This window comes from Sorex araneus, chromosome 1 (genome assembly GCF_027595985.1).
Source record: "Sorex araneus isolate mSorAra2 chromosome 1, mSorAra2.pri, whole genome shotgun sequence".
Classification (NCBI taxonomy): Eukaryota; Metazoa; Chordata; class Mammalia; order Eulipotyphla; family Soricidae; genus Sorex; species Sorex araneus.
In genome coordinates this window covers 370,788,005-370,932,183 of record NC_073302.1, presented here as the reverse complement: position 1 = coordinate 370,932,183, position 144,179 = coordinate 370,788,005, and the positions used below count along the sequence as shown (strand labels likewise).

At 38.2% G+C, this 144,179-nt stretch overlaps 1 protein-coding gene and 1 pseudogene across 1 annotated transcript; one reads left to right on the top strand and one right to left on the bottom strand.

The window, feature by feature from the left end:
* Positions 1-5,752: 5,752 nt before the first annotated feature.
* On the bottom strand, positions 5,753-5,888 carry LOC129401201 (small nucleolar RNA U3; annotated as a pseudogene).
* Positions 5,889-37,543: 31,655 nt separating this feature from the next.
* ITGB8 (integrin subunit beta 8) lies at positions 37,544-141,879 on the top strand. The gene is made up of 14 exons (XM_004604096.2): positions 37,544-38,130; positions 74,208-74,293; positions 81,592-81,763; positions 93,489-93,735; positions 96,032-96,197; positions 96,749-96,907; positions 113,232-113,327; positions 117,016-117,105; positions 122,451-122,585; positions 126,082-126,487; positions 128,492-128,717; positions 130,132-130,238; positions 136,000-136,163; positions 136,260-141,879. Exons 1-14 carry the CDS (start codon positions 38,004-38,006, stop codon positions 136,380-136,382), a joined length of 2,304 nt encoding a protein of 767 aa, XP_004604153.2. The 5' UTR covers positions 37,544-38,003; the 3' UTR covers positions 136,383-141,879.
* The last annotated feature ends 2,300 nt before the right edge of the window (positions 141,880-144,179 follow it).

Here is a 144,179-nt window from a genome sequence, read left to right as displayed (position 1 = left end):
TTGACAAACATTCTACAAGGCACAGCATATCCTTCCCCCCCCCCCAAGAACAAACATTTATCAACCTTAAAAGTACAAAGAGTTCCAGAAACTTGGACCTAATGCTGATCCAGAGCAGTGAAGATATTCCATTATTACTCACAATTCTCTTCACAGTCATACTGATCTGGGATTATCAATTTTTAAACTAAAATTGGGGGAATAATAGTTGTGTGTGCATTTGTGCGTGTGTACATGTGCACTCACGTGTATGTGGAGGAGGAAGAGATGGAGGAGGACATTAGTTGCAAAAAAGAATTAGAATTTTTTCCTAAATTCTCCCTGATGGATTATATGTGAGAATTTTCAACCTAGAAAAATGACCTGTGGCATTTAATACTGACTAAAAATTAAATAATTTCTCAACTTTTTAACAGTTTAAACATTTTCTGTTTGAAATATCGACCGTTTAAGTGTCAGATTACTCCTGAGACTATGATTCAAAATACTGGTTGCCAGTATTTAGTTATGCATGTATTTATTTATTTATGCATCTATTTACTTATTTTGTCACACTTGGCAGTGTCTTAGCGCTTAGTCCTGACTTCATACTCAGGGGACACTACTTGCAGATCTGTGGGGACAACATATATGTGGTGCCAGGGATCAAACAGAGTCAGTCTTATGCAAGGCAGGCTCTTACTTGCTGTACTGCTCTCAGACATGTTGCTAGTAGTGTTTAAAGTTTTTCTTAGGAGACTCAGGGAAGTGATAGAAGAGTCAAGTCATTATTCTTGTCACCCTCCCTCTTATGCATCCTTTTTAAATTAAAATATGGAGTGAAATTTACACCTTGAAACAAGAATCAGATATTTGGATGAAGAGTACCTTCACCAGAAGAGCTGTAGGACACATCACAGAGGGCAGGAATAACTGTTGCATAGATCTCTTGGTGTGCAGGAGCCCTAGCTGAGGAAGAGGGGACCCTGCAACGTGCTCCATCTTTAGAGACTGAAGGTCTCACCCCACTGCCAGGAATTTGGGACTGTCATCCACTGGGAAGGTAATCACATACAGTGCTTCCTTCCTTAATCAGAGCCTGGATCATCAGAATTGAGAGTGCTGTAGGAAGGACACACATTTTTACTAACAGCATCTGCAGGTTTTAAGAATAACTGGCCCCCATCTCCAGGGGCAGGAAAAATAGCAAAGTGGGGGAGGAGATTGCTTCGCAGGCAACAAATCTGGGTTTGATCCCTGACACCCCATAGTTCACCAAGCTATGGTACCCCTGAGCTCAGAGAACGTGTGGTCCTGGAGATTTAACCGAAGTTGACTGCATGCAAGGCAAGCTATTTAACCCATATACTATCTTTCTGGTGGCAATATATGGTTTTGGTTTGTTGTAATATATAAAACATGTACACACTTTATTAAAGAACCATGATTTACAAAGATATAGCTAGTTGGGTTTTAGACTTACAATGTCTACAGTAATGTCTACTTACAATGTCTACAGTAGTGACACCTGAATTGAGAGTCAAAAGGAAACCCTGAACACCACGGGGTATGACTCAAAAACAACAACAAAAGAATAACTGCTCCCATATCGGTGTGCATCTATTATTGAGACTGATCTGATGCAGTCAGAGCGCTCCTCCTGTCTGCAGCCCGAAGAAAAAATGGGTGGCATAATCCTCATATCAGGACCACACCTCAATTTAGGGTTAACTGATAACTTTAAGAAGTATAACTCTAAGAACTGATGACTTTAAGAACTGATAGCTTGAACATTAGCAGTCACATGGGAGGCTTGAATTCACAGCACCCTCTGATAGTAACCACTCTGCTCCTCCCCCTGACCTTGCCTTCTCTGATCATCTAAAGCAGTGCCAGAGATTTAGTGTATAAAGCAATAGACACTTCAACATCCTGGGGATAATCTAGAGTTACACTCTGTGGTTACAATTCTGATGGTCTACACAGCAAGCTAAAGAAAAACGCTTCTAATCTTAACAATCATAGCAGTTAACAGGTGATCTTAAACAAAGTGAGAAGCAGAGAAATTTCACACTGATAATGGAGAAAAACTAAACTTTGAGGAAAAGATGAAATGTTGAAGAACATATAGCAACAGTTGTAATAATTTTAAAATTAATCAGAAGATAGTTATAAATAAAATTATATTGATAATAGGAAAAGAAAGCCCATTAAGAAGCTTCAAAAATAAACAGATTTATAAACCAAGAGGGGAAGTAAAAAGATGAGGATGGGAAGTAATGGGGAGCAAGAGTCAAGGGCCTTGAGCACATCGGTAACGTGAAAGAGTGGAGCTCCATATCCAAACTACAGAGTCAATAACACTGAAAACATGAGATCCAAACTACAACCAACAAAGTTTAATGTGTGCCTGCCTAGGTGGCAGGGTGGTCACAGTAGGGGGAGTGGTTAGGCAGGAGAGAACTTGGGAACACTGGTGGAGAGAAGTTAACATTACTGTAGACATTGTAAGTCTAAAACCCAACTAGCTATATCTTTGTAAATCATGGTTCTTTAATAAAGTGTGTACATTTTTTATATATTACAACAAACCAAAACCATATATTGCCACCAGAAAGATAGTATATGGGTTAAATAGCTTGCCTTGCATGCAGTCAACTTCGGTTAAATCTCCAGGACCACACGTTCTCTGAGCATTGTGAGGTGCAGTCCTTGAGGCACTGAGCAATGCTGGGGTGGCCAAGGTCATTCCCAGTAATTCAAGCAGCATTGCATCCTCGGACACTTTCATTGATCCATAGCCCACTGTCAAGAATCATCTGGAGAGTACTAAAGTCACCAGAACCCCATTTGGGAGCCCCCCGAAATAGGGATACAAAAGAGTTGTAACAGTAACAAGAAGAGAGTCATAAAACAACATGAATTGAAAAGTATGACAGTGGGGGAAAATCAACAAGCAGAACCATATATAATGAATAGATGGATAGAAAGCAATATATGGATCCAAAAGTATTGTATCAATAAGAACAATATATACATTATAGAATTACATGGCTGAGAAGAGAGAATGGGGAGGGTAGAAATGCTATTTTAAGAAATAATAGTTGAGAAAATCCATAATTTGAAGAACACTTAGAGTTCCAAACAAATTCAAACACACAAAAATTATGTACTAAATATAAAATATGTATAATCTTAAAGGGGTTCATATATATGGGAAGCCCTTTAAGATTATCCACAGAATTTATTTTATTATTGAATCACTGTGAGATAGTTACAAGACTTTCATGTTTGAGTGTCAGTTATACTATGATCGAACACCCATCCCTCTACCAGTGCACATTCTCCACCACCAATGTCCCCAGTATTACCCCCTCCCTGTCAAACCCTCCCCCTGCCTCTATGGCAGACAATTTCCCTCATACTCTGTCTCTACTTTGGGGCATTATGGTTTGCAATATTGATACTGAGAGGCTATCACGTTTTGTCCTTTATCTACTTTCAGTTGCACTAACATACACCTAAGAGACCTGGGCCCTATGAAACCAGGATGTGAAAGCTATTCAGGTATCCCAAAGAGGAATCGAAAGAGCTCTGCTTGGAATATCATGTTTCACTCAAGTGAGAGAAGGAATCTAGAGTTCTGACCTCCATCTATGATCAAGAATCAAGGACGCTGTCTTGTTTGCCAAGGCTTCAGAAATCAGATGAGCCGGACACGTAATGCGATTTACTGATGACCGCTGGTCTAGAGCTGTTAACGACTGGTTTCCATGGGACGTCAAAAGAATACATGGCCACCCACCTACAAAATGGTCAGACTTCTTCGTCAAAACCCTAAATTAAAGGTTTGAGGTTCTTCGTGTTCCTGGAGCGAGCGTTGGGCTACACTATTACACATGCAACAAGGACGAATGCAGACGTTACTGGTGCGTGCTCAAGCAAATCGATGAACAACAGGATGAAAAGTGATACAAGTGATCTCCTTTCAGCACACACCTCCCATATCAAATGATTCCTCCAACCATCATTGACTTAGTGATCCTCTCTCTATTCCAGCTGCCTTCTCCCCCAGCCTATGAGACAGGCTTCCAATTATGGACCAATATTCTTGGCCCTTGTATCTACTGTCCTGGGGTGTCAGCCTCATATTGTGTTATTTTATTTTCCACAAATGAGTGCAGTCATTATATGTTTGTCCCTCTTTTACTGAGTCACTTCACTTAGCATGATACTCTCCATGACCATCCACTTATAAGCAAATTTTATAACTTCATCTTACATATTCATAGTATACCATGATGTAGATGTACCAAAGTTTCTTTAACCAGTTGTCTGTTCTCAGGCACTCAGGTTGTTTCCAGATTATGACTATTGTCAACAGTGCTCCAATGAACATACAGATGCAAATGTCATCTCTACTGTGCTTTTTTTGCACCCTCGGGATATATTACCAGAATTCATATTGCAGGGTCATATGGAAGCTCAATTTCTAGTTTTTGAAGGAACGTCCATATTGTTTTCCAAAAAGACTGTGCCATCTCCACAGAATTTTAAACGATGCAGAATGGAAGGGAATGGCATGGAATATTAAGTCATGACAGAAAAGTATTTTTCAGCCCAGTATATTCTACCCTGCCAGAAACTCATTGGAACAAGAAGGAAAGGTTTTATAGATAAACAAAAATTAAGGCACTTTATAAACACCAACTGTACTTGCAAAATAAGTTAGATAAACTCTCATTAAATGAATAGAAATAGCACTTAGTATTACTAAGATACCAAAGTTATGCAATGTGAAATGAGGGTAGAAAAACAAAAAAGGTGACCCATTATAGGTAACGTTAAGGGGGCAGATAGGTCAGGGCTTAAGGCACATCACCTGCCTGCAGGTGGCCCTGGTGCAATCCCTAGCACATGTCCCTAAGCATTTCTAGCTGGAGGTCTTCAAGCACTGCTAGAGGGTCCAGGTGGTCCTCAGCACTGCAGGGCCCAAGCAGCACTGAATCATCAGAACAATCCAAGAATTTCTTAACACTTCTTGGGAGGCCCCTCTCCTATCACAGTCATCCCATTGCTCATTTGCTCGAGCGGGCACCAGTAACGTTTCCATTGTGAGACTTGTTTCTGTTTTTGGCATACGAAATATGCCACGAGAAGCATGCCAGACTCTGCCATGTGGGTGGGATATTCTCGGTAGCTTATCGGGGTCTCTGAGAGGGGCAGAGGAATCAAACCCAGGTGGTCAAGTGCAAGGCAAACATCCTACCCACTGAGCTATCCCTTCATACCCCCTCCTGTATTTTATAAATATAGAACAATTCACACAATAGTCCACAAGTACAGATAATTATATGTATACATGTATAAATTTATATATATTTATAAATTTCAGGACAACTTTAACAAAAATTCTGTGGAAGAAAAACATAAGAAATTATATGAAACTCAAGCATAGCACAACAGGAAGATGTTAAAGTGCAAGGGAAGAAAATAAGAGTAAAAAAATAATGGCAAAACATCAGGAAAACATCTAAAAACTCTATACAATAGCAATAAATACATATTTTTAACAACTACTTTAAATATTAGTAAGATGAAAAGGCATAGACAAACAGAAATAGATTGGCTAACTAGACTAAAAATCGAAATCCAACCTTTATCTGCCTACACGGATAATATCTTGCTTCTCTGACAAGTATAGGCTTAAACTAAAAGACTGGAAAATAATCCTGCATGAAAAGGTCATATTAAAAGGCAGGCATACTTATAATCATATCAGACAGTATCAACTTCCAGGTTTACAAAGGATATTGATATTATATAATTAATGTTTGAGGGTGCTCTACACGATCAGAGAAACTTCTCTAGTAACATACTATAGAAATGATCCCTGAAAGTATAGATTCCTCCGCCCCTCTTGAAGAGCCCGGCAAGCTACCGAGAGTATCTCGCCTGCACAGCAGAGCCAGGCAAGCTACCCGGGGCGTATTCAACATGCCAAAAATAGTAACAAGTCTCACAATGGAGACATTACTGGTGCCCGCTCAAGCAAATCGATGAGCAATGGGATGACAGTGACAGTGACAATGATTGAGGGTTTAACAGTGCAAGAGATTACACTTATTAAAAAATATATATGTGGACACCCCACAGCCTCCACCATATAAATGACTAATCTCGGAAGAAATGCTAAGATGATAGAAATAGACAGGTACACCTGTCTTTGAGCTGAAAACTCTAAGGCCTTCCTCACTCTGCCGAAGCCCTGGCAGCTGCATTCACACGCCACAGCCTCTGCTTTCTAAGCAGTCCAGCTTCACTGCTTCACGACTAATCTTGGGAGAGATGCCAAGTTGACAAAACTCAAAAGCATACAAATCTGTGGGCTAAAAACTCTGGGGCCGTCTCAGAGTAGGGCCAGACAGCTTAGCTTCCCTGCAATTTCCCCGTCTGTATTGCTGGAAGCCCTCCCAGTCACACCCATCTCCCACAGTCTCATGCAACGATCCAACTTCCGAAGAAATCTTGGAAGAGATGCCTCGCCCATGGAAGTCACAGATACTCCAATCTTGGAACTGAAAACTCTGGGACCTCCTTGAGAGGGGCACAGGTCAAGAATCATCCCAGTTGTATAGATCCTGGGGCTCCTGGAATATGTAACCACATACATGAGGTACTTCTAAAGCCCACAATACTGACAGCTCATTAAGAGCACAGCAGATTAGATGGGAAAGAAGCAGAAAAGTTCTCTAAACTCAATAAGCCAAAATGATAACAAATTATTAAAATAATTTGTATTTTAATTTTAAATTATTAAAATAACAAAATAATAATAAACAAAAATAATAATTGGTAACAAACAGCTCAGTAAATCCCTAGACAATGACTTTAAATAAAACTATTGTTACATATAAGAATTTTCACAAACTTTTTTTTACTGAACTATTTTTAATAATTTCACCTACCATTTTGTTGTAGCAAGCAATATAAAATAAATTATTTTATGCCTACTAAAGGGTAGAACTGGGATGTGGGTGGAAAACTGGGGACAGTGATGGAAAAGTCACATTGGTGGTGGGCTTGGTGTTAGAACATTGAACACCTGAAATCATTGTATTATGAACAATTTTTAAACCACAGTGTTTAAATAAAGTCATAATATGTATATATGTGTATGTGTGCTTTCATGTGTTTGTGTATGCACCAAATAAAGGAGCACCAAAATGTAATAAGCAAGTGTTAATATAACTAAGAAATGTGTTGACATTAATGCAATAACAATAAAAAATCATAACATCCCACTACAATGATAAGCAGATTGACTCAGGAGAAAACAAATAAGAAAATAATAGTCCTACATGACTAACTAGAGCAGACAGGCTTGACAGACATCTATAAAAACATTTCACCCAAATATAAATTTACATTAGAACTTATACTTTTTAAAGTAACCACAGAACATTTCAAAAATAGAAGATTTCTGGACACAAAGCAAATTTCAACAAATTTATGAAAGTGAATATATACCAAGTATTTCTTGGTTCATGATGCTATGAAATTAGATATTAACCACAAAAAGAAAGCCAATGCACTAGACAACACATTTTCCATGCAGGAGGCTCCAGGTTCAATCGCTAGAGTTTCATATGTTCTTCAGTGAGTCATCATGAGTGAGCTCCAAGCACCTAGCCAGGAATAGCCCTGGAGCACTTCTAGGTGCATATCCAAAACCAAACAAATAAAAAAAAATATAAACAGACCAAAAAATCTACTGAATGGGGGGCTGGAGCCATAGCATAGCAGGTAGGTCCTGAGCACCGCCAGGAGTAATTCCTGAGTGCACAGTCAGGAGTAATCCCTGTGCATCACCGGGTGTGACACAAAAAGCAAAAAAAAGAGTCTACTGAATGGAAGATTCATACATTTGTATCCATAATACATTTCCCCATAATACATTTATTAATACAAATGTTAATATTCAAAATGTACAAAGAACTAATACAATTGCACAGCAAAGATAAACACACATACCACAAAATGAGCAAAAGGTTTTGATTCTTCTCTAAAAAAGACATATAGATGTCTAGGGGGCTGGAGGAATAGCACAGCGGGTAGGGCGTTTGCCTTGCACCCAGCCGACCCAGGTTCGAATCCCAGCATCCCATATGGTCCCCTGAGCACTGCCAGGGGTGATTCCTGAGTGCAGAGCCAGGAGTAACCCCTGTGCATCGCCGGGTGTGACCCAAAAATTTTAAAAAAAGACATATAGATGTCTGATATTACATGGAAAGATTCCCATCATCACTAATTATTAGGGTAACACAAGTTAAAACTATAATGAAACGTCACCTCCCACTGTGAAAATGGCTTATAACAAAAAGAACAACAATAAGTTGGAGGGTTTGTGTAGAAAAAGGGTGTTCTTCACTATTTATGGAAAGTTAAACAGGTAGAACTCTTAAAAATGGAAGAATACCTTCAAAATACTAAAATTAGAAATATATGATCCAGTGATTTTATTTCTAGATATTTATCACTGTCACTGTTACTGTCATCCCGTTGATCATAGGTTTTCTCGAGCAGCACCAGTAATATCTGTATTCATCCTAGCCCTGAGATTTTAGCAGCCTCTCTACTCTTTCTTTCCAGCAGTGCCACATTGGAGGCTCTTTCAGGGTAAGGGGACTGAGACCCATCATTGTTACTGTATTTGGTATATTGAATACGCCACAAAGAGCTTGCCAGGCTCTGCCATGTGGGCAGGATGCTCTTGGTACCTTGTCAGGTTCTCTGAGAGGGAGAACTAAGCTGTAAGAGGTCGTGCAGCTGCAAATGCAGCCACATGCCTCTGGGAGCGTTATTTTAGTCTCTGGATCTTGGCCATTGTTGGGATTACAGGGCGCTGGGGGCAGTTTGTGGGTGTGGCTGCCAAGCTACTGGAAAATGGGGGGTCTGGGTGGAGGAGGCCCAGTCCCGATATGAGCAGGCTTGAAGATCTCAGCCCTGGGTCTGCGCACCTGGGTTCCTCTTCCGGTTCCATCATGTGTGAGGCTCATCCAAACATGTGGAGAGGGGTCTTGAGCATGGCTGTGGCTGGGTTCCGGAGGTCTTCAGCTGCCGAGGCTCTGCTCAGGGAGGGGAGGGAAACTCAACCTGCCCTGCTCTGAGGGACCCCAGTTGAAGACAGCCAGACATAGGGGCAAGAGACTCTGCCAGATATTTGTACCAGGAATAAAGAAATATTTTTAAAAAACCATACAAAAATTTATATCCTTCCCAATACTTCACTATATCACTGTCATCCCATTGCTCATTGATTTGTTCAAGAGGGCAACAGTAATGTCTCCATTGTAAGACTTGTTACTGTTTTTGGCATATCAAATACACCACAGGTAGCTAGGCTCTGTCATATGGGCAAGATACTCTCGGTAGCTTGCCAGGCTCTCTAAGAGGGGCAGAAGAATAGAACCTGGGTTGGTCGCGTGCAAGGCAAATGTCCTACCCTCTGTGCTATCACTAAGTATTGTCCCCAATACTTATTGTGGCATTATTTAAATAGCTGAGGTTTGGCAGTATCCAAATTGTACATTGATAGATGATTAGATTAATAATATATGGTGACTCTCAAATAAAAAAATATTGATTCAAAAGATATGTGTATGACAATTTTATTGTCATTCTTAAACAATAACAGGAATAAGGGAACAACACAAATGTTAAATGACAGATCAATGGATAAAGATGTTGTGGTATATATCTGTCCTGCTAGGTGTGGCCCATATCACCCAGTCCTTCAAAAATTAGTCAGTATCAGAATTGGGTCCCTGGAGTGTCAACTAAATCAAATGACTTGTAAAACTGACAGTTCAAGATGATGACCAAAAAAGGACTGACAGGATGAGCCTCATGCATGACAAAGTATCTTCTGAAAAAAGATACATTACTCTGCCCCTGCCTCCTTGTTCTTCTGGGTGCCTGGCAGTCACACCCACGAACTGTTTCTGGCACCATAGAACTCATTATTGGCCTTGACTCAGAGACTTGCAAATAAATAAATCCCAGAAGATCAGAAGAGGGCGAGGGGGGAGTTGTTGGGGGAGGCTGACCGGTGTTATCCTGGTGAGGTTCATATCTTTCTAAATAGAGCTTACCTTACCCCACCCCAAAAGAAAGCAACAGTTAGGCAAATGTACAACCGTAACCCTCAGATACCAAGCATATGAAAGTCTGCACATTTGAAAAAAATCATTTGGGTGGAGAGAGGGAAAATGTGAAATAGCCTATTATTAGAATAATTATCTTGGCAAAAATGTGCTATTTCATCATGACAATAAGCTTTTCTGAACATGTTATTATTACATTTGTGGTAAGAATAAAGTCTAAAAACTGTTTTTCTTTTCAAAATATTATCAAAGGAAAATACCAATTTAATAAAATTCTCAACTTATCTATGTTTTTTGATTCTTATCTGTTAAACCCACAACCATAAGGACTTTCCCTAATTTTATGCTATTATTAAATGGGGACTGGAACTCTAAAATTTTCAAGTGCTAATTGTATGCCGCTTTGCCTATTTCAGCTAGAATATTGCTACTGTTAAAAGCATTAATTCCTGAATCAGAGAAAGTATGTTGAAATCCTAACTCCAGTATTTACAAAATGATATTGAGCAAGTTATTTTATTGCTTGTGATTCAGTTTCCTCTTCTAAAAAAATGGTGATAATAATAGTACTGAGGTCATAATTATCTTTGATAATTGAAAAATAAGATGAATAGAAAGCAACTTAGCATACTCTTAGGCACTAGGATACACTTGAAGAATAAGAATCAATCTATCAGAGCTGAAGCGATAGCACAGTGGGTAGAGCATTTGCCTTGAATGCAGCCGACCCAGGTTCGATTCCTCCGTCCCTCTCTGAGAGCCTGAAAAGCTACCGAGAGTATCCCTGCCTGCATGGCAGAGCCTGGCAAGCTAAGTGGCATATTCGATATGACAAAAACAGTAGCAACAAGTCTCACAATGGAGACGTTACTGGTGCCTGCTCAAGCAAATCAATGAACAATGGAACGACAGTGCTTATATCACTTGTATCACTTGTCATCCCTTTGATCTTCAATTTGCTCAAACAGGCACCAGTAATGTCTCCATTTGTCCCTGTCATGTGTGAGTGTAGCCAAATGATATCTGCTTGCTCCAGGAACAGGAAAAGCCTCAAATCGTTCATTCAGGGTTTTGACGAAGAAGTCTGACCATCTCATTGGTGGGTGGCCACGTGGTCTTTTGATGTCCTGTGGAATCCAGTCGCTAACAGCTCTAGTCCAGCGGTCATCTCTGAATCGCATTACATGTCCAGCCCATCTGATTTTCAATGCCTTGCGAAACGAGACAGCGTTCTTGATTCTTGATTGTTGACAGAGGTCAGAACTCCAGATTCCTTCTCTCACTGGAGTGAGACATGATACTCCTAGCATAGCTCTTTTTTTTTTTTTGCTTTTTGGGTCACACCCGGCGATGCTCAGGGGTTACTCCTGGCTCTGCACTCAGGAATCACTCCCGATAGTGGTGTTCAGGGGACCATGTGAGATGCTGGGAATTAAACCTGGGTTGGTCGCATATACATACATATATATATATTTGCCTTGAATGCAGCCGTGTGAATGTGTGAATGCACACATATATATATATGTGTGTGTGTGTGTGTGTGTGTGTGTGTGTGTATACTAAAGCTCTTCGTTTCAATTCTTAAAATTTACACACACTCTAGGATTTTATCTCCCACATCAAACCTTACCCCACTCTGTCACCATTCTAAATTTCCTGACCTTATTTGATCAGTTTCTCCAGGATTTTTTTAGCTCTCATAATAGCCAAACTTTGAGAGAACTTCTTGAGCTATTCTTAAAATACAGTTTTTAATCACCTAGCATTAATCACTTATTTAATCTATTATATCCCACAAAGTACTTTATTCCTTTGATTTTTGCTTAATCTTAATAATACAATTTTTGGTTAGCAAAAATTATTTTGTCTTCCTCAAAACATAAATGAAACTGTATTGTAATATGTCCTTGAATCTTCTTCCCTATAACCTAAAAAAGAGAAACAAGACAGAATAAATTTTTAGAATAATTTTTAACTGAATAGGCAATATTTTTAAAAAAGTTTAAGCATACTTGGCTTAAAATTTATTCTGAATAAAATTTCTCTAGTGTTCTTCTAAAAGGAGGTCTGATAGCAATTAAGCTGCCAGTTATTTCTCTTCCTTCTCTAAAGATACATTGCTTTCCAAGTAGACAAAATATTTAAGGTGATCCATTAAGTCCTTTAAATGCTGCCTTTCTAGTACCCTAAAATATTTATAGGCCAGAGAGAAATACAGCAGGTAGGGCATTTGTCTTGCACAGGGCTGGCCTGGGTTTGATCCTTGAGACTACCTATGGATTGGTCCTTGAGCACAGAGCCAGGAGTAAGTCAGAGTAAGCCCTCAGCATCACCTGAGCACCATAAACATGAACAAGGAACAAAAAAATTAGAAAAGAAAAAAGAATATGTAAAAATTGTTTCTTAAGTGTATTAGATCTAATGTTTTACTGAACACCTTATGTAAATTCAAAACTCTGAATGAACGATTTGAGGCTCTTCCTGTTCCTGGAGCGAACAGATATCATTGGGCTACACTAGCACATGACAGGGACAAATGGAGACATTACTGGCGCCCACTCGAGCAAATCGAAGATCAACGGGAAGACAAGTGATACAAGTGATACTTATGTAAATTGCAAAACCCATTGATGCCCAATTGTATGTATATATTCACTTGCACAGCTTTCTAGTATTGTGTTTAGTATCCACAAGAGTAAATAATTTATTCCTTAGTGTCAGGAATTAAAAAACAATTGGACAGTGTTATCAGAAGTATAAATATAACATAACAGCACCTCCATGATTGTATGAGAAATGCCGTGAGAGAGAAAGACACAAAAAGAAGATGCCTGTCTTTGAAAACTCCCGAGCTCATTCGCCAATATGGTTTGGCACGAGCCTCAGGCAATCACAAGCTAACGTCTGAGCATGCAAAGCTGTGCAGAGAAGTGATAAAGGAAGACCTCAAAGAAGGAAGAGCAGCAGTTGGCTGATGCAGCAGAAGCTGGGAAAGGTATTCGCAATGCTCACCTGTCCTTTGCCAACTACAAGATAAAGATGACTGCCTTCCAAAATCCTAATGGATCCATCACATCTTCTAGAAGGGCAATAGAGAAATTTATCCACAACTTCTACTGGGATCTCTTCGATAGCCACATCCACCTGCCCACATACCAAATTCTGCAGGATGGTTATGTTGTTCCCAGTGTTCTTCCTTCCAAAATCAGACAGGCCATTTCATTGGAAAAGAAGTATACAGCACCCGGTCGAGACAAGGTCAGACCCGAATACCTGAAGAATCTGCCGCCAGTACTCATCAATACACTGGATCAGCTCTTCACACGCTACCTGTCTGAATGCAAGGTTCCATCTCAATGGAAAACCATCAGGACCATTCTGTTGTACAAGAAGGGAGACATACACGACATCAGCAACTATTGCCCAATCTGCCTACTGTCCATCATCTACAAATTGCTCACTTGAGTCATCCTGAATAGGATTGGCAGAACACTAGACAAAGGACAACCATGCGAGCAAGCCAGGTTCCAAAAAGGATTCAGCACGATCGACCATATCCACATGGGGACCAACCTCATTGAGGTTTCGTGAGAGTTCAAGATGCTGCTCTTTCTAACATGCATTAATTTAAAGACGGTCTTTCATTCTGTTGAGACTGAAGCGGTCATTGAAGCTCTAACCAAACAGAGCATTCAAACTCAGTACATCAGGATCCTCTGTGAGCTGTATTATGGATTCACCACCAGTATCTCACCATTCTACAAGAAAGTGTTCATTGACATAAAGAGAGGAGTTCAGCAGGGTGATACTATTTCACCAAAACTCTTCAGTGCCACCCTCAAGAATGTCATGCGATTACTGGAATGGGAAGGAATGGGAGTGAGATGAGACAGTCGGCAACTATACCACCTCTGCTCTGCTGATGACATCATTTTAATAACACCGACCATTAGCCAGGCGGCACAAATGCTGGCCAACTTTGACCGTGAGTGTGGAAAGGTCAGACTGCACCTGAATCTCATGAAGACAATGTTTATGAGAAACGGACTAGTCTCTGACATTTCATTTGCTCTCAATGGAAAGAACATCTCTGAATGCAAAAGTTATAAGTACCTAGGTCGAAACTCAACATAACAAATGACCTGATACCTGAGCTGCGCAGGAGGAAGAGAACATCATGGAATGTCTTCAAGAGAGTCAAGTGGTTAAGAGGATGAAGAACCTCTGACTCCGGGCACATCTTTTTGACTCTAACATATATATTAGAGACCTAACATATACACTAACATATACCTTAGAGACCTGGGCCCTTCGAAAATAGGTAACACACTATTTGGGTCTCCCAAAGAGGAATGGAAAGAGTTATGCTTGGAGTATCACGTTTCACTCAAGTGAGAGAAGGAATCAGGAGTTCTGACCTCTGTTGACAATTGAGAGTCAGGGACGCTGTCTCCTTTGCCAAGGCATCGAAAATCAGATGGGCCAGACATATAATGCGATTTGGAGACAACTGCTGGACTAGAGCCGTTACCGACTGGCTTCCACGGGATGTCAAAAGAACACCTGGCTGCCTACCTACGAGATGGTCAAACTTCTTTGTCAAGACCATGAACAAATGGTTTGAGACTCTTTGTGTTCCTCGAGTGAGCAGATGCCATTGAGCTACGCTAGCATGCAACAGGGTCGAATGGAGATATTATTGGTACCTGCTCAAGCAAATTGATGATCAACAGAATGACAAGTGATACAAGTGAACAGAAACAGGTGCAATAGGAAAGTGAGGGTTCATTGTGTGATTGTAACCCAAACATGAAAGCTTGTAACTATCTCAGAGTGATTCAATAAAATTTAAAAAAGAAAAGAAAAGTGAGGGTTCAGGTACAGAAAATATCCTGGTAAATTTTAAAGAGGTTCGTATTCAATGATATTCCACTAGCTTTAGAGTAGTTCTTGACATATTCCACTAGCTTTAGAGTAGTTCTTGCAGCATTGATTGTCTTAGCTGAGCCTAAGGAAACAGAGTTGGAGAATGGGCACTGAACACTTTGTAAGTGAAAAGTCATGAGCAAAGATTCTGAATGCTAATATTTATAGCAAGTATGCACATTTGTTCACACATATGAGCAGCCAAGAAGAAATACATTCAAAGTAATAATATGATTGCAATGAAAATTAGTAATGGATTCAAACAATAAAGTTGAGACTTTTTTTTTGGTTTTCTCTTTTTTTGGTTTTTGGTCACACCTGGAGATGCACAGGGGTTACTCCTGGCTCATACATTCAGGAATTACCCCTGGTAGTGCTCGGGGAACCATATGGGATGCTGGGAATCGAACCTGCATTGGCCACGTGCAAGGCAAATGCCCTACCCGCTGTACTTTGGCTCCAGCCCCCAAGTCTGGACATCTTACATGGCAACAATTAACATAGCTCCAGCTCACTGTCTTGTAGAAATGCAGGCAGAGTTGTGACCAATATTATAATTATTAAAGGGAAGTTAAAAATAGAATTTTGCAAAAAGCTATTGGTTTTAAGACATCTGACCCCCCAAAATCATTAAATTTCTAAAGACTTTGAACAAAAATGAGCAGCAAGTTTTAAAAATATCATCGTATTTGATTCTTGGACCTGTGTTTTTTTAATCAATAAGATTTAGAAAGTTCTAGTAAACAACTGGGTCCCATTTCAGATGAATGTAATGTTTTGTTGAACAAATAAGTCAAATTAAACTGAAGACAAATTTTTGTATTTCTTTTGATAATCTTGCCAAAGTTAATTGTGGCTATCTCAGCAAAATCGATCTTTTTACCTGAATATTTGCTTTTCTTTAAAAACAAATGTTCAGGCTTGCCTGATCTTCAAGTCTACGTTCTCCCTTGAACATGCATCTCACTTGCTTGTCTCTGATTCTTTGCTCCCTGGGTTCTCTCTTAAACACATTTTCCCTCTATCTCTCTTCTCACATCTTTCTAAGTGAGTTTTGTTCAATAAAACTGCTTTGCCTTACTAAAACAAAAACAAAATAAAATACCAAATATTGTAATATTTTCCATTAACCTATCCTAAAGGGAAACTCTTTGCCTTCTCTGTGTCACAGGAAGTGTGCCTTGTAGATTACATGCATTAAAGGGTCACTAATTCTCTGGCTTCCATGGATTGGGGCACTGATAAGAGTTTAGAAAGTAGAAATTGATTGAAGTCAAGACAATTATTTGTCCTGTTTTCTTCTAACAAATCATGATCGGTACCTTTCTTTCTTCATTTCACAAGAATAGGAACTAAAATAGACAAAACGTCTTCAGTGCTTTAGTCCTTTTTTTCTGGGCCCTTTGGAAAAGCAAAGCTATTTGGCAGGAAGTGCCAGGAGCTATGAGAATGTATCTAACCTCTGACCCAGTAATTTTACCTTGAGAATTTTTCCCAAGAAAAGAGTCTTAGATATTTGAGAATTGGAATAAGATTTGTGAAAATACGTCAGCAATTAAAATGATCAAAAACTATATAAGCAACGTCCAATCTTAGGAATATGTCCGGTATCTTGCATTTTTTCCAACATTTTCCCATTCACTTTATGCTCTTCTCCGAGATGCCAGTACTTAAAAACTCTGGCTAAAGCCAATCCCTGGGTTGGAGATGGTCAATAATATGTCTTAACAAGAAATTGGAGAAGGAGAAAAGAATTAAATAGGGTATTTATTCTCACTGTCTCTTTTCTGCAGATGACCTTAGACTGGCTGTGACTCTTGTAGACAAGTGACAGAGCCTGTCGGATGATGTGCACACACTCAATATCTGTGTTTCAGTAATGCACTCCTCCTTTCAAGACAGGGGAGGGAAACATCCTTCTACAGTTTCTAATTCAGGATTACTGCACTATCACTGACGCCCGGTCCTCATGTTTATAAATAGTTCTTTATTAACAAATTCTCAAATCATTCAGTTTGTGTATGCCATCTGTTTAACTGCCCAAATCTGATGCAACCACAGAGCATACTTAAGCAAATTTAACAATACATTTTCTAGGGAATAATCTATAATATTGAAACCTATTCATGAAGGCCATGTGACAATAATGAAAGTAGTAAATAAACACAGCTACATAAAAGTAGAGTCTCTTGCCCGCATGCCTGGCTGTCTTCCCTGGGGCCCCTCGGAGGGGATGGGCTCTAGCTTCCCTCCCCAACCCGAGCAGAGCTCCCAGTGGCCGAAGACCACCGGAACCTAGCTACAGCCATGCTTGAGGCCCCTCCCACACGTTTAGACAGGCCTCACGCAAGAAGGTACTGGCAGAGGAACCCAGGTGTGTGTGATCCCATCAACAGCCAACATCCAGAGACTTAAAAGCGAGCTCCCAGAAGGGATATCTTATAGGCTTCTTCTCCCTCTGGGAGAAACTAGCAAGCTTCTGAGAGTTTCCTACCCACATGGGACAGCCTTGCAAGCTTCCCATGATGTATTCATATGCTAAATCCAGTAACAAGCTGAATCTCATTCCCCTGACCCTGAAAGTGCCTCCAGTGCAACATCGTTGGGAGGGCCGAGTCGAGAGAGACTTCTACGATCTCAGGGAAAGGATGAATGGAGAGGTTACTGAGCCCGCTCAAGAAATCGATGATTAATGGGGATTTTGTGATTCGTGACATAAAAGTAAAATGAATAAAATTTGTTATAAAAATGCAATATCTTTTCTAAAAACTTTACATTTTGGCCATTTAGTACTATGGATAAGGTACTTGCCTTGCAAGCAGATCCCCTGAGCACTTTCAGTTATGATCAATGAGCACAGAGCCAGGAGTAAGCCCTAAATACAGATGGCTGTGGCCCAAATCCCCACCCCCAAGTTACTTTTTAATTAAAATTTATTTAAAGATTAAGTCCAAGTAAAAGACATTGTAGATTCTGCCTGTAAAAATACAGAGAAACTCAGTAAAAATGGCTTTTACATGTGGCCAGTCCAAGGCATATCCCCTCCCCCCCTCAGCTCCCCGTACCCCATATAATGTCTTGAGACCCACCATGGTGAACTTCTGGGCACAGAATCATGAGTAAGCCCTGAGCACAACTGCGTTGGCCCAAGCACAAAAAAGCAAACAAAAAAACTTTTTCTATACTGGGGAAGCTGGTGTTCTTTATTGAACACATTTCTCTTAGTAAATTTCTTTAAATAAAACTATTTTACTCCACTTAAAAAAATATTATAAAAGATCCTTGACTAACAAGTATATACATGAAAAGAGGACAAAACATGTGCGGTTGAAGACAAAGCCTATTAAAAGACGAGTGAGAGCACTTGTTAGAATTAAGGATTCTGTGCTATAGAGCCTGGGCGGTTGGAGTTGGGAAGGGGAAAGGAGATGTTATAGAAAGTGACACTAGGAATGTAATTTGGAGTCATAGTTTTCAAGGCTCAGGGTAAGGGCTAAAGATTCCGCACATGGCCTATAGAGAGTTTGGGGAATAACATTAAGAGAGGCCACAGGCGGGTTTAAGAAGAGAACAACCAGTTTAGATTTGGGTTTCAGAAGAAAAACTCTCCTGGCGCAAAAAGGATGAAGGTTTAAGAACAGGACATCAACAGCTTGAACTTAACACAGCCAAGAAGGCCTTAAATAGGAAAAAGACAGCCGACACTTCACTAAGGTGGGATTAATAAAATTTTTTAACTAATCAGAACAGATTCTTTTTGTAGCATACAACTCTGAGAACAATAGTACATTAAAAATTTTGCATAAATCTGGCTGTTTGAATTTGTATTAAAAAGCCTCCTCTCTCTGATACTTTAACTTGAAAAGAATTTAAATAACCAAAAATAGTATTTGTGGTTTTTATTGTGATTGCATTTCCTTTCTTTCTTTCTTTCTTTCTTTCTTTCTTTCTTTCTTTCTTTCTTTCTTTCTTTCTTTCTTTCTTTCTTTCTTTCTTTCTTTCTTTCTTTCTTTCTTTCTTTCTTTCTTCTTCTTCTTCCTTCCTTCCTTCCTTCCTTCCTTCCTTCCTTCCTTCCTTCCTTCCTTCCTTCCTTCCTTCCTTCCTTCCTTCCTTCCTTCCTTCCTTCCTTCTTTCTTTCTTTCTTTCTTTCTTTCTTTCTTTCTTTCCTTCTTTCTTTCTTTCTTTCTTTCTTTCCTTCTTTCTTCCTCTCTCTCTCTCTCTCTCTCTCTCTCTCTTTTCTTTATCTTTTTTTTTGTTTTTGTTTTTGTTTTGGGGTCACACCTGGTGGATCTCAGGGATTACTCCTGGCTCTGTACTCAGGAATCACTCCTGGAAGTGCTTGGGGAACCATATGGGATACCAGGGATCTCGGCCGCACACAAGGCAAAAGCCTACCCACAAACGTCCATAATTTCTTATACTTTTCTATCCATAAAAGATTAATACCAGACATAAAATTAATATAACAATTATTTAAAAAAATATTGCACATTGTCAACTGATTATAAGCAAGTTTGAGTCAACTCACTATTCCATCATAAATGAGTTTATATTTCATTGTTAGCATTAGCATGTCATTTAGAAGTCTTTGAGAATTAAATGTCTAAAACCAATCTCTTAACTTTCTTTATTAGCCTTTCTTTAATGACCAATGAAGTCATTTTTCCTACATGATTTAAATATTCATCTTTCATAACCTTGTAATATACTAGTTCAATTTGTAAATTTATTTATTGTGGACTAAATGTCTCTCATAGAATTGTATAAATAATGTCTAAGGTATTTATTTTTATTTACTAGTTTTGCAATACATAAGTTTTAAAGAAGTAATTATCATATTTTCTGATTTATTTGTCTGAAATTGAATGAAAGAACTTTTTCTATAGTACTATAAAATGATATAGTCTTATAATTTTATCCCAAGTTCTTTAATTCATCTTGAATATATTATGGGTACAAAATAAGCTTCTAAACTAATGTTGCCTTGATGACCTCTCAGTGTCTGTGTTGCAAGCTAAACGCCCAAAGGTAGAGAGAGTATGGGGAATATTGTCTGCCTTAGAAGCAGGGGGAGGGTGGGAAAGGGGGGGGTATACCCGGGATATTGGTGGTGGGGTATGTGCACTGGTGGAGAGATGGGTGTTTGATCATTGTGAGATTGTAACCCAAACATGAAAGCTTGTAACTATCTCACAGTGATTCAGTTAAATTTTTAAAAATTTAAAAAAATAAATAAACTAATGTTGCTTTATTCTCCAAGCAAATTACAGTATCCCTGCACTGTTTGTTAGATTAATTGCTTATAAGAGATTTAATATTTATTTTGAAGCCTACTTTACATCAAAGATATTAAAATCTTTTCTGAATTATTTTATTTACAAACTCAGTCTAGTTTTATATTGTTACATATTATTTATAAACCAGATTATAATGCTCTTGAGAAAAAATGCTGAGTTTTACTGATTCTTATATTTTCTATGTAACCTATCACTTTACACATATTAAATGTTCAATAAATATTTACATATTTATTGAATGAATGTTTAAATAGTATATCCTGTGTCTAATTTACAAAGAATTTCCTTGCTATGTTAAAAGGTCACATTCTTCAAGGTGAAACATGAAGTAATTTTGCAATTGGAGAAGGGGGCTAAGTATGGAAGCATTCCAAGTATAAAAATGCCATGTGAATTTGATTAAAATAATTTAAATTTTGCAGTGACTTCATTCTCCAGAGGCAATGTGATCATGAGAAAATGCTGAGAGGGAGAATTTTAGTTATGGGCTCGCTTAGAGTTATTGAGGTTCAGGAAGGCCTTTAGCTGTATAATGATGTGCAAATCATCCCACATACCACTATAGCTCAACAGATGAGCTATGTCAGTACTGAAACACTGGTTGTCAGCATAATGTCTGCAAGTACCTTTATTTGGTAGTGCCATCTGTGGTTGGTTAACATTACCATACATTTAGAGAATGAAACAATAAGGCAATAATATTTCAAGTTTACTACATGTTAATTTGTCCTCATGAATATATATATATAAACTTAGCATGTCAAGTCTTAAATGAAATCCAAAGTATGTAGCCCCTGTCACATACAAATAAGTAAAACTTTCTCATAGTTCTATATCAAATTATACAAAAATGTATTCAGGATACAAAGATTGTGGAATAATTTGGTTTGAATAAGAAACCATAAAACTACAATCATAAATATACTAGCATTATAGGATTTTATATAAATTCAAGTATACTGCATCTGTTAATATGGATAGAGATCTGTATAGCTTCCAGAAAAAGGAATTCAGTAAAACCAAAATTATTAAATGTTAGTTTTCTGATGATAAGAAGTCTTTTAAATAAGTATTTTTGTATTTTTTTCCTTCAGTTCCTCACTCTCCATTTATCCTGGACCTGGTGAACCTCAGATGTCCTGGTCACCTGATTGAAAGCAAGAAACAGAAAAAAATAATTTACATTCCTTAAACCAGAAAATTAGGCTAGTTGTCCCTCTTGGAGAACTTGGCAAGCTACCGAGAGTTTACTGCCTGTACGGGGAAGAGCATGGCGAGCTCCCTGTGGTGTATTCATATGCCAAATACAGTAACAATGATGGGTCCATTCCCCTGACCCTGAAGAGCCTCTAATGTGGCACCATTGGAAAGGACGAGTAAACAGAGGCTACTAAAATGTCGGAACTAGGACAAATGGAGACATTACTGTGCCCACTCAAGCAAATCATTGATCAATGGGATGACAGTGATACAGTGATACAGTGATACCTTCTTTTTGGTGGGTGCAGAGAGTATAGCTCTCCCGCTGTGTTCAGGATTTAATTCTGGTTCAGGGCTCAGGGAATCACTCCCAGTGGTGCTCAAGAATCATATAAGTGGATCAACATGGAAAGTATCATGCTAAGTGAAATGAGTCAGAAAGAGAGAGACAGATATAGAAAGATTGCACTCATCTTTGGAATATAAAATAACAGAGTAGGAGACTAATATCCAAGAATAGTAGAAATAAGTACCAGTAGGTTGGCTCCATGGCTTTAAAACTGGTTTCACGGGGCTGGAGCGATAGCACAGCGGGTAGGGCGTTTGCCTTGCACGCGGCCGACCCGGGTTCGATTCCCTGCATCCCGTATGGTCCCCTGAGCACCTCCAGGGAGTGATTCCTGAGTGCAGAGCCAGGAGTAACCCCTGTGCACCGCCAGGTGTGACCCAAAAAAAAAAAAAAACTGGTTTCACATGCTGGGGAAAAAGGCAGCTCAGATAGAGAAGGGAACACCAAGTAAAATGTGGTTGGAGATCCCGCCTGGGAAGGGAGATTCCTGCTGAAAGTAGATTACAGACTGAACACAATGGCCACTCAATACCCCTATTGCAAACCAGAACACCCAATTGGAGAGAGAGAACAAAAGGGAATGCTCTGCCACAGAGACAGGGTGGGGTGGGGGGGAGATGGGATTGGGGGGTGGGAGGGATACTGGGTCTATTGGTGGTGGAGAATAGGCACTGGTGGAGGGATGTGTTTGCAAACATTGTATGAGGGAAAAACAAGCTCGAAAATGTGTGAATCTGTATCTGTACCTTCATGGTAATTCACTAATTAAAGAATAAAATAAATTTAAAAAAAAAGAATCATATGGGAGACAGAGATCAAAATCAGGTGAGTCATTTTCAAGGCAAGAGCACTCCCTACTGTACTATGTACTATCTCTCTGGCCCCTTGGCTATTAGTTTAATTTTACCATTGCATAAATGAGTAAATTAAGCACAGAAAAATTAACCTCTCTCTGATTTACAGTTACTAATCAGCAGGTTAACATTTATGTCTTTCAAATGTTAACATCCTTGTTCTTTTTATTCTGTAATTTTCATTACAGTAATACAAGAATAAAATGGAAATTTAAATATTCAGGACAAGGAGCAGGATATTTATACAGCATTTTCCAAAAAATTAGTTCTTGATTGAGCCAGTAGTGTTCAGGGGTACTTATATTTGCATGCAATGAAAGACATGAACCTGGAGAGAACATTGGAAGGTCAATGATAAAAGCTGCCACAAAACTGGCTTATAATTTTACAAAGATAGTAAATTAATTAAAATATCATCACAACTTTAATAATTATTTTGATAACAAGTTAAAGGCTATCAGCATGCTTTTAGTTTGTAGCATGATTTGAGGACAACAGAAATTTTATATTAGATTTTGCCTAGATAAAATCTTTATATAAAAGTATTTATGGGCACATGGGTTGTTTCCAGATTTGGGTATAGTGCGGCAATGCACATAAGAATGCAAATGTGTTTTCTGAACAGTGATTTTGGGTCCTTGGGGTTGATGAGTTCCCTGTTTATTTGTTTTTTTTAGACATTTTTATATTGTTTTCCAAAAGGGGCAGAGCATTCACCATTCCCATCAGCGTTGAATAAGGATGCCCTTTCCCACATCCAAGCCAGTATTGGTTGTTCTTGTTTTCTGTGATATGTACCAGTCTCATTGGTATGAGGTGATATCTCATTGTTGTTTTCATTTTCCTTTTCCTGATAAATTATGCATAGCACATTTTCTTATATGCCTTTTGACCATTTGTCTTCTTTGGGGAAGTTTCTGTTCATCTCTTCACTCTATTTTTTATTGGGGTTGGATCAAGAACAGATGACTCGATAAAAAAAACTATGGCACAAATACACAATGGAACACTACACAATTTTAATCTAAAAAATGAAGATATATACAATTAGCTGTTATGTGGGTGAATTAAAGAGTATTGTATTGAGTGAAGTTAGTCAGGAGAGAGACAGATACAGAATGATCTCTCTTTTAAGTGGGATGTAAAGAAACAAGGTAAGGATGCAAATGCCCAAAGGCAAGTACAAAGCTTACCACAGGGAACTCAAGCAGGGGGATAAGAACAGTAGGAGAACCCCGGGACAGTGGTGAAGGTAAGTAACTCTCTGATGAAGAGGGTAGAATGAAGTGGGAACATGTTATGAGTGAATGAACGCTATGAATGAAATTCTATCATTAACAGTATTGTAAACTATGGTAAATAAGGTAAGAAAAATTAAAGCACTTATGAAACAAAAAAAAATCCAATTACTGTCAACCAAAGCAATGGTCATTATTCAAGTTAAAACTTCATCATTATTCAAATTTCACCTCTAATAGGAAGCAGTAACCTATAGAAATCAGTATATATGAGTAATGAGCATTTGTCAATTTACAGGGCTACCTTTATCAACCTAACAACTTTGTGCAGTGTTGGTGAAAAACAGTATTCTATTTTTCATTGATGAAGAGAGAAGCAAGAACTTTCTCAACCCCTCTCCCTAGCCCCAGAAAGCCAGTGAAGAGACATGGGGTTCAAATTCTGAAAATCAGTCATTGCCAGGATCTTGAATCTTGAAAAAGTGCCCCAAAGTTAAAGAGAATATTTTAAGGCATTCCTTTTTGCTGGACACTGACTGCTATTACTTAGGTTTCTCTTATTTTCTAAACTTATTCAATCCTACCTTTTCAAATTGTGACTGATTATTTGAACTCCAATTTCTTTCCAAATATTTCCTGCTTTTTTATGGAAGTCACACTCTGACCCACCTACTTGAAACCAAGTTCTCACTTACATGAAGCGGTAGAGAAGTATCCGAGCCTTGATTTACATCTATTCAGTACTTCAGTCAGGCGCCTCATCAATGTGACCCTCAGTTTTCACATTATAAATGGGACTAACTGTGACATAGGCTCTACAGAAAGTTCATCTATGGGATGTTCTCTGAATAAAAGGTTCTTCCTTTAGAGATGCCAGTTGCAGTCTGATCTACCTCAGTTTCTAAAAATTCCTCTTTTATGGGACATCAATTCAGCATTATGCACTTAATCAGAAAAGCGCTCTTTATGAAAATATTAACTTCTTATAAAAATAAATCATGCTTTAAATAAACCTTGGGAAGGGACACTGGCTGCCATAGTTTTCTCTTGAATGTGAAGGCGACAATGGAATCTGCCAAAAAGCGCACTTGAGGGCTTTGATAAGCCTCTGCAATACTAATGCATCACAGTAGTCATTCTTAAATTTCATTGTGTATAAGATCTATTTAAAGAGCTTATTATGGGGCTGGATAGATAACACAACAGGAAAGGCACTAGTCTTACACACAACTGACCCAGGTTCGATACCATACGTGACCCTCACCCCTCATCCCAATCTGCCAGGAATTATCTCTGAATAGGAGCCAGGAATAAGCCCTGAACACATCCAGGTGTGACCGCAAAACAAAAACAAACAAACAAACAAACAAAAAGGAGCCTATTATAATACATACTAGATTCCAATCCAAGCTTACTGAATCTATTGAATCAGAATCTACTGAAACAGAGCTAAGGAATCACTCTACAGATGCTTTTGTAGGCAGACTTTAGTCTACAGGAACTAGAGTATTATATTGCAAAATGTTTCAGGGTTCAAGAGACAGTACAAAGGTAAATATGCTTGCCTTAAATGCAGCCAACCCAAGTTCTATAGTTGAAAGTACACATAGTGCTCTGAGCACCTAGGAGTGATCATTGAACATAGTGCCAGGAGCAGAGTTTGGGCAACATTGGCACTGCTCCGCCTCAAATATTGAATATTTATGAAGCCAACTTCAGGAAGATATTTACCAAACATGAAAATGTAAATTGGTTTATATATAACTATAAAATAAATACCGAGAATAAAATATTTGGACTAAATATAAAGTCTGCACATAGACTAAAAGGTGAAGTTTCTCATATGTCTCTCTCACTCCTGCTGTCTTTAGCTGATTCATTTTATCACCATTAACTGAATTAGTGAGAAATCAAGTTAAAAGGAGTAGGAAAGAAACATAACTCAATTTATGATTCATTAGCAACTAAAGAATCTGATGATAAGAAGGGTGGAATGAATCCCTGAAATGTTATTTTTAGACTATTTGTGAATTTCACTTGCTCTTGTTACTATAAATGATAGGAGATTACCTGTCAGGTATTTTCAATGCAAAACAAAACACAGTAGACACAGGAATTTGTCACAAGACCATCTCTGGATTGTTTTTTTTTTCTTTTAGAATTCTTGGGTAAGCAAAAATCCATGGCCTTCATATATGCAAACAATGAGGCAGAGGAAAGGGACATGAAAAAAGCAATCCCATTCACAATCGTGCCCCAGAAAATCAGGTACCTCGGAATCAGCTTAACCAAGGAAGTAAAAGACCTTTACAAAGAAAACTACATAACGCTACTCCATGAAATCAAAGAGGACATGAGGAAATGGAAACATATACCCTGCTCGTGGATAGGGAGAATCAATGTTGTCAAAATGGCAATACTCCCTAAAGCATTATACAGATTCAATGCGATCCCTATAAGTATACCCATGACATTCTTCAAAGAAATGGATCAAGCAATTCTAAAATTCATATGGAATAACAAACGTCCAAGGATAACTAAAACAATTCTTGGGAAAAAGATGATGGGAGGCATCACCATCCCCAACCTCAAACTTTACTACAAAGCAGTAACAATTAAAACAGCATGGTACTGGAACAAAGGCAGAGCCGTAGACCAATGGAACAGGGTGGAATATCCCTACACACAACCCCAAATGTATGACCATCTAATCTTTGATAAGGGAGCAAGAGATGTGAAGTGGAGCAAGGAAAGCCTCTTTAACAAATGGTGCTGGCACAACTGGACAACCACATGCAAAAAAATGGGTTAGACCTTGACCTGACACCATGCACAAAAGTCAGATCAAAATGGATTAAAGACCTCAACATTAGACCACAAACCATAAGGTACATTGAAGACAAGGTCGGCGAAACCCTCCACGATATTGAAGATAAAGGTATCTTCAAAGGTGACATAGAACTAAGCAATCTAGTAAAAACAGAGATCAACAAATGGGACTACATTAAACTAAAAAGCTTCTGCACCGCAAGAGATACAGTGGCCAGAATACAAAGACTATCCACAGAATGGGAAAGGATATTTACACAATACCCATCAGATAAGGGGTTGATATCAATGGTATATAAAGCATTGGTTGAACTCTACAAGAAGAAAACATCCAACCCCATCAAAAAATGGGGCGAAGAAATGAACAGAAACTTTACCAAGGAAGAAATACGAATGGCCAAAAGGCACATGAAAAAGTGCTCTGCATCACTAATCATCAGAGAGATGCAGATCAAAACAACTTTGAGATACCACCTCACACCACAGAGACTAGCACACATCCAAAAGAACAAAAGCAACCGCTGTTGGAGAGGATGTGGGGAGAAAGGGACCCTTCTTCACTGCTGGTGGGAATGCCGACTGGTTCAGTCCTTCTGGAAAACAATTTGGACGACTCTCAAAAAATTAGATATTGAATTCCCATTTGACCCAGCAATACCACTGCTGGGAATATATCCCAGAGAGGCAAAAAAGTACAATCGAAACAACATCTGCACATGTATGTTCATCGCAGCACTGTTTACAATAGCCAGAATCTGGAAAAAACCCCAATGCCCCAGAACGGATGACTGGTTGAGGAAACTTTGGTACATCTATACAATGGAATACTATGCAGCTGTTAGAAAAAAGGAGGTCAAGAATTTTGTAGTCAAGTGGATGGGCATGAAAAGTTTCATGCTGAGTGAAATGAGTCAGAAAGAGAGAGACAGACATAGAAAGATTGCACTCATCTATGGTATATAGAATAACAGAGTGGGAGACTAACACCCAAGAACTGTAGAAATAAGTACCAGGAGGTTGACTCCATGGCTTCGAGGCTGGCCTCACGTTCCGGGGAAAGGGCAACTCAGAGAAGCGATCACCAACTACATTGTAGTCGAAGGCCATGTGGGGGAAGGGAGTTGCGGGCTGAATGAGGGCTAGAGACTGAGCACAGCGGCCACTCAACACCTTTATTGCAAACCACAACAGCTAATTAGAGAGAGAAAACAGAAGGGAATGCCTTGCCACAGTGGCAGGGTGGGGTGGGGGGGAGATGGGATTGGGGAGGGTGGGAGGGACACTGGGTTTACGGGTGGTGGAGAATGGGCACTGGTGAAGGGATGGGTTCCCAAACTTTGTATGAGGGAAGTATAAGCACAAAAGTGTATAAATCTGTAACTGTACCCTCACGGTGATTCTCTAATTAAAAATAAATAAATAAAAAAAAAAAAGAGAATTCTTGGGTAAGTAGGAAAGTCGACAGTATACATGTAATACATAAATGACCTGAGCTATAAAGTTATATAAATCGTTACTATCTGGTGAAAGACTCTTGTCTTCACAAATATAACATTTTAAAAATTACAACTATTATCATGCCACCTCTAAATAGTGACAACATGATTTCTTTTCCAAACTGGATTCCTTTATCTAGCCTAATTGCTATGGATAAGACTTCTCATACTAGATTAAATAAAAGCAGAGAAAGTAGACATTATTGTCTTATGCCTGATCTCAGAGGGAGGGATTTTAGTTTTCACCATTGAGGTAATACTGTATGGTTTTATAAATATCTGTTGAGGAAATGTCTTTCTATCCCTATTTTATTGAGAGTTTTTGTCATAAACGGGTATTGGATTTTGTCAAAAGCTTTCTCTGTTTCAACTGACATAGTCATATTATTTTTATCTTTCCTTCTGCTTATATGGTATATTACATTTCATTACTTTGCATATGTTAAATCTCTGGTATGCATCCCTAGTATGAATCACACTTGATTGCGCTATATGATCCTTTTGATAAGTTGTTGAATTCAGTTAGCTAAGATTTTGTTAAGAATTTATGCATTTATGCATTAATGTTCATGGGTCAAAATGGTCTAAAGCTTTCCTCCCTCCCTGCCTCCCTCCCTCCCTTCCTTCATTTCGTCTTTCTCTCCTTTCCATTCCATTCTCTTTCTCCCTCATTCTCTCTCTTACTCCCTCACTCTCTTCATCTCTCTCTCCCCTCTTCTCTCTTTCTTATGGCTCAGGGCTTACTCATGGCTTTGCATTCAGCTCTAGGGATCATATGAGGATTCTGATGATTGAATCTAGGTTAGCCATAAAAAGAAAATGCTCTGCCTGCTGTACTATCTTTCCAGCTCCTGACATTTTATTTGCAACATATCTATCTGCTTTATCATGACTAATTATCAGGGAAATACAAATCATAACAACAATGAGATATTATCTCACACAGTGATAATGGCATATATCCAAAAGACTAGAAACAACCTGTTTTGGTAGTGATGTGGTTACACAAGAAATTCTCATGTATTGCTGGTAAAAGAGTTATATGGTTCAGCCGCTATGGAAAATAATATGGGTATTCCTCAAAAACCTAAGAATAGAGCTCCCATATTACCCACTGATTCCACTTATTGGTATCCACCCAAAACATACACACAAAAATTTCATTAGAAAAAATGCATATGCATATCTATGTTCATTATAGGACTCAGTACAATAGGCAGAATGTGGAAACAACCCAGATGCCCAATGAAGGGAGAGTGGATGATGAAACTATGATAAATATGCACAATGGAATACTATGCAGCCACAAGGAACCATAAAATCATGCAATTCACTGCAACTTAGTTGGAACTGGATGATCTTATGTTAAGTGAAGTAAGTCAGAAGAATAAGGACAAATACTAGATGGTCTCACTAATATGTAGTATACAGAATATAAAATGTTTAGGGAATGGAATTTATTAAACATGGGTAAATAATTATTTCTAGACTATAGAAATGGAAATGTTAGGGAAGGAGATAAATGAAGGGGAAAAGCAAGAAGAGATGATCTGAAAGTAACATAGGAACAAGAGTCAGGGTTGCCGGTGCATCTATGGTGTAAAGGTATCTGCGTAAATCTAAACCAGCAAATCCAATACTACTGAAAACAGTGGACCCAACTACAACAATTTAACTCAAAAATGCATCTATCCAAGGTCGGCAAAACCCTCCACAACATTGAAGCCAAAGGGTTCTTCAAAGCTGACACGCCACTGGCCAAGCAAGTGAAAACAGAGATAAATAAATGGGACTATCTCAAACTAAGAAGCTTCTGCACTTCAAGAGAAACAGTGACCAAAGTACAAAGACAATCTACAGAATGGGAAAGGATATTTACGCAGTACCCATCTGATAAAGGGTTGATAACAAGGATATACAATGCACTAGTTGAACTCCACAAGAAGAAAACTGCCAACCTGATCAAAAAATGGGGTGATGAAATGAACAGAAACTTTCCCAAAGAAGAAATCCGAATGGCTCAGAGGCACATGAGAAAATGTTCAACGTCACTAATCTTCAGGGAGATGCAGATCAAAACAACCATGAGATATCATCTCACACCACAGAGACTGGCCCACATCCCAAAAAACAAAAACAACCGGTGTTGGCGTGGATGCGGGGAGAAAGGGACTCTTCTTCACTGCTGGTGGGAATGACGACTGGTTCAGCTCTTTTGGAAAACAATATGGACGATTCTCAAAAAATTAGAAATTGACCTTCCATGTGACCCAGCAATACCACTCCTGGGAATATATCCCGGAGAGGCAAAAAGGTATAGTAGAGATGGCATCTGTATTTCTATGTTCATTGCAGCACTGTTTACAATAGCCAGAATCTGGAAAAAAACAGAGTGCCCCAAAACAGATGACTGGTTAAAGAAACTCTGGTACATCTACACAATGGAATACTATGTAGCTGTCAGAAAACATGAAGTCATGAAATTTGCATATAAATGGATCAACATGGAAAGTATCATGTTGAGTGAAATGAGTCAGAAAGAAAGAGATAGACATAGAAAGATTGCACTCATATGTGGAATATAATGTAACTGAGAAGTACAAGTTGGCAATGATGCAACTTCTGGCAGATATCTCTCTGGACTTAGTTACTAAAATACTAAAATACAGAAACCCAAAACTGAGAGGCCGCCAAGTGTGGTCACTCGACCTCATACCTCTTCATTCTCAGCAATGGAAAACAAATTATCTAATGCTTCCTTTTCAGCAGGTCTGACTTTAGGGGAGAGACTCTCCAAACAATAATAGTGAGTTTTGTTGAAATATTGAATGCAATCAAAGTGAAAGTAAAGTGAAATTTACTAGTTACACAGGCGGGGGGGCTAAGCGTGGGGGGGCTAGGGGTCTAGGGGTGCAGGGTGGAGCTATACTGGGATTCTTGGTGGTGGAATATGTGCACTGGTGAAGGGATGGGTGTTCGAGCATTGTATAACTGAGACTTAAACCTGAAAACTTTGTGACTTTCCACATAGTGACTCAATAAAAAATTTTAAAAATAAATAAATAAATAAAATGTGATCTGGAAAAAAAAATGTGTCTATCAAGAAGATAGGTTCGACTTGGGAGATAACCTAAGATCATTGGAGGAAAGATGTGGTCACTCCTGTTATGATTGGAGATGGGATCATTGTATGTCTGAAACTCTATAGAGTCAACAAATTTTTGAGTCACAGTATATAAATTTAAATATAGATTAAATAAAAAAGAAATTATGCCTATTCTACATATGAACCACATGTTTTGTCAAAAGAGATACTATGGGGTCAGAAAGAACAGTGGGTAAGACACTTGCTCTGAATATGGTCAATTGAAGTTCGGTCCTGGTTGCTACATATGGTCCCCTGAGCCCTGCTAAGAGTGATCTCTGAGCACATCGTCAGGAGGAGTAAGCCCTAAGAACAGTCAGGTGTGACCCACACCTCCCCTTCCTACCAAAAGAAGATGTCATTACAGATGTGAAATATCTTAAGAGTTAAAAATAGTGAAGACCAAGATTCATGGATACTGGTTAGAACCAAATGAATCTGGCAAGGACCAGGAGACCAAAGGACAACTTCTAGCTAATTGTATTTGCAGGATCAAAATCACACCCACCTATGCCATAACAGTTTAGTATTGCCTTGATAACCCCTGGAAATGACTCAAGTAACATCAGAACATGTGGTATCTTGACTCCAGAAACTCTCCACCCTGAGTCCTCCTTCTTTCCTAAAGAATTTTGTGTATCTCACCTACAATTTAATCCTTCTGTTTCTAGACCTATATATTCTGAAAGTTTAGAGATAACTGAGGTACTCTAAGTATGCCTTCAGTCTGAATCTTACAGTGTGTACGTACTACTTTTAGTATTCCATAATAAGTGATTTCTATTCTTTATTTCTCAGACTCATGCTTGAATTCTTTTCCGTAGGATCAAATGAACTTGTCACCCACATCTTGACCTAGTGGCCATATTCCTGACCAGAGACTTCCTGCATTGATGTGAAGTTTCTGCACAATATCTGTACATCTTCTTATAGGAAAAAGGATAAATTATTTTATAAAACAAAAAATAATTATTATTTCCTTATTGGAAAAATGATAAATAAACCAATGACATTTATTGGAAACAAGCAAACTTTGTTCTTGGGCAACCAGACACATTTATTATTAGAAAGTCCTACAGATGATTCACAGGGCTTAGGGGAGTTTGCATTTTACTTTTATAGGCCAAAATATACGAATGACTTGTGAACAATTTACTAAGATTACAGTCTTACAGTTAGGATATTCTCTTATTTTATTTTGATAGTCAGAATTAAAACCTTTTTCTAAGTGTGAAGTGCTGTAAATGACAACATGTTTATTCTTCAACACGTCCACAACTGGCATCCTGGCAGGGGCTCCATATTACAAAATTTTGAAGTATTTTTTTCAAAACCAAGTTCGATTTCTCCACCTGAGTTCTGTTCCTCCGGCCCTCTTGGAGAGCCCAGCAAGCTACTGAGAGTATCGAGCCTGCGCGGCAGAGCCCGGCAAGCTACCCGTGCATATTGGATATGCTAAAAACAGTAACAATAAGTCTCTCAATGAGAGACATTACTGGTGCCTGCTCGAACAAATCGATAAACAATGGGATGACAGTGACAGTGACAGTTCTTTCGAAAGGGCATCAAAATTTCCTCTTATTGATTTATGTAATTTTCTTCTTTCTTTTTTTCCTGCTTTTTGGGTCACAACTGGCAATGCACAAGGGTTACTCCTGGCTCTGCACTCAGGAATCACCCCTGGTGGTGCTCAGGGAACCATATGGGATGCTGGGAATCGAACCCGGGTTGGCCACGTGCAAGGCAAATGCTCTACCTGCTGTGCTATCGCTCCAGCCCATAATTTGCTTTTTTCTAACTGTACAATTTGACTTAGAAAATTGAATGTTTCTATATTCAATAAATATTACCAATATTTATTTGCAATAACATCCAGCAAGTTAAAAACTAGAAACTACTGTAGCTTCAGGAAATCACACTCTTACTTTGCAGAAATTTGTATTTTACTTTACACTGGCATTGTCAGTAACAGTCCAATATCAAGATTAAATATCATGAAATTCTGTTTTAAATAAAGTCTCTTTATGGTGTAGAATAAATTTGAGGACTGATTCTGTCTGCTCTGTCAGGGTGCTGCATTCCTTTGGACAGTGAAATAATCTCTGGAAACTACACATGCTGGCCCCATTGAGGAGTCGCTATTCAGAGCTTGAATACTTTCCTTTCTTATTCTAACTGCACACCCTCATCCCCACCCCCACCACTTTTCAAACTCTTGCTTTAGAACCACTGAAAGCATAACTGTAGCTGTTCAAACTTGGAACTCAGGAAAGACAATAATGAAGCTGGAGTTAATTTTATCTATTTAGAACAATGTTCCAGCAAATGTGGGTTAATTCCTGAGTTCTTGAGGAACTTCTGAGTTCTTGATATATGCATTCTTGATATATGAATTCCTGAGTTCTTGATATATGCAACATCTGCATCAAAACTCAGATGACTTTATTGTTTAGTTTCAGTAGCTGGGTCCGAGTCCTTCCCTAGTGTCCAAACCTCTCCTTTCACCAGTGCCCCTTGACACTCATCTTGTCCCCCAGAGATCAGCCCAGATTATAACATCCTAGTTGTACATTCCTGCTCTGTCTGCTCACCTCCTGTGCAGTCTGACCTGATCATATTCCTATGTATGATATTCTCTACCCCAGGTTCATATACCTGTCATGAAAGCTGCAGCTGCGGGCTGGAGCAATAGCACAGTGGGTAGGGCATTTGTCTTGCACAAGGCGGACCTGAGTTTGATTCCCAGCATCCCATTTGGTTCCCTGAGCACCGCCAGGGGTAACTCCTGAGTGCAGAGTCAGAAGTAACCCCTGTGCATCCCCGGGTGTGACCTCCCCCCCAAACAACAACAACAACAACAACAAAAAGAAAGCTGCAGCTGAAACCTATAAACTGTGTTGCCTTGCTGGGATTTGCTCTGTCATCTGTTGTTGGCCTCTGTAGGGTTGCAACCCAGCAGGTCCCTGTTCTTTTGTATGTCCTTGGTCTCTGGCCACTGCTGCAGAGTGTGGTTGAAAAGTCTCTGGCGTCCTGTCTACCTACTGGGTGTAGGTGAGAAGGCCAAGAGAGGAGTTGCCTTTTATCTATTTTGATTGAGTATCTATTTGGTGGGTGAAAGTTTTAAAATGACCAATTAACTAGGGTTCCAGGAGCTCACCCCTTCCCCATGTGTTTCCATCATAACAAGTACCACCTTTCCTACAAGGTAACTGCACTTAGAAGAAACAATTTTCAGGTTTGGATCATGCAGTTGGTCTCTGAAAGTACCTGCATTGTAGGCCCAGGGCACTTGTCATTTTGAAGTCGGTGGGCCCCCATGAGTGGCTTATGTGAGGTGGAGAGTGACAATCACTTTCTCCCAATATGCTTCTGCCATCAAGGGACTGGTTGAGAAGGCTGGGAGTGATCAAGTCTGCATTGAGCTCCTGTGTGGCACCGGCCAGAGCCCTGCCAGCCCCACTGGGTGGCTATTGATCCCGGCCACCTAGTTTCTTGGGAAGCCATGGACTCAGGCTGGAGAGAGAAAATCCCTTTGCAGGAAAGGAAAGTTAGTCCTAGGCCTTATCAAGAGTTTTCAGGTATATTGTCTTTTCTCCCAGAAAAAGAATTTAAGGTGTAGCCAAGCAGTGAAGTGAAAACAGATTTTTTATTTGGAGGGTTTAGGAAGGGGAAGGAGGGAAAGAAAGCGGGAGAGAGTAACATGCTAAAGAGAACAGCAGTTTCTCCAAAGGTGAAGAAAGCCCCTACACACATCAGCATTAGATACAAAAGCATGAAAAAACACATCTCAAGAGGGGAGATGGGGGAGAAACATGTGCTCCACCACGTGGGCACAAGCAGCACAGGAGCCGGGGCTGGGGCATCATAAGCGTGCCCTTCTTTGTTCAAGGTGGCTTTTACAGGGTTTTCCCCAAGTGGCACGACCCACACGGGGCTTTCTAGCTAGGTAAAACGCTATTACTAGGGTAGTTGCAAAGGGGGTTGAGCTGGGAGTGGTCATGGTCTTCTTTGATATTCATCTTCTGACCTTTGTTCCTTCTGGAGCTTCTCTTTCGGAATGTGGGTCTAGCCTTTTCATCTGGGCCAATTCCAGGTAAAGGTCTTATCAGGTCTCAGTTCCTGTGTTCATAAGGTGGGTCGGGACAGACTTAGGGCTGGGTGGTTTTACTACTCCCTAGGAATTCGCTGCAACTGCCAGTCCCAGCCTGAGCAGGGGAAGTTTTCAATGTCGGGGTTTATTAAACAGACACTTTCCATCCCCTCGGTTAACACAGAGAAAAACAGGAAGCACAGAAGTCTCCTACTTGTCTTGAAATCCAAATATGGAGAAGGAAACTATGAAATAAGCAGGGAAAGTCCCTCATATTTCACCTTGACCTGGCTGGAGTGTGGTAAGAGGCAAATGCCCTACCGAGCTGTCTGGAAGAGCTCTTGGAAAGCCGAGTGGTCAGAAGGCGCTGCGGGGAAGCACTCCTGCCCCTAGAGGAAAACGAGAGCCATCACCCCGGGGGCTCAGAAGGAAAACGCAGCCTCCTCGGCAATCTGGGTTCCCTCCCTCTGCCTAAGGTGTTAACGTCAGGACCCAGGCAGGCGAGCCACTGCCCCGCCGGGTGGGGGGGTGCCCAGCCCAGCAGCCTCGCCCGCTCGCACCTACAGCTCAGCTCTGCGAGCCAACAGACAAAAATACCGCTCCTCCAGCCCAGCTTTGCCGCCCTCGGGAACTTCTTTGTTCCGTTTGCGAACGAAGAAGGTGCCGCTTAAGGTCAAAGACCCGGGCTTACTAGCAAAACCCCGGGGCTCCCCCCACAGAGCCCGAGGAGAACAGGTCGGTCAGCTCGGTTTGGCACTGAGGCTGTCTCTGAGCCGAGAAGCCCCGAGGAGTCTCCGTCCAGCAGTTAGGGGGACAGCTCTCCACTCACCCAACTACTCTCCAGGGGTTGGGGAGACGCCACACACTCTCGGGGCCCGGTCCAGGGTGAGCTCCCAACTCTGGAAGCAAATCGGACGGTGCGCACCCCCGGAACACCGCGGGTGCAGGAGTCGCGGGCCCGGGGATGCACTCGGTGCGCGGCGGCAGCTGCGGGGCAGCGAGGACCGCTCGGAACAAAGGCCCCAGCAGCGCCCGGGACCGAGGCTGGGGTTTGGGCTCAGCTGCCACTAGCGCCGAGCGGGTCTTGCACACCCGCCAGACGAGCAAGCTTGGGAGGGGGGATACGTGGTGGGCGGAAAGGGTTAAGGGCCTGGGCCACTGGGGGGGGGGGGGGGCGCGGCAACGCCTCGGGACTGCTCGGGAATGATAGGAATAGCACTTCTCGGAGCCAAGGGGGCAGAAAAAGAGCTGGAGTGAGCAAAACAAAGAGCGAGTGTGGGCCGCGGTGACTTCATGCCTTACCAATGTCCCGCCCACGCCCGGGCTGCGCTACGAGCCAGCGCCGCGGGCTCGCCTGCAGGCGGTCGGGGCAGGGCGCTCGGTAGCGTGGGGCGGTTTCCTAGCAACCCGCCGCCCCGAGCGAGCCCAGCTCACCCGCACGCACTTTGGGAGCCCCCCACCTCCAGGGCTCCGAGGCAGAACTACGCCTCCCCCGCCCCGGGCCGGCCTCGCCACCCTCACATCCTCGCCCGGTGCACCCCAGAACGAGCCAGCCTACCGGGGCTCTGCACTGTAGGACGCCCGAGAAGGAGCTCACTCGGGCCAAGACCCCGGCACTCAGTTCCCGCCCTGAGAGGCCGGGCTCCTGCACTCCCCTGGCAGCGCTCGCCGTGCTGCGCCCCACTCCCAGCCGAGCCGGGAGTTGCGGTGCCCAGCTGCGTGTCTGCACGCGCCGCAGGCAGCTTCCAGGGTTCTCCCGGAGCCGCCTCCACCCCCCTGGCTGCTAGCACCCCGCGCTTCCTCTCCAAGACCTTGCTGCTTCGACTTGGCCCGCAGCTCAGCTGACCAGGCTGCAAAAAGAGGCAACTCGGTGGATCTGGCCCCTGCCCACCTGTGGAAGAAGCTCGCGCCGACTGATGCGCTCCCGACTTTCCCCCCACCGTGGGCCTCGCGGGCGTCCCCTCCCACCGAGGCAGCCGCTCCAGTGAATGTCCTTTAGGCTGGTTTTTCCCCCAGCTTCGGGCTTTGTTTGGGTTTGATTGTGTTTGGCTCTGCGCTAAGCTGATTTATGCAGCAGAAGCCCCAACGGCTGGGAAGAAACAAAAGCTCTTTTCTTTGTCCCAGAACGGGCTGCGGAGCCCTCGGTCGCGTCGCCGCCGCCCCCGGGCCACTGGCCGTCGGAGGAGGCGCTTCTCGCGGAGATCTCGGGAGCCTCCGTGCCGAGCTGGGAGGGCCGAGCGGGCCCTGAGATGCCGAGCGGTGCTCGGGCCGGCGTACCTGCACCGCCAGTGGGGAGCCGCGGGAGCCGCCTGCCGGGCCTGCGGGAAACTTCCTAGCGACTCTCGGCCCGCGGGCCCCGAGGTGCGCCCGGGAGGCGCGAGCGCGCATCCGGAGAGCCGCCGGCCGGCGGGCGCGGTGCGGGCTGCTGTGCATTATGTGCCGCTTGGACCAGGCTTTTTTTACTGCCGCATTTGTCTGCCTGCAAAACTGCCGCCGAGGTCCTGCCCCCTTCCTCCGGGCGGCCTGGGTGTTTTCAGTTGTTCTTGGACTGGGCCAGAGTGGTAAGTGGTTTTGCTTTTCTTCTGTCTCCTTCTCTTTCCCCAAAGGTGATGGGGCTCGGGAAGAGAATCCCGGCCAGGTAAGTCAGCCTCCAAGGGCCCTGAGATCGGTAGAAGGGTGTGCTGTGTGGACTGGCAGCGCAGATGGCGCTCTGGAGGCCAAGTGTCAAGTATTTCCGCCCCTTGTGACAGCAGTAACTGCTCCTGGATGTTGGGAAAGTAGTAATAAAATGAAAATTTGGAACTGGGGGTGGGGTCGCACTGACAGAAGCCAATTCAGGGTTTCTGCTCCATCCTTGAAGGCTTTTAGGTTTTTGGTGGCTGCCTTGAAGATGCTCCTCATCTGTCTAGATTTGAGGTCTACTTCCTACCTGCGTTTATTTGATTCCCCCTAGGCTGGGGTAAGTCTATATGGAAGTGAGTCTTTTAGTTTTGTGTCCAAGAAAGAAAAGAACTGCAACATCCAAGCACCCATCACTATCAAAGTGTTCAGCATGAATGAGCACTAAATACACTCAAGAAATATTTTTTTGTTTCGGGACACTTTTTGTTTTCAGGTTAAAAATTATTCTTAGCGAAATCGATTTCTCCCTGAAATCTCTCTCTCTGAAACTGAATGCTGAACCAGGATTGATAGCTTTGCATACAGGCAAGCTACTTCTATCATAATTTAATTTCCAGAGATGATGCTTTATCAGATGTATTGTTCTCCCTTATAAGATGACACTAGTAGCACAGGTTCTCCCAAAATTGCAAAGAAAAGCTCCTGTCACATAGTGTATGAAAAGGTGTTCTGACAATATTATTTGCAAATATACAGTGTCAGCTTAGGGTTGTTTAGCAAATAGTAAAATAGAAAGAAGTAATAGCATTGATAGTTACTTTAAAGTGAGTTCTTACTGCTTTTCAGTATAGGCCACATGTTCATTTTTGTCAATTCAATAATTGTTGCTATTCTTTTTAAAAAGTTTTACTTTTGCTGTATTTGGGCATCTTAAATCTTGAACTCTATTGTAGCCCTTCTCTTACTGGTTCAAGGAGAGTTTTTACTGTATTTTAAAATAAGATTCATTCCTATGCTGTAAACTGATGAGTTAACTTTCTGCCTGAAGCTAATTAAGAGTCTAGTAATAGCCTTATAAATAAGTGCTAATGTAAACATACAATAACTTATTTGATATAGATTTAGCTGTCAAGTATTTGTTTCAATGAGATTTACAGAGGTAAAATGAGAGCAGTCAATACATTATCTTGTAGCATTTTGGGGGCTTATATATTAATTTCAAAGTAAGAGAAATTTAAGACAAATTCCTTGTTCATTATCAATAATCTTTTAAATAGAATGAGCAGATTTGCCACTAGTGCAGTTCCATCCTGTGTTAACAAGTGACATTTTTTGAGATTTAGTTAGCATACATATGAGTAAAATGACCAAAATTGAATATATTATCCCAATACAGAGGCAAATGTCCAAAGTGTCTTTAAAATGTGTTAATAATGATGATTTTTAATATTCATTGTGCTTATAAAGATTAGACAGGTTCTCATATAATAGCATTGTAATTCAAATCAGTGACTCCATTAGTTTGAAGCAAAGTGCTATGAATGGGCTCCGGTGCACCTGCAGTTTTGAAAAGGGAATGCTTATCTGAAATCAGAACAAGGCATCCTTTTCCCAGTCTCTGTCAATATACAAAGGTTTCTGATGTATATTGGTCTGCATTGCAGTTAAAAACATGCAAAAAATTTAAATTATAGCCAGCACAACTCAGAAAATTAGAGATCAGCATAAACTGTTGTACTTTTGTGATAGAACTACAAGTCTCAAATTATATGTTTTCACAGTGCAAATTAGATGCTTAAAGGGGAATAGAAATTTAGGTATCAGTTACAATGGAAATCTTATTCCTTTGCTCAGTAGTTGACACCAAGAATATGTTGAAGGCAATAAAGCCATATAAAAGAAGCTGTAAACTGAAGAACTTAAGTTTGGGTTTAATTTTTGAAGTAGATTTTATAGTTTGTCAATATAGATTAGACTTTCAATGATGATAATTTGGTGAACAGGCAAGGGTGCTGTTAATATAATCTGAACATTTTTCTGACATAGAAAAAATGATTTGGGTCGGTTTTTCACCTTTGCCTGGTGAAATTAATGGCAATTAGAGAAACAATAATACCATGGTTAATGGTTAATGAATGTGTTACTGAGATATACTAAAGAATACCTAATGGTTAATATTTGAAGAGTTAATGATGTAACACTATTGTTTCTATCTTTGCTAGTTTTTAAAGTCTTTAGTATTTTTAATCTATAATTGGATTGAACATATTCAGAATTAAAAAGTGGTTGAGAAATTTTTCTTCTGTTCATAATCAACTATTTGTATAGAATTACATTACCTCAAAACATTCTTCATAAGTATACTAAAAAATCTTCATCGTTACTTAAAGTTAAAATATAACTAAGTGAATGAAAGATTCATTTTTTTAAAATTCCAGCTTTCCATAATGAGTATTCAAATTAATTATATCTAAAAGAAACAGAGACATGACCTGATTAGTTGAAAACTAATCTGTGTTTGCCTGTGTGAAAGCAAACTACCTGATAGGATTTTTTTAAATGCCAGAAAAATTTCTGTGCCTCCAAATAGCACCTTTTGGACTTACCCAATTATCAAAAATAGTACCATTTAATGTAGTAAGCATGTACTTGCCCTGTGTTTCTTTTAATTTTTAAACCTTATATCATGGAAAATGTCAAACGCCTGAAAGACAAGAATGATGTAAGGAATTGCCGCACACCCAGAACCCAGCTTCGATACTATCAAATCAAGGGCAAGTTGTGCCATGTTTTTACTCACTCAATTCCTCTCCTTCTCCCAAGTAGATTATTTTGAAGCATTTTTCACATGTCATTTTATCCTATAGTAATCAAAATAATCAAATATGCCACTGAAATACAGTGTCATTAATCCCAAAGCATAATTTTTTAGCTGATATTTAGGACCATAAGAATATACCCAGTATTTAAGTGGAGAACTATGAAAGTGAGGGTGGCAAGGAAAGACAAAGACAGTTTTGACCATTTACTTTCTTGCTACTATGACTCCATTAGAAATATTTTTCATAGAAGTATATATATGTAACAGTTTTTGGGTATGCCTATATGTGATTGAAAAATGAACGTGAATAAATATAGTTCGTTCCCAAAACAAAAATTTAATTCATAAATTACTTAACTCAGTGAAACCACAGAAGGTATACCTTGTTTGAATTTCAGTTTTAAGGTTTCCCTGAGTGCAAAAGACACCTTTAGGTCTCTTGTAGTATCAGTTTACCTCTTGGGTCATTTTTAGCATACATATATCTAGATATGCTCTAGTCTTCTTCATCTTCTGTATTTCACTCGAGTCTAAAATCCTTTAAAGCAAGTCTATATTTGCTGTTTACCAAGGGTGACAGCACCTCATTTTCCTTACCTCATCTTTGAGTTGGCTACCCTGAGGCCTGCCTTAGCACCCTGCTGTTACACCATTCTGTCAGGGCCATGGTGATTTAGGGGCAGGAGAGGAGGTTGGTGAAAGAGTACAGATTTTTAGCAATATGATGAATAAATTACAAGGGTGAATAAACTACATTGACCGCAGTTGACCACATAATATAGCAAGCTTCATAGATACTGAAGAGTAGAGTTTTAATATTTTCATCATGACAGTAACAACAAAATTAAAATCGTATGAGGTGAAGAAAGTACTAAGTCACTCTACTATGAAAGATATTTTTCCATAGATAGACTATATGTATTGTGTATGTGTGTGATATCATCACATTGTATACTGTACACAATTTCATGTCAGTTCAATCTCAGTAAAGCTAGGGAGGGAGAAAAGATCTCAATGACTTCTCCATTGTAAAATCTGATGACTACTTTTTAACCTTTATCTTACCTGACCTATCCAGTCAATGAGCTCACATTGTTGACCATTTCCTCTTTACTTTTGGATCCCTAAGCCTATTTTCTCTTAGTATGAGCTAATACACCATGTGCAGGTATCATCTTTCCTAATGCCTCAACCTCCAAATATAGAAGTAACCAGGCATCAATCCTTGAACCTTTTCTTCTCAATATGCACTGAATCATCATCATCATCATCATCATCATCATCATCATCATCATCAAGAAGATTGATTTACTGTTGAATCTTAAATACCATCCATTCATTTGCTGACAATGTTAGTCTCAACCTTCAGTCTTACTGCTCTCAGAGGGGACAACAAACTACCTATTCTGCTTCTCTACTATACATCTAAAGGCAAAATCAACTCCCAGATATCCCAAGCTGAACTTTCCCTTTTCTCCCTTAGACTTGTTTGTTTTACTCTCTTTCTCATCTCTGTACATGATAAGGTGGTTTTCCAGCAAGTAAGCTTAGGATAACCTCCACTCTCGTGGTAACCTTGATTTTTCCCTCGTGTTTATCCTAAATTCACTATTCCCACAATTACACTCCCACAATTACACTCTGGTCCATGCCATTTTTTGCTTGACTTCTTGAATGCCTGCAGAACTGGCTTCCTTGCTCTACAATAATCCAGACTTTGAAAAATGTGTCTCACATTTGCCACCCCTCCACTCAGAAGTCTACATGGTTTCCCATCTTTCTCAGATTACAGATCAAGTCTTTATATGACTTGCAAGATCCTGCTGTCCTTCTGACCTGCCCTCTTTCCCGCCCTTCTATCTCATCTCTCTTAATCCCAGCATTGGCTCTTGTTGTGTTTCAGATTCAGTAAGAACAGTCCTGTCACCAATCTTGAACACACTTTTCCTTTGCCCGGAATGTGCCTCCATGAGTTACCTTGCTGATTCTAGTTCTCTATTCAAATATCACTTTATCAAAAAGGCTTCTTTGTCTTCCTTATCAGAACTATTTGGCCCACTTATCTTGCTCCTTATTCTTTTATAGCCCTTAACATTTCTGGTATCTAATATATTTGTTTATTGTTTTTCACTCCTCCCAGCCCAGCAACAAAATGAGATTACTGCTTATGAGAGAAGGTACAGTGTTCTATTTCCAGCTATGGATATGCCAGCTATGTAAAAACTCTTGATATACTCTTGTTGAATTAATGAAAGAATTCATACATGTGCTTTTCTACTTTATCACCAGTTTATTACAAGATAGGGCTTTCCCCCCTACCAGTCTGTCTTGGCTTTGTAACAGAGAAGTTGAAGAGTCAAGTTCTAGTATACTTATTAAAATATATATTTTTTTCCTAGGGCAGGAGCGATAGCACAATGGGTAGGGCATTTACCTTGCATGTGGTGACCCAGGTTTGATTCCCAGCATCCCATACGGTCCCCTGAGCACTGACAGGAGTAAGTCCTGAGTGCAAAGCCAGGAGTAACCCCTGTGCATCTATTTGGTCCTCTATAGATACCATCTAGTTTTCTTGAAAATTAACAAACTAATTGGTTGGTGGCAATCTTTCTCATTTCTCCTTACTAAGCAAAGATGTTTAAAGCATATTTCTGGAAAGTGCCTAATAACATTCCCAGTCATTCAAAATTTTATTTTCTGGTTTTATAAATCTCTGTGTGTAGCTGATAGAAAACTTGTGTTACTTTTAACATTCTTGAAGCTTGACAAATTGACATAAGGAGATATTCTTTTGTTCTGTTTTGTTTGGGGGCAACATCCAGGAATGCTCAAGTGTTACTCCTGGCTCTGCACTCAGGAATTACTCAAGGCAGTGGTCGAAGGACCTGGATGCCAGGAATGGAAACTGGGTTAGCTGAATGCAAGGCAAGCACCCTATCCACTGTACTATCTCTCCAGCCTCAGAATAGTTTTATATGTCCATTATTATCATAGCCTAGGGGCAGAGTGATAGCACAAAAGGTATGGCATTTGCCTTGCACGCCGTACCTTTACCTGGGTTCGATTCCTCCACCCCTCTCGGAGAGCCCGGCAAGCTACTGAGCTTTGTAACAGAGAAGTTGAAATGGCAGAGCCTGGCAAGCTATCCGTAGAATATTTGATATGCCAAAAACAGTAACAACAAGTCTCACAATAGAGACATTATTGGTGCCCGCTCGAACAAATCGATGAGCAATGGGAAGACAGTGCTACAGTGCTATTATTATAGCCAGTCCTATATTTCATATGTTCTCTCTATATTTTTGGGACTTCTTGGTTCTCAAAATTCTAGTTCCTATTTCAACCAATTCTACACATTTAGAGCAGTTTTGCAGCATGTAGCTCCAATCATAGATTGTGTATTCTAGAAATTCAATATTTATTATTTAAGGATAGAAAAATAACATTTTATATTAAAGAATATTGCATTTTGCTAAATTGTTTTTAGTAAAATTGCATTTTACTCAATTGTTTTTAGTAAAATTGCATTTTACTAATAGTTAAATGCTGAACTGCCTATGTAGGTGACCTAATTGTTAATCTCCCAAAATGAAACTTTTCTAGTTATTTCATAAAGATGTTGTGTACGTATCATCATCATCATCCCGTTGATCGTCGATTTTCTCGACCTAACATATTACTATTAAGCCTCCTACCTACAAATGTTGACTAAAAGGTATGTTTGTGGTTGTGATAGAAATACTTGTAGTGGTTAGCTAGATTTAGCAGTATTAGCTATTTAGCCATGACACATCCAATAAATGCCAGACAAAAGGCATATTGCTATGCCTCAGAAAGATTTTCTTTCTTTTTTGCATGTGGTTTTCTCACTTTGACAGAAAAGGTTAATTGTCATCCACATGGAGCAGAGATTTTTGAAAGTGGTGACAGGTATACTGGTAACTGATGCAAAAAATTGTTGAGTGAACCTAATCTTCCTTCCTTCTGAACAACCCTATGTGGACACATTATGGTATAATCCTTATTCCTTTGGCCCAGAAAGCTTTCTTTTGAGCCTGGAATCTTTGTGCACATCTGGAATTCCCATCTTCTTCGTGGCAAATTTCCAGCTCTCTATGAGTGCCCAAGGGACACGCTCCTTAACGTCCACTCCATGTATGCGCTTATGAATGCCAAAGATGTATTCTCTGGTCAGCACCTCACTGAGGGCGAATGACCTCTGTTCTTTCTGTGACTTTTCTTTGTGGGAGCCATTCTGTGAAAGGAAGAGTGTTAGAAATTGTGTCTCTTCGGCTAGAATTTTGATACTGAGACATCAAAGGCTCAATTCTGAGCACTGGAAATATAGCAGGGAACAGGGAAATCCCTGCTCTTGTAAAATACACATTCTAAAAGAAGAGGAGAAATGTATGTAGGGAAATATATGAGGGTAAATGTGTTAAATGTATGTTGGCCTATGTGTACACATATGTAGATGTATGTATGTGTCATAAAGATGATTAAATAAGATTGAAAGTGAAAAATAATGCAGAGTGAGCGAAGGGATGTGAGGGACAAGGCTGTTATTATATACATAGATCAGAACAGAGATTTGAATAACTTGACATTAGGCTTAATTTTTCTTTATATGGTCCACTTTATGGAACATATTTTCCCACTTTTTCCACTTTTTCTTATAGCTTAGCTCCTCCTGAGAAAAAGGGAAAATAGCCTCCACTCTATGAGCCTTCTAACTACTCTCCATCATTTTCTAATATTTGCTTACTTTTACCTCTAAGCTTAGAACTTTCCGTGGTTCCCATTGTCTTATGCCTCCTCCACACTTCCACAGACCTGATAAATCTATACCAGAATGTCATGCAAGGTTCTGTGTTCAGTCCTGTCACAGTATGCACGTGGGACCTCCTTGAGAAAAAAATATGTTTCTACGGTTGCTGTGTCTCCAATAGTATACAGTAGTTCCTAATAAACTATGTATGAATTAAATTGCTCAATGAATAAAGTGTTAAGTTTCTCAATAGGCAGCTAAGTAACTAGCTCTACTCAGCTCTAACCCACAACAGAATTTTAATTTCTTCAAACATTATATTTTGGGCTAGAAGGTTAGTATAGGGGTTGACTCTTGCCTTGCCTGCATCCAACCCTGGTTCAACTTCTGACACAATATACGGTTTCCTGAGAAGAGCCAAGAGTGATTCCAGAGCATGAACCCACAAGGAAGCCCTAAGTAAGGCCAGGTGTAAACTTAATGCTCCCCACCACAGCACACAAAGCCCCAAACCAGTAACAATGGTTTCTAACAATTATAAAAGTTACTTGTTACCGAAAAGTTACTTGTTACCGTTTTGGGGGCTGGAGCAATAGCACAGTGGGTAGGGCTTTTACTTTGCAAGCAGCCCACCTGGGTCCCCGACACACCCCAAGCGCTGCAAGGAGTAATTCCTGAGTGCATGAGCCAGGAGTAACCCCTGAGCATCGCCAGGTGTGACCTAAAAAGCAAAAAAAGAAAAAAAAGTTACTTGTTACTGTTTTTTCCATTCTATTCTGAAAAACAAGCACCTTATATTATAGGCAAATTTTTAGCAAAGATTGAAACAGAGATAGTACTTTTCATTGTGTTTTGCTTTCAAATTTGTAATAATTTTAATTGCTCTGAATTATATATTAGAATAATAATAATCTCGATCCTTTGCTATTTAGATACTATTTACTTTTTGTTTCTTTATAAGATGATATACAAATAGGGATTCATAGTCACTTTAAGCAAGTACTGGAGAAAAGTAATGAAAAGTTTAACTTTTACTTTTCTGAAGTATACTTTATATGCCAGGCAGTCTTACAATACTATCGTTCCTATAGTATTCAGGAACTATAAAACACCGAAGTATATTATATCCTTTAATAACCGCAACTCTCTGAGGTATAGATTCTGACTACTCCCACTTTATATTTAGATATTCAGACTAATTTACAGGGACTATGGATAACTTTTTCAGGCTCACTAGCTGACATGTAAGACAGCATAATTCAAACCTGCATGGTTTCAATCATCACTCTCAGTCACTATTCCAGATTATCTTCCTGGGACCCAGGATGGATGCCATCCTGAGCCCCGCCCCTCCACAGAGGCAAGCAGTGCCTGCTGTATATTCTGAGCAGTCTTCAACTCCCCTCCAGTCCATCTCCAGAATTCTCCACTTAAATAGCCACAAGTTTTTTTCCTTTTTTTTTTTTTCTTTTTGCGTCACACCTGGCGATGCACAGGGGTTACTTCTGGCTCTGCACTCAGGAATTACTCCTGGCGGTGCTCAGCAGACCATATGGGATGCTGGGAATCAAACCCAGATTGGTCACGTTCAAGGTGAACGTGCCACCCACAGTGCTATCGCTCCAGCCCCATGCCACAAGTTGTTTTCAAGGTATCATGTGGCTAGAGCATCACATCCCTCGGCTAAACCCTGTGAGAAGGGAAGTAAACAGGCTGATGAGAGAGGCAGTTTACAATGCAGAATAAAGCTACAAGTGAAAGAGAAGAGAAGCAGGTTGAGGGCTGAAAGAGCTGTGCTTCACATACTGCCATGTTTCCAATCAGAAGTCTGACGAGTATGAGATTTTAAATTCAGACCTTGCCTCCTAGGTATATTTTTCAAAGTGAAAAATATAACTTATTTTACTCAATGGTAATAAGTGATAGCAAAAATGGATTTCTCTTTGGTTTTATTCAATGGTTTCTTAGCCTGGTTTTAATTGTTAAATATTTAGTGTACTGCCCACTACTATTTTTACTATACTCTTATTCCTGAAAAGATTAGGTTTAGACTTGTCGTACAATTGCAATATTACTAGTGGAGATAGTTACAAACAATGAAAAATCCTAACACTGAGAAGGAGAACTACTTCATGTCATAGTCATTTTTTTTTTATGTTTGTAACTAAGTGCCTTTTGATAAACACTTGGATGTGTACTGAGTACATAAATTTATAGATTACATTGAATTTTATTTTCTTGCTAATAGTGTTATGGTTAAAATTTAGTATACACATATGTTAAACTTAGTTTAAGTTTTTATTTTCCCTTATTAATATAAAGTTTGTTACAGAAAAGGATATTTTATTGACATGAATTACCTAAATTTGATTCAGTTGTTCAACTGACATATATTTAATATTTAAAATGAATGAATTCATATTATAAGCATTGCCATACTGCCTTCAGGAACTAAAAAGACTCCTTTTCAAATTTAAAAATCAGTTTTAATGTGAACTCCTTTCTGTTTTCACAGTAAATTAATATAATTCTCTTACCAAAGAAAAATATAATAAAAGTCAGAATGGTCTCCATTGGGATTTTTTAATTTAATTAAATAGTACTGCTTTCTTGCAAGGAAACTACTAATATTAAACAGATATAGTAAAATTAACTTTCTGAGTACTTAAAAAGGTTCCCAACAAAAAACAGTTTATAATTAGACAAATGTTCTTTTTCTCTTTTGGCCTCATCAATGAGACGGCCATTATTATTATAGCATTTATAGAGATGTATTATATTTTTTCAGGTGTCTTTGTTGTAAATAAACCAAAAATAAAAAGTTGTGCATTTGTTAAAAAAAAAGTCTGCTGTTATTCCATATTAGTACTGGTACAGTTTGATTATTCTAGATAACTGACCTCCAAATCATAGGTCCAGTTAGTATAAAATAAGGAAGCAGAGGTGGTTGCCAAGGACTAGGTCAAACTTAATTCCATGGAAGAGACTAAGTTTAGAATTTGAGGAAAAGCTTGATAATGAATCCAGGGATATAGAAGATTAAAAAATATGTCAGCTCTGAAGAAACTTGATAAAACATTCTTGTTAGCTCTGTGAGGTATGCACTGAATTTTTCCCAGGTATCTTTTTGTTGTTGTTGTTTTGTTTTTGTTTTTGGGTCACACTGGGCGATGCACAGGGGTTACTCCTGGCTCATGCACTCAGGAATGAATCCTGGCGGTGCTTGGGGGACCATATGGGATGCTGGGAATCGAACCCGGGTCAGCCACATGCAAGGCAAACGCCCTACCCGCAGTGCTATTGCTCCAGCCCCCAGGTATGTCTTTATGATATTCTTTTGTGTGTGTGATTTTGGAGACTTTCCTTTTAGTATAGAAAAGGCTAAAGTTTTAAGATACAACAGTAGTAAAATTCAGTAATGGTTGAGTTACTATTACTCAGGTACATATGGCACCGGCATTCTATCTTTGGAAGGGCACCCCATTTTCCCAGGTATAAACAGTTCACCTATTTCAACAATAGGTATATTTAGTATAATTCTCTAACAGCTGTTACATCCACTGGGCAGGAAAAAAAAAGCTGGGCAGAATACCTCATCCTTATGGAATAAGAGACTTGCATTATGCTGCAAGGGGACTGTGGATTATTAAGAGCTTACATGAAGGAAATATTTAAAAGAAAAATTTTAATTTCCACACATCTGGGTTTTCAGGAGGTATCTTAAGTGGGCTACGGAATGTCTTTTGCAATTTTCTGCTCAAGTGGGGATAAGATGCCAGTCATGTAAGGTATTCATTGACTGCGGTAGAACAAAGAATGTAGGAAAGTTTTTGGGTGTGCAGGATTTGCTGTAGAACTGGCTGTTCTAGTTGGAAACAAAGAAGTCATTGTAGCAGATCTGAGTTATTGGCAGGAAAACGACCTAGATGTTCTTTTTTAGTACAAGGCATACCTCCTAAGGTATGCCTTTGCCCCATTGTCTTTGCGTGTTTGGTTTCAATTTTTATGGTGAATTGAAGACAAGGAAACCAAAATTTGTAAAACAAAGCTCTCTAGAAATGATAGATGGGGTTCAAGTTCAAGGGAATTTATCTGGAAGACAGCAACTTAGAAAAAAAGAAATTCAAGGGTCTGTTTCAGGCATTTTGAATTTTGGTTAAAACCATTGAATAACAAGCATCTAGAATAAGACTCATAAGGTGAGGATCAAGGTATATAATCCTAGTGCCTGACCTCTAGGTTGGCAATGGAAATCTGAGGTTTATAAAAAGCTATCAGTACCAGCCCCTCGTTAGAGGAGGTAGAATGTTTAATGGCTCTTGAAGAATCTAAGGTCACTAGTATTTGGTAACTGATGAGGTCAGCTATGGGGGTGAGGGTCAGGGAAGAGGACTCCTGAACACATGCCCACACCCTGCTTATAGGCACATTGGGAGAGTGGGGTTCGTGCTCTTTGCTGGAATAAACATGGTATTGATATACATTTCCAGAGCTGACCCTTGGCGATGCGGGTGTGTGTGTGTTGGCGGGGGGGGGGGGGGGGGGGGGAGGGGCAGGAGAGATTTAATGCAGGAGGACGCTGGTCTCTGAGAAAAGGGTAGAAGGCTAGCTCATTGGGTCATGAATTTTCAGGGGGTGCAAAATCAGCTTATAAGAAAAGTCACATATTAGGGTTTGGAGACCAGTTCTGCTCTGTAGAGAGGTATGTGTCTTTGAAGTTCAAGTTTTTGCTTGTGACTAAATAACTTGGCAACTTAATAATAGTTTGCTATGACTGGGATCAAACCCAAGACCTCACATATGTACTGTTTGGTCAGTTCCAATTATTACTGCATATTCTACTCTTTTCCCTATAGATGGACTTTTCAAATACCTCCCACATGGCCTGGATTTTTCTCCTTTTACATAGGATAATTATCAATTCCTGTGGGTTTAGTTTTTTTTTTTAACAAACAAAAATAATACAATGTACGGGATCAGAGTATTCTTGGCCTTCACCCAGTTAAATGTTTTTATCCCTCTGCAAAAGAGTTCAAGGTCCAGAGTACACTAAAATTGGACCACCAAGCTGTCACAGCAGCCGAGAACTCACTAAATCAGCAGTCTATTTTAGATTATTTGTCAGGAATCCTTATTGATAGCAGGGAACTAAATATTCAAGGAAATGTCAAGAAAGGCAGAAATACTAATGTTTGGGAGTCCACCTTTCCAGCATAATAAATTTCCTGTTAGTAATTTAGGTTCCCAAGAATTTTGCCCTTAAAAGCACAAATACACCTTTTAGGCCTTTGGGGAAGCTGTATACTAAGTGGTCCAGGATGGTCCGGATGAGTTGGCAATACAAGGCAAGCTGTTGGGGGTTGCCAGGTACAGTGACCCTCTTCAGCCAGACCTCAGAAGTAGGGAATGTGGGTCGGTGATATAGTGCCAAGCTTGCATGTGTGAGGTTCTGGGTTCAATCCCTGGTACCAGTTACCCACACGCCACCCTTCACATTCAGAGGAGAAACCATAGGAGCACTGAAACTGGCAACTAATTCCAGAAGCTGGAGAACATGACCCATGACTTACACACCCATAATCTATTTGGGGGAAGGTCTTTCATTCATAAATTTTCCAAGTTGTTGGTATGCAAAAAGTGAAGTGTGGTGAAAATAAGGATGATTTTGAAGGCAAGAAACTAATGGGCACCAAATGAATGCTGCAGGTAAAAGTGCGGAAACTAATAGTTTGGGAATAAAATAGGCCAGGAGGAGTAGGTTAACTGAGCTACCTATAAGTTTCTGTGTACTCAATGGATCTCTGAGCAGGCAAAAAAGCACTCCATTGCCTCAACTATGGTGAGGGAGCAGCTCCTATACCCACTCACTTATTTTATTTTATTGTCTATTTTTAAAGTAGCCTGAGAGATTTTAGTAGAAGTACAAGGAGTAATGAAAGAGCTAGTTAGTTAAATATTAGAAGTTGTAAGAAATGTGAAGTCCAAGGGGAAGATGGGTACAAAACAGAGGGTTTAAGTAGGAAAGATTAGACCTGGGCATTGAATATTGGGGCTGATTTTATTTCTCTAGGTTGCTGCTATTTCTTCATCTTTGACCGACACACCTGAATGGGCTGATTCAATACTAGACCAATAACACTATGAGATTGTAACAGACAGCATGTACTCAAGAGCCAGGGAGAAGAGAGATTCATCTATTATGTAGTCAAAGGACCTGGCAAATTCCTCAAAGAAGTTTTCTCTCTCACTTCTTCATTTCCCCCTTGAAATGACATCTTCCTTTTATTTGGTGCTATGAAATAACCTTGCATGTTCCTTTTCAAAGTACACTTATTAAGGTTCTGTCATATGTCAGTTTTTGCTGTTATTCTAAGATTTACAAGGAGATATCCCTATTCTTTAATGGAACTAAATTTGGTTTATAAGACTATGTTTTAGGTATATGATTTTACCCTTCTTCTAAATATGTTACTACACCACACCCACTGCCAAAATACCGACATCCCTTCATCACATTTCATTACACCCCCTTGCTGCTTGGGTCACCTCAGTTCTTGGGACCAGAGTCCATGAGTTTTTATTTGGCTTTGTCTGTTCCTTTTCTTGGCTTTTCCATATCCCACATATGACTGAGATCATCAGGTATTTTTTTTTCCTTCTAACTTATTTCACTTAGCCTGCCCTAATTCAGTTCAATCCATCATGTCACAAAAGGCATGATTTCATCCTTCCTTACATCTGAGTAGTAGTACACAGACACCACACACACACACACACACACACACACACACCACAGTTTTCTTATCTACTCTTCTATTCTTCTGTTGTTGGGGACTTAGGTGTTTCCAGACATACTGTAAATAGTGCATTAATGAACAAAGATGTGCTTCTATTTTTTCAAATTAGTATTTTTAAGTATCAGCTAGCTACCTAGAGTAGACTTCCTGAAACATTCACATCTATTTTGAATTTGAGCAGTCTCCATGCTGTTTTTTTTTTTGAAGAGAGCACCAACTGCGCTCCCATCAACAGTGAATGAGAGTCTCTTTCTCTCCACACTTCCACCAGCCCTTGTTTCTGGCCTTTTTGATGGATACCGTTCTCTCTGGTATGAGGTCATATCTCTTTCATTTTTATTTGCATTTCCCTGAAAACTATCTAAGATTAAGACTTTACACAGTGCCATGGTTGTAGCCAGTACTAAATTACTAAATCATTCAAGGATGAATGAATGCTATTCAAATAATTACAACTTCAGTATTCCTTATGAAGCAGAGTTTTCTGCTTCCTTTTCGCAGATGCTAATATCCTCTTCTCCTTTGGCTACATGAGAGCCTATCCATTCTACCTAATCAAGACATAGTTTTTTTTTAATATTTTTAATTTTATTGAATCACCATGAGATAGAGCATTACAAAGCTGTTCGTGACTGGTTTACAGTCATAAAATGATCCAACACCCCTCCCTCCAACAGTGTAATTTCCCAGCACCAGTGTCCCTAGTTTTCCTCCCACTCCCTCAACCATCAAACCACCCCACACCCTCCTGCCTCTGTGCTAGGCAACTCAGTCTTCTCTCTCTCTCTCACTCTCTCTCTCTCTCTCTCTTTCTCTATCTCATTTTAGGCATTATAGTTTGCAGTACATATGCTGAAAGGTTTTTATGTATGTCCCTTTACCTACTTTCAACACTCAGTTCTTGTCCAGAGTGATCATTTCCGACTAGTATTGTCATAATTTGCCCTCCTCTGTCTTAACTACTCTTCACATCCCACACCCTTGTGGTAATTTCCAACCATTGATCAGTCCTCCTGGCCTGTTTTCCCTGATCTATGGGTGTTAGTTTCATAATTTTAAAAAATATCCCACAAATAAATGCAGTCATTCTATATCTGACCCTTTCCTTCTGATTCATTTCACTCAGCATGATACTCTCCAAGTCAATCCACTTATAGGTGAATTTCATGACCTCATTTTTGCTAATAGCTGTGTAGTATTTCATTGTGTACATGTACCATAGTTTTTTTTTCTTTCTTTTATTTTTTGTTCTTTGAGTCACACCTGGCAATGCACAGGGGTTACTTCTGGCTCTGCACTCAGGAATTACTCCTGGCGGTGCTCAGGGGACTATATGGGATGCTGGGATTCGAACGTGGGTTGGCCGGGTGCAAGGCAAACGCTCTACCCGCTGTGCTATCACTCCAGCTCCACCATAGTTTCTTTATCCAGTTGTAATTAAAACAGAGTTTACTAATATTTATATAGCTCATGAGATAAAAGAACATTTATAATAAAATCCTGGGCACTTAGGATCAATGGAAAGGGGATATTTAATTTCATATTAGCCATTCATATTTTACCTCGTGATTATCATATTAATATCCATAACATTTTCTATCTTAAAAGTTATAACACTCAAACTCTTAAAATTGAAGATTATCACAGTTATCAAATCAACAAATCAAAATGTATTGTTGAAGGAGCTTACATGATGCGTTTGGCATTATGGTGGTTGTAGATAAGGAGAAGAAATTAGAAGTCAGCTATGTTGCATAGCTGTGCCTGAGGAAATATGTAAGATAGTAATTAAGGGATAAGGTAGGTGATCTGGGTTGTTTTTAAGCAGAAAGGACATAGTTCAAATGCATCTTAATGTCAAGAAAGGACTTAAAAAGCTCTTCCAGGGGGCTGGAGCAATAGTACAGCAAGTAGGGCATTTGCTTTACATGTGACTGACCAGGTTCAAGCCCCACATCCCATATGATCCCCAGGGTGCCACCAGGTATGATCCGAGTGCACAGAGCCAGTAGTAAGCCCTGAGCACTCCAAGTATGGCCCAAAAACAAACAAAAAGCTCTTCCAGATATCAATACTTCGTTTTAATCTTTCCTCTACTTCAGACAAGATTGAAGATTTCACCTACTTAGATTTCACTGTACATATGACTCACCTTTTTAAGTCACATCATATTCCTAGACACTGTCACAAAATGCATCAATATGACATAAAGATCATGCGCCATACGTGCTACCAGTACACAGGATTTCATCAATGCGTAGCACTAGTATCATTTTTAGTTATTAGCAGAACTGTTGAGGAGCATGTGAAAAGAGGAAGAACAGAAGCATAATGATTAATTTAGCAAGTGAGTAGAATAGGGTTAGCAAAGCAGAACATTCCAGGACAACCTACCAAACAAACAGTGTGGTATCTGAGTGCTGGAGAGCAGTGCAGGGTGCCAGAGAAAGCAAGTGCTGTAATAGGACAAGCTTCCCCTTTGGGAGGCATCTGAGCTCTGTTCCTGAGCGGACTGACAGGAGACACCCTAGAGAGAAAGTTACCTAAGGACACAAACTCATCAAGTCAAAGAGAGGGAGCACATAGGATGTCATTTTGGTCAATGCCGAAGAACATTCACTCATCTCCTAATTAATCAGATGGACACCAAGTCTTTGTGACTTATCAGACATTGCTCTAAGGCCTGGAGAGAGTGCAGTGGACAAAAAAGACAAAAATGCCTGTCCTCATGGATTTTACATGATAACAGGAGAAGGCAGAAAAATGAAATGAAATGTAAAACATGCTGGAAGGTACTACACACACACACACACACACACACACACACACACACATACACACACACATGTCTTATTGTCATATCCAGTGATGCTCAGGGGTGACTCCTGGCTCTGTACTCAGTAATTAATCCTGGAAGTGCTCAGGGGACCATGTGGGATGCTGGGGTAGACCATATTTTATATATTTTATATATTTATAGATATTATATGTATTTATTTAGATATATAGATATTTACACACATCAAGACATGTACAGACAGATATATACACAGATAGGCAAAAAGAAACACAGAGAGGAAGAAAGGAGTGCTGGAGAGAGATGTGACAGGTAAGCATTCCTTACCCCCACCTAGGTTCCTTTAACTCAAAGGAAGATCTGGACACAAAGCAACTCCCAGCATACCCGCTATTTATTTTGTCTGGTACCTGCCTTCTCCCTGTGGATGTGAGATCTAAGCCAAGTCCCTATACCTGCAAAGCAAAGTAAAAAGTGGCATCTGTCTTGATGATATATTGCTTTAAGGGAGGAGATGGACACAAAATATACAATCAATAGTTTCTATGCTTAAAACCAAATCCAGTAAGTGTTAATCACCTAACACATATTTCAAATATTTGCTATTTGATTACTATTTAAAAGTCTTATAAAGGTGCCCGAGAGAACGCAGAGGGGTTAGGGCATTTGTGTGCAAACCCTGGCTCAGTCCCCAACACTCTATGGTTCCCCAAACACTCCAGTCACTTCTGAGCGCAGAGCCAGGGATATCCTCTGAGCACTGCCAGATGTGGCCCCCAATCTAAAAGCAAAACAAAAGGCAAAGGTCATATGAAATAGTTAAATATGTTTGTATAGGCTGTCAGGTCTACCAAGTAATAGTCCACATATTTTTTGGGGGGGGCTCTTTTGGGTAATACCCAGCGATGCTCAGGGGTGACTCCTAGCTCTGCACTCAGGAATTACTCCTGGCAATTCTCAGGGGACCATGTGGGATGCTGGGGTAGCCCATATAATTTAAATAGCAATTTTAAGTGAACCCTACTGATATAAGGTTTTAACAGATTAAAAGATCTGTGTTAGATCTCTATCACCACAAAACAAAGTGAATGTGTAAAAATCATGCAAAATGTACACCTTAATTTCCCCAAGTTTATTTATGCCTCATTGTTGACAATGTAAAAACACAGAATGTAAGAGATTCTGCATTCTGAGAGACATACCTACTATATAGAATTTAGCATGAGCATTCAAAATAAATTTCTTGCTTTGCGGTTTTTGTTGGGCAGCAGGGGTGGGGGAGGGGCACACCCACACGGCTCATGAATTATTCCTCACTCTGTGCTCAAGGAGGTGCTCAGGGGACCTTATGCAGTGCCCGGAATTGAAACAGGATCAGCTGAGTGGAATGCAAACACGTTAACCCCTGTACTATCTCTCCAGCTCCTCAAAATAAATATTTTTTGATACAAACTATCTCCAAATATTCCCCTAAACTAACAGACTTGTATTGAACAAATATTCTCCACCAATCATATTATTTAAATGAGTACTCTACCTTTTCAAGTATTTTTGCAGCTTAGTGGATGAACACATCCATAAAGAAGGTAAAAGTTTCCTCTACCTTATCAGCAAGGAAGAAAAACCTCAGCAAAATAAAACTTATGAAGTCAAGGTCAGATAATAAGCAGAGTTAGGACAAGAACAAGTTGCCTGTATCCCTGTTCCAAATTTGGCGTCCAGGGAAGAACTGGAAATTCACAAATGGAAAGAGCAACTGCAAATACCATTTCAAGTGCTTCTGCCTAATTAGCATGCAGCACTGTGCCTTCCTCTGGCAAAACTTTGGGGAAACACTGTTGTAAAAGGCAAAGAAAGTGCCAACCATTCTGATTCAGGGACTCTGTGAGACTTGGTGGAAAGTCAGGCTGGGACTTTACTGTTAAGATTCAAAGTTTCCTTGTGCATAGAAATAAAATGAATCTCAGAAAGGGCACTGAAGTACCTTGGGAGGTCTTTTGGCACTGAGGATCGAAAGTGATCCTACTAGGGAGAATTGAACATTCAAATCCCTAGTGTCACTGATGATAGGAGAAGTAATGATTTTCTGCTTGCATGAAACAATTATCTTGGGCTACATGGGAATTACTATTATCACTTAAGAACTAATCATAATTTTAATTAGCAAGGATTTTAAGTGATACTTTGCTATTAATCATCGTTTGGGGATAGTCTGTCTTTATGTTTATAGTCTAAATATGTCCACAGAGGACAATATTTTAAAAGAAAAGGCTCTGCTGTAGTTAGATTGAGTTGTATACAACCTGTAGCTAGGTAATTATGCTCAAACTCTAACTTCCCATCTATAAAGTAGACATAAGAATGCTTTCTTCATCACTCTCTTTAAATGTTCAATAGAAAAATACACATAAATTACTTTAATTTAGGGCCCAAACAGTAATTATTTAATAAATATGTTATTTTGGGTTTTTTCTTGACTTTAATCTAATGTATTTATGATTTTTTTTCTTTTTGGGTCACACCCAGCGATGTTCAGGGGTTACTCCTGGCTTTACACTCAGGAATTTGTCCTGGCAGTGCTTGGGGGACCATATGGGATGTTGGGGACCCAGGTTGGCCGAGTCCAAGGTAAACGCCCTACCCACTGTGCTATCGCTCCGGCCCCAATGATTTGTTTTTTTTTTTAAGTTGCAGATCAAATATATAAGTCTGTTTAATTTTGGAAATATAAGTATAGAAAAAACAAATGTTAAATGAATAAAATTCGCTTTAAGATTTTTTTTTTCTGTGGGACAAAAGTCTTTCCATTAAAAAGTGTTGCTTTGTTGCTGTAAATAAGTGCACACTTGCAATATAACTTCAGGTTTAAAAACAAACAAACAAAATGACATGGTGCTGGGGATATTGTATGGGAGTATGCCTGTGTGCAGCTAATGTTGTTTGATCGCTGATACCATATAATATACACTGAGCACTTCCAGGATTGATCCCTGAGCACAGAACAAGGAGTAAGCCCTGAGAATAGCCCAATGTGTGTATATAAAGATATACACACATATAAAATGTGTGTTTATACCATATTCAGATATGTATGTGTGTATATATACATATATATGTATGTGTATATATGTATATACATAGATAGATGGATATGTGTATATGCACACACAAGAAATGCGTTATTTCTATCTGGGACATTTTTGCACCCCCTTAACTTTGCTACTTGAAATGGTGACATGAGTACTGGTGTGATTTTTATACATGGGTAAAGGATGGACAGATCTGCCCAGAGTTGGAGAGGGAAGTAGGAAGAAACCATGTTACTCCAATTTGTTCAATTAAAAACCCTATTTAGAGGAATAGAGTGGGAAACCGGTGAATATTTGGCTTTTATAAAAAAGGGAGTGTGCCTCATAAACAGAACAGTTGGAATGTATGGAAAAGTTCCAGTTAAAACAAGACAAAAAACACATGACTAATGTTGCTTTTCCAAGCTAGACAAATGCAGCTTTAACCAGAGTTTTGCCTGAGAGGGGCCTCTGCAGCCCTCCTTAAATCTTGAGATATTTTGTCCCTTTTTTGAAAGTCTCAGTCTGAAGTCAGAAAGGTATACTAAGAGATGCTAAGTTTTTGACCGTAATCTTTCTTCCTGAGTTTCTCTCACATCCCACAAATTCCCACTAGGGAAGTTAGAAAACTGATGAGCTCAGGTAAAGAGGAATCAATGTAAAGCCGAACCTAGTATTACCCAGGAACAATTTTTTGTTGTATGTTGAATACCAAATTGGTGCAGCAGGAGAAGCTTCTCTGTCTAAGATGTAATATGAATTTCAAAGTGACAGTAAATTGTAAATGACAAATATTCTTTTACTGTTTCATCTCATTCCCATGTCAAGGATTGTATGTCAAGAAGTAAGATAAAAATATAAGAATCCCTCAACCATTGTATGACTGAAACACAAGCACAAAAGTTTGTAAGTTTGTAACTGTACCTCACGGTGATTTACTAATAAAAAATATGTGTATATATATATATCTACATATATATATAAAAGAATCCCCCAAATTAACAATTATTGGACTACCTTGGTGTAAAAGCCATGTAGAAAAAGTATTTCATATTTTGAAACTTGAGTTTTTCCTGGACTAGCAATGTGTGGGGCTGGAGCAATAGCACAGGGTAGGGTATTCTCCTTTCACAAGGCCGACCTGTGTTCGATTCCTCTGCCCCTCTCAGAGAGCCTGACGAGCTACCGAGAGTATCACGCCTGCATGGCAGAGCCTGGCAAGCTACCTGTGGCGTATTGGATATGCCAAAAACAGTAACAATAAGTCTCACAATGAGAGATGTTACTGGTGCCCGCTCGAACAAATAGATGAGTAACGAGATGGCAGTGACAGTGACAGCAATAAGTGATAACATACTGCATAATAAAGCTGGGCAGGATCAGTGGACCATAGCCCACACTCATCATAAAGGGACCCAATCCCCAGTAGAGTACTATCTAGACTGTGTTCTTTCTAAGCATGTTTAAGTGAGGCTAGGATGAACTACGATATTTGGCAGATTAAGTCTATTAAATTCATTTCCAACTTTGCAAAGCACAAAGGATTTTTCTGGATGTAACCCTATCACAAGTCAAATGAGGAAGATCTAATTTAAAAACAAATTTCATCCAGATTTTGTACTATGCCGATCCTTTAAAACTTGCCAGATCCTCCTTTATAGGAAGAGAATTTGTCATTATTAATTCATAGCATTCTTTCTCCTTTTACATTTCCTCTCAGCCCAGCATGGTTTGCCTTGTCTGTTGCTCTAATTTCTTGTTCTACATTGATAAATTATGGTGCATTTAGGGTGACTGAAAGCCTCAGCTTGACTGGGAAGTTCTAATTTACACCTACTCTACCAGTGCAATTAATAATGACCTCTTTCAAGCTAGAAAGTATTCTGATGTAGAGCCTAACTATACAATCACTCAATGGATGCTGCAATCAGAACATTTTCAAAGTGAACTTGATTATAATTTGTGTAAATGTTATCACAAGCCAAGGATCCGATATCCCACCAGACCAGGCTTCTTATAATAACCGTTTTAACACAAATGAGTGTCATTAGTGACCTTATAATGGGTCTGCTTGTAAATCCCATCACGAACTAAAGTTTGATTTGTGCCTCCTGCCCACTAGAAGTACTGAGTCATGCTGGGTTGCCCCAGACAGGGGCAGGACAGACTAATGAAATGTATAGCATTGCTCAGACATTTCTCAACCTGCCCAGCCTTGAAAGCATATTTTCCCTTTTGTCATCCAAAAATCCTAATGCTTGCACAAAACCCTATTGTCCTTATATGAATTAATTTTACTATGAGAAAAGGGAGGTTGAAACTTGTTCCTAAAATATAAAGATTATCTATAATGATAAACTTGGTTGAAGGCAGGGGCAATAATAAACTGGGTAAGGCACATACCTTGCACGCAGGCAACCAGGTTGGATCTCTGGCATCCTAAAAGGTCCCCCGAGACAGCCAGGAGTGATCCCTGAGTGCAGAGCCAGGAATAAACGCTGAGCACTTCTAGGTTTTCCCCTCCTAAAAAGTGCCTTGGGCCGGAGCAACAGTACAGTAAGAGGGCATTTGCCTTACACACAGCCACCCCAAGTTTTATCCCTGCATCCCATAAGGTCCCCTGAACCCAGCAGGAGTGACCTCTGATCACAGAGCCAGAAGTAAGCTCTGAGCTTTGTTGGGTGTAACCCCCTCTCCTAATAAAAATGAAAAAAATCTTGGTTTATGAAGAGATATTAGTGCTCACACACTGACATTTGATTTTCTTCCCTATAAGAAATATTCACTTTTGTAGGGGCCAAGAACACTTATTGGGTGAAATTTTATTTAGAGCTGAGCAGTATGAATAATATAAGTGAAGAAATAAGTACATGTGTTGGGTGTGTATCTAATAATGGCTGCATTAAAAATTACTATTTTATTTAGTATCACTCTGCCATATGTTCAGCATTTTATAAGAAAAAAAAACAGACTTTCTTTAAATAAGACTGTCCAAACTAAGAAAGACAAATGTAAAGACAAGAAATTTGTTCCTGTAAGTATGCTTTTTTTTTCACATTTGGAGGCATCAATGTGTTCATCCATATGTGTATCATTAATTTAACAATTTTATTTTGTGATAAAAGTTTCAGAAAACTTGACAGATGAAACTTTAATTTAGAATATTATTTATTCATCACATACTTATTGAATCTATACCAATTGCTAGGTTCAGATCTCTATACATATCACTGTCATCTCGTTGCTCATTGATTTGCTCGAGCGGGCACCAGTAATGTCTCCATTGTGAGACTTGCTGTTACTGTTTTTGGCATATCAAATATGCCACGGGTAGCTTTTCAGGCTCTGCCGTGCGGGCAAGATACTCTCAGTAGCTTGCCAGACTCTCTGAGAGGGACGGAGGAATCAAACCCGTGTCGGCCGGTGCAAGACAAACGCCCTACACGCTGTGCTATTGCTCCAACCCAGGTTCAGATGCTGAAGATATAAAGAAAATATGTTTAACAATTTATTAAGAAACTGGCAGTATAGTAGTCTATGTTAAGGAAAAACTATGGGAAAAGCACCTTTTTTCAGAGTATATCTATATCATAAAAGTAACATTATGTGGATTCGAGTGATAGTAAGTGGGTCGGGTGCTTGCCTTATACACAGCCGACCTGGCTTCTATCCCTGGCACCCCATGCAGTCCCCAAGCCTCCTGGGAATGATCCCTGAGCATGGAGCCAGGGGAAAGCCCCGAGCAAGGCTGTGCATGTTCCCCCCAAAAAAGAAAACAAAATAATGTTATGTTCCTTATGCTTAATATCTCAAAGAAAATTTATATTAATACCTGTCAAGGTTTTCTTGTTAATCTTTCAAATCCCATCTGAAATTTTATCATTTAGGAATTATATACACCTGCCAATAACTGGTGTTTGAATAAATAGGGAGTTTGAATAAAGAAAAAGCCCTAGGGTGAATTTTCCTCATATCAGCAACAGTTCTGAGAGAGAAAGCCCAGAATGGGGGCAGCAACTATGTGATGCTGAGACTAGCCTGCTGACCCCAGCGCCATCCTCGGTACTGACTGCCATAAGTGACATTCTCTCAGGTCTGAAGATGCCTGCTGTTGCTTCAGACATCACATTTATATTCCAGGCAGGAAGAAACAGGAAGGACATAGGGCAAAAAAGGGACATTCCAACTGAGTCAGGGCCCCCACCCCCCACCGCTGCCTTTTTAGAAACTTTGAAAGAAGCCCCATTAAGGAACTTCTGCCTCACCTCCATCCCAGTCTTTACAACTAGTCATATGATCCCCATTAACACAAGACAGGATGAAAAATGCAGTGTTTCCGTTCTTAATGCCATCATCATCAAAAGTAGGATGCCATTTGTCAGCAAAGAACAGGAGGGCAAATAGTACTCTGTACCCAAGATTCTAATTAGCAGTCACTCTCTTGGCTCCCTCATTGTATTAGAAATTGCTAGGCCCTGATGCTCCAATCTGCGGCTCCGAGTTCTGCTATTTGGGGCTTACAAAAGTCACCTTCTCAGAAGTGGATTCCACCAAAGTGAACCACAGTGGTTTAGAAATGTCTAGGAGATTAACCCAAGCTGCCCTACCCTACAAACCCCTAAACTACCCTAAGCCAGTAACTGACTGGGGGGGAAAAGTATGACAGCCAGACACCAGCTCTTCCTTATTTCAAAATGAGCAGTTTTGTGCTTTCATTTGTGTTCCAAGTTCTAGGTGGGCTCAAACTAAGCCCAGATTTTGCCTAGATCAATATCTTTTCCTGATTTTCTTATCACACTTCCCTTCTCGTTAAATCATTTGCCAAGAATCTCTATCTCACGTTCTTCCTCTGGAGAACCAAGATAATGTTTTATTTCTCATTGGGTTCTCATTCCCTTGCCTTTTGTCCTGATCACTGTTTAAGAATTGAATATTATTATACTACTGCGTTTCCCCTCCCCCAAATACACTTTAAACTATCAAATGAAATTACTGGAACAACTAACCGAAAGATTCCTAGCTGTTGTTTACTAAACATAGATATTAGTAAGTGCATTTTAGATTGACAGTAGAAACTAAATTATCTATGAGGAAATGGTTTTCCCCATGAATATAATTATTTTCATAGGCTGAATGCTAATTTGGTGCAAATCTGAAACAGATTAAGCAGGGTGGAAGAAGCAGAGAAGAATTTGCCAAAGTTGCTGCTAGAGAGTATTATTTCCTGGATGTGTCACTGAGTAGTGAACTACAAATATTAAGGCAAATATTTGAGTTAATTCTGCATGTGCACAGTTAAAATGCACATTTGTTGCATAAAAAATATTTTAGTAAAAGTTTTGACGCAGATAGACTATTAAATCCTCTCTATCACAGGAAGAAATAGCACAAAGGGTACAATGTTTGCCTTGCATCAAGACGGGTCAACCCAGATTTGATCCCTGGTGCCAGGCAGGAGTTATCCCTGAGCACAGAACCAGTATTAATCCCTGAGCACAGTTGGGTGTGGCCCCAAGCCCCAAAATAAATAAGTAGAAATAAATCCTTCATATCTGCTGGTCTCAACAGTAAAAATTATGCTTCATATATTCTAAACATTAGCAGAGCAAATGAAAAATGATGAAAAGACTGGAGAGCAAATACAGTGAGTAAGGTGCTTGTCTTGCAAACTGCTGGCTGATCCATCCCTGGTACCACATATATTCCCTTAAGCACTGTCTGATGTGACACAAACAAAAAAGTGCTAATAAAGAGCCAGACAGTACAACGGGGAGGGCAGTTGCATTGCATGCAGTTGACCTGAGTTTGGTTTCTGGCACTACACATGGTCCCTCTAGCCCTACCAGAAGTGATCCCTGAGCACAAAGTCAGGACTAAGCCCCAACCACTCCTGGGTGTGCCCCCCTCAAAAAAAAAAAGCACCCAAAATGCAGATAATGTGATTTTGGATTATGTATGTATAAAGTCCAAGGGCAAAAACAAGGGCAGAAATGAATATCAGTAGTTTGCGTTTCTTTGTTTTTGTTTGTTTTATTTTTGCTTCCTGTGTGTGTGTGTGTGTGTGTGTGTGTGTGTGTGTGTGTTTCAGAAACCATTTTGGACATTAATTTCCCTGTACTGCATTCCTAGTCCTTCTGAACATCCTGGTTGGTGCTGCCTTTTCTATAGAGCTTCTCTCATGCTTCCACCTTTTCTCCCATTCTCCTTTATATCATCCTTGGTAAAGCTAATCTGACTTTGCTTTGGTTTCCTGTGTCTAATTTTCAAAGTAACAGCATGAATTACCTCTTACCTCTCTATATTTTTGTCAATTTTCTTTTAAAGATTAATTTTTATTAAAAACACTGTTTTACAGAGTTTTTCATTATACTGTTGTTTCAAGCATCTAAAGCATCTAGTAGTGTTCCAGCATCAACAGCGTGACCTTCTCTCCACCATTATCCCAGTTTCCCTCCTAACCCCAACCTATTCCCTTAGGCAAACAACACATTTACTTTATATTGCTTATCCCAACAAAACTTTAAGAAATGGCACATAGAATGATCAGAAAATAAATCAGTAAGAGCCAATTTGTGATTGCTATATGGTTTTGGCCTATGAAAATAAGAAAATCAAAATCATTTAATACAATATAACAAAATGCCTATGCTCATTTACATATGTAAGTTCTTAACTCTGGATTTTGCAGGGAATTTTAAGGGCTAATTCCACAGTCAAAACTTGGAAATTCGCAGTCAAAACTTGGCAATTGAGAGTGATTCAAACTGGAGGGATGCTGGGTACATTGGTGGTGGGAAATGTACACTAGTAGAGGGATGGATATTGGAACATTGTATGACTGTAGCTGTGTATTTCACAGTGATTCATTAAAACAATTTTTTTAAGTAACCTTTTCATCATTTTACTTGTTATATTAAGTTATAGAACATGTTACATTTCTGTGTAAATGACAGTTTTCAAAAATAAAGTCATGTACTAGCACACATCCAAAAGAACAAAAGCAACTGCTGTTGGAGAGAAAGGGACCCTTCTACACTGCTGGTGGGAATGCCGACTGGTTCAGCCCTTCTGGAAAACAATATGGACGATTCTCAAAAAATTAGATATTGAGCTCCCATTTGACCCAGCAATACCACTGCTAGGAATATATCCCAGAGAGGCAAAAAAGTATAATCGAAACAACATCTGCACATGTATGTTCATCGCAGCACTGTTTACAATAGCCAGAATCTGGAAAAAACCCGAATGCCCTAGAACGGATGACTGGTTGAGGAAACTTTGGTACATCTATACAATGGAATACTATGCAGCTGTCAGAAAAAAGGAAGTCATGAATTTTGTATTTAAGTGGATCGGCATGAAAAGTTTCATGCTGAGTGAAATGAGTCAGAAAGAGAGAGACAGACATAGAAAGATTGCACTCATCTATGGTATATAGAATAACAGAGTGGGAGACTAACACCCAAGAATTGTAGAAATAAGTACCAGGAGGTTGACTCCATGGCTTGGAGGCTGGCCTCACATTCTGGGGAAAGGGCAACTCAAAGAAGGGATCACCAACTATAATGTAGTCGAAGGCCATGTGGGGGAAGGGAGTTTCGGGCTGAATGAGGGCTAGAGACTGAGCACAGTGGCCACTCAACACCTTTATTGCAAACCACAACAGCTAATTAGAGAGAAAGAACAGAAGGGAATGCCCTGCCACAGTGACAGGGTGGGGTGGAGGGAGATGGGATTGGGGAGGGTGGGAGGGAGTCTGGGTTTACTGGTGGTGGAGAATGGGCACTGGTGAAGGGATGGGTTCCCGAACTTTGTATGAGGGAAGTATAAGCACAAAAGTGTATAAATCTGTAAGTGTGTCCTCACGGTGATTCACTAATTAAAAATAAATAAATTAAAAAAAAATAAAGTCATGTATATTGAAGATACCCATAATGTTTACTGGACCATAATATATATTAAGAAAAAAGAAAACTCCAAAGTTAGACCCCACACTTTATTCTGTGAGTACTAAATTTATCTGGTTCTGAGTGCTATTACCATAGTGCATGTGCTCATTAAGATAGGGCTTACTTTGCTGTTTATTTCAGTTTGGTTTGGGGGTGTACCCAGTGGTGCTTAGGGACTGCTCCCAGCAGTGCTGTGGACACCATTTAGTTGGAATTGCACCTCGGACTCTTACATGCCAAGCATGCACTCCAGCCCTTCAAATGATTTCCCTGGTCCGTATTTTGTTGTTTTTTGGAAGAAAATAGTTTTATATATTGAGCCAAGTTTATAATGATCCAATTTTAATATGCTTATATACTGATCCAATTTGTGTAGTAAGCTCAGTGAGGAAAGGGTTACTGCTTGGAAGAAGAAGTGTAACTGTATTTTTCACAAATAATTTGCCCTAGGAATAATGAGAAAATCTGTAAGTATTCATAGCAAGAACTATAATCTTGGTTTGTTTTAATTATCCTTTCTGCCAGATAACTGTGGATATCCTTTAAATCTTGTTGAACTTTTCTTAAGTATAAGATTTAGAGCAGAAAAATATTAGACATTTTCCTAAAATTTTCACTTGAGCTGCCTAGTTTACATGGGAAGATCTCAGCCTAAACATTGTTTTATTCTATAATGTTTTTCAGTTGATGTTAGTTTCTTTCTGTCCATTTCCTATTTTCTCTCACTTCTATAGGCTAAATATTCTTAAAATGATATTAAAAAATCATCTAAAACAGAATACCTGAGTGTTAGAATATACTTTTCTGATTTTTATATCTCTATCTTGCTGCTGATAATCTTTAGCATAGTTAATTCTGGAAAATGATTTTTAAAAATCAGATGAAGTCTGGGGCCAGAGAGATAGTATGGTGGATAGAGCAATTGCCTTGCATTTCACGTAGCTCACTTAGGTTTGATCCTATGCACCCCAGATGGTCTCCCGAGCATGGCCAGTAGTGATGCATAAGCTCAGAGCCAAAACTAAGACCTGAGCTCTGTGGGTGTGACCTAAAAACAAACAAACAAACAAACAAAAAATCAGATGAAGTCAACATTCACTTTGCAAAACATGAACATGCAAAGGTATTCTAAGAGACTTTCAATAATACACTTATGTATAGTCCCCAAATTGCTTATGTTTGATGTATTTGTGTGTACTTGCCTAAACTGACTTTTGAGTATTATTTTTAAAAGAAACTAAAGTCATAACTTTTCACTTAATATTTTGACATATTAGCTATATTATTCAAACTTTGTCTTTATGACTTAGAGGCCTTTTATTTTATAGATAACCAATTACATTTAAAACAAACTTAAAGGCCAGCCTCCAAGCCATGGAGTCAACCTCCTAGTACTTATTTCTACAGTTCTTGGGTGTTAGTCTCCCACTCTGTTATTCTATATACCCTAGATGAGTGCAATCTTTCTATGTCTGTCTCTCTCTTTCTGACTCATTTCACTCAGCATGAAACTTTTCATGCCCATCCACTTAAATACAAAATTCGTGACCTCCTTTTTTCTGACAGCTGCATAGTATTCCATTGTATAGACGTACCAAAGTTTCCTCAGCCAGTCATCCGTTCTAGGGCATTCGGGTTTTTTCCAGATCTGGCTATTGTAAACAGTGCTGCGATGAACATACATGTGCAGATGTTGTTTCGATTATACTTTTTTGCCTCTCTGGGATATATTCCTAGCAGTGGTATTGCTGGGTCAAATGGGAGCTCAACCTCTAATTTTTTGAGAGTCGTCCATATTGTTTTCCAGAAGGGCTGAACCAGTCGGCATTCCCACCAGCAGTGTAGAAGGGTCCCTTTCTCCCCACATCCTCTCCAACAGCGGTTGCTTTTGTTCTTTTGGATGTGTGCTAGTCTCTGTGGTGTGAGGTGGTATCTCGTGGTTGTTTTGATCTGCATCTCTCTGATGATTAGTGATGTAGAGCACTTTTTCATGTGCCTTTTGGCCATTCGTATTTCTTCCTTGGTAAAGTTTCTGTTCATTTCTTTGCCCCATTTTTTGATGGGGTTGGATGTTTTCTTCTTGGGAAAGGGCAACTCAGAGAAGGGATCACCAACTATAATGTAGTCGAAGGCCATATGGGGGAAGGGAGTTGCGGGCTGAATGAGGGCTAGAGACTGAGCACAGTGGCCACTCAACACCTTCATTGCAAACCACAACAGCTAATTAGAGAGAGAGAACAGAAGGGAATGCCCTGCCACAGTGGCAGGGTGGGGTGTGGGGAGATGGGATCGGGGAGGGTGGGAGGGATGCTGGGTTTTCTGGTGGTGGAGAATGGGCACTGGTGAAGGGATGGGTTCCCGAACTTTGTGTGAGGGAAGCATAAGCACAAAAGTGTATAAATCTGTAAATGTGCCCTCAGGGTGATTCACGAATTAAAAATAAATAAATTAATTAAAATAAAAAAATGGCAAATGGAGACATCAAATAATACATCAATAAAATCAATATGTGACAAAAAAAATAAAACAAACTTAAAGGGGCTGGAGTGATAGCACAGCGGGTAGGGCATTTGCCTTGTATGCAGCCGACCCGGGTTCTATTCTCAGCATCCCATATGGTCCCCTGAGCACCACCAGGGGTGATTCCTGAGTGAAGAGCCAGGAGTGATCCCTGTGCATCACTGGGTCTGACACAAAAAGCCAAAAAATAAAAGAAAATAAACAAACTTAAAGACACATATCTTCTCTTTCGCGGGGGTAGAACTAAATATCATGGATATGTTTATCTGCATGTTCATACATGTGTATATTCACATATAACCCATTTTAGTATTTAGTTTTGGTATCATTACTTAAAATGTTAAAAGTGCCTCCTATGCTTCATGCACCATAGCTGGGCATGATTACACTTTCTCATTTCATCTAATAGCCCTATTTTGATAGTGGTAGCCCTATTTTACAGTACAAAAGAAAAAAAAACTCAGAGAATCAAGAAAACAAGACTAAGAGCAACTGGCTGATAAGTTGCACTGCTATGATGATTTAGAAATTTGCTCCCAGTAATTATTTCAGTTGTGTTCATAGATCAAGGAATAGAATTTTTCAGGATGTATATTGTGATATGTGATATTAAATGCGTTGTTGATTTCTGTCAGAGCAGCACATTTCAAAACACTTATTTTTAAAAACAAATGTTCTTTTAAATTTTATTTTTTTACTGTGGAATCAGAGAGATAGTACAGTGGGTAGAGCATTTTTGTCTTGCACACAGCCCGACCTGGGTTTGATCCCCAGCATTCCAGATGGTCCTCCGAGTATGCAGGAAAGTTATTCCTGAGAGCAGAGCCAGGAGTAAGCCCTGAGCACTGCCGGGTATTGTCCATAAAACCCCCCCCAAAAAATTTTTTTTTTTTACTGTTACAGTAGGTAGGGTGTTTTTCTTGCAGTCCACTTCGTCCCTGGAGCACTACAAGGAGTGATCTGAGTGCAGAGACAGATCCCTGAGTGGTGTGAGCACACATTGGGTGTGACCCAAAAACCAAACAAAACTTTTATTGTCAAGGTCAAATGTTTTTAACATTTTAGGTAATGTTTGTTTACAATAGTCCATATGGCTTAGAAGTGGAGTTCCATAACTCTCCAAATCTGTGTTTCCATACTCTATACATGAAGATGTTGGGGCACTGAGAGAAAAATGAATCGGCACAAAAGGGGGTGCTGGGGGTGTATTTTTAAAAAGAATATTTGAAATATCATTTAATTTTGCTTATATTGGCTGGATCCTTTTATTAGGATTCATCAAAACTGACCTTTCTGGAAACACAAAGTACAAGAACATAAAGTATAAGGTGCTTAAAGCCACATACTGGACAGATAGCTGAACCAGCAGCTCCCAGTGCCATGGAACAGGAGGCACCACCCTGGGCACACCCCCCGCCTGGGCTGCCAGCCTGGGGGCTGCTGGGAAACCACCATGGGAAAGTGGCTCTCCTGTGCAACAAGGACAAGATGGTGAATGTACAAGGGTACTGAGGCAGGTGACAAACTGCCAGTATCTGTAAGGAGCACTCATGCTGTGGTATATGTACAGGTTATGGAAAATTTCCAATCTCACACAAGGGGCGGGTGCAGCCACGTGTCTGTGTGTGTGTGTGTTTATGTGTGTGTGTGTGTGTGTGTGTGTGTGAGTGTCTGTGTCGACAAATACATTCCTCAAACATAATAGTCCTGACCACTCTGTATAATTGCTGAAACTGACATGATATTATGTGTTAAGGTATTTGCTTAACTACATATTTTAAAATTTCTTTCAAGACAGTTTAAATACAGTCCATTACATTCTGCTGTCTAAGTGTGTTTAACTAAGAAACTCCAGCAATACTATTTGACATTATTTCCATGAAGTTCAACTATGGCCTTCCTCCAGGCCTGTAAACTCCTTAGGCCCACCTCTTCCATAGCCACTTAGGGCATCATTTTTCCTATAGTTGTATAGAATCTCAGAGATGACAGCCCTAGCACCTGGGAAGTGTTGACTGAACCAAAGTCTCTATTCCACTCAATCATCATCCTTAGAGTTGGAAGACAGAAGTTTGAATTAGAACATTGTGCAGGAAACAGTCAGAAAGCAGACTACAAAGAAAACAGAATTTTGTTTCTAAAGTTATTATTTACCACATGTGCTATGGGAGCAGGAGCCTGAATTGAACTTGAATCTGGGTTAATTCAGGACAATGTCAGGCAACCCCTACAAACAAAGTCCAGAATCTTATAATCTGTCGCATTCCTCCAGGAGTCTGCAATCTTGACTGCCAGGGCAAAAGTCCTACCTATTGAGTAGAAAGTTTGGTCAATACTAATGTGAAATAGACTTAATTCCATGGTCCAGTTGGGTTAAATTTAAAGGTTGGTAAAGGTCAACTTGGGTCTGCAGATGTACTTTATTTCTAAACCTAAATTGGTTTTCTTTCAGGAAACAAAACTAAAAAGGTCACCCCCTCTTCTGAATTCTTCAGGAATAAGCCAATTTTATAGTTTTGCAGGGTAAGCCAGATGGAAGGATTTTAGGCTACAAATTCTTTATAGCTAGTGGCCACATTGGTAAGAGAGGGAGCAAAAAGCATTGGTTATATTTAGACCTTGAATTTCTAAGCCATCGCATTTAGATCTGCAAAAGGTTTGGGATAGTATGTTTTAAAAGTTGATCAAAAACCTTGAGCAAAAGGTAGATTGGGACACAGGAGGGAGGCAATAAAACAGCAAGGGTGTCCGTGAAGGGTGTTTAGACTTAACTATTAAGTATCTGGTGAAATAGAAATGATGGGCTCACTGCCACCCCAGGGAATCCAACTCTGCCGTGTGTATACCTCTGTAGTCCCTAATGCCCACACCATATCACCCCTACAAACCATTTTTTTTGGTATTTTTTTTGGGGGGGCAGCACCCAGTTGTGCTCAGGGATTATTCCCAGGTCTGTCCTCAGGAGTCAGTCCTCAGAGAGTCAGGGGGCCAGATGTAGCGCCAGGGATCCAACCTGGAACAAGCACAAGCAAGGAAAATGCCTTACCCATTGTATGGCGCCAAGACACAAAATATGTTTACCCTGTATTCTAGAATGTAGTAGCAAGCCAAGAGAGAAAAGGAAAAGAGAAAGCCATTGGATGAGGATGGCTAGAGATCTTGTGGGCTCCATGCCTTTTCTACTCCTGTCATGCTCATGTGTGATTATGCACACACACACACACACACACACACACATGCGCGCGCGTGCGCGCACACACACAACCATGCATTATCTTCATTCATGCCTATCATTAAAAAAATTAAATACATGAGAAGAAATATGATGGTAGGGAGACATAGCAGATATCTCTGGCTCTGGTGAGCCATCTTTAAATATGCTCTTTTCCCACTGCGGAAAATCCTCACTACGCTTCATTGGTGCTTTGGTATTATTTTTCTTATGTTTATAACACAGCATGTTATTGCCTCCTTAATCTAGTTCCTTACTTGAAATGTGGGATGCTTCTAGCCAGAATGTGTATATTCTTTACTGGTCATTACTGGTCAGTGAAATGTCTGCAGCTGGAATACTGTGATTTCCAATATCCTTGGGAAATTTCATAGTACAGTACAAATTATAGAATGTATGTATCTTAGTCCATTAAAAATTCATGATTGAACAATCTGACTCTCTTTATCCTCTTGTACATGTTAAAGCCTATAGGTATGGACCTCTTTTAATGGAACCTAGTGAGTGGTGATCATGATACAAATATCTCCCATGCACAACTATTACTGAAATGCTATAAAAAATGTATAAGAATCTATTGAAAAGTATATTGATCATAATTGTAAAATTATCCAATAAGAGAAATGAAATTATATTAACTAAAACAACTCAGTAATTTCAACCATATTATTTCTAAAACACTGAATCAAACTATTAAATATATAGTTCTGATGGACTTCAAGCCAAAATAATATTAACACAATCAGAATTCCCAAGTTAGTTATTCTATGTGTCTATCTATATTGGTTACTATAGGACAGAATTTCAGGAGGACAGGTTGAATGAGTCTGACTCAGGTGATTGGCATCACTCTAGGGAGAATTTTTTGCTTTTGTTCAAATTAACCCTTATTTGTTAACTATTTTGTTCATGCTCCAGGTCACTTTCTGAACCTCGAAGCAGCCACAAGACACATTATAAGACACTTCCTGCCCATTTTCCATAATTACCACACCATATTTGATAGAGTTCAGACAGCAGGCAACAAATCATAGAGAGTTTTATATATATATATATATATATATATAACCCTATGTTATATATAAAATATATGTATATGTTTTATATACATATAACTCTATGCTATATATATATAGTAGTTATTGAGATACATATTGAGTCCAGCAAGCTATTGAGAGTGCGGACAGAGCCTGGCAAGCTACCCGTGGCGTATTCAATATTCCAAAAACAGTAATGATAGGTCTCATTCCCCTGACCCTGAAAGAGCCTCCAATCATTGGGAAAGATGAATAAGGAGACTGCTAAAATCTCAGGGCTGGGAGGAATAAAGATGTTCTGGTGCCTGCTCGAGTAAATCGATGAACAACAGGATTACAGTGATTCAGTGACAGTCTATCAATATTATCTCAGAAATACTATCATTAAATTTGGGCTATTGTTGAAACTGGGTCTGTAATGATTATTTTTATAGGACAAAAGCCTAGATCTCAAAACACTTAATTGTTTCAAATATTAGGAAATATAGTGAGATTTAAGCATACCAAAACAACAACAACAAAAAAGTTGTGCTGCAAAATTTGTGTTACATGCCAAAATAACTAAATTTACATTTTAACTGACTTTGTTTGTCCCATATTTGTAAAACCAAATAAGCCAAATAGTAACTATCTGGTAAATATTGTGTCTATTAGTTGCCATGAGCAGATTCACTGTCACTGTCATCCCATTGTTCCTCAATTGCTCGAGCAGGCACTAGTAACCTCTTCATTTGTCCCTGTCGCATGCTAGTGTAGCTCAATGATTTCTGCTTGCTCCAGTAATACGAACAGGAGCACGTTGTTGTTTCTGTTACTGTTTTTGGCATATCAAATATGTCATGGGTAGCTTGCCAGGCTCATGCCATGCATGAGCAGATTAATATTGCTAAATTATATGTACATAATATACATACCTAAGACTGTTGATCAGATTTCTTTACTTTTCAAAATACATGTTGGTTGATAGTTTCACATACTTCCCTATGAGAAAATAAACCATAACGCCTCATTTTATCCTCCATTACAGACGACAATAGATGTGCATCTTCGAATACAGCATCCTGCGCCAAGTGCCTCGCTCTGGGCCCAGAATGTGGATGGTGTGCTCAAGAGGTGTGCCTTTTTAAAAATTTTCCTCAACTTTCTTTCTAACAAGATTTCATAGAACTAATAATATTTTGTATTCTGAAGGTACATTGGGGAAAGAAAGGTACTGTTGAGCATCAGAAAAATCTTATTTGGGTTTTTGCTTGGAAATAGCATAGCTGACTGAATATAAAGTAAATTATAACTTTTTATTAGGAAAATTATGCTCATTTTACAATGAAGTGCAAACAGTTTTATGTTTTCCATCTGTTCTATAGAGAGAACAAAGTAATTGGCAAACACAGTGACTTTTGATAGGTCAGTGGGAAGATTTGCTACAGCTTGGGGCATTAGGTTGCATGTCCAAGTTATATGAATTTTGTATACTTGCTTATTAAAGGAAATCCAGATAATTTATTGACATAGTGCTTTTATTTTATTTCAAGTACTTGAAGATTAATTATTTCCTTGATTTGAAAACATAGTGTATCAGTTCCTTGGTTGCTCATTTTTGACTTGTGGCTCTCTTCATGAGACATACTCTGTAGAATACAGAATAATTCAGTGCTTACTGTTCAATAGATGTGTTTTTGTATTCTGTCAAAATAAATATTCCAATAGCAATTTTCATAGTAAAATGAGTATGATTTTAATGTATGTCTTTCTTATTTGGTTCTGTTGTAGTTTTGTGAGTCATTCCTTTGGTTGGTAACTTTCAACCAAAAGACCTATCATAATTTTTACTTAGTAAGCAATCTATTAATTTGTTTTCTTGTGAGAATGTCTAGATAGTTTAACTTTTATTTATATAGTTTGTGGGAAGTTGGATGAATATTTCTTTAGTAATCTTACTTGACATAAAGAGATATCTCTAGTTTTTGTCTTCTGATTTAGCTCAAAAACTATAGCTACCATAACCTTACCAACTTTTCTTACTTTTTTCCCTGATAGAAGAAAATAGAAAGATAAGAAGCAGGAAAAGACAATAGAGAAAGAAATTAGGAAAGAAGTAAATGATGCTCACTAAATAGCAGCAATCAAGTCTGAAAGTTAGTGTCCCTCCTACAACTTGCTTCCTTGATACGTTTTGGGTTCTACCAGTAAGGAAGTCAGATATCATTCTACAGTAGGAAATGCTTTACTAGAACTTAAGAATTTTAGTTCTAGGTTCTAGGTAACTAGAACTAGAGTTCTATACATAGGACAATTCCAGAATTTCTGGGACCAATTTCATCTCTTCTTAGGAGCCAAAAGAGCAGACAGAATTTATTCTATTCTTCAAATCTTTTTCTCAGTTCTGAAACCTTGATTTTGGAGTTTGCATCTATGTTTTTCTTCTTCAAGAATGTTTCCTGGCTTGTTATGTCCTAACTCTCAACCAGTATTCCATTGTAGATATTAATGTATCATTAGGGAAGGTCCCTAAAACATGAAGTTTGTGCTAATTTGTTGTCAGTTACTGAGAACTTCAGAGAATCTAGTTAGGAAGAACTTCAAAAATGGTTAAGAAACTCAGTGGATAGTCACATATAAAACCAGCTATATAGACTGTCAGGCTCCAAAGGTACCCCTTCTTTGTTTCTTGCATCACTAGCACTAACAATTAGGAAAGTCACTGTTATGACAATAGCAATTGTCACTTTCATCGTGGAAGGGGGAAACATGAGTAGTCACATGTGGTCAAATGGAAGGAGGCAAAATAAGGAGGCAAAGAGGAGTAACTGCTAGAGAAGCAACTAGTGTTAGACTACTTTTTCCAGAAGGGAATTCCAGGAAGCCTTCGGAAACCACTTGGTTCTTATATCCAAAGTATTCTTCTCTGTAGTGCAGGGTCATCTAATTTGTTTTGAAAAAAGCAGCACTGAATTAGATGAATTTGCGTTTAGATCCCAGAATCATTGGTTTCTAAATTATAAACTTGGACATATTAGCCTAACCACTCTGAACATCGCTCTTCCCTAGTTGTAAAGTAAAAATAAAAACTGCACCTATGATGCTGTTGTGAAGGTTAAATAAAGCAGATCAAACTGCCTAAGAATGGGAGTACTGGTCTCCTCAAGCTCCACAGGTTTGGCCCCCTGAGCATAGTAAGCCATGAGCACTGCCAAGAGTAGCCCAAAAACAAAAACTAAACTAAGATAAAGAATGGGAGTTTTGATTATAATTTCTTGGGTAAGATGCCAGGGTAACTCATTCAAATGTTTAAGAAAGTAAAAGAACTAAAAGAACTTCCACAGAGGAAGCAGGAGGTATTAGAACCCAACCACCAGTCACATCATTAAGAAGAGGAGCTGTCCACAGCCCACAGGCTGACTTGATATCCTTGAGAGAAAGAAAAATTAATTTTGGAATACAGTCCACCATGAGGCACATATGCAACTGATTTCTTACTCAACCAAAAAGGGTGGGGAGAGAGGAAAGGCTAAGATGATTTTGTTCTATTTATGATTATCAGATAAATGGTAACAAAATAAACCTAGTTTATATAATGTTCAATGCTGGTCACAAGTTAAAAAAAGTTAGATAGGGCATATTCAGTTTGCTGTGAATTCTTATGTTGCATGTTAATCTGAAATTCTACACATTTTTCTCTTTTTCTCTATGCCACTATAAGGAAATGACTGGAAAATACTAAGGATGAAGATTTAATCCCAATTACCTCGCACACTGCCTCACATTCCTTTGTTACAGGGGATCAAACCCAGGGTTTAAGAGTTACACAAGAGCTGTAACACTGAGCTACATCCTGATTTCTTACAGTTTTCTTCTAACATATATGCATGCCTTGACAAGTTTTGAGATCTTCTGTTATTCTCATGCTTATATGAAGGATACAGGGTGTGACTTTGGAACATAGTTATATAAAAATATATGAGGGGCATTTATTGTCCAAAGAAAGATGACGGATTTCTTTCATTTCTATGCAAAGTGCTATCTTTGAAAGTCAGGAAGATTCAGAAGTGGGTAGGAGAACTAGCTTTTCTCATTTATATATCTTCATATGGGTATGTTAAATGGATGAAAATAACTGATGTAAAGCCAACTGGAGTAACGTCCACTTGGGCTTTCATTTTCAAATAGGTTTTAGATGCAGCTCCTTACAACCTGAATTTTCTTACATATTTATTATAGAAAAAAAAAGAGAGCAAGACTTAAGAATTAGTAGAAATAAAATGACAAAACACAAATAATTAAAAGGGTGTGGTTTCAGATTCTTTCGTTTATTACAAAGTGGAAAGTAGGCCACCGTGGGTAGGGGTAGGATTCCGTTCCTTATTCTGATGCCATGGTCTTTTCTTCCCTTTTCAAATCTAATTGACAAATTGGCAAAGATTTTCTAACTTAGTTTTTTTACCCTGGAATAAAAACAGGCATGCTGATTCAGACATTGCAAAATAGTTGAGACAGAGGCCTATTTCAGCAAAAAAAAAAAAAAAAGAAAGAAAGAAAAAAAGAGTTGACATTTAAAGGTCAAATGGCATTGCTTGATGTATAGAGACAGAAATTAACCACACGCCTATTCCATTCTGTATATACCAAAAATGAAATTCCTGGATGAAAAGGAAATGTTGAGGTTTTTGTACTTCATTTCCTTTCCAATATTGAAGTCTTTGGGTTTCTACATTTTTAGAATTCATTAGACCTTTGTGTGTTTCTTCTGAAGTAAAAGAGCGAGCATGGAGGTACCAAGACAACATGCCCTCGGTATTTCCCAGGCTCCGAGCCAGATAGAACCCCGCTAGAAAGCCTGAAGCATTCTAGGGGAAACTAGCATATCAATATATATAACTTTTCTGTAAGAAAATCCAAGTGACTTATTAGACTAAACCTTACACTTGATACCTCCATGGGGTCATTACTAAAAAATGAATTTGAATACAAGAAATTAGGGATTTAAACATTTTAAGGTTCAGAATGAAATCTAATTGTATAGCAAAATAAATTAAATGTCTCTGCGCCCATGAAAGCATGTTACAAAAAGATGACTGAAAATCTTTGTTGGAAAGGACAATAAAGACAATATTCTCTACTGTCTTTTAATCATATTAATATTGTATGTATACCCCATATTTTAATTTTTTTGCTTTTTTGGGTCACACCCAGCAATGCACAGGGATTACTCCGGGCTCTGCACTCAGGAATTACCCCTGGTGGTGCTCAGGGGACCATATGGGATGCTGGGAATCGAACCCGGGTTGGCCGCGTGCAAGGCAAATGCCCTACCCGCTATGCTATCGCTCCAGCCCCTATACTCCATATTCTGATTCAGCATCAGGTCTGTAAAGTCACTATCAGACATTCTTCCTTTGTGTTGTTTTCTAGTCATCCAAAACGTAATAAGTGGGTCGGGGATGTGACCCAGTGGTAGAGCATATCCCTTGCACATGTTGACCCCAAGTATGAGCCATAGTACCACCAATAGAAAATAAAATGGAATAACATAGAAACAGATCATGGGCTCTGTTCTACTGTCTTTGGTTTCTCAGCCCCCATGCTATAAATTGAAGCACTGTAGCACTGTCGTCCCATTGTTCATCAATTTGCTGGAGTGGGCACCAGTAACGTCTCCATTGTGAGACTTGTTGTTACTGTTTTTGGCATATTGAATACGCCATGGGTAGCTTGCCAGGCTCTGCCATGTGGGCAGGATACTCTTGGTAGTTTGCCAGGCTCTTCAAGAGGGGCGAAGGAATTAAACCCAGATTGGACACATGCAAGTCAAACACCCTACCTTCTGTGCTGTCGCTCCAGTCCAAGTATAAATTGAAAGAGAAATTAAGTGAAAACACTTGCACGAATCTTTTAATATTATCTGCCACCATCCCCTCTTATTAATCACCATGGACCATCATCCTCGCCCATGGAATGGATATGACTGGTGATCTCATATCCAACCATTATTAAAATTGATAATCTTCTTTCTCCACAATGTGATGACATTTTGTGATTCCCTTAAGTTTATTGCCCATAATAATTACATTACCTTCTAATGACTGCATTCAAGAATTATCTGTTGAATCTTTGATGACAGATTCTGTCTATTCCAGTCAGTGTCCTTGGCACCTAAAACACTATTATGTCTGAATATTCAATCAGCACTGTTTGTTTAAATGATTAATTTATTGGAGATCCAATGATTTGAAATGGTTGCAATCTAATGATTTCAAATTGTTTTCATCTGGATTTCCAGATGAAACAGTTTCTTTTTACTGAAAACCAGATGAAAACAGTTACTTCCAGGAAGATCACTGAGCAAATATCCAGCTGTGTATAAAAATAACACTCCCTTAATATTAAAAAGATTTTATTTTCATCAACTTGATTTACAATTTGTAATACTGTCAATAATAGTGTTTTCATGCATCTAATATTCCAATACCATAACCTGTGCCAGAGTTTCTGTACCTTCCACCATTATTTCAGGGTTTCTCACTTTACTAACCTTTCCTCAATATCCCACTACCTAAACACATCTCACTACCCTGGAAAGCTCCATCTGATCTGTCCTTAGATTCTGTTACTTTTGGACAGAAGTACAAAAGTACTTCTTTTGTACTTTTGAACAAAAGTACAAAAGTACTTGTTTTTCCCTTACTATGTTCCTTTATACCCTTCTTATAAGAGAGATCGTTCTGTCTCTCTCCTGGCCTGGCTTCCCTCAGCATGAACCCCTCAGAGTGGCAAATTGCATGATTTCATAGTATTCCATTGTTTTTACGTATTTTCTATAAATATATATACATATATATATTTGCTTTTTGGGTCATACCCAGCAATGCACAGGGGTAACTTCTGGCTCTGCGCTAAAGAATTACTCCTGGCGGTACTCAGGGGACCATATGGGATTCTGGGAATCGAACCTGGGTCGACCGTGTACAAGGCAAACGCCTACCTGCATGCTATCACTTCAGCCCCACGTATCATATTTTTTTTATATTCTTTTATACAGAGTTTGGGGGCATTTGGGTTCGATTTTCAGAAATGGGATTTCTGGGTTTTGTAGAATCTCAATTCCTAAGGTTTTTTTTAAATATAGATATATTATTTTAAAAATAAAGGTTGAATCAGTCAAATTCCCATTGCCAGTAGGAGAGAGCTCCTTTTCCTCCACATCCCCACCAACATGGTTTATTCTCACTGTGATATGTGCCAGACTCATAGTTAGGAAGTGATATCTCAATTTAGTTTTTAATTTAGGTTTTTGAATTTTCTGGTAACCAGTGATGCTGAGTATTTTTTCACATACTTATTGGCAATAGGCATACACCTCCAAAATTTTAGATCAATATTATGTATAATAAAACATTTGCTTCTACTTTCAATGTATTTCTAACTCTTGGGGAAATGCCTGAATGGTTACATACAATTAAAAATAACTTTTTTATTTTCAGTCAAGATAAGTTAGATTTTATTTCATTTTATTTTGGTTTGTTTGTTTTGTTTTTGTCTTGTGCCTGGCTGTGCTCAGGACTTACTTCTGGCTCTGTGCTCAAGAACCACTCCTGGTGGTTGGTGTTCAGTGGACTATATGTGATGCCAGAGATGGAAACAGGGTTGGGTGCATGCAAGACAAGAGACTTACGCACTGTGCTATTTCTTTTTCCAAAATAAGTTACATTTTAAACTTGTGCATTAATTTCAGGTTTGTTGGGTCGCTATGATATATCTATCAATTAGCCAATGTTCGATGGTCATGGAGGTTTTAGGTTCACTTAAAAAATCAGAGTTTAAGCTACAACCTCATAGCTTTCAACCCCATTATAAACATCTTACCTAATTTATGGAATTGCTTACAGGGTACCATATATATGAGAAATTTTATTTGAGGGCCACAGAAATAGTGCAAGGGTTGTGGAGCTGCCCTTGCACATAGCCAACCCTGGCTCAACACTTAATTAATAAGCATGTGCTTTCTAGGAATTTATTTTCAGATTCCTAACATAATAGCATATACTTAACATACACCTATGATATTTGGAACCACCTAGTGGTCTATTTTGGCTATCTTTCCTAATGGAGAAGTCTACCTGAAGTAAAATATATATAAATAATTAAATTGGTATCATTTTAGAATGATCAGTAAACTATATTTTAAATACTTGGTGTAAATTTCCCCCTTAATATTAATTTTTTTCTTTTAAAAACACTTAGAAACTTAAGCTTTATATAAGACAAGTTGCAAGCTTTTTATAGGAAATGTACGTTTATAGTGAATCATTGCATAATTTCTGCAATGTTACAAATGATTTATCTGCCATCTTTTTTACATTTTTTGTTATAATTGACAGCAAAAACACATCACTAATTTTTCTTGTTTTAAATAGGATTTTATTTCAGGTGGCTCAAGGAGCGAACGCTGTGATACTGTTTCCAATTTAATAAGCAAAGGCTGCTTGATTGATTCGATAGAATATCCATCCATACGTGTAATACCAAGTGAAAATGAAGTTAATACGCAGGTGACTCCTGGAGAAGTGTTGCTCCAGCTGCGTCCAGGTTTGATTATTTTCAGTTAAATCTATGCTGATATTTTATTTTAAATTACACCCATTTTTCTTATTTGTACTTATCATTCTGCAGCAGGCAGTTCTGTTGGAGTAGAAATGACAGTAGACTCAGATCAGTATATCAGAATTTTAATCATGATTATTCCTACAGCTATCTAGCTGTGTGGCCTTGAACATTCTCTGCAAACCTGACCACACTGTATTATAATTGTGTTCCCAAACTTGATCACATTGTAGTATAATTGTCTTCTGACTCCACTGCCAGCTCTGAAGAAAGAGAGTATGTTTTATTCCATTCTGTTTCTTCAATGCCTGGCACACTATGGGAAATATTCCATGAGAACTATTGAATTTATACGTTGATCAAATAATTTGTAGGAGATGTAAATTAAGTTCTTTGTTATGAACTTTTTAACAAAGCTATAATTCATAATTATGATCATTTCCTTGTGTTGCTTTTGTGGCATCCCATAAAATTAACCTATAACTTTTTATTCCTTATTTCCCTTGTAGTGCTCTTATGTACATTGTATTTCACAAATTTCGCATATGTTGTGAACTTTTAGATATTACTCATTTTATTATCATGCTAGAGAATTCCAGACAAGCTGCATATGATAAGTTGAAGCAAACAGCCATCACTCAATTAGATTCATTTAATTTCTGTAGTATGTGATAACCTACTCCATGCTAAAATGTATGTAATGTAAAATGTATGTAAGGATAATGAAATAATTAAGTTTCATTATTTTATCCTGGGTGGTCTTATGCTGTCACTAAATTCTTAAATAACTGTATCAGCATACAACTTCCTTATTCCAAAGCTGAACTATTCCAAACTCTTTGATTACCAGAAAAACAAAGCTCATTGCTTTCTTGGCACTAGGTATATAGCTAGCTTCCAATTAAAACTGGGCTCATCACCACATAAAACAATTATACAACCTAATATGGACATATATGAGCAGCATTTGGAAAGAGATGTACAAAAATGAAATTAGGTTAGTAAGGTTATGGTATTTTCCTCCTGTATTGCAAAAAAAAAATATGGTTAATTATTCCTTTCATTAAAAAAGATAAAATTAATATGCCTTTTCTCAACTAATTCTAACAGAATATTCACTAGATATCTTGTATAAAGAGTCTTTTAGTGTTATGGTTGCTGAACCATCTTTAATGATTTATTTTTCTCTTCCTGTTATTTTAATAAATGAACTATCTCAGTTTTTCCAATCATCTGGGCCTACCAGGGTCTTTTCCTGAAGCTGCTTCTTGAATTTCTAATTTCATGCACATTTCCATTTTTCTAGCAACAATGTCATCTGGAGTCCTCCCCATTGTTCATCCACAAGATTCTTCAGACTCTTAATCCAAGTCATCTCCCCTTTCAGGCTAAATTAACATTTATAAGTGCAACACATGTAACTCATTATATGCCAACTTCCTAACTCAGACAAGTCTAGGAATATTTCCAGCTCATACTTGAATTTGGGAAAAAGTTACTAATGTTATCTTTACTATAAATCTTTCTTCCAGTATTTGAGATTCTTATTTCTCCACAGTCCATTTTCCTTCAATGGGATTTTCAAAATAGGAGTTTTTTTAAATCCTCAAAATATTTAAAAATTAATTAAATGTGAATTCTATAAAATAAAAAAATTAAATTAAAAAATAAATATGAGGGACTGGAGCGATAGCACAGCAGGTAGGGCGTTTGCCTTGCACAAAGCCAACCTGGGTTCGAATCCCAGCATCCCATATGGTCCCCTGAGCACTGCCAGGAGTCATTCCTGAGTACAGAGCCAGGAGTAACTCCTGTGCATGGCCAGGTGTGACCCAGAAAGAATAAATAAATAAATAAATAAATAAATAAATAAATAAATAAATGCAAAGCATTAAGTCTTTTCAAGATGCCATAACAAAATGTCATCTAATAGGTGGCTTAAACACAGAACTCATCTTCTCACTGTTCTAGAGGCTAGGAAATCCATGATCAATGTGCTGGCTGATGTAAATGTTAGAAAGTGAGGGCCAGAGTGATAGCACAGTGAGTAGGGAGTTTGCCTTGCATGCGGCTGTCCTGGGTTCAATCCCCAGCATCCCATATGGTTCCCTAAGCACTGCCAGGAGTAATTCCTGAGTGCTGAGCCAGGAGTATCCCTTGAGCAACGCCGGGTGTGACCCAAAAAGCAAAAAAAAAAAAAGTAAGACAGACATAGAGAAAAGAGAGAGAAATAATTTGGGGAATTGGGGCATTTCCTCTCAGGGCTGTAATCTCATCATAATCTCAGACCTCATAACCTCCTCTCAAACTAATTAATTTCTCAAAGACCCCATCTATAAACTCTGTTGTTTTCAGTTCTTGGACCTTGACAAGTGATGTTAGGGAAGGCCATTCAGTTCAAAGCACATAATATCTAAAATAATAATTGCAAAGGCATAGTTTCTTTAAAGAAAGAAATAATGATATTTTAGGCAAGAAAACTGAATTGTAAAAATAAGGACTTGTTTTTATAAACCCAATATCCCTTAGTACTTACTGTTAAATGAAATTTAAAGCCAATACAAGAGGATGAACAATAAATAAACAAGAAACTAAGGAACATGTCTCCTAAGTAAGTTCTGTCTCAAAAGAATAAACCAAAATTAGTCATAGGCTAATTAGGACAATAATTACCGCAGCATATGTTAAGATATATGGGAAGTGACCGGGTGCTCTAAGAAAAATTCAAAACTATAATGGTCTTTATTATTGAAAAAAAATGCACAGTGGGTAAAGGACTAAACATAATGGCCTCTCAGTATCTGTATTGCAAACCATAGTGCCCAATAGTAAGTAGAGAGTTAAAAGGAAAGAGTCGGCCATAGAGGCAGGAGTGAGGTGGCAGGAAGGATACTGGGGATATTGGTGGTGGAAAGTCTACACTGATGGAGGGATGGGTGTTCGATCATTGTGTGACTGAAACTCAATCATGAAAGCTCTGTAACTAAATCTCACAGTGATTCAATAAAATAAAATACACAAAAATGAATCCAAATAAATACATGAGAACAACAAAAAACAAGTGACCATAGGGAAATAAGAATATAGTAAGTTAAAGAATTAATAATAGGCAAAATTAAAATTAAAACATGGGGCCGGCAAGATATATAGTGATGAAGGTGCTTGGTTAACAAGCAGCCAATGCTGGTTTGATCCCCAGTACCACATATGCACCCCCGACTTCAGGACCATCAGGAGTGATCCTTGAACACAGAGCCAGGAGTAAGCCCTGAGCACCACAGGATATGACCCCCACCATAAAAATTTTTAAATGAATATATAAATTTATAAATTGGTTCTTTGTAAATCTCAGTGAAAGAAAGGGAAAGTGCCGGAAAAATTCATCATCATCATCATCCCCTTGATTGTTGAATTTCTCGAGCAGTCTCAGTAATGTCTCCATTCGTCCTAGGCCTGAGATTTTAGAAGCCTCTCTTGACTCGTCCTTCCCAACGATGCTGCATTAGAGGCTCTTTCAGGGTCAGGAAAAATTAAGAAGACAAAACACCAATAACCTAATAATATATCACGATTAAAGAGAGTAAAAGAAGATTCTGAGATAGTCAGACCAAAAATCTACAGCATAATGCAAATATTTTAATGAGAAAATGATTTCCAGAAAATCAAACTATAATTAACTAAAGTTGAAGGAGAACCTTAGGAAACCTAATAAATACTGAAGAAGTTAAGAAAATGTTCTTTAAAAACGCTCCCTAAAAATTTATGTCTAAATATTTTCATGGAAGAAAGAATTTGATGTTCACTCAAATTTTCAAGAAATACATTATCCCTATGTGAAAGATAAGGATAACACTATGTATACTATGCCACAAATTTATCAGTTTTTGAGACTTATGAAGTACTCTTTTTTTATAGTTTACCTAAACACCTATATCAAATCCTTAATAACATTTTAAGAAATCAAATTAAACTGTGAAATTAAATAAAAATGACATCAAAATATCTGGGTTAAATGTAATTTAACCAAAGAGAGTTTAAAAAGTCATATACGTTTCTCATCTCAATTGGCCAAAAGTAGAAAAATGCATATTGTTATCTCAACAGAAGTTGAACAGTGTGATAAAAGTTATGTGTCCATTCCTCCCAAAGCCAAAATTAAAGAGTGATTGTGTAATATATATTATAATTCTTCTGAAAGTTTTACGTATAATCAGATAAAAATTAATTATGGCCATTTTGGAAAGGGCAACCAAATAATTGTACACTTAACTGAAAATCCAAGCCAAGTAATTAAACTGTAAAATTAAAAACAAAAAGTTGCACACTGTTTTTTTAAATTTAAAAAAAAGTCCCCACTGTATTTTGAATATAATTTAAAAATAGTAATTCATAGCAGTCACCTAAAGTATGAGTTGGCTAAAGGCAAACTTCTAAAATGTGTGAGGATTCACTGTTTTGCTCGAAGAAGGTGTGAATAAATGCAGAATTTTATGTTTTGTGTATGAACACAATATCATGCAACATATTTCATATTTTTCTTTTTTATGAGGGGTGAGTCACACTCAGCTGTGCTCAGGGCTGCCTCCTGGCTTGAACTCAGGAATCACTCTTGGCAGGGCTCAAGGGACCATATGGGATGCCGGGGATTGAACCCTGGTTTGCCACAATCAAAGTAATCTCCCTGTCCTTTGTACTGTCTCTCCAGCCTTCCCAGTAAATTTTTCTATAAACATGCTCAATCTACAACTGTTACAAAATTGAAGTGAATCAATAACTGCAGTGCAATTTCAGTCCAATTTAAATGCAGTTTTTCAAAGCAGATCTTCAATGAAACTTGGGCATGTTTCTTTGCTTATTACAGCATATTTGTTGAGGATACATTCCTAGAAGAGATTTACTAAGTCAAATAGAATAAAGTTTATTTAGGTTTTAAATGTAAATTATCACATTGTTCACAAGAAAGACTTATTTCCAGTTAAAACTTGTTAATTTCATTCTTATTCTTTTTAATTGCCTCAGTTTAACTATTCTAGGGCTATTTTCTTTTTCTCCCCCCATGCCAAAATGTTTGAATTTTGTTTGTTTGTTTGAAGGGCCACACCCAGCAATGCTCAGAGCATATTCCTAACTGTGCCAGGAGTAACTCCTGATAGAACTCAGGGGACTAAATGGGGTAGCAGGGATTGAACCTGGCTTGGGCCTTGTGCAAGGCAAGCACCCTACCTACTTTACTCTCTTTGGGGCTCCCGAAATAGAAAGTTTGAACTCTTTTTCTAAGCGTATTACTTTTAGGAGTGTCAGAGATAGTATGCCTATATAAATATTCCCAGTTTTCTAATTGAATATTAATCTCTAGCAGCCTCCAAATGAAGCTTATTATGTATTATCTGCCTGCAGCAAATGACTTCAATCTTTAAAAAGGTCCTTTTTGTTGTTGGGTAGGCTGGAGTAGGGGTGGAGGAAAGGCCCCTCCTGGCTTACCCTGGCTTTGTGCTCAGGGGTCACTCCTGCCTGTGCTCAGGGACCCATTTGTGATGCTGAAGATCAAACCAGGATCAGCTGCATGCAAAGAAAAGTGTCCTAACCTCTGTATTATCACTCTAGTCTCATTGCTCTTATTTTTAATATAATGGATTAGAAAACTTCAAGATGCATTTGTTCTACTTGTGTATTGCATTTACATTTCTATACTTCCATGAATTTACCTTGTTTCCTTTTTAAATATAATGGTGGTAGAATCCTCCTGAGACTTCAAGTTGACAGTTCAAAAGTCGGGAAATATTTCAGTGCTATAGACAAGCAACCACAAAGATTTATGATGGGGAAGAATTTCCAGGGCTGGTGAAGAGAATCCTGGTTGGTGATGGAACATCTGGTCTCTGCTCCCTGTGGGAAAGCTGTACTGAATCTAAACCAGAACACCTTAAGTTGAAGTCTAAACTAAACGTACATGAGGCTGAGACTCAAGGGAGTGGTACAGGTTAAGGTTAATATAAGATTGGTAGGAGCTGGAGTGATAGCACAGATGGTAGGGCCTTTGCCTTGCAGGCGGCCAACCCGGGTTCGATTCCCAGCATCCCATATAGTCCCCTGAGCACCACCAGGAGTAATTCCTGAGTGCATGAGCCAGGAGGAACCCCTGAGCATCGCTGGGTATGACCCAAAAAGCAAAAAAAAAAAAAATCAAAACAAACAAAAAAGATTAATGTAAGATTTTAGTGGGGGCATAAATGGATCATAAGAGGAGTAGGAGACTGAAAAACTAACTAATATCTATGTCAATTGTTAATGGGATATGATCTTATTAATTTTTCTCATTACTTAAATTTTCTTGTGGAAGATAATGTAATTATTATGTAAATCATCTTTCCAACACAGTATGAAATTATATTTTATAATCTGCATACATAGCAAATTGTTGTTAGATTAATATGGTCATCAAAAACTGCATTTGGGTATCAAGGTTAAAATCACTTATGATGTAAGCCTTAATTTACTTATTTTTGGTTTTTGACACACAAGTGATGCTCAGGGCTTACTCCTAGCTCTATGCTTAGGGGCCATGCCTGGAAGTGCTCAAGGAACCATATACAGTATCAAGGATCAAGCCAGGGTCAGCTGCATGAAAGGCAAGAACCTTAACACCTGGCCTGCTTTTTTCTACCACAACACAAATAAAAGGCAAGGTTATGACTGAATAAATGCCTAAAATGTATTTATTCTTTAATACTGATTTCTATTGATTTTACTTTTTTTTTTTTTGGTTTTTGGGTCACACCCAGCGATGCTCAGGGGTTACTCCTGGCTTTGCACTCAGGAATTACTCCTGGCGGTGCTTGGGGGACCATATGGGTGCCGGGGATCGAACCCGGGTCGGCCGCGTGCAAGGCAAACGCCCTACCCGCTGTGCTATCGCTCCGGCCCCTGATTTTACTTTAGATGTATATTTTGTTCTTATCTAATAAAAAAGTTATAATCAACATTGCATCTATTAGGAAATTTAGAATTTTTGATTAACATTTTTGTTATGTACTAAGTAAAAATTTTAAAAATTTTATTAGGACTATATAAATGCACATATATGTTTAAAATGAGATTTTTTAAAAGTTCAGTTTAATTTCACTGAAGTATTTGCTTTATATTTTCCCACTCAGTCTTATACAAAAAAACAATAATAGAAGTAGACTATAATCTAGTTGATGTTCTCTAGAAACTGAAATCAGTTCTTTGTGAAGATTGGAAATAAAAGTGAATTCTCTGTTCTGCTTCATAAGTAACACAATGGTTATAATGAGAATTATTAAAATTTATACTAATTCCAAGTAATGTTTTGAGCTTGATTCACTTCGATATTGCAATGAGAAAGTTAAGTATTTTTATTTAGCATAGCTAGTTTTTTTAGAAATCATGCTTCAGTTCAAAAAAACTCAAAAATAGAAGTGATTCCCCCCTCTATCTCTGGAACAAATTCTGTTATATCTCCCACAGAAATGTGCTGGATCTTATTTCACAGCAGTCACAGCGTGCAACTTTCTACTTTGCCTGCTCAAGGATTATGAATAGAATTGGACTGTCCTTTCTTCCTGCTATAGTTCTCTGCATTTTCCAAAGGATTTTTTAGTTTCATCTTATGTGGAATGTTTTGTGCTACCTTTTCTTAATGTTCACTCGTGTTTACTGCAGGAAGAACTTCCAAGATGCACAAACCTTTATCTGCATGATTTAAAATGCATCTTAACAACTTTTCCTTCCTTGAGCTATTCAAACAAGAACTGGCAATAGCCTTAAGTAGGTCTCAACTTTCCTCCAAGTCCTCTTTTCATTTTATTTTTATTTTGATGTCACAAACTCCCTTCTTCCCCTTAAAGAGAAATTGAAGAAAATAAAGATTTAAGCCTTCATAATTTCACATGTATGAGGGTGGAAATTTCCTAAAGATAATATAAGTGGCAACATAAATATTTTAGGACTAGATGATATGCTTCCTCTTAACGAGAGAAAAATATTTTTCTTTGTTGTGGGAAAGACGTCATAGATAAATGCTCTTTTGCTGTTTTAAATATGTGGGCCTTTCAAAATGTGCTTGAAACAGAGTTTAGTTAAAAAAATACTTGAATGGCTTTGTAAGTACCAAAGCCAGATGCTTTGTAGATGAATATACAGTACTTAACCTAATACTGCTTACACTTTAGTAATAATAATATTGCTAATAATTATAAATATGCATTACATACATGCTGTTACAAGTGCTATGGTAACTATTTTAGATATATCACTTCACTTAATTGGCTTTTAGCATTAAAACAACATACCTACACACTTCCTTTCTCAGAGTAGCATTTAAGACACTTCTGCCTATAACTGACAACTTTACGATAGTGACAGTTGCATGTATTGTCATATTTCTACATGTGCTTTTTTCACATAGCTATATTCAAATCTTCTTTAACATCATCTTTCAGCCTGGTGTGGAGACACCCCCGTTATGAACTGAGTAGACATTTTATCTATGGACATAATACTGTATTTCTAGAAAAAGATATTTCTGTGTCTCCCTGAGGAGACTTACACATCTATTGGAACAAAGCATCAGTTATTGTTTTCTCCAGCAATGATTAAAATGCCTATCTATGTATGAGAGATTGTCTTTTTCACTTTTCTATTTGTCTTACTGCGGTCTCTGTCATGAAGAAATATTCAACTGACCCAGATGTATATGTTAATGCCAGCATTTGTGTAATCCAAAATCAAGCATCGGCAGCCTACATCTTCCAGTCCTAACCATTTTTCAAGACTCCTGGTGCTCTTGTTTGTTGAGAGTGAAGCGACCAGGATTTGCTTGCTAGGCCAAGAGCAGCTCAGGTGTACTGTGAGCCCCTTGGTGTCTGCTGTTCAGCTGGAGTGCCCTTGTTGATGTTATACAGACCATAGCTTGGCTCAGATAACCTTAGAGCAATCTAAAATTTTCACAGTAAACTGATACTTGGTTTATTTCTCAATGATTGTAAAAACAGCCATTCATCTTTGGAAGAGGTTACCATAAATTCCATTGACCCACAGAAATACCTGTTGTTAAGTGCCTGATACCTTTTGGTATTAAACAAGTGTTTGTAACATTCTTTTAAAATGTGGACTCACACACAAGTGCCTCCACATCAACCATGCTCCCCATTTATGCTCTGTTTACATTACTCAGCAATCTGGGCCTGTCTTCTAGATTCTAATATTCTCCTGAAATGAAATTCTCCACCCAGTTGCCGGACATTACCACAGCAACTAGTCCAACAAGTAGAACTAAATATGTATTCTCTAGAAGTAATTAAACTCCTAAAGGAAGGAGTGAGTGAGTTGGCTAGACTGAACTGCACATAGCCAATTTCTCCTCCAAAGTTCTTGGGCCTTTACTAGGAGGGCTACAGTGATGGGGTTCTGTGATCCCTCAACAACTGTTTCTGAGTACCCGCAAGGAACTGGGCAAATGCTGTTCCTTACATTGCCAAGACTGTGAATGTGGCACTGTTGTGTATCATTTAAACCATTCTCTCTCTACTTTTAATAAAAAACTGCTGGGAGAAATATTATCAACTGATTAATAAGTGAAGTTGTTTTTAATTCGTTTATAGAACTAAGTAACAGTTTTCACATCTCATGTAAAAATGCCTTAGTCTAAAAAGAATGAATTTGCATCTACATGCAATAAAAGGTAATTTCTCTTAAGATACCATTACGATTTTCTTCAAACTGGAATGTCATTTGATAGCTGTAAAAATGTCATTGTCATTGGATAGCTGGCAAGGGGCGAGAGCCCGGGCGGCTCTCCCACTCTGGTGTTCAGGGGGTTGGTCAGTCCTCGCGCCAGCCAGAGCAGCCTGGGCCATGGAGCAGACGAAGGAGGAAATGAGGGCCAAGCCAGTTGATTGATCAGGAGCCGTTTATTCCATTCTCTCCAAACGCCTGTTCCAGTCTCTCTGAGCTCCCCATTTCTCCTCTCTCCTCTCTCTCCCCCAGCACTCTTCCTCTCTAGCTCCTCACTCCTCCATCCCTGCTCTGGATTCTCCTCCTCTCACTTGTCTCTCCCTCCTGAGGGCCCACAGGCAAAATGCCTCGATTTATTTATTTATTTATTTATTTATTTATTTATTTTATTTTTTAAAAAAATTATTAGTGCACCGTGGAGTACAGTTACAAACTTATGAACTTTCATGTTTGTATTTAGTTTACATCCCTTCACCAGTGCCCATTCTCCTCCACCAATGATTCCAGTATCCCTCCCACTACCCCCACCCCAACTCCCACCATCCCTGCCTCTGTGGCAGGGCATTCCCTTTTGTTCTCTCTCCTGTTGTATGTTGTAGTTTGCAATAGAGGTATTGAGTGGCCATCATGTTTGGTCTATAGTCTACTTTTGGTATGCAGCTTTCAACCCAAGTGGGTCCTCCCAACATTCTCTAATAGGTGTTCCCTTCTCTGTCTCTGCTGCCTTTACCCGCAGCATGTGAGGCCAGTTTCCGAGCTGTGGGGCAGACCTCCTGGTTCTTATCTATACTACCTTGGGTGTTAGTGTCCCATTCTGCTATTTTATAATCCACATGAGTGCAATCTTTCTATGTCTGTCTCTTTCTTGCTAACTCATTTCAATCAACATGATACTTTCCAGGTGTTTTTCTCCTTTCCTTAGTCCACAAACTCCATCAACATCTTAATACTAGTATTTTTGTATGGACACAGTAAGAGATACATTGAGGCTTGCAGGGCAGCTCTCCTGGGAACATCTTGCAGACTCAGACTACAGCGCTCAGGCCAGATTAATCATTCCTAACCCTAGCAGGGTCCAAATCTAGTTATTACTTTTTGGATCATGACAGCATTTGTCCATGACTAAGCTCTTAACTTATAGTTAAGCATTAGGCACTTTGGCCAGGCCCATCTCGATGCCAGGGTAGCACCTAACTCACCGCTTGCCCTGGGTCCGTTCCGTCCCTCGTCAGGACCCTGCTTTTGGGGGTGCTAGGAAGTAAGGGCAGCTGAGGCTTAGGTCAAGAGAGAACAGATGCCCAGGAGGAAAATAACATGTAGAGTCAAATGACTCCCAGGTTATAAAGCATAGCATTTGCTGCAGTCTTCCTGTGCCCACATGAAAGGACATGGCTCTGAATAAACTATGCAAAGGACTCAAGGAGAAGAGAAAAACAATATTTACAAATCAACAGAACACAAAGAAAGAAGTTACAAATAAGCACAGAGGAATGGGAGCACTGTGATGGGAGTAGTCCAATAAACCTAAACTATCTGATGCTATGTTTTCCTACAGAGAGCCACATCCTTCAAGCATACTCTCTTGATAAGGGAATCTTACTTATTGTTTTGTGTTATGCTTTCCTAGATACAAATAGAAATAATGGTTCTTATGGTAATAAGCATATCTCCCTATTTTGCTTATATAACTAATCCATTTATTATTATCTCTACTTGTCCTGTAAAATGATGAAAAATGCATCATAGAATTCAGAGACTTAAATATATTGTAGTTACCAATTTGCCTTTTAATTATTCCAGACTCATTTGAACTTTATTCATTTTGCATAAAATTTGTAATAATTGTTCTCTATCTAAACTGTAACTGATTTAGCATACAGAAATATTAAAAATATTAAATTTAATATTTTAATATTGAAATATTAAAAATGCTACTTGTCTTCCTCTGGACTAGGAGCTGAAGCTAACTTCATGCTGAAAATCCATCCACTCAAGAAATATCCTGTGGATCTTTATTATCTGGTTGATGTCTCAGCATCAATGCACAATAATATTGAAAAACTAAATTCAGTTGGAAATGATTTATCAAGAAAAATGGCATTGCTTTCCCGTGACTTCCGCCTTGGATTTGGATCATACGTTGATAAAACAGTCTCACCATACATTAGCATCCACCCAGAGAGGATCCATAACCAATGCAGGTATCTAGTGTTTGATGCGGATTTCATAATTCTGAGATTTTTTTTCTTATAAAATTTTACTTTTACTGATTATTGATTTATACATTTTTTCTTATTAAATAAAAAAGATGAACATTTGTAGAAAAGATATATACCTGACTTAAACCTTTTGAGATTATCTTTAGCTTGGACTCCTATTTCTTCAGCTATATTGATTTCATTTTTAATCACAAAACTCATAGTAATACTAGTAGTGTTAAATAATTTCAATAATCAGGCTACAATTGATAGACCTCTGAAAAGAAGTATATATATGCATACATATATGCATATATATACATATACTACTGAGGTAATATTGGTTTATAAGAGTGTAAATGGTCATATATTCTAGGGGTATAATGCCTTGCATGCGGCTGACTTAGGTTCAATTCCTCCATCCCTCTTGGAGAGCCTGGCAAGCTACCGAGAGTATCCCGCCCACACGGCCAAGCCTGGCAAGCTACCCGTGGTGTATTGGATATGGCAAAAACAGTAACAACAAGTCTCGCAATGGAGACATTACTGGCTGGTGCCTGCTCGAGCAAATCGATGAACAATGGGACGACAGTGCTACAGTGCTTCAACAATGCTTCAATGTTACCTACCACACCATGTCCCATGTCCTCTAGCATGGACCAGCATCCCTCCACCACTGTCCATTGTGGACCCTTCTCTTCTACTCTATTCTGACATTGGCAACCTCAATTCTGTTGTCAGAACCTAAGGGAATTTTTTATTCCATCTTTTCAGAGTGTAAACAAGTTGTTGAAATTAGATGCATCTAGCTTATGTTGCCTACATCTATTTTTCCCATAACTATGTTGTGATTGTGTTTAAAATGACGTTGCTTATGATGGAACTTCAAAGACAGCTCAGCTTTAATATGAAAAGTAGGTCTAAAGATGAGACTACACCTCTTAAAAAAGTTCCCTTTTTCTTATTTTGAAATTCTGATTGTAAATACACATGTCTTACCATAAAAGAGAACTGTCTTTATTGCTTTTATTTTGAGTTTTTGTTTGGTGGCCACACCCAGCAGTGATCAGGGTTTACTCCTGGCTCAAGGCTTACTCCTTGAGCTAAGGGATCTAAGAGTCTCTGTGCTCAGGGATCACTCCTGGTGGACTCAGGTACCACAGGTGATACCACGAATTGAACCTGGGTTGGCCATGTACAAAACAAATGCCCTATCCATTGTACTATCACTCTGCCCAAAAAACTGATCTTTAAGTTAAAATTTTTTCACACAGTATATTAATTCACCTGTTGAATTTTCAGAAACAAATAGGCTGTTTTGCTTACATAAAACTTATCATTTTTATTTTAGCCAGGACATAGCATAGTGAAATTGAAAATAAATATCAATGCATTTATTAAGCACATAATTCTAGCCTGATTTAATTCATACATTTAATTAACACATTGCCCAGCTTATTTGGCATCACAGACTCAAATTTACAGAAACAGCTCTACTATCTGTTGTGTTAGAACAGAACATGCCTCTCCTGATGTTACATCCTGTTTCCTTTGACTGTGGATGTGCCTGAGATTGAAGATTCTCACTTTTGAATATCATAAAACTCCCAAAACAAATTTTTGGTTTGTTTGGGGTTTTTTTGCTTTATGGGTCACACCTGGCGATGCACAGTGGTTACTCCTGGCTCATGCACTCAGGAATTGCTCCTGGCAGTGTACAGGGGACCATATGGGATGCTGGGAATCAAACCTGGGTCAGCCGCGTGCAAGGCAAATGCTCTACTTGTTATGCTATCACTCCAACTCCACCCCAAAACAATTTTAATGAAGTTGATTTTCATCAATAATTCATATTATGATTCCCTTATTTTAAAATAATTTTAAAATATTTAACAATAGTCTACTACTTTAGATAACTCTTTTTCAAAAAATAATTTTGAGATCTGTCTCTTGGTTACATGTGATAGAACACTAACAACAATTCTTACCTCCTCTTAGAAATTCATAGTGCAGTTTAATATATATAATCCCTTCTGTGATTTATACTAAAAAAAATGTTTAACCATCCTTGTTTATTGAATACCAAATCATTATATCCCTATTTCCTACAAAGAAACATTTACCACTATCGACTTTTATCTAATTTTATTACATAGTTTTACTTTCTTTAATAAGACTTAATTGGAATAAAGAACCCAAAGAACTCCTTTCTCATATCAACAATGTAGTTTCACAATGAGCAGTACTTTAGACTGTTGAAAGAACAAAATGTAAATTTCTGTACTTTTTTCCAATTTAGTGACTATAATTTAGACTGTATGCCTCCCCATGGATACATCCATGTGCTCTCTTTAACGGAGAACATCACGGAATTCGAAAAAGCTGTTCACAGACAAAAGATTTCAGGAAACATAGATACACCAGAGGGAGGTTTTGATGCCATGCTGCAGGCAGCTGTTTGTGAGGTAATAAGTTTCACATTATTAAATGTTTCCTCAAATGTGGAATTCCCCAAGAATTCAGAATTTATTTTATCCTAGATTTAGTGAATGAATATATAGTATAAAAATATGTGTATATTACCAATCTCTTATTCAGCCCCAGTGTTCTTCATTTGTTATGTGTTTAGGGCATAGAGTCTAAACTGGAAGAGGGCTATAAGCAGTAAAAGATAAAAGGGGAAAAATAACTTCTTTCCAAAGACTATCCCTTTTCACTCACCATTCTCCAAGTAGGAACCAAATATAGCTGTTGCCTTACTCACATCAAATTGGGTACTGTGCACTTGGCAAACCTGGCTTGTTCATCTTCCAGGAGAACACAAGAAATCTCTAGCCAGGACATAGCATAGTAAAATTGAGAATAAATAAATGTTAATGCCATTTATGAAGCAGTATTATATTTATGCACATAATTATAGCCCGATTCAATCTTTGTTAAACATAACATTTACTTGAGATAAACAACACGGTAAAATCTCTTACTGCTCAATGTCTAATTCCATGTTTATTTTAAGAGTCATATTGGATGGCGGAAAGAAGCTAAACGACTGCTTTTGGTGATGACCGACCAGACATCTCATCTTGCACTTGATAGCAAATTGGCAGGCATAGTGGTGCCAAATGACGGCAACTGCCATCTGAAAAACAATGTCTATGTGAAATCAACAAGCATGGTAATGTAGCGCGCCCCTTGGTGATTATATCTCTTCTTTGAAGTCGAAGTTTCAATTGGAAATTCACTTATATCAAGAAGTACCTAAAGGAGAGGCTCTAGAGGATAGCTCTAAATTGCCTTTCTTGCAAGCAAAATGTATGAGTTCTATTTCTGGCATTCCATTTGCCAAGTACAGTCCCATCAACTCTGCAGTTTGGAATTTCCAATACTGCAAAAACATACAGGCTTTTGTCTGTCAGGTGTATGTGCGAAGTCAAAGTGAAGTGTGGGAACCCTCTGGTGAGCATTGCAGTAAAGATGTGAGAGCACTGCAAATGGGAGTGTGCATGACTCTCAGCGAGCATGCCTGTGGTCACCACAGCAACCCTCAGTGAGAACCACAATCAGATGTGAGCCCTACCAAGTACCATAACCAGTGAGTGAGCACCTTAACCAAGCATGTGTGATCACTGGGTATCATAGCAACAAAGGGAAGGGGAAGGAAGGGGGAAGGAGAACGAGTGCCTAAAGGAGTATGATAGGATCACTGTATCACTGTCCCCTATCATCCCGTTGATTTGCTTGAGCGAGCACCAGGAATGTTTCCATTCATCCCAACCCTGAGATTTTAGCAGCCTCTCCTTACTCTTCTTTCCCAACAATTAGAGGCTTTTTCATGGTCAGGGGAATAGGACCTGTTATTGTTATTGTTTTTGGCATATCAAATATGCCATGAGGAGCTTATCAGGCTCTTACATGTGGGCAGGATACTCTTGGCAGCTTGCTGGACTCTCCAAGAGGGGTAGAGAATGTATATCAGAATGATAGGATAGGATAAGCCAATGGAAAGAACATTGGAACAATGTAATCTATAAATGCTGGCCAACAAAATATAAGGTTAGAGTACTTTGGAAACAGTAGCTGATTCTCTCATGTGCTACAAATCACTCTTACTTATGAAATTAAGGGATTAGTTACGAAAATAAAAGGAGTCAGAGATACAGCTCAAGTGGTAGATCATGTGTTCAGCATTTGTGAGACCCTAAGCTTGTTCCTCAGTATTGACTGGCCCTTAAGCACCATCATGTCAGATTCCAGTTAAAAAAAAGTCATAAGACTATTTTTTATGGAAATTGAAGAACCTTCAAAGGAAAATATAATATATAAATATATTCTTGTGTATATAGAATGTGTAATATATATAGAATTGTAATATATATACATATATATCTTTCCTTTATAAAAATTAACTGGCTTTTCAGTTTTCATAAGAACAATCTTCACAGATACAGGCATAATCTAGAGACTGGGAAATAAAGAAGTAAAACAAGATGTGCTTTTATTATTTTGCACCTCACTCTTTTCCTCTGAAGCTTTTCTATAGTTCTATTAAAAAATGGGGGGCTTCTTTTTTTAAAAATTGGTGAATATATGATTGCTTCCCAAGGATTAGTTAAAGCTCTGAATTGTATTTTTGTTTTTATTTTATTTTATTTTATTTATTTGCTTTTTGGGCTCACATCCAGCGATGCACAGGGGATACTCCTGGCTCTGCACTCAGGAATCACTCCTGGCGGGGCTCAGGGGACAATATGGGATGCTGGGAATAGAACCCAGGTCCGCCACGTGCAAGGCAAATGCCCTACCCGTTGTGCTATCGCTCCAGCCCCTGAATCGTGTTTTTAAATATGATATCCTAGAATCACATGTTTCCCAACATTAGCTAATTCTACATGTGGAAAATTCAACTGCACAAAGCAGTTATTTCTGGCATTGACACATTTAGATGTTCACACAAATATTAGAACAACTTCTAAACTTTCTTAGATCTTGAGAATTTAATATCTAAGTAAATTTTCCTGATGTCCCAGATCTAAACAAGCAAATAAATCCTAAGTAATTAGGCTCAAATAGCTAACCAGTTATTAGTAAATAGCTTACTAATGGGAACTTCCCAAACCTGGGAGTCAGATTAGAAATTATCACCCTTATTTCCTATTCCACATTGATTTTCATGTTGCCTTGCTTTGCAAAGGTACAGTGCCATCTATAAGAACACTGTATCACTGCCATCCCATTGATCATCGATCTGCTCAAATGGGCTCAGTAATGTCTCCATTCGTCCCAGCCCTGAGATCTTAGCAGCTTCTCTTTACTTGTCCTTCCCAACAGTGCCACAGTAGAGGCTCTTCAGGGTTAGGGGAATGAGAACCATCATTGTTACTGTTTTTGGCATATGAATACGCCACAGGGAGCTGGCCAGCCTCTCCCATGCAGGAAGAAAACTCTCGGTAGCTTGTCAGGTTCTCTGAGAGGGAGAACTAGACTATAAGATGTCTAGACTGCCTAGCTACTGGAAAATGGGGGATCTGGGTGGAAGTGGCCTATTCCCGATCCCAGCAGGCTTGGAGTCTCAGCCCCAGGTCCCACACACCTGGGTTCCTCTGCCGGTTCCTTCATGCATGACGCTGTCCAAGTGTGTGGAGAGGGGCCTTGAGTGTGGCTGTGGCTGGGTTCCAGTAGTCTTCGGCCGCCAGGAGCTCTGCTCAGGGCGGGGAGGGAAGCTGGAGCCCATCCCCTCTGAGGGGCCCCGGGGAAGACAGCCAGGCGTGCAGGCAAGAGACTCTCTGCAAGAGACTGTGATTTTTTTTGTGTGATCAAAATTTGTATAAAATGCAAATAATTTAGAATAGCTAACAGTCGAGAGAGAGAGAGAGAGAGAGAGTAGATCAGGGAGTGGAACTGAATTAAGTTCAGAAGCAGGAATGCACATGTTCAGTTTTGTGTTTGGGGTCACTCTGGGCACAGAGGCTCGATCACACATTGCAGAGATCATGCAGTGCTGGGGATTGAACCCAGGTCCCCCACATCAAAGCATGTGCATTAGCTCTTTCTTTTTGCAGGTACATAGATGGCCGTCAGGAATAATTCCTGAGTGTATAGCAAGTAGTAACCCCCGAGCATCGCTGGGTGTGACCCAAAAAGTAAAAAAAAAAAAAGAAAGAAAAGCCCAAAGGCAACTGGAAACTGAGACTTGTTTTTAGTAAGAAGCTTTTTTTTTTAAGGGGGGCGGGGTTGGGGTATGCAGGAATATTGTAAACCATGATGCCTAAAAGAAAAAAAGAAAAATCTTCATTTCTAATAATTTTCCCCCAGAGATCCTATTGTCCTATCCTGTCATATCTATGAATTCTCCAAATATTTAAACTTGAAGTATCTATAAGAACATATAAGAACAGTGTCAATATATTAAAATGTAAACTACATCTAGTATATGGGTACTCAACAGTTGCCAGGTATTGTGTTACCTCAATAATTTAAGATTATTTTAAAAATTGGGGGCTGCTGAATGCATTATGATGCTCCAAGACATCTCACTCACAGTTTGGGAACTGTAAGGGTAAAATCACATGAATTTGGGATAAATTTATGTTGTTCCTAAGTAAAATTAAAGTAGTATAAATTTAGTTAATCAGACTGGAATGTTAGCAGAGCAGTAGGGTGTTTGCCTTGCACGTGGTTAACCTGGGTTCAATTCTTCCATCCCTCTTGGAGATCCTGGCAAGCTACCGAGTATCCTGCCTGCACAGCAGAGCCTGGCAAGCTACCCGTGGTGTATTTGATATGCCAAAAAAAGTAACAAGTCTCACAATGGAGACGTTACTGGTGCCCACTTGGACAAATCTATGAACAACAGGACGACAGTGCTACAGTGCTACAGAAATACCCTTACAGATTTATTGAAATTATAGAGAAATATTAGCATATGAAATCTGTCCAGCAATTGGTTAGGTTAGTCTTTTAAAAGTAGTCTCAAGGGGCTGGAGAGGTAGCATAGCGGGTAGGGCGTTTGCCTTGCAGGAGGCTGGCCCAGGTTTGATTCTGGTTTGATCCCATATGGTTTGATCCCATATGGTCCCCTGAGCACTGCCAGGAATAATTTTTGAGTGCAGAGTCAAGAGTAATCCCTGTGCATCGCCAGATGTGACCCAAAAAGCAAAATAAAAATCGAAGTAAATAATAATAAAAATAGTCTCAAGATGGAAAGATTTTAAGAGTAACTCGAATTTGGATTTAAATGTTGGGAATTTAGAGTAATTGCACTAATGTATTTTCCTTTACTAATTCTGTTCACTGGATTACAGTCTACTTTAGAATACCCAGCCAGTTCAATTTAGTCATTTCTTATCTTCCCTTCTTTGTATTTAACCTCTTTATTCTCAGATTGGGCTCTAATTTATTTACTAGGGAGTGGGAAAGAAGACAAGAGGAACTAATCTACTGTGACACAATGGGAAACTTTTCTCAAAGAATCACATTATTCTCAAATTGCCATGCATTATATTTTGAAGTTTTGCCAAGACATTAAAATCATCTCTTCATAATTGTCTTTGAGAATGTGCTGTTGCTTATCTAGGAAGGATTTTTGAAGGCAACAAAATTCACTCATAATAAATGCACATGCCATGCCTTATACTCTTAAAGCAATAAACTTTTATGCAGTGTTTGGGATCATACAACTTCAGGAACTTGGACAATCTAGCATGAAATTAATTTACCTTCTAGAACATTGTTCCACCTATTTAAAAAGCTAAACCTTCAATGTCACTGGTGTATTAAGTAAACCACGTAGCAGTCTATTTATTAATACCTTAGAATAATACTCTTGTTTATTCAAGGTCTTTTTTTTTAAGGGAACCTCTTCCTAAGAGTCCTAGTTCTCTTAATTTTAGGAACAGTGACATTTAACATTAGAAATTGCAGCTTTTTTGTTGACCCCTTGACCATGTATTTATGTACACAAGGTATACTCTACTCTGAAACTCCTGTTTCTAAGGCTATCTTATTTGTTTGTTTGTTTTGGGTGGGGTCACATGCAGCTATGCTCAGGGCTTACTGATTCTGCTCTTAGGACCTTCTAGGGTACCAGGGATCAAACCCAGGTTAGCCACGTGCAAGTCAAGTGCCCTACCCTGCTATACTATGTCTCTGAACCCTCTAAAGGCTATCTTGAACTTGACCTCAGGCATTTGCTTATTTATCATTTGAACGTGACTCTCAGCACTTACCTAATTATCCTTTAAAATGCCCTTCATGGTTTCCATTTTGGTCATTGTAGGTATATTTTTAGAAGATATAAGTTAAATAAGTAATGAAAATACTGCATCCCTGGCTTTATCTCCAGCTGTCAACACCAGTAATGTTAAATGGTTTGTGAGCTTCTTGGCTCAAGATTCTGGTTCTTTTATTTAAAAGGAAATGATGATGAAAGTCTAACATCTATGCTCTTTCCCTTCTGCATAAGTCCACTTTCTCTTGAACACATCATCATTTATTACTCTTTCTATCTCCTTCTTTGTTTTACCTAAATAAAAATATTTTCTATTTTAAAAGGGGCTGCAATCTAAATTACATGGAACAGAGTTTGCTTTTCTCCATAGCTCTTTTTAATGTGAACTTCATAACAATAACTGTATCACTTTATCACTGTCATCCTGTTGCTCATCGATTTGCTCAAGCAGGCACAAGTAATGTGTCCATTGTGAGACTTGTTGTTACTGTTTTTGGTATATAGAATACACCACAGGTAACTTGCCAGGCTCTGCCGTGAGGGAGGGATACTCTCAGTAGCTTGCCAGGCTCTCCAGAGGGATGGAGAAATCGAACTTGGGTGGGTCGCATGCAAGGCAAACACCCTACCCACTGTGCTATTGCTCCAGCCATAACAATAACTACCCTTTAAAAATACTAATTAACTGTAATCACCCTAACTCCATATGGAGCAGCATTTATCAACTGGGCAGGGGCTGGTGATACCACAGGTGAAAATCATGTAAATGGGCACTATAACATGAGACCAAGGAGCGACCTAATAGGACAGAAAAATAGGAAAGAAGCATTTTAAAATGACTTGCATAATCTCCACTTTGGCCATTAGAGACAGATTTTGAAAGATGAAAGTTAAATAAGTAATGAAAATACTGTTCTCTTCATTTGTCTCTGTCAATAATATTAAATGGTATGTGAGTTTCTTGGCAGAGACAAAATTCATGTGAATGAATTGGTGGCCTAAGAGTAAGTAGGATTCCGTAAGCCAGGAGAACTATAGGAAGGAAGCAAAACCAGGAAAAGGTTAAGAATCGTAATATCTGGTATCAGATTTCTCTTTGCAACTCTGTATGGGAATCATAAACATATATCTTACATAAAAAGAAAAACAGGGTAGAAGATGGTAATAAATTGATTAATACCAAGAAAAAGTGGCGGAGCTGGACCTTAGTCCAGCTCACTTATAAAAAAAAAAAACAACCTACATATAAAACTTAGAAATAATTAGACATAAAATACGTACTTTTTTTCAATAGATAGAAAAAGAGATAAAATAAAGTTCTTGGTGTAATTTTACTCTTTCTGGTTTGCATCCTTAGTTAAAAAAAATTAAACAAGTAAGTCACCTCAGTAAGCTACAAAGCAATCCATAAGTAAAATTAATTTATATTAATACATTGTTACATTTCTATATAAGGCTGTTGGTAAATGAAGTTTAGCCACTGAATAAATTATATTTCCATTATTTTTTTTCCTATTTGGTTTGCTTGTTTTTGAGCCATGCCCTAGGCTCAAAAACTCAAGGACTACTCCAGGAAGTGTTCTAGGGATAAAACAGTGCCGAGATTTGAATCTAGCTGTTCTGCATGCAAAGTGTGCAACGAGATCATTGAGCAATAGCTCTAGCCTCAATGTCAGATATTTGAGAGAGGGCCAAAGTGATGGTACAGCAGGTATGACATTTGCTTGCACACAGCAGACCTGGGTTCGTTTCCCTGCATTTCCTATTGGTCCATCTGCCAGGAGTGATCCTGAGCACAGAACAAAGAGAATGCCCTGAGCAGCACTGTGTATTGCCCCAAAATCAAACAAACTGAAAGAAATATTTGGGAGCAGTACACAGTCATACAATAAGCCCTCATTAGTTAGATTGTCAAGTATCGCTATGACTTCAGTCCTACATGGAGTGATTCAAAAAAAATAAGATCCTATCACACACCCAATTAATTTGATTAGCTTCACTATATCACTGTATCACTGTCATCCCATTGATCATCAATTTTCTCGAGCGAGTGCCAGTAACATCTCCAGTCGTCCTAACCCTTAGATTTTAGCAGCCTCTCTTTACTCATTCTTCTCAGCGGTGCCTCTTTGGAGTCTCTTTCAGGGTAAGGGAATGAGACCCATCATTGTTACTGTATTTGGCATATTGAAAATGCCACAGAGAGCTTGCCAGGCTCTGCCGTGCGGGCAGGATGCTCTCGGTATCTTCCCAGGTTCTCTGAGAGGAAGAACTAGGCTATGATAGGGAACGTTGTTTTAATAGTCTCTGGATCTTGGCCATTGATGCGATTACACGGCAGTTTGTGGGTGTGGCTGCGAAGCTACTGGAAAATGGGGGTTTAGGTGGAGGAGGCCCAGTCCCAATCTGAGCAGGCTTGGAACTCTCGGTTCTGGGTCCCGCACACCTGCATTCCTCTGCGGGTTCCTTCATGCGTGAGGCTCATCTGAACGTGTGGAGAGGGGCCTTGAGCATGGCTGTGGCTGGGTTCCGGAAGTTTTTGGCTGCCAAGGCTCTGTTCAGGGTGGGTAGGGAAACTCAACCTGCCCTGCTCCAAGGGCCCCAGTGAAGACAGCCAGGTGCAGGGGCAAGAGACTCTTGATTAGCTTAGGTTTGGCATTTCTTATTCTGTTCAGCCTTTCGTGTGTGAGCTTTAAAAGTAAGATTCTTTTCCAGTTCTAAAACTTAGAATTCCATGACTGCTAGCTACACACTTACTTTTCCTTTTCCTGCAGCCTCATTTGACTAGGCCAGCAACTGAATTATTATTTTACAGGACTGAAATTGAATTACAGGAGGCATAATAGGCCTTATTAAAGCATTTTGCTTCCACATAGGTAAAAACAGTCTGTCTCTGACTTCTCATACACCTTTCTTATCATTTCTTTATTTACATTTAGTCACTTTATTTTGGCTATGGATCTTATGTAATAAGGACTGGAGCAATAGCACAGCAGGTAAGGCATTTGCCTCACATGAGGCCGACCCAGGTTCGATTCCTCCGTCCCTCTTGGAGAGCCCAGCAAGCCTCCGAGAGTATCCTGCCTGCATGGTCGATCCTGGCAAGCTACCCCTGGTGATATTCAAATAACAGTAACAACAAGTTTTCTAATGGAGACATTATTGGTGCCTGCTCGAGCAAATTGATAAACAATGGGATGACAGTGCTACAGTGCTATTATGTCATAATTTCTTTTCCCTAGAACTGCAGTAAAAGAATGAGAGCTACAGAAGATACTTTATAGATCTATAATTTTGCTGCCTAAGTTAATACACTTTCTTTCCTCTTTTGTTTTTGGGAGAGTTTGCCATACCTGGAGATGCCCAGGGCTTATTCCTTCCTCCTGACTCTTCTCTCAGGGGTTCCTCCTGGTGGGGTTTAGAGTAATATATGTGGTGCTGGAGATTGAACCCACATTGGCTGTAAGGCTAAATCTACTGTACTATACCTCTGGTCACAACTTGCATTGTTATTATACTTATTTATGTTCCTTTTTTTCTGAAACCTATCTCTGATATTTTTAAAGTCTGGGAGATAAGAAATTAATGCATATTTATTAGAAAGAACCAATTTGAATCTTTTAGTCAAGACTTGGTTTTTGTTGCTCTATGGCTAAGAAATAATATAACTTCAGAGAATGTTAAATGTTCCCTTATCTCACCTTATCTCGACACATAATACTAAAGAATGCTAATTCAATGAGCAGTTATTTTGTGCTGGGCATTGTTCTGAGTATGTTGGTTCTGCTATCTCATGCAGTCTTTATTACAATCCTTGTTGTAGATGAAGTCAAAGCTTAGTCATTTGATTAATTAAAGTCACAGAGGAACTACAAACATCAGGTCAAGAGCTACAACTTCACTGCCTAATATCAGAATCTATAAATGTCCTTCAAGTTGATGCTGTGCTGAGCTGTCTCAGTTTAATAACACAGAGTCTGAATTATGTAAGCTGCCCATATTCAGATTCCTTAGCTCACTAAATTTCCATTATACTCACCTATCATGGATGGGAAGAGAGTATTTTTCCCAGCGTTTTAGCTTCTTGAATATCTATTTTCTCCTCTATGCCAGTTTTCATACTTTCTTAGTATGTGCAGCCTTTCAGAAAACCAGCAAATATAAATGCTTTTGATGAAAGTGAAAAGGGACCACTTTTGGGGGGAGGTGTGTCAGTTTAAAATTGTTTTGAACATTTAACTTCAGTGGTTCTTCCCAAAATAATTATTCTTCTAGATGTTTTAAAAACTGAAAAAGATTTATTTCTTAAACCTAAGTTTATTTAGTATTCTCATTTTTTTACAATGCTAAATTCTAGATATATATTTAAAAAATACAATAACACCAATTTGTTTTTTTCTTTTTTTTTCTTTTTTCTTTTTTTTCTTTTTTATTTTTTATTATTTTTTATTTTATTATTTTTTATTTTTTTAAATTTTATCACCATGTGGAAAGTTACAGAGTTCTCAGGTTTATGTCTCAGTTATACCGTATTCAAACACCATCCCTTCACCAGTGCCCATATTCCACCACCAAAATCCCCGGTATACCCCCCGCCCCCCACCCCAACTGTGTAACTGATGAATTTCACTTCATTTTCTCTTCACCTTGATTACGTTCCATATTTCAACACAAAACTCACTATTGTTGTGGGAGTTATACCCCCAAACAAGATAACCCTAATAAGGAGGCATTTGATAATTAGTTTTCCATTAAAAGATTGTATGTTTTCAGGTTTTAGAAAAGGTCACGCGGCCGCGTTAGCGGCCACGCAACTCAGATGTGTCCCAGTCCCGAATCCTGGAGCCGTGTTAGTTGCTGCTCAGTGTCGCCAGGGCTCCATCTGGAGAAGGCGTGCTGGCGGCACCTCCTCCTTCCGGCCCCCCGGTGTTGCTGGCCCCGATTCGGGTCCGGAGCATTGTCCGGGCCACGAATAACACCAATTTGATACCCTTTGTCAGAGCCTAAGAGTGAACAGCTTAATAGCTATCAAAAGTCAATTGTGAAGGGACTGGAGAGAAAGCACAGTGGGTATGGCATTTGCCTTGCACACGGCCGACCCGGGTTCGATTTCCAGCATCCCATATGGTCCCCTGAGCACTGCCAGGGCTAATTCCTGAGTGCATGAGCCAGGAGTAACCCCTGTGCATCGCCAGGTGTGACCCAAAAAGCAAAGAAACAAAAAACAAAACAAAAAAAAACAATTGTGAAAACCATCTAAACCAAAATATTATCTTAGAGGGGGAAAAATGTATCTTTATTTAGTCCTTTGGAAATGATTAACCTGTAATTATGAATGAACAGTGACTCTAGTGGTGAGAGAGATTGCTCAGGGGTTAAAGCATTTGCCTTCTATGCAGTCAACCTGGGTCTGATCTGTGGAACTGAATATGTCTCCGAGCACTGCCAGGAGTGATCTCTGAGTGCAGTCACGAGTTAAGGCCTGTGCACAGCCAGGAGTGCCCCCAACCAAAAACAAAAACAAAAATAACAACAAAAAAAGGAATTCTAATACAGTCAAACTAAAGCATATAATAATTCTTACAGTTTTTTTTTCACTCAGCCTAACATGGAATAAAAGTATATCTTCTAAAATTAGTTAAAGAGGGGCTGGAGCAATAGCACAGCAGGTAGGGCATTTGCCTTGCCTGCGGCCAACCCGGGTTAGATTCCCAGCATCCCATATGGTCCCCTGAGCACCGCCAGGGGTAATTCCTGAGTACAGAGCCAGGAGCGATCCCTGAGCATTGTCAGGTGTGACCCCCCCAAAAAAGAAAAAAAAATTAAAATTAATTAAAGAGATAAAATCAATTCAGGGTCATTGTATCACTTAGGGGATTCATGAATATGGCAATCGGTAATTGAAAGAAATGGTTACTCAAGTAGATCGCATGAAGGGCCTTTTAAGTCCATGAGCAGTTTTTATTTTAAACTATATATTGCTATATAGTTTAAACTAAAAAAAGTGCTTGCTTTCAGTTTAATGTTCTCTGAACTGTTCAGCTGTAAATGTTATAAGAATAATGGCTTCAATAAGAACTTTAAAATAGAACTATTTCTAATGCTTTTCACACTCACAGAAAAGTAAGCAGAAAATGATGCCTATACACAACATTTTTTTAACTGAAAGCAAAAGTTGCACCCAGAAACACCAGGATCAGCCTGTTAGTACCCTAAAACTGTTTTTCTTATGGTTCTGAAACGATTAAAAAAGAAAAAAAAGAGTGCACTGCAAAAGTAGTGAATAATAAACAGAATTTGATGTAAATATTTACAAACTAGGGTGTTCCCATTAAATTATAGCGCTTGTTTAAATAATTTTAAACAGAAAGTATTTTATTTCCACTCTCATTGAAAACTTCACAAAATTTATTTGTCTATGTCCCTCTTTAAGTAACTAGAATCCCTGTTTGACAGGGATCAATAATGGAAAGTCATAAATGAAGCAAGTCGAACAAGCGTATGCTAGAGGCCAACATCTAGCCTGCAGAAAAGTTCTCTAAATGTCTTTGATTAAGCAGTTCTGCACCATTTCCTTTTGTATTTATATATCACCAACTTGTATCCATGTGGGATGAAGATATATGTACTCCTTGCATTCTACAAGTGAGAGAATGGAAGCACTAAAAATAAAAGGGACTTGTATGAAATCATGTAGCCTTACATTGTCTAAAGTAAATGCCAGGGAGTGTGATCAAAACAGGAGCTCCTGGTCACGTTCAAACTGAGCTTAATAATTACTGGCACACAAAAGCCCTTACACCTTCTGGCCTATACAATCCCCACTTTCATTCTAAGCGGTACTTATTTATACCTGTCAAATACATGTGGAAACTGGATTACAGAGAGGTTAAGACAGGTGCCCAGTGTGACATTGTAGTAATGGACGCACCAGGAGTTGAACTTTTTTCAGAGTTCCTGACTATTCTGGATTTCATTCTCTACTGGAGGGGTTTTGCTGCCCAGAGGACATTTCAATGTTCAGAGACATTTTGGTGGTTCCTTCTGGGAGAGGTCAGTGATATTGATCTCTAATGAGTAAAGCCAGGGATGTTACTAGATATCATATAGCGCACAAATCCATAGTGCAGAAAAACCAGTGCCACATGTCAGGAACACCACTGATGAGAAATCTGGTCTATCCAGTGCTGTACTGTATAGAGACAGAAATTTGGTTATAAGGATAGATGTAGAATGACAATCCAAAATTCATAGGCATTGTCTCTATATAAACCTCTCTTAAAGATTGTTTTCATATTACATATCCCTTTAAAATTAACCTCCAAGAAAAATAACCAAGTGACTGAATAATAGATGTTGGACTGTTTCTTTTTGTATCTTATGATATGTGAAGAGAATTCATTCTCACTGGCATCTGCACTTGGTAAAATTATCCCATGTATCTCCACATAGCTACCTCCTAAGCCAGGATTGCCCCCAATAAATCTTTCTGGCCTCTTTGTTCTTTTTGACACTTAGAAGTTATTTCCCATGAGGCACTGTGAAGGTGTCAGTGAAGAAGAATGTGAAAGTAGTCCTTTGCCCTTAATTTCTTAAGCACTGTCTTAGCACATAGCTTTTCCTTTACTCTTTCTGCCCTTTAAAGGCCTGTTATCTCTATTAATTATTTTCAGAATTTGAAGAAATTCTACTTAATGGGTTAGACAGAGAGGGAGTTAAAGTGGAGGAGTAGTGACATCACCAAAACAGGACAGCTGGCTAAGAGGGAGTGTTCCTGCTAGTGAAATACAAATACAAGACATGAAAGATAAAGTCCTTAACAGATAATATGCTTCATGGAAGAGAGAAGGGGCCTCAACAATATCCATTAATCCACAGCTCTCCTGTCAACAGTGATTTATTTAAACATCTGTTCAACATTTGTAACTTTAACAAATTACCTTGAGTTACTTAGAATTGTATGAGAAATTTCTTCCTAGGGTTCCAAAAGTTAGTTCTTTTAAGCTTCAAAATGCAAGAGACTTTTTAAATGAGCTCCTGCCAAGCTAGGATTTTCTAGGTTTAAAAAATGTGTACTTTTGGTAAATGTAACTTCCTGTTTTTGAAAGAGGGAAATGGATTAAGAAGCATCCATAAACTGCTTACGTATTGAACTGTTCTTTAACTTTCCATTTTATGTGAGTTAAGTAAAAGTTGGTTAAAAGCATATGGATTAAATTTTTTTAAATATGAGTAGTTTTAAAAAATTAAGAAGGAGGAATAAATACTTGGCAAAGTGTGATTTTTTTTCTGTCAAAGCTAAATTGTTTAAAAACAATTTTTAAACTGTTTAAAAACAGTTTTTCCATAAAAAACCAAAAGAACTAGACTTACCCTTCCTTCATTTGTTTTCTTTAATTCTCTAGCATTATACAAATGGCCATAAATGCACCTTTAAAATACACAAGTTGTTAGGAAAAGAACTAAGATTTATCTGACAGAGCTCCTAGTTTAGTGAATGTTTTTGTTTCTTTAAAATTATGTTCCTAACAATTGCACTGGGCAGAAATTTTCTCATGCAAATTAATGTGGTAATGCTTTATAGACCTCCTCACAAGTTGGTTTCACAGCACATTTAACTGCAGTTCATGAAAAAATAATTCTATGAGGGATTTTAGATTATGTAGAAATAAAAGGATATTAATTATGGTTGTTAGTCCATGCGGGCTGCTATAACAAACAGTATAAACTGTGATAAACAATAAAAAGTTCTTGCTCAGAGGCACTGGCAGATTTGGTGTCTGGTGAAAGCCTACTTTCTGGTTCACAGCTGGCACCTTCTAGCAGTGAGCTCACATAATGGAAGAAGCTAGCACTCTCCTGGGTCTCTTTTTAAAAAAAAAAAAAATTAAAAAACTTGTCCTTTTTATTGAACCACCATGAGATACGTAGTTAAAGAGTTATTCATGAATTCATGATTGGATTTCAGTCATTTGTTCCAACCCATCTCTTCACCACTATACATTTCCTGCCACCATTGTCCCCAGTTTCCCTCAACCCTCATCCCAGCCTGCCTCTGTGGCAGATAACCCCTCTCCCTCCACCCCCACTCCTCTCTTTTCCTCTCCCTCTTCCTTACCCTTTTCCCCTTCCTTTCCCTATTCTTCTTCCCTCTTAGACACAGTGGCATATAAGACTATCATGTATATCACTTTCAGCGCTCAGTTTTTGTCCACAGTCATCATTTCCAACTATCATTGCCATAGTGGTCCCTTCTCTGTCCTAACCCTCAAATATATGATCATTTAATCTTTGGTACAGTAGCAAGAAATATAAAGTGGAGCAAGGAAAGCCTCTTCAACAAATGGTGCTGGGAAAATTGGGCAGCTAGTCAGACCTCTTTCTAAAGCCATTCACAGAAGTCGAATCAAAATGGACTAAAGACCTTGATATAGGACCATATCCATAAGGTGCATAGAGGAAAACATAAGCAGAACTCTTCATGATACTGAAGCTAATGGCTTCTACTAAGACGAAAGTCCACTGTATCTCTTTTATGAAGGCAATAATCTCATTCATTCATAGGGCTCCACTTTCATGATCTAAATAATCTCCCAAACGTCCAGCCTCCAAACACTGTAAATTTGTAGGTTAGCATTTCAGCATATGCATATGAGGAGAAGACATAAATATTCAGATTGAAACAGTTACTGATGCCAATGATCATAATTTTAAGCACAAGGCTGCGGCTTCTCTCAATGCATATAAGTTTAATATATGGGTCACAGAGTTGCCAGAGTGCATAAATGTTAAGCAGCATGATTTAGCAAGATGTTTTGCCTTAAAGAAAACACATTGCTATGTGTGTGCAAAAGGGAAAGAGAAATACAGGAAAGTAAAATCTACTCAAACTTGTAACTTGAACTGAATCATAAATAACATAGACTCAGTGACACAATTAGTTGGCCCATACAATTACATGCCAAGTAATATGTGGGCACTACTGCAGGTGAAGTTGAATATTATCTTTCTGAAGGGTGGTTAGTAGAGAGCATTTCTAGAAAGTACTGTGTATACCTATCTCAGTAGCAATGTCTAAGAGCAATATCTATTAGATTTTTTTCTTTACTAAATTTTTCTTCTTCCCTCTTCTTCCTTTCTTTTTCATTTTCTAATGCCTTATCTTTCAAAGTAAAACATATTTGTAATTTATACATGAGGAAAGGTTAAGTACAATTAAACATTTAGAGAGCTGTAAGATACATCTATAAGCATTTGAAAGTAAAACTTTATAATTGCTATTAGTTTTGAATACCTATGTATTTATATAAACTAAATTACATGAAAAAGTCATATATTCTTTTTAATCTTCTCAGTCTTGCCCAGAAACATGGAAGGCAGTTTCTATTCATTTCTTATAGAGGATGGACCTGAGATAGAATTTTTATTATAAGTAATACCCAGCATTTTTTTCTTACTATTCCTGGGGCTTACTTCTGACTCTGCTCAGGCATCACTTCTAATGGGATTCTAGGGACCATATGTGCTGCGGGTGACCAAACCTGAGTTAGCCATGAGCAAGGCAAGCAACTTCCCTACCATGCTCTCTCTCCAACCCCACAGCCTAGGATTTAAAACACGATTTCCTGCTTTTAAACAGTTTATGTCATATCTGTGATATATAAAATATTAAATCTGTGTATACCTGCATATATTTGCATTTCAACACTGATTTCTGAATTTTTCCTAAAAATGTTATTATCACTAATATCTATTTATGAATATTAAGTTGCCTTTCAATCGGGGCCACAGAGAGTACAGCAGGTAGAGCACTTACCTTGGGTGCTAGTGACATAGGTTTGATCCCCGACTCCACAGATGGTCCCCTGAGATTTCCAGGAGCGATCCCCGATATAGAGTCAAGAGAAAGCCCTGCGCACAGCCAGGTGTGTGCCCCCCGACCCCCTGCAGTGCCAAAAAAAAGAAATCTTTTAATTATACTGCTTTGAGTTTGATGTTTATATAAAGAAATCTTAAATACTTTTTGAGCTATGTTGAATTCAACTCTTTATTTTTCTGAGTTAACAGTTTTTATAGGACTTTTCCAATAAAACAGCATTAAATGCTAATGTCAATATTTTAAAGCAAATTTAAATGCCTCTAGTAAAAATTATCTTTCCCAATAAAGTTTTTATGCCAGTCATATGCTTTTCTCCATGATTGATATTTAGATAAATGTGGGATTGAAATACTAAAATTCACCATTCTTTTATTTTTTCATTATATGTTACAGGAACATCCCTCATTAGGTCAACTTTCAGAAAAATTAATAGACAACAACATTAATGTTATTTTTGCTGTTCAAGGAAAACAGTTTCAATGGTATAAGGTATGTTTATTCTAAAATAGAAAGGTTAAGATGTTTGTGTGGGCTGACACTTGACCATATCTTAGATCCATGGTAAAGACACTAAGGTCATTATAATTAGTACAATATAAATTTGATATTAAGTAATATACATTATTGTCCCTTAATTATAAATTCCATGTTTATAATATCTAGAACCAAATGTGGGCTCTTATGTGAGTGTAGTGCTACGAAATGATACTATTGGAGAGTTTAAGAGAGAAAGGAAAGGAATCATGGAATGGCTAACACTATCAGTGCTTTCACACATAAGAATAATCTGGGTTTTGTTCAGAATCCTTTGGTCAGAACCATGGTTAGAATAGACAAGTATGTCACTCTGGTTGTTCCAAAGACCACCAACACAACACACACCACCCCAGACACACAGACTGCTTTTTAGTGCCCGGCTGTGGCTTTCTGTGAATAGTCTTTTACCTCTTTTTCTTCCTGAAATCTGTTTTCTTTATTTCCATGACACTGTGATGCCTCTTGTGAGTTTCTGTTTAGAGGTTTTTCTTCTCCGTTACTTCTGCCATTGACTCCCTAACGATGAGAACTTCAATACATTTTCATTTTCCCCTAGAACTGGTATTCCCTCCACAATTTTACCCAACTACCACATTTGTAATCTGAAAGCATTACTTTATTTTTTATAATTTTTTACTTTTAATCACTGTGAACTAAGAATTACAAAGTTTCAGGCATACAATGTTCAACACCAATCCCTTCACCAGTTTTCACTTAACTCCATCAATGTCTCCAGTTTTTCTCCTGTCTCCAACCTACTTGTAGAGCAGGTACTCTTCCCCTCTACCATTGTCCTAGTGTTCCATTCCCTAATTCATCCCCCTCCCCACCCAAGTCCAATCCAGTGGCAAGCTTCCTACTGCAGAACTGTTCTGCTGTTTCTATTGCCTTTTGACCTTAGTTATACTCTTATGAAGTTCCTTTACATCCCGAATATGAAAGAGATCATTCTGTTTCTGTCCCTTTCCCTCCAACTAACTTCATTCATATGACTCTCTCCAGATCCATCCATTGAGCAACAATTTGCAAGACTTTATCCTTTCTTACTGCCACTAGTATTCCAATATGTCTGTACTGTAGTTTCGTTATCCTGTCATCTTTTCTTGGCCACTTGGGTTGTTTCTAGACCTTTGCTATTGTGAATAATGCTGCAATGAACACAGGCACGCAGATGGCACAAGGCAAGTTTGCCTACTTTCACCATTTCTATTTAATTTAGAATGTAAGTACTTTCCATAGTAAGTAGACAAGAAAAAGATATCAAGGGAATCCAGATAGGAAAGGAAGAAGTCAAGCTTTTACTATTTGCAGATGACATACAATATTTAGAAAATCCTAAAGACTACGAAAAATGTTCCTAGAAACAATAGAGTTGTGTAGTAAAGTGCAAGCTACAAAGTGAACACCCAAAAGTTAATGGCTTTCCTGTACACAAATAATGAAATAGAAGAAAGAGATATTAAAAAATCAATCCCACTCAGAACTGTACCTCAGAAAATCAAGCACCTAGGAATCCGCTTAACTAAAGAAGTGAAAGGCCTATACAAAGAAAACAGCTAAACACTTCTTAAAGAAATAAGATACCAGGAAATGGAAATATATCTCCTGCTCATGGATTGGGAGGATCAACATCGTCAAGATGGCAATATTCCCCAAATTATAGATTCAACAGATTATAGATTCCTTATAGATCCAGTCCCTATAAGGATAACCATAACATTTTTCAGAGAAATAGATAAAACACTCATGAATTTCATATACACCCGTACCCAGTCAAAGCAATCCTCAGGAAAAAGAAAATAGGAAGCATCACTTTTCCTAATTTTAAAGTGTACTGCAAAGCAGTGATAGTTAAAACAGCATGGTACTGGAACAAGGACAGACACTAAGATCAACGGAATAGAACTGAAAGCATTACTTTAATAACACAGTTTCTTCCCTTAAAAATCTACAATGCGACTTTAATTCCCTATTTTCCCAAATTTACATATCATTTAAATTTTAAGTGTAACATCCATTAACATTCTTAAAAATTGGACTTCTGGCCAAATTAAGTGGCTCAAACCACTCTGATGATGGTAACATCCTCTACCCATTGCGTATTTACTCTTGACAGGTACTGAGTTTATTGGCATTACTTCATTTATTTTAAAAACTCATAATATTCAGCGTAGCATAATTAATATACCCATTTTTAAATATGAAGAAGCAAATTCAGGGTGCTTATATATTTCATTTGAAGTTTCCTAACTACCCAAATTCTGCATTTAATAAGCAGGAGCTTAATAGTGGAATTTTGTTTTGTCTAGTTATGCTTCTGCCTCTTCTTTTTCTGCTATTGTTTCTTGATGTTATCAGTTCTATTGTTTCTCCCTCTCCTTTATAGATATATTTTGATGACTTGATAGACCACAATGCCAAATTTATTATTAATTGAATGCAGAGTGAAAATTCACAGGCTCTGAAAGCCTGACAAGATCCAAGAGTCCTGTATGTGCCCTTGCGGTCACCTATTTTGGTTATCCGAAAATATTTTCATCAAACACCTTTTGGGTCATAATAGCCTTCAAATTCATTGCCCAAACTCATTCTCCACCTGCCTGCCAAGATGACCTATATAATTCACAAGTGTGACCACAGTACTCCCCAGAGTATTCAAATGCCTTCCTCTGATTTAGAGAGCCAAGTCTTTAATGTGGCAAATGATGGCATCTAGTCTCTCCCGGTTTTTCTCATCTCACCCCCTCTATTCTCTGCCTTGCTCTTCTTCATCCAGCAAAAAACAAACTCACCTGGATTCTCTTAGGAAAATCACTAAATTATCCTCCTATGCACACACACTCACCAAGCTCTTTTTGTGCTTCCCTCAATGCCTGTAAGCCCTTTTCCCTCAGTACTTTGTAACACCTGTGTTGTTCCTGACAGCTGTTGACGAGTCCTCAAATGCTTGCTGGACACCTCTCTCATCTCTCTCATTAGAGTTTATGCAGATCTCTATTGAATCGCACATAACCTTTTTTTAAAAAAATGTATATTGTTTTTTAAGTGGCCATTTAAATTCCTGTAAGAGGCTTAAGAATCAAAAATAGCCTGCTAATTTAGCATCTCCAAAGTGGTATACAAGTTACTTAATAAGAATAGATAAGTAGATATTAAATTTCTGCAAGTGACACATTTTCCCTGTCACCTGAAAGACCAGATTGTTAGTGACTAAGAAATAGCTGGTTTATAATAGGAATTTGATGTTATTGTTTTGAACAGTAATGTGAGTTTTAACACTTTTTAAAGATTTCTTATAAATATGTGCCCTTCACTTTAGTTTCTTCTGTGTTCTTACTTTGGTCTACAACTCAGATAAACCTGTGCATATTGTCCCATATATATCATGTGTATATACTACTGCAAGTTCACATACTCATTATCATTTAAGATTATGTGCTTGGCCTATCCTACTAAATTACTTACATATTTCATATGATGCACACCACACCTTATTCATATGTTCCATCCAGCTATATATTCTATTAATATATTCATATTTAACTCATATTCTACTGGTGAAGATAAGAATTTTAATGTTCTGTTGATTACTAAACCACTGTATACTACTGTCACTATATAAATTTTGAATATTTTCTAGGACCTTCTGCCTCTCCTGCCTGGTACCATTGCTGGGGAAATTGAATCAAAGGCTGCAAACCTCAATAATTTAGTTGTAGAAGCCTACAAGGTATGCATATACTGAGCACTTTATTTTTTCAAACATACCTTAATCCTAAATTCTGTGATAGGTACAAACTGGCACCAAATTATTTTAAAAAGAGTGGTAGTAAAGAGCATTAGATTAGGGATTAAAAGCTGGAGGATAATCTTGGTTCTGCTATCATAACTTGTCATGATACCACTGTCATCCCGTTGTTCATCGATTTACTCAAGCGGGCGCCAATAACGTATCCATTCATGCCAGTCCTGAGATTTTAGCAGCCTCTCCTTACGCGTTTTTCCCAATAACAGGAGGCTCTTTTCAGGGTCAGGGGAATGAGATCTGTTATTGTTACTGTATTTGGCATATCAAATACGCCACGGGGAGCTTGCCAGGCTCTTCCATGCTATTTTCTGATGGTGTTGTTTAATTCATGCCAGTGAACACCCCTAACTTCCCAGGCTCCTAAGAGACAGCATTATATCTTCTGCCCAACTAAAAGGTTGGGGTTTCTAGAACCTTCTTCCGGGGGCCTTGAGATGGCTGTGGCCATGTGCCTGTCTGGCACGCACAAGTTGGATCGCTAGCCCCATCCTGCGTGTGCCAAGTATGATCACTGCAGCACTGTTGTTTGAGATCCTCAGAGCCAAGTATGCCAGCCCGAGCAAGCACCACATCATGATACCGTAGGGAAATTATTTTAGCTTTCTTGTCCTCGTGTGTCTCATGAGCAGGAAATGTAGGGAGACTGGGAGCTACCAAATTTTCTCCCAAATGAAACACTCAATGAGATACTCAATTATAGCTCTAGAATTCAATTCATAACCAAGAAATTTCATAATACCTGATGCAATACTTTGCAAAGATAAAGTAAGTAATCCACATTTTTTTAAAGCTATAACCAGTTCGGATAAAAACAAACTCACCTGGATTCTCTTAGGAAAAATCACTAAATTATTCACAGTTATCTTACCATATTTATCAAATCCATTTAATTAAAAGAAACACAGAAATAAATACGCTGTTCATTGAGTTGATGGTTGTACATTGTCCCCAGTGTGTGGAAGGGGGTGAGAGGTGAAAAGATTGCTCTCTGAACTTCAGTCATTCTTGTATAAAAGTCTCTGTTAGATTCTTGTCGTTATAGTAAATGCTAACTTAGTCAGACTAAGAACGAGCTACTTGTCGTACATTTACTACCCATCACACAAGACAGATGGTAGTTCTTCTGCATATGTGTGGGAGTTTAAAGAAGTTAAGCAATTTAACAAATGGTGGAACAGTTAACAAGCAAAACACATGGAGTCAGAAAGCATGTCTTTCCTTGATTCCAGGCCCCAGGTGCTTCCTCTGTGAAATTACACCCACTTTTCTTTTCTTGCTTTACTTGATGTCCAAAAATAGGTTTATTTTACCTTGAATTAGGGACTATGGATACAGCCCCACTTTCCAAAATGCTCTGATTCCCTCCCTAACACAATAGCTAAACAGTGTAAATGCTCAAACACTTGTGGAAAATCTCAGGTGGCTTTTCTCAGGATTTTTTTTTTCCAGCACAACACTTGCTTCAATTCATTTACAGAAAGAAAAAGAATGTTATAGACATAGGATAAAAATAAGTAAAGTATAATTTATTTAAAATTTTCTCTTTTAAGAGGAAAATATGGAGTTGGAGCAATAGCACAGCAGGTAGGGTGTTTGCCTTGCACGCCAACCTGGGTTCAATTCCCAGCATCCCATATGGTCCCCTGAGCACTGCCAGGAGTAATTTCTGAGTGCATGAGCCAGGAGTAACACCTCGGCATCACCAGGTGTGACCCAAAAATAAAAAATAATAATTAAACAAATAAGAGAGAAAAACATATTGCAAAAAAAAAGGAGGGGGGAAGCCAACATTTTCTACATCTGAAAGTATACTGGCTGAAATAAAGAAGAGAATCTTAATTCTATTTCTTTCCTAGTGTTACAAAAGAAATTAGGGCTAAGGGCAAGCCTTGAGAACTTACAAGAAAAAATCAAGGATGTGTACAATTCATTTCCACTAGTAGCGTGTTCTTAAGAATGATTAAAATAGAGCCCTCAGAGATGGTACAAGGGTAAGGTGCATGCCTGGTTTACAGCTTTCTCGGCTCTATCCCTGCACCATGTATAACTCCCCACACACTGCCAGGAATGATCCTTGAGCACTGCCAAGTGTGGCTGAAAAAAACAAAAAACAAAATGAAACTAAACAACAAAAGAAAATGGAAGAATCAAAATGGGAAGGACCTTACCATGTTAGAAGTCACCTCATTTTTTTTTCTTTATTGGGTCACACCCGGCAATGCTCAAGGGCTCCTCCTGGCTCATGCACTCAGGAATTACTCCTGGCGGTGCTCGGGGAACCCTATGGAATGCCAAGAATCGAACTCAGGTTGGCCGCATGTGAGGCAAATGCCCTCCCCGCTGTGCTATGGCTCCAGCCCCCACATCACCTCATTTTTATGGCATAAAACCGAACAAGATACATAAATAATAAATTTATCTACACCAATGGGAAGAAAAACAGCAGCATATGGTTTCCTGTTCTCTTTTCACTCAGAACAAGTACGTCCAAGTACATGATACTCACTGTTGTTCTTCTTAACCTTAAACAATGGGAGGGGGGATATTAAAAATACAGAAAAAACTTATTATAATTTTCTTAGTTTAGGGTTTTATTATCTTGTCTATATTTTCGTAAGTCACTTAAAATTTTGTTTTTGTCTTTCTAGTTCAATAAAAACAATTCATAATATGCTGGATAATTATAAACCATAAAAAGTCTATTTTGGCTATATTTGTTAGAATAGTAAAAATTGGCCTTAGGCTTAATTTCTAGATCCTCAAAACTGGATGAAACTTTAAGTACTATTCACCCTATATAAAAATTATTAGTGTAACTAGTTTAAGATTTTAAGAGAAGCATAATTTCAGAACACTCATTATACTATGAGTTTCCTTCTATTTTCTTTGGGGAAGAGCAAATCTGCTGTGCTCAGGGCTCACTCCTGGCTCTGGACTCAGGGATCATTCCTGATCGTGCTCAAGGGACCATCTGGGATGCCAGAGATTGAACCCAAGTCAGTTGGGTCCATACCAAGCACACTTCCCTCTGCACTATTACCCTGGCCCCAGGTTTATCTGGTCTATCATCAGAAGTTTCTGTTGGTTCATTGAAATTTTTTTTTATTTTTTTATCGAATCACCATGTGGAAAGTTACAATGTTCTCAGGCTAATGTCTCAGTTATACAATATCCAAACACCCATCCCTTCACCAGTGCCCATATTCTACCACCAAAAACCCAGGCCCCCGCCCCCGCACCCCAACTGCATAACTGATGAATTTCACTTCATTTTCTCTTTACCTTGATTACATTCCATATTTCAACACAAAACTCACTATTGTTGTTGGAGTTTCCCCTCAAAAAAGACAGCCCTACTACCAAGGAAGCATTTGATAGTTTTCCATTGCTTAGAATGAAGAGATATGTAGCCCCACTGCTCCAAGTACATAACTCTTTTTTTTCTTTTTCTTTTTCCTTTTTTTTTTTCTCATCCCCCTTCCCACGCCTCATAGTATGGTGGACGCCATGCCGTGTTTCTCCCCGAAAATGGGAAACAACCGGGAAAGAGGGATATTTCCTCTTCTCGGCTGGTGTGGGACTACTGCTTAGTTCACAGTCTAGAGAAATGGCTGCTACTTTGATTACCTTCAGTATTTCAACAAAAAACTCACTGTTATTGTTTGGAGTTTCCCCCCAAGGTCAGACCTGCTAAAAAGGAATTGTTTCACATTGCTGACAATTAAGAAATGTTAGGTCTCTTAACATCCGTGGCCGCACGGTTTTGGATTTCTGTATAAAGTCCAGGGAAAATTCTACCAGAAATCGCATAGCCCAGCTCACAGTCCCAGAGCATTGCTGTAAGAAGCTGCTCTGGATGCCAAAATGGGTTAGAAGGCCTCTGGAATCAAAGTCTTTAGGAGCAGAGGGTCCGGTTCATTGAAATTATATAATTACGTGGTTGATTATATCATATGATCTCTCAGAAATAAGAATGTGGTAATATGATCCCACCAGATCCAAATAAAATTTACTAATATTAAGAAGTATCTTGTTCTGGAATTTATAATCTGAGATCAATTCTAAGATCAATTATTAATTATAAGGATTGTGATTATACACTTGAGGTAGAAACTACTTATGAAAGACAGTCACCGGAAAATTTTTTTTATCCCTTTCTCCTCACTCACCTTTGGTACATAATTCAGGATTTCCCGTCTTTTTATTAAAAGTGTAAGTTAACAGTTTTGCTCATGGTTTCTAAAACTAAGTTTCTAAAACTATGAGTTTTAGACTACAATGAATCTAAATCTTATAGTTTCTAAAACTAAGACTCTTAGTTTTTACTTTCTAAAACTAACGCTTAGTTTTAGAAAATAAAATACACATAGCTTTGTATGTATACGCATATATATGGTACATAAAAATAATGTATAATTAATATGGTACAAAAATAATTCTATATACCATATATGAGACATAAAAATAATATATTTATTATACTTAACCTCTTATATTTTGAATATACCTAATTATATAATAGAATATTTAAAGTTTGAAAATAGAAGTTGTTACAAAGTTACTATCTGCTTAATACGTAATAGGCATCATGTAGATGTTTTTGAATGAATTTATAAATGTATGAAAAAATTTTCTGCCAAGTAAGAAGCCCAATTATGGTATAAAACATTAGAATAAATTCGATTCACTTAAACAATCACCAAGGACTTGAAAAAATCCTAGTAATTTTAGAAAATATCTAGGATTGTAAGTTACAAGTGGTTCTTATACCTACATGACTTCCACCAAATTTAGCTTTTAACTTTATCAGTAAAATACTTTAGCTTTCATAATAGTTTAGTGTGTTTGAAACTAAAATGCTTCTTTAATAAATGTCAGAAGCATGTTTGTTTTTAAACTGCCATGATTACACACGTGTTTTCAGTGCTTTACTAAAATTTTATTCAAAAAACATTTACCAAATTTAAAATAATGATTTTTATAACACAGCTGAGGGATCTTTGGCATGATCAAAATGCATCATAAAAATGAGTGAAAAATAATATATATTATATAGTATAATTTAATATTTTTATAGTTTTATAGTTCAGTATTTTTATGTATTCCATATATACAGGGTCATTATGTGGAAACTTTATTCATCCTTAAATAAAAGCAGCTTTTGACTTGATTAAAAAATAAATCTAAAATGATTTAATAGCTTGACTGCTGAACTGCTTACATTAAACTGCTACATAGTATGTAATTTAAAAATGATGTCTCTGCAGAAACTCATTTCAGAAGTCAAAGTTCAGGTGGAAAACCAGGTAAAAGGTGTCTATTTTAACATAACTGCAATCTGTCCAGATGGAGCCAGAAAACCAGGGACAGAGGGATGCCGGAATGTAACAAGCAATGATGAGGTATGTGGCCGAACACTTTTTACATTTAAAATAAAGAGAGATTATAAGCAAATGAACAGAACCAAAGGTGGACAAAACCTTGGTCCTAGACTATAGGAATGAAAAGACCATGGAAGAGAAATGGACGGGGGAAGTAAGAAGAAGGTAAAGAGAAGTTAACAGGGTAAAGAGTCAAGGGCCTTCGACAGATCAATGGTGTAGAGGTATGAAATATGTATGTATACTATAAACCACAGAACCATACATACAGCAAGCATGAGACCCAAATTACAATAATTAAACTTTAAAATGCACCTGTTGAACAGGCATGCTAGAGGCAGAAGGGATCCTGAGGATATTGGTGGAAGGAAGTTGATACTGCTTATGGGATTGGTCTTGGAACAGTGTATGGTTGAAACTTTATTTTGAACACATTTGTAAATTAGGGTTCCTCTTTTTTTTATCTGCTAAAAAAATAAAACAAAGGAAGCTGTTAAACATGCCTTGTTACACAAAACATAAGCCATTCTAAAAATATCTTTATTTGCTACTGACTCCATTAATCTTATTCACACTTCAGAATGACTTCCATGGATCTTCTCAAGGTTCCTACTCTTTTTAACTCTCAAGTTAAATAAAATATGTATTGTATCAAGTGCTTATGTAATGATAACCTTAAATTTAGGTGTCAGTCACTACAGTTTAAAAATCACATCTCAAACACAAAGTGGTACACTGATGACTTTTAATTCAAATCTGAAATTTTTCAAAGTGATGTAGAACAAAAGAAGCCACAGAAAAGAAAGGGAGTGAAAAGAGAGTTGATAGACTACGATTATAAAATCTTTTATCCTATGATTGCCCTATATATTTACAATGATCAAGGAAGAGGCAGGGAAATTTAAGAACAATAAAAAAAAAAAGTGCCATCATTTAGCTAAAAAGAGATGAGATTAAAAAACGTGAGGTCCAGGGGCTGGAGCATTAGCACAGTGGGCAGGGTCTTTGCCTTGCACATGGCTGACGTGGGTTCGATTCCCACCATCAGGAAACAGGGCAGGGAGATAGGGATTCTCCTAGGATAGGCATAATAGAGAGCAAATACACGGAAATCTGCTACCAAAGGGAATTCTTATTGGATGAAATGATTTTCAGTGAGCCAGTTACCTCTGTATTAATCAATTATCTCATTTTTAAGTGAGTAGGTGACAAAAGGTTTCTTCCTTTCATCTCTAAAGTTATATGATATTATTTTATAGAAGGAAAAAAAGAGTACTGAAAGAGAGAATAGGTCTTAGGATTCTAAGATTGAATACAGAAAAATCTTGTTTACCCTTTGGTTTGAATCTATTTCTTAATCTCAGCAAGTTTAAAATAATAATTGTTCCAATAAGCTTTCTATTTTTTTTTTTTGGCTTTTTGGGTCACACCTGGCAATGCTCAGGGCTGACTCCTGACTCTGCACTCAGAAATCACTCCTGGTGGTGCTCAGGGGACCATATGGAATGCTGGGAATCGAACCCGGGTCAGCCTAGTGCAAGGCAAACGACCTACCCTCTGTACTATCGTTCCAGCCCCAAGCTTTCTATTTTAAATGAATTATTGCTAGTTTCTAGTTCTGTACGCCCCACCATCATCATGCCTGGGGTTTTGATCAAAGGGCATTATACACTTGTTTATGTAAAACTTACTGATTTCCATTAAATATGTGGAAAACCTGTACTAATAAAAAGTAGCACTCTTTCTTTCATTCGTTCCTTTCGGTTTTGTTTTTGGTTCACACATGGCAATGCTCAAAGCTTGCTCTTAGCTCTCTGTTTGCTCGGGGTTCACTCCTGGCAGGCTCAAGGGACTATATGAGGTGCCAGGAAAGTACCTACCCACTGTATTGTCACTCAAGCCCCAGGTCTGTTTCTTTTTGAGACAGCATATCCTCTTAGAAATAGCTCTTCCTTTCAAATTCAATTTTTGCAAAATGATTTTCTTTACAGACTGGAGTGATAGCACAGCGGGTAGGGTGTTTGCCTTGCATGTGACCGACCCGGGTTCAATTCCTTCGTCCCTCTCAGAGAACCCGGCAAGCTACCAAGAGTATCCCACCCGCATGGCAATGCCTGGCAAGCTACCTGTGGCATGTTTGATATGCCAAAAACAGTAACAAATCTCACAATGGAGACGTTACTGGTTCCCGCTCCAGCAAATCAATGAACAACTGGGACAACAGTGCTACAGTACTATGATTTTCTTTACATCTTAAATACTTTCGTCCTTTGCTCAGCCTTTCTTCTCCTCATATTCAACCAAGTAAAATGAGCAATTTGATTCTTAGTAGAAGACATAGGTCCCTTTACTTATACATGTTTTAGGTTTGGCTCTCCTGTTATTGGCAACAACCACATTCTACTACACATCTATTAATCCTTAATGTTCTTTTATTTTTCAGAAACCTTAGCAAAAAGGACAAAAAAAATCAAGTACTACAACTATCCTGATTTTAATTTTATAAAACAATCTGGTCCAATTATATATATACATAAGCTTAAATTTGGATCTTTTAAATCATATGTGTAGACATTTGGGGGATCATAATATATAAATTTTGTTGGGGATTCATATATGCAAATTGCAATGTATACATACATATTAAAAAGTATATGTGATATCTATAAAGATATGTATTTCTATATTTATCTCTAACCCTATTTCTTTATCTCTGAATATAGGTGTACAAAGGGTTTATTCCTTTCATCTCTAAAGTTATATGACATTATTTTATAGAAGGAAAAAGAGTACTGAAAGAGATACAAGATCTTAGGATTCTAGATTGAATACAGCAAAGACAGTACATCCCAACCAAAAATTCTAGGATAAATTATTTTTGTTATAATGGATCTTAATCCAGTATGAAAAGAGATGGTCTTGTTTGCTAATGTATCTTAAGATTATAGGTGGCTTGAAAGTATAGGTATATTAAACAAACCATACTGTACAATAAAATAAAGAGGAAAGGAAAAGTTTTCAGAAGAAATTCTACTCTCATGAAGAAAATTAGTTATTTTCAATGCAGCACCTTTATTAGGTGCTTAATACAGTGATCACTTAATACAGTGATCATTTACCCATCCCTCCACTAGTGCCCATTCACCTCCACCAGTGATCCCAGTATCCCTCTCACCACCGCCGCCCCATCCCCCACCACCCCACCCTGCCTCTGTGGCAGGGCATTCCCTTTTGTTCTCTCTCCTTTTCAGTGTTGTAGTTTGCAATAGAGGTATTGGGTGGCCTTCATGCAAAAAGAAGGGAAATTATTAATAATTGCATCCTCTAACCGCTGAATAAAAATAAATGACATTTTAAAAGGATATTATATTATATATTTAAAGTATGCATGTGCATTTTTACAGATAGGATCAATTTCTAAAGATGGTATATTAATGACTCAGAATGTCATTAACAAATACAATGCTGGTAATTAGAATAACCAAGTTCTATATTTTTTGTATGCCCTCCAATTTAGGTTCTTTTCAATGTAACAGTTACCATGAAAAAATGTGATGTCACAGGAGGAAAAAGCTATGCAATAATCAAACCTATTGGTTTCAATGAAACCACCAAAATTCGTGTACACAGAAGCTGCAGCTGTCGGTGTGATGACAGCAGAGGACCCAAAAGAAAGTGTGTGGATGAAACTTTTCTAGATTCCAGGTGTTTCCAGTGTAATGAAAATAAATGTCACATTCACGAAGATCAATTTCCTTCTGAAAGCTGCAAGCCACACAAGGATCAACCTGTTTGCAGTGGTCGAGGAGTCTGTATTTGCGGGAAATGTTTATGTCACAAAATTAAACTTGGAAAAGTGTACGGAAAATACTGTGAAAAAGATGACTTTTCTTGTCCCTATCACCATGGAAATCTGTGTGCTGGTAAGTATAGATGTATAAATACATCTTCTACTAGTCTTCATTAAACTCTCATATAGTTTAAAATATCTTTAAATCACACCTTATAATTTCCAGTTTTGAGTCAGATTCTTTTTTTTAAATCTAAATTTTCAAAGTCTGTGAAGATAGGCATAAGAGTCAAATTTACACATAGCTTAAATATTTTAAATTATTTTGTGCAGGAGATTTTTTGAAAATAAAAACCCCAAATTAGTTATAATTCTCAAGTATTTCTTGACCCTGGAAGCAATACATACCAGAAAATGAAAATGACTGATGATGTCTGACAGGCTTATTCCAGAGAATCTGATTCATTCCGATAGTCACTCCTTCAAGTTTGCTCAAGGATAATGAGCTGTAAAAATACATTTTCATTCACTGGAAAATTCTTAATGCATTTTTGTATGTTTGTAATAATTTAAATCTCTTCAGCTTAGTTTTGGACCACCAAGAACTGAATTGTCAAAAGAGAGCATTATTCAAAAGTACTGCTTTCGTATGTAATCTATACTAGTCCCAGAGGCTATACATGGGCCAAATTTAAAGCTGGGGGGAAAAAATAAAAACAACCGAAACTATCAAAGTAATGTCCCTTTGGTTAATTCACCTTACTGCCATCTAGAGGATAGAGTCCAGAAAACCTATGCCATCTTAAAAAAAATGAAATGAAATACTGTTTTTCAATAAATCAGGTTTGTTTTTCTGTCACAGTGTGCTAAATTCACTTATTGTAGAAACACGATATGAATGTTTGCGCTTTAGTAACAAATATTAATTGAGTTATTGATTGAGTTTAGAATGATATATCAAAAATCAGCATATTGGCTTTTTTACATGATCACGCGTAGTTGAGAGTCTGCGTTGAATTATTTCTGTGTAACTTATGAGCACAAACTGTAGACTGACAAGCATTTTCTTCACTAGTCTCCTTTGGGAATGAAAACACATGTTCGCAGGTCAGCTGGGTAGGATTCGGCAAGCAGTCTGCATATGGGGAATAGAGTCTGGCAGGCATTTGTTTGGCCTGGCTCTCATTAGTTCCACAGTTAGCAAATTAAACTTATCCAACAGTAGACTCTGAAACAATTACTCTGTGAGGTGCTCAGAAATAACTGAAGGAGTGCAGCGAGGAAAGGAGAGAGAGAGGAAAGGTACGGAGATAAGAGTGGGCAGAAGGAAGGAATAGGAAGAGAAGAAAGAATGTGGCCAAATAAATGCATATAACCCTGTAAAAATGAGTCTTCCCTAGGAGATTTCCAGTAAAAACAGCATATTAAAGTTTTCATACTTCCTTTGTTCTAAAACTACATAGTCTTTTTCTTCAAACTGTCTGAAAATATCCCAGTCCAAAACATGCAGACATACTGCCTTTCTTTCACTTTTCTATTAGCATCTAGGAAGAGTTAGGAGCTTAGAACAAGCCAACTAATTAATTCCTAAATAATATCCTGAAGATTTGAAAATATTAGTTCCACTTCCCCAGAAATCTTATGTTTAAACATGCACTAGAATTAAAATAACTAGAAGACTTTACTCATATCCTATCCAAGTCACTTCAGGCCCTTAGCAATAATGAGAAATTCTGAGGATGCATTATGGATGTTATTAATCAAGTACCAGTATGCCAGATCAAGTGTGACAACTAACATCACTTTGGGTTTTGTCACTTCTTTGTGTTGGTATGTTTTAATTTAAAACTGACTGCACAGTGACCTTCAAGTCATCGGGCAACCTTTGCCACCGGGCGGACTTTACAACTGCCGGCTTAATGGAGGAGCCCTGGGAGATTGTCTACAGTAGGACAGTTCTGAACACCAACCCTCCAAAGACTTGCCATTGTTTATGTTAGACAAATAGAAAACGAAGTTGTTTCCATTCACTTCACTGTCAGTGTGTTTCCACGGAGATGAGGAGAATCCATGTTTGAAAACACTTCACAAAGTCAATGACCCCAATAACTCAGGTCCCGGAGTGTCTTTGTTACAGGGCATGGAGAGTGTGAAGCAGGCAGGTGCCAGTGCTTCAGTGGCTGGGAAGGGGATCGGTGCCAGTGTCCGTCAGCGTCGGCGCAGCAATGCGTCAACCCAAAGGGCCAAGTGTGCAGTGGCAGAGGGACATGTGTATGTGGCCGGTGTGAGTGTACCGATCCCAGGAGCATCGGGCGCTTTTGTGAGCACTGCCCCACGTGTCACATGGCTTGCGGGGAGAACTGGTATGTATTTTCTGATTCCAAACAGAAGCAATGCTCATTACAGCTACGTTTCTCCTTTATTTTTCTCCTGCCTGCCTTCTTAGAACATCTGCACCTTCTCCAGATATATTGTTATCATGCTAAAAAAAGAAAAATGATGGGGAAATAGAGGAATTAGAGGACTCCAATCTTTGACTACTAAAAAACTGAAGAAGCATCAAATTTTCGGAAATTCTTGCCTGTTTTTTTTAAATTTATATAATAATAATATTCATAGTTCATAAAAGTTCACTAGGTATTTTTTGCCAGATTACATAGAATGTTGTGTGAATACATAATGTGATAATTTAAGTGCTTCATGCTTACCAGCTTATCATTATTTCCTTATTCAAGCTAGAGCAAGTTGTTGAAATTCCTTAGCTGAGCATCTTGATTTTGACAGTGAGGATACTAAGAATACTACAGGGCCAGTGAGATGGTATAAAATCAAAAAATAAAATAATAATAGTAATAACAGTATTTTGCTCTTGTTCTGTGAAAAGAAAAATTAGCAAATTGGGGGTGATGGGGCATACCTGTGTGTTTAGGGCTTAATCTGGCTCTGTGCTCAGTAATCACTTCTGTCAGTGCTGAGACTATAATCAGTGCTGATCAAACTGGGTTGGCTACATGAAGGCAAGTGCTTAACCCCTATACTATTTATTCAGTCCCCCAAATTAGAATATTTACATTAAACAAAGCAACAACTCACATTTGTACTAGATCTGTAATTAGAATCAAGTTACTAGGTATTACTGTCCTTTATTTTTATTATTTGAAATATAAAAAATGATAAGGGCTATGAAGCACTCTAGAAATAAGTGATGGATGCACTGTAGCACTGTCATCCCATTATTCATTGATATGCTCAAGCGGGCACCAGTAACGTTACCATTGTGAAACTTGTTACTGTTGTAACTTGTTGTTACCTACTGCCACAGGTAGCTTGCCAGGCTCTGCCATGCGGGCGAGATACTCTCAGTAGCTTGCCGTGCTCTCCAAGAGGGAAGTGTTGAATAATTGAAAGTAAATACATATTAAATTCCACTCCCTATCTATTCATTTGTGAACTTTTCAGTTATAATATTCACTTTCTAAAATGCCTAAACAAGAGTTTGTTTGGGGGAGGTGGCAAGAATATCTTCATTTCCTAGAGATTTTCTCTTCAATACAGAAAATTCATGACTGTGATATACATTATTATAGCATTTTAAATTATAAGAATACAAACTTACCAGAGAATTCAGATAAAATTATGAATAAACGTCACAGATTTCTTTCCCAGTTCTACAAGACTGCTGTCCTACCGCAATATTCTGTTAGTTTCTTGCAAAAAATATTTTAGGCTACAAACCTTTAAATGAGTAAGTCTTTTCAATTCTGTTTCCCTGTACAGGAATTGCATGCAATGCCTTCACCCTCACAATCTGTCTCAGGCTATACTTAATCAGTGTAAAACTTCATGTGCTCTTGTGGAACCGCATTATGTGGACCAAACATCAGGTAAACAAAGTTTAATAATCAAGGCACTAAAGAGTATTTATAGAGAATCCTGTTCACTAAAAAGGCTCATGTTTAGCATCCTAAAAGAACTAACTGCATCAGTATTTTTGTTTCCTCAAACACGGTACTCTATGAAATCAGCTCAATATGTTTACTATTATTTGGTTGAATTATTAGGTCTCCAGTCTTAACTACCCTGCTAAATTGCATGCCTTAATAGTATTTAAAGCTGATTTTCTTTTTCTTTCAAATTTTATTTTATTTATAAGATTGTTCACAATAATTTATTACATTCAGTATTTCAACACCAATCCCACCACCAAATTACACCTTACCCACCACCATTATTTTGAATTTCCAAACCATCACCCAAGGCTGACCCCAAAACAGGCCATAAATAATTTATTTTTTATTGCTTGTTATGAAAAATTCTTTAAAAATTATTTTAAAAAGTTTTCTTAGAAGAATGAATGTGAAGATTGTTGTATTCCACCCTGGAGTCATTGAGCCCTTGTATAAGAAATTTCTAATGTGTTGTTATAGGATGAGCCTTGTGTGTTAATTTTTTTTAAATTGAGATTGGTTGCATGCTATCCAATATTTGTGACTCCTGGTACATCGTGCTAAATGTGGCTGTGAAATCCTGGAATTCCAAAATTTTAAATAAGGTCATATAGCTGGAGTTAAATTTTTAACTGGATGGTGACTTTGGTGTCTGAGGCATCTCTGCAGTAAATTTTCTAGAGTTCATATTGACTGAAGAAGTGTGTGAATTTGAAATTTGAAATGTTTTCATTGAAAACATTCCTATCTGTTGTAGCCTCTCCCCCAACCTACAAATAATTCTAGCTTTTAGAGGGACTGAGTGAAAAGGAAAACTTTTCCCACAGTTTTGCTTCTTTTCCCCCTTGCATCCATACTGGTCTACCCATAATGAAGTTGGCTCTGAATAGAAACCATGTGCTGCCAGCTGGGGCTGCTGCAGTGATTTCAGAAAGCCAAGGGCCTTTTCTAATAAATAGTCTTACTGTCAACATGCCATTTTTTTATGTTCTGTAAACAACCCTTCTCTGACCTAAGTGCGATTACAAAAAGTATTCCCTTAAAACTCCTTCAGAAAAGCCCTTGCTTGACCTACACTAAGAAAAGATTCGTGGCCGGAGCTAGATGTTTGGTTCTCCAGAATGATATTTAAAAGGGCAAATTTGCATCTTGGAAATGTGCTATTTGATAGTCCGTAAATTTATCAGTAGCTAGGGGGCTCCCCTCTCCATCACATTGATTGTGCCAGGAAAGGGCATTTGGTGGCCACCTCTATTATCTCTTTACTCAATGACACTTGAAGGATGCTCTTTTGCTTTTACTGGCCAAGTTCTCCCTAGGAGAAAACCTAGTAAATGTGATCAAGTTCTGTGCCTCCTTTGAGGATCTGCCTAAACTGACTGGATATTTATAAGTCAGCAAAGGAAAATAACAGCATTTCAGAATAAAAGGTTGTGGGGCTGGAGTGATAGCACAGTGGGTAGGGCATTTGCCGTGCATACAGCCGACCCGGGTTTGATTCCCAGCATCCTATATGGTCCCCTGGAGCACCGCCAGGAGTAATTCCTGAGTGCAGAGCCAGCAGTGACCCCTGTGCATCTCAGGGTGTGACCCAAAAAGAAAAAAAAAAGAATAAAAGGTTGTGATGTCACCTGTAGACCACTGTGGAAGATTCCAAGGAGCCATTAATAGAGCATCTTTAGTAGAGGATCTTGGATTTTCTACCTGTGTTTGACCAACAGCAAAGGTAGACTTGCACTTGGAGCTTCTATTCTGATTTGTAATTTCTTGGGCTCCACATAGCCTTTGATTCTAAGAACCTTACAATAACCACAAGAAAACTGGGCTCTGTTAAATGTTCCCACTCAGTGACTTGCCTTTATTACTAACAAATGATTGGATTATTTAAAAGCATGCTTGGTCATCCCTAGGAATTTAGACACAATTCATCCATGAGGAAGTCTGTTCTAAGCTTTGGCAGGTTCCCTTCTGAAAGACCATCCCAGGGAGATCTTCATACACTGAGGGGAAGGCTCCAAGTCTGGGGAAAATACATGACTCTATAGGGTGTGAAACAATTTTGTAAGTGTGGGGCAGTGGTGAGTTTTGTACAATTCTTGAAGCTTATGCAAACATGCTTTTCCTAGATTAGGGTAATACGGGTAATACATCTGAGGCCACAGAGCCTGCAGATTGCCCAAGAAGAGTTAATAGCCAAAAATCTGGTGTTAAAAGAAACCTTGCATGCTCTTCCTCCTATCACTGTCACAGTCACTGTCATCCCATTGCTCATCGATTTGTTCAAGCGGGCACCAGTAGCATCTCTCATTGTGAGACTTATTTGTTACTGTTTTTGGCATATCCAATACACCACGGGTAGCTTGCCAGGCTCTGCCATGCAGGCGCGATATTCTCGATAGCTTTCCAGGCTCTCCGAGAGGGGCAGAGGAATCCTCCTATCACAGTCTTTTCTTTTCCAAGAGGAATATTTAATCTTTTAAAAAAATACACAAAGGAATTTTTATAGGCAAATTGGATAGATTTGGTTGACAAGTAAAAATAATTTTAAAAAAACCAGACTTTTTGCATTCTCCTAAACACTGTTTCCTGAGCAAATCTTATGTAACATTGAAAACATATACTGCAATTTTGAAGGAAGTATTTATCTATTAGAGAGTATAGATTTCATTGTTTTTTTTTCTTTTTGGATCACACCCAGTGATGCTCAGGGGTTACTCCTGGCTCTGCACTCAGGAATTACCCCTGGTGGTGCTCAGGGGACCATATAGGATGCTGGGAATGGAACCCAGGTCTGCCGCGTGCAAGGCAAACACCCTACCCGCTGTGCAATGGCTCTGGCCCCAAGAGAGTATAGATTTTAGCTTCTACAGTTATTTATTTCCCATTACGGGTGTGCAACAAATGAAAAGAGAGCAGAACAAGAGAAACACATGTGAATACAAAGAGCTATTAAAGAAATTGGAGGTGGGGGATGAAGGAATAGTACAGCAAGCAGGGCATTTGCCGTGCTTGTAGCTGACCTGATTTCATCCATGACATCCCATATCATCCTCCGAGTACCACTGGGTGTATCTCCCCCCAAAAAATTGCCAATTTTATTTTAATTATTTTTATTAAAGAGCCACTGTCACTGTCGCTGTCATCCCGTTGCTCATCGATTTGTTCGAGCGGGCACCAGTAACGTCTCTCATTGAGAGACTTATTGTTACTGTTTTTGGCATATCCAATACGAACAGGTAGCTTGCCAGGGTCTGCCGTGTGGGCTCCATACTTTTGGTAGCTTGCCGGCTCTCCAAGAGGGGCAGAGGAATTAAACACGGGTTGGCCGAGTGAAAGGTGAAAGCCCAACCGCTGTGCTATCACTCCAGCCCATTAAAGAGCCTTGATTTATAAAATAATTCATAGCTGAGTTTTGAACATGTGGTCTCCCAACACCAGTGTCAACTTCCCTCAGGGTCCCCAATTTCCCTCCACCCACAACCTGCATCCTTGATAGGCACATTTTTAAAGTTTGATTGTCCTATTTTGGATCTCATGCTTTTAGTTTTATTCATTCTATGGTTCAGACCGATATTCCACAGATATGTGCCACCAATGTGTCCAAGGCCCCTGCCTCCACCTCTCCTCCCTGTTACCTCTCCTCCACTTCTTACTTCTCTCCTTGTTTTATTTTCTTCCTTTTCCTCAGTTCTATAATTTATAAACCAAAGTAATCTGGGTATTCTATTCCCCAATAATATCTGGAATTCCCTTGTCTTCTTGTTCTATATGCTATAGATAAATAAGAACATCCAATATTTGTCTTTCTTCTTCTGACTTGCTTCACTTAACATGATACCCTCCAGTTCCATATATATGTGTATGCCCCCCACATATACATATACATGAATAGTATGTATATATACATATATATATATATAAATACCTTCACTATCCACTCATCCGTCGTTGGACACATACCCTTTTGAATGACTTTTTAAATCTTATTTTACAGTTAATGATCAATATACCCTTTACAAAAATTACCCTTCTCTCGTCATGGACAAAATTATATTTTCTTAAGGGACTGGGATATATTCTAGTTACTATAATGAAAAGACTCAATCTATAAAAAAAAATAATCTTACTATTCTTACTCCTTTGAAGAGTTTACTATTAAACATATTTATAATATGTACTCATCCATTAACAGTATTAAAAACAACAAAACCTAAAAAAAAACAAAAAACAGGTGCCTGCCATAGAGATAGTCAGGGTTGTGGGAGGGAATCTGAGGTCATTGGTGGAGGGAAGTGGGCACCTATAAAAAATACAAAGGCGTGCGCGCACAGAAGGGGGTGATGAGTGGATATGGTGTGTTGTTTGCAGGCTCTCGGGGGGATGCTCTCTCTCTCTCTCTCTCTTGCTCTCTCTATCCCCCCATCACCCGCTCGCGTTCAGTGCTCTCAAACCACTATGTATGGACCGGATTGGGATGGCTCCTTCTTGTGCTCTGCTTCTGTGTGTGCCACTGTGCTCTCTTCTGTCTCTCTATCGCTGACTTTGTCTCTGTCATCTCTCCTATGGTCTCTTCCGACCTCTCTCTGTCTATCTTCTCCCCTGTTTTTGTGTCTTCTCTCCTGCTTCTGTGTCTTCCCTCTTCTGTGTCTTTTCTCTCCACTTCTGTGTTCTGCTTCTGTTATCTTTTCCTCTGTAGGAGAAGACACAGGGTGGTGACACAAAGGTGGGTTGAACATTAACAAATCAACAAAGAAGGGTAAAACCACTCCTCCTGGAGATTAACAAAATCTCATCTAAGGAGATTACTCCAGATTACTAAAAGATCTACTTAAGGGCGGGATCCCATTCAGGGTGTGTCACTTTCTTCTTTCCTCAGCTAGTAATCCACTTACTATAAATCCAGTTACAGTAAATTTACTTCTAATATTTCTAGCAATGTCATTCTGTAATGAGCATAGTAAGAGATATATCAGACTTAAAGTTTGGTTCTTCCTGAAGACATTCACTATATATTCCAGACCACAGTCCTCAGGCCAGGTTAGTCTTCCTAACCCCAGCAGGGTCCTAGTTTCGTCCTTACTTTTGGATCACGACAGCATTTGTCTATGACCATGCTCTCAATTTATAGTTCAGTATTGTGGCGCTTTGGTCTGACCCATTTCGATGCCAGGGTAGCTCACAGCTTGCCCTGGGTCCATTCTGTCCCTCCTCGGGACCCTGCTTTTAGGGTACTAGGAACTAAGGGCAACTGAATTGAGAAAGCAGATGCCCAGGAGTAAATATTATTGGAGTCAATCAACTCCAAAGTTACAAAGCCTAATATTAACTGTCTTCCTGTGTCCATACAGAAAGGACATTGCTTTAAGGTAAACTATGTTCCCTGTGGCAAGGCTAAAAGGACAAACCAGTGTTATCCTACAGGCACTGGTAAAGTGATTGGCGTTGGAACATTGTATACATGAAACTCAATCATAAATAACTTTCTAATTCACAATGATTCAATAAAATTTTTTAAATGATAATAATATTAAGTGTGTAATTAAATTTAGAGTTTAATTTTTGAATCAACAGGAATGGTATAAAAGTATAAATCTGTATCTCTGATTCTATTAAGATGATGAGCACTGTTTACTTGTTAAGTTTCTCTGGTTAGCTCATTCCAGTTTTTTCAATCATTTAATTGTTTATTTCACTACAGAATGTTTCTCCAATCCAAGTTACTTGAGAATATTTTTCATCATCTTCATAGTTACATTTCTGATTGGTTTGCTTAAAGTCCTTATCATTAGGCAAGTGATACTACAATGGAATAGTAATAAAATTAAATCCTCAGCAGATTACAGAGTGTCAACCTCAAAAAAGGTCAGTAAATACTAAAAACGAAATGCCATTAGTATCTCATTATCGGTTTCTAATATTTTGGGCTTTAATTAATGATTATACTTCTTTTCCATCAAGGACAAGATGATTCTGCAAAGTGTTTGCACAAGAGCAGTAACCTACCGACGTGAGAAACCCGAGGAAATCAAATTGGATATCAGCAAATTAAATGCTTGTGAAACTTTCAGGTGCAACTTCTGAAAAGATTCTTTAAGAATGTACTTTTTGGGAAACTGGATTTTTAATAATTGCTCCTAAAAATACAGAAGTTTAAGAAGTCACAGGAAGATACAGTGTCTTCTAGCTCAAGTTGGTTGCTGGTTGTCAATCCAAGACTGACAAGTATCCTTGTCACCCTGTGACTCACATTGCTGCTGAATTTTTCAGAGGAAAACAATGTGTTTTACTACTGTTTGAGACTAGTGTCATTGTAGCACTTTACTGTAATATATAACTTATTTAGATCAGGATAGAATGTAGATCATCTGAAGAGCACTGATTACACTTTACAGGTACCTGCCATTTTTACACTTCCCAGAGAGACATTGCTGTGTGGGAGATTTGGCATTGTGTCACTACAAGGGTACAGTAATCCCTGCACCTAACGTTCGGATGAAACAAAGATAACCAAGCAAATATACTAATGTCGCCAAGTACATCAATAATGGGCGGAGAATAGATTAAGAATAGCTAGATGAATAAATGGTTAGTGCTTCATTCCTTCAAGAGGTAAACAGATAAGACATTTGTCTTGAAGAATACGGCTTTTGAAACTGCGGTTTTAGGCATTCTGTTTTCTTTTTACAAGATGGATACTAATTCCAATATTTTCTTCCCTTTGCCTACAAATTTTGTTTTTATTTCTTTCATAATAAGTTTATATGTGTCACACATGACTGGATAAAATAAGTGCTATGTTACTACTGCCAGAAAAAAAAAATCCTAATAATACAATGTCACTTTATTAGAATACTAGTTATAAAAGCTGAATGTTTAATAAGGGACACTGTATAGTAACATCAAAGCATCTGAAGAGCTTTGTTTGCAGACGTGTGGTTTTGTATCTTCTAACCTGTAACTGAGATATTTCATCATTTCATTTAATGAACAGGTTGAAATTCACAGATATTTAGAAACACTTCCTCATCAAAGTGCCACACTTTTGAATGAGTTTGATCAGATATATATATATATACCAAGTAAATATCAATATTTTTCTAATTATAAGCTCTATTATTTTTGTCCTTCAGTACAGCCTGACATTCTTTCCCTGAATCACAGCAACTCTCCCTTACAAGAATCAATAAAAATAAAAAACTGGGAGAGGATAGACCATATCTTAGAAATAAGCTAATTCATCCTTTAGTTAGTCAGGGAACTGAGACTCAGAAATTTAAATGCTTTCTGAAAAACCTCCCAAGTGATTAAGTGGCAGCGTTTGAAAAGATATCCATTTTCTTACTGCCAGCCTAGTGTTGACTATACATATGCTACCTCGTGAATTTTAAAATAGTAAATTGGCAAGTACTTTGAAATGTGAGTAAAGTCGTGAGGCTTTGAATATGAAAAATTTTCAAAAATAAAAAAACAGAAAAGAATAATTCAAATTGAATTGTTCATGGTTGGCTTTCATTTTATCCTGCTAGTCAGCTTTTAAGGGACTGTAATGTCCTAAAAGAGGGAAATCACACCATTCATTTCCTGTGTACAGAGAAGCTCCCCTCCTCCCCAGCCCCCCTCCCCCACATCCGAAAGTTACACAGTACTCAGCTTGAGAGCTTTATACAGGAGCTTTTATCTTCACATGCAAGCAGTTTTATTGGCTTGAAAGTCCCACAGTCCAAAGTTTCACAAAACTTTGCCTGTGAAAAAAAGAATTTATTTTAAATGTATAATTACGCTCCCAGATGTGCTGTCTTCCCACACTTGCACTAATCAAAGAGCTATCTATTTGCATTTCAATGAATATTCAACCCCACTCCATATTCTAAACTTAAAAAGGATTTAAAGGTGTATAATAACTATTGTTCTGGAGTCAATAATCACAGCAGCTACACCAGCCTCTTCCTACCATGAAGCAATTATGTGCTAAATTGAACTGTATTCCTTGCCCCACATGAGAGATTGGGGATATTAACACACTTCAGTACTGTGACTCATTCCAGTAAAATACCTTAGATGAGTGGTTTTCAATCTCTGGTCTGTAGATCACAGATATATCTGGCCGATCCTCAAAAAAAAAAAATAAAAATTATTTTCAATTTCTAGTCCACAGACCACAGACCAGTGCTTTCCTACAGGTGTAAAAGATTGAAACCCACTGCATCAAGGATAATGTAAAAATATTCTGCAGCCTCTTGTCACACAGAACATCCTCTTGAAATAGGAACATAAATGGAAACCTTGCATCCTCCAAAAAAGTGGAAAAGAAACATTCATAAAATGCTGTCATAAAAAAACAAACAACAAACATCTTGATGTCCATAAACTAATTTCCATGTGAAATAAATTACCAATAAGAGCATAATAAAATAAAACTCTTAAAATGTACACTCTCATTAGTTTGCACTAAAATTGTGATGGACCAAGGCTGTTACTGTTATCACAGGAAGGGACAAACTTCCTGAAAGACAATTCAATGCTAGATGAGGATTGTGGTTAAGCTTGTGATGTCTGTGCTTCCCTTTTTAAAAACTCTTTTTACTTAAAGTTCTAATTCTTAATGGTTTTCGAGTTTATATCTTACTTGAATAATTGATATTCTTCTGTATAATGGCCTGTGAAAAGAAAATTAGTATTTCACTAGTTACAATCTATTAAAAGGTAATGGGAAACAGGGTACTCTTAGATTAAATAATTTATGTAAATAGAGAATTTTTAAAGCTAAGATGACCATAGGAGCCTTTTGAAATTCAGTGGTATTAAACACAAGTAATAAAATTTTAAATGGTTAACAAAATTTAGTACTTGAAAAATACTTCTGGTACAACAGCATTTCTGTGCCCTAAAGTATGTAAAGATTATAGAACAGTGCTATATATATATATAAGCATATATATATATATACAGACACACACACATCAGAATATAATTGTATTCCTTTTATTCCTCTGGAAGCATCTTTATACTGCACAGTGCATGGATCTATAAACATCTGATATCTATTATGGAATTTTATTAAGTATATTAAGTCATAAACATTTTCCGCAAAACAAAAAAAATCACAAAATGTCATGTCTTAAATGTTAGATGTAGTTCTTTTAATAAAGTTTTTTTTAATCCAAGTTAAACAAAAGAGACTTTTCTGGGGGCAAAATCTTCAAAACTCATGATTAGTGAATGCATCTGATGCACTATTTCACCAAGGAATAAACTAAATTTAAATATATATACATATGTATTTATCTTCATAAAATCATGACAATAAGCATCCATGACACACCGGTATTATTGTGGTTTACACAAATTTTCCTCAATAGAAATTTATGTCTCCTAGTACCTGGTAGAATAGGTTAGACAAAATTGCTTTCCTTCCTATCCAGATGTTTACACTTACGTTTTCCTAAGAGATTGCCCCAAGGCTTCAAGCTCAATAAAATGAATTGGAAAAATAACTGAATATAATATATTAAAAGATATATTAAAAAGTTCATTTCCAAAAAATTTTTATTCATTTTAAAATTTATTTGAATCTATGCTCCTAGATTAAGATTCATTAAAAACTAAAAATTTTAAAACTTTTATCACTGTTTGAGTTTCTTTCAGTTTTAAGGAATTTGTAATTTATAAAATATCACAAAAGTATAAAATGAAATATAGCCAGTTGTAAGTTAAATCATCTCCCTATTGTATTCTGTTTTATTTATTTTAACATTTAATTTATGATTATCTTATTTACATTGACCACAAAAACTCTTTTATGTAATGCAAATTCAAATATATTTTCAAAGAAATATAAAACTCATATTCTTTTAGATCATTTCCCTTTTCTTTTAAAATTCTTGCATTGAAATTATTTTGTGCAACTGATTAATATATTGACATTTCATTGATTGTAAGATTTTTGCATTTTCAGATTTACATCTCTGAAATTATGATGTAACTAGCAATCATTAACATATCTATAAAGTATTTAAAGTTGTGCCTGACAAATAGAAAACTAATTCATCATTAAATGTTCAGGAATACAGGAAAGACATTTATAAATATTTCAGAACCCAAATATGATGACATGTAAAGTCAACTTTCAGTATAATTGAATCACATATAACTGAATAAACTAAATGTGAAACTTAATATCTGATTATGAGCTTAGACTCTGTAGTCTTTAAGTTCTGAGCTCTAAAAACCTGCTGCCTATAATATAGGCTGGTGCTATAAATCAGCAAATTTTAAAAAATAAAAAGAATGAGTATGTTTCTCTCAATTTTGTAAACAAAATTGTTTTCCCTTTTTTCCTTTCTAAAGACTCTTTACTGTGATCATCTCACTTTTTGATAGAATTAACTGGAAAATGTTACATAAAACCATAATAATTAGATTTTCTAGTATCTGATATATCTTATTTATGCAAATGACAAGAGGAAAATATTGTATAACCTGTCAGTGATGTGAGACGATGGTGGGAATTTAGACTCCTACTACATTTTTTCATTCTCATTTGTGTTTTTCTCTATGTTTTCATTTTTTCATTAGCTCTGATAACTTGATCTTTGGTCCATGTAATTACTCTCATACAACAGCATGTTTAAATTATTTGAATAATATGAACAATTGTTTAACCATCTAGGCAGCTGTTAATGAAATTTATTAAAGTAATAACACTACTCTTTCATCTACCTGAGAACTCTTACACATAAAATATATTGTTGTAAGCTAACTCTTTTAATCAGATTTTGATCTCTAATTGTTACAACCTACTTCAGTTAAAATTATCTAACCCAACAATATTTTATAATGCAGTTACTATGGATTAGGAAATTCTTATTTGTGTAAAGAACCTGTAAGTATATTCAAATTATGAATAAATAAGATCTTATACAGAATTCCATACAATGAGAATTTCAGCACCAGATTTTAAAGAATATTTAATATAAAATACTTTAATTCTAAATTATAGAAAAACATACATAACACATGTTAATATAGGGATTAATTTTGAATATACTTAACATATCTTTAAAACTATACATTTACCAGCTACTTCATTAAAGTTTTTTAAAACCTATGAAAAAAAAGTGTTTTTAAATTATCAATGAAATAATCTTACTTTTTAAAAATAACCTTACTTTGTTTCATTAAGTAGTACTACTTTTGTAAAAAGAAATTTAGTGTAAAATGTAATATTAGAGAAAATAATTGAATATAAAAACCCTCTAAGAAAGAAACATTCTCAAAAAACAAGTTTCTTATTATTTCTGGCTCTAAATTGAACTTGTAAAACTTCCTTAAATGAGACATAAGATTGGGGAACATCATAATTTCACATAATGTACTATGAACCTGTTCATATAATTCTGATTGACTACTAACTTATGTTGTGTGTATTTATTAAAGAGCTGACACTGTAGTTTGTTGTGAGATGTTTATTTTTCTAACAGAGCTTCTAACTGTTATGACAAGGCATTTAATTAATGCATCATTCTGTTTAAAAGTAGGTGTTAATATGAAATTTTACCTTTAAAATAAAAATATAAAAACCTGAGAATGCACAGAATAGTTCTTTTTTTTTAACTATTGTATATCCACATGTGTGTCAACAGCAGGCAAAGAAGGAAATATAATATCTCTATGCTGGCATTATTAGAGGGCAGTACGTAATTCCAAGAAGCCACTACTCCTAGAAGGTTTTCAATATGACATGGGGTCCTCTTAAAAGCTTACGACAGTAAAAGCATTAAAAAGTGACAATCAAAAGTAACTGAAAAACAAAAAAAAGATAAATCAGAATTTTCCCGTTTTGGTTGAGGGAGGCGTTAGAAATGAGGAGTGGAGACTTTGGGTTACAACCAGTGGTGCTCAGGGACTGTTCCTGCGTCTGTGCTCAAGAGCGATTCCAAGCTGCTGTGCTCCGGGATCATATTTGGTACCAAAATTCAACCAGGGTCAGCCTCAGACAAGACAAATACCTTAGCCTCAGCAACATTACATTTGATTATTTTGGGTTCTTCATAGAAGGAAAGAGTTAAGGATCATGTATAAATGCACGCAGCCAGTTAAGTCACCAAGGCAAGATTTGTTCAGACCTATTTTCTTTTCGCATGTGATCATGGATTTTTTTATGGCTTGGGGGTCATACTCAGGGTGCTTAGGGTTTACCTGGCTCAAAGATCACTCCTGGGAGGGCTCATGGGATCAGATGGGAAACTGTAGATAAAATCCCAGTCAGCCGTATGCAAGGCAAGCACTCTACTTCTGTACTACCTCTCCAGCCCCATGATCATATTTATGGTGTGGAGATATTTTTACTATTTTACCTAACAGGTTAATCTATCTGAATGCCCTGTGAAATTTCAGGGCATGGAGGAGGGCAGGGATTAAGTAACTAATAATACAAGTACATAAATACTACATAGAAATAAATGAATAGAACTCAAAAAAAGGATAGCAAAATGGTTAGTATACTCAGATGCAGATTTCATAAATTAAGAGAAGGCTCATTGGAGATAGGATTTTGCGGAGGCTTTTGAGGAATGATGTTGGTCTTCAATGCACATCATAAAGGTAAAGTCAAGGAGAGTTAAAGAAAATTGTATGAAACTCATAATCTGACCTCACAGACTACATTATTCATGCCAAAACATAAATTTTAGGCTAAACTCTAAATTCATCCAAATACTTAGCCAGGCAAAACTAAATCTGTGAACTTTTAAACCATGTTAAATATCATGTTTGCAAATATTATCAAAATAAACCAAGTAAAAAGTAAATAGCGTCTCTTAAATCTAGTTATTATAAATTAATAGTATGACTATCTGTTGAAGTAGTGAGCTGCATAAGAAAAAATTTAACTTGGCTTTTAAGTTGGTAATTTTATCACCTACTTGTACTAGTGCATTATTTAACATGTAGGTCCCAGGGATGTTCAGACTAGTTCCAGTAAATTACTTCAGTCTTAAAAATTTATCAGGCTAAAAAGGCACATGAAAAAGTGCTCTGCATCACTAATCATCAGAGAGATGCAGATCAAAACAACTTTGAGATACCACCTCACACCACAGAGACTAGCACACATCCAAAAGAACAAAAGCAACCGCTGTTGGAGAGGATGTGGGGAGAAAGGGACCCTTCTTCACTGCTGGTGGGAATGCCGACTGGTTCAGCCCTTCTGGAAAACAATTTGGACGATTCTCAAAAAATTAGATATTGAATTCCCATTTGACCCAGCAATACCACTGCTGGGAATATATCCCAGAGAGGCAAAAAAGTACAATCGAAACAACATCTGCACATGTATGTTTATCGCAGCACTGTTTACAATAGCCAGAATCTGGAAAAAACCCGAATGCCCCAGAACGGATGACTGGTTGAGGAAACTTTGGTACATCTATACAATGGAATACTATGCAGCTGTTAGAAAAAAGGAGGTCAAGAATTTTGTAGTTAAGTGGATGGGCATGAAAAGTTTCATGCTGAGTGAAATGAGTCAGGAAGAGAGAGACAGACATAGAAAGATTGCACTCATCTATGGTATATAGAATAACAGAGTGGGAGACTATCACCCAAGAACTGTAGAAATAAGTACCAGGAGGTTGACTCCATGGCTTCGAGGCTGGCCTCACGTTCCGGGGAAAGGTCAACTCAGAGAAGCGATCACCAACTACATTATAGTCGAAGGCCATGTGGGGGAAGGGAGTTGCGGGCTGAATGAGGGCTAGAGACTGAGCACAGCGGCCACTGAACACCTTTATTGCAAACCACAACAGCTAATTAGAGAGAGAGAACAGAAGGGAATGCCTTGCCACAGTGGCAGGGTGGGGTGGGGGGGAGATGGGATTG

What these genes read in the sequence shown, in the direction of transcription:
- ITGB8 (XM_004604096.2), top strand. Translation starts at nt 38,004, where the DNA reads ATGTGCCGCTTGGACCAGGCTTTTTTTACTGCCGCATTTGTCTGCCTG. An exon ending in GTGGATGGTGTGCTCAAGAG is followed by an intron (nt 74,294 to 81,591) that starts GTGTGCCTTTTT and finishes TGTTTTAAATAG; the next exon opens with GATTTTATTTCAGGTGGCTC. An exon ending in TAGTTGTAGAAGCCTACAAG is followed by an intron (nt 117,106 to 122,450) that starts GTATGCATATAC and finishes ATGTCTCTGCAG; the next exon opens with AAACTCATTTCAGAAGTCAA.